Genomic DNA, 140218 nt, shown 5'->3' with positions numbered 1-140218 from the left:
TGTAGTTCTCTTCCCAGAAAAAAAAATTAGAAAAAATTCACAGACCTGGTGTGGAAGATCTAAAACACACATGGTTGATGCAAACACAGAAAAGCACAGAACTGAACGGATCTGTCCTGTGGATCATCCTGTGTCATCGATCTAACTTTAGGAGTCTGTTATGGACTAATAACAGGATTAGATCAGAGCATTTCTAGTCTCAACCACTTTCTTTCCAGGAGTTCCCCAAGCTGACTTTTTTGTTCATAGAAGAAATTTTTAATCTCTCAGTTTCCATAAAGGTTGAAGTTATTCTTTAAAAAATCTAAACTTCATTGCATGCAGCTGTATTATTCAATCAAAATGTTCTCTTGAGACAGTATATACCGGTAATTGACCACCAAAACTCTTCTTATGTTTCTGTAATTGTAAATCTACCAGGATATACAAGCTCTTTAATCAAAATTACATATTTAATGCTAAAAAGTTATTATTTTGTTTATGAATTTTCAAATGTAGTTTTACAGCAAAGTATTCAAAGAAAGTAAGGTACATTATTTTGTTTTGATGAAATTACAGCCACTTTCTTATTTTTCTAAACAGAAAAATGTGTTTTAATGGTTGCAAGTCATTCTTCTAAAAATTTACAGCTCAAGTTTGTGTATCAAAACATATCATTAGTTTGAAGCTCCTCACTTTTGTTCAAAATAGTGAAATGAAGGAAAATCTCTGAAAAAAAACTTGAACTGAGTTAAAGCACTTTATGATGCTGGGCAGTTTCTCATTTTGATGACGGGTGTTGAAATAAATTTGTTAAGCACTGTACAATCATCTAAGTGCTGGAGGTTAGAAAACAGAGACACCTTCAACTATTCAGGAGACTAAAGCATAGACTGAAAAAAAACCATTTTTTCTGTAAAAACAGAGAACAAAGTTTGTTGAAAACTAAAAGACATTTTGTGTTGCTTAGTCAGTTTTGAGTTACTTCAGCTGTGACATAACAACATAAATCTTTAAAGCAGACAGGTGATAAACTAATTTGAAGATCTTAACCAGTGGGAATACACACTTCTTTAACAATCCAGATATTTTCAGCTTAACATGCCTGCACTTCCTGAATAAAACTGCAGCTGTAAGGAGGTAAAATGTAATTAACCCATCCAACCTCCAGCAGTAAGTCTCCAGGGAGAGACTCCCACCTGTCCTGATGAATCAAATGTTCACCTTTTACAATGTAGCTCTGTCAGCCCAACAACGAGGGTGACTGGAGGCGCAGAGGGGCTGACAAAACAACATACACACACACTCTGAGTTACTGCCCTGCCCTCTATTAGGCAGCACAATGCCTGTGTAAGGGGATTCTAATGAAGGAGTCTCCTGAGGCAAAGCTGGACGCCTCTGCTGAGGATGTGTACTGTTAGAGCTCATTAAACGAACATGAGTACTACCAGAGACATGGTGAGAGAGCGTGTGTGTGCGGCGTTCAGTTACAATACCAGGTTTAGTCGTTTATCTCATGCTGCACACATGCCTCTGTACACTGTTCGCTCAGCGTGCACGCCCGTGTTGTTCCATTTGATCGTGCTGAAAGAAGTCATGACACTTACATGGACTGAGTGAGAGCTTCATGTGTGCGCTGTGGGATTCTGTTACTGGAAAATACTTACAGGGAGCTATTGATATCACTGAAAGTAGTCATATCACAGTTACAGGAATTATCATATTTAGAGCACAAGAGCGCCTGTGGTAAAATAGATCATTCTGTCAAGATGATGAGAGACGAATGTGAGACAAGAGGAAGCAGAATTAAATAGAGGATAAGAAAAAATCAAAAAGGAAAAATAGAGACTTGGAAACTGATCTTACAGTGCCCTCTTGTGGATGAAAACTGAGGAATTTTAAATGAACGCCTACATGGTAAAATATTTGATGGCCAGTAAAAAAGATTAAAATCTTGTTATCAATAAAAAAAGACAACTCATCAATGTTGAAACTGAAAATGTTACAATTTCATGATCTGCTCCTTTTTTAGTTTGATTTTTGTAAGACATTTTAGAGAAGCTGGAGGAGTATGTTCAAGTTTTACATCGCTAATCTTTTAACAACACCTGACATTCATTTGGAGCTCAGTGTTGTCAGTTCCTTGGGTTTTGAAAGTGGAATGTTGGCCCACTCACGTCTAATACAAGATTTCAGCAGCTTACTAGTTCTAGTCACTTTTGTCAAACTTGTGTGTCGTGATGCATCAAATGATTTCAATAAGGGACGAGTGAAGACTGTAGGTAGGCCTGCTTAACTAGGATTTTACTGCAACAACAGTGTGGTCATATGTTTTAATACAGTATGGTTCTTCTTGGGATGGTACATTTGACAGTGACAAACTTTTCTAGCAGACAGTGATTTGTGAATATGACTTTTGAGCTCAGGCGGTCACTTCCACTGCAGAGTCATGTCTGTTTTTAATGCAAATTTGAATCACTCACCAAAACTTTGAACCAAATTTAATGAAATCTGCAAATTATTCTTTCTAATTTCACACAGAGGAGCATTATTTTGAAATTGTTGAACTATTATAGCTCACCCAATCTCTTAGTTATTGGTGAATCTCTTGTGATCTTTTCTCTCTGGAGAGGCTTTTTATATACCTAGTTATGTTACTGCTCAGTTTAACATGAACTACATCGAAACGTGTTATTTATTTTTTGCTTATATGAATGTGTATTCATCAAATTTAAAATGAGCATTTATGAAAAATAAAACCCTAACATTTTCCAGTTTCAACCTTTTTTTTTTTTCTTTTAAATCAACTTTTACACAATGTCCCAACTCTTATAGGCTTGGGGTTATAACTAAGTACTTAGATGTCTCTTCTTTTTCTTTGATAAGTCTTCTTTTTTATTTATCTACTTTAGCATTTACTCTATTTTCGCTCCAGTGTTGAAGTGTTAAATATAAGAAATGTGAGAAAAAAAGTTCAGGCAGGTAGAAGTGCGCAGAAGTGCGGAAAGAAGGGAGCTTAAGTATTAGTGATATCTTTCTGTGTTTTGCAGCTGTTATTATACATCCAGTAAATTATGGTTTTATTACAGAGCCCCCTTTTAACCATTATGAGTCATCTTTTGCTTTAATTCAATCTGTACAGGGCGTCAGAGGGCGTCCTTTCTGCTTTCAGTTAGTTTGTGTGGCTCACCTCTCTTCCCTTGTGTGTGACCAGAGCGGCGAGCGGCTTGGCGTAGAAGCGGCTGTAGCTGAATCCAAGGCAGCCGTACATGCTGTTAGCGGTTAGCTTCAGAGCCTTCTGACGGATGTCGTACTGAAAGAGAGACACATTCAAATAACTTAAAACAGAAATTAATTTTGTATTCTCGTTAAAAATCACTGTTTATTGATGTGTTACTGGGTTGAATGGTCATTCATGGCTGAGTTAAGTTTCTTTATCTTTTTGGAACTAAGATCAAACATGGTTCAGAATCTTGGGAAAATACTTAATTTGGGTCATGATTACATAATCAGTAACTTTTTCAATCACTGATGATGTATCTGCAGATTTTTTTCCCCAGATTTTACAGTTAAGTTACAAATCTTCAGAAGGCATCCGTAAAACCTCTTGTAGAGGAGAATTAAAAACTATGAACCCAAAAACTGTCAACTGACCACATCAGGAAGAAAAAGACACCACAGGGATCGTGTGTGTGTGTGTACCTGCAGGTAGAGGTCTGGGTTGATGTCTTGCTGTTTCATCAGCTGTTTGACCTGTCGACGCCTCTCCACCAGCTTTCTGATTTCTTTGGGCAGGATTCCCATCTCCAGGTCTGGATCAGGAATTTCAGGAACCTCTTCTGACTCATCGTCCTAGAAACAAGAAATAGGGTGAGACTGAACTGAAGACAAAAAGCTGCCCTGGGAAGCAGGCGAAAAATGATCCTTATACCTCAGACAACATGTCAGGTCTTCATGGACAGTTTTGTTTCTGTCAATGTGTGATTTTTAAACAAATACACACACCTCATTTTTCTTCTTTGAATTGTACGCCTCCCTCTGTACGGTGGTGAAGCAGATGTTGAACTCCTGGATGATGGAGGGATACAGACTGTTGAAGTCCAGCAGCAGAACAAACTTGTCGTAGAAACCTGCACAGAGAGGGAGGGGTGAAGGTTTTTATGCAGAACACAGAATAATATAGATTGTAAAAGAAGCAGAAAACCTCAAAGTTTAAACTAAGACTCACCAACTTTTGGGTCCAGCACCAGACCTCCTGCATACGCTGCCTTCTTCCTCCGCTTCCCTTTCCCCACATCCACGTCTTCATCTCCGTCAGCCTGGGATTCAGGAAACATTAAGAAAAAAAATTGAATGTATCTGTCAAATGGACGCACTTTAAAAATAAAACAAAGAACAACTTGGTTGTATGTGTAGCTTTACCATTTCCTGCTGGGCCTTCTTAAAAGACGGTTTGTCAGGGACGATGTAGTTTTTGTCATAGAAGGCGTGAAGCAGCAGGAACTCGTTCCTCTCAGAGCGACCACCCATCAGAGTGCGAGACTGTGAGGAGAACAAGAAGGAGTCAGGTGATGGATATGGAAAAAAGACAAAAGGTGAAGTCACCTGAGGCATGTCCAACTCTATCTGAAGTCATCTTCACTCACAGCCTCAGCACCGACTGATTGAAATACACCATCTCCGAGCCTTGATGATTTCTTTTAAGATTTACAGCGTCAAGCATTTTCCTTTTCTCATAAAAGAACAAAACATGCTTTTGTCTGCAAACTGTTTTTTTCTGGGTTCAATTTTCTGTACAATAAACGAGAAAAGCTTCTGTCAGGAATTTAAAATCCTCAACGATCGGCTATCCTGGCGTCTTTTGTCATGTGTGTTTAAAATTCCTCCTCCAAAAAAAAGCAGGTAGAAGAGAAATTACAGAGCCACAGTGTTTTAACTGCAAACTGCGTTTCTTTTTGTGTTTTATGAACCACATATGAACGCTGTGGAGTTTGAGTTTTACCATGATGTTGCCGGCGATGTTGGTGATCTGCAGAGCCAGCGGCAGCACGTTGAGCTCACACATGATCTGAAGGATCAGCTTAGCATCCATCCATGTCAGCTCCAGCAGGTAGAGCAGGTGAGGAGAGTCACTGAAGCACAAAAACGCAGTCTGACTTCATGATCATGAGACTTTACTGTGAAGTTATCTACTCATCTGGGTTTCTCTTGTTTGAGCAAAATGTCCCTTTAAGGGCGAACAAACCTGTAGAGGTTCTTGATGTTTTCCTGAGGGACTGTCGCCCTCTCCATCTTCAGCACCTGAGCAGTCAGCTCAGTCAGGTGGTAACTTTTACAGCGAATCAGCTCCTTGGCTGAGATCTCCACGTCGCAGACCAGACGGCCGCAGGTTGCACTTTTCTCTGCGAAGGAGCCACGACCCTGAATGAGACGACGATAAAAAGGTGATGTTTCATATGGTACAAAGTCAAAATAAGCCTTATTTGCTAAAGAACACTGTCATCCTACCCCCAGTTTTGGCATGTTGGCTCTTCTAAGCCGGCCAATCTTAGACCAGTGGGGGACTTTGCAGAAACTGATCCTCTGAAGAATCACTTCCAGGTCAAAGCCAAAGATGTCGTGGCCCTATGAGGAATAACGTAGACACAGGATCCTTACTTTAAACCTGATGAACACTTGTGAAACAAGTGATAAGATGTTGCTTCAGGAGTTTCTACTCACCACAAGCACATCAGGGTCGATTTTGTGCATCTTGGCCAAGAAGAAGCCGAGCAGAGTTCGCTCTGTGGCGGCTATTTCCACCTTTCCATTCTGAAAAAAAGGAAAACAGTCTCATCAATTACTTTATATTGAGGACAAGTGCTTTACTAAAACATGTTTTCAGTACTAGTAAGGGAAAAAAAAAATTATTCGTGTGCAATGGAACATTTTTTTCCAGCAACTTTTCCTTTCATTTGAGCAAATATACCTTGTGCTAATTTGAAGCTATTTTTCTGTAAAGCAGCAATTCCCAAAGTGGGGGTTCAGACCTGTTCTTAAACACCAAAAGGGGTCACAAAATGTCTTTTAAAGACAAAAACTACCCAAGGCCCTGTTGACACGTCAATGTTGCAACAAAGTGAAAAAAATATGCTTTTACACAGAAACGCTGACAGATTGAAAACGCTGTAGTAAGCATGCCAGGCCTGTAGGTGGTGCTATAACTGTCTTTCCCAGAAGCCGCTTTTGGGAGATCTCCACCGAAGTAGATTTGAGCCGGTCATCTGGTGCATTGGGGAATACAAAGTTCAAGAGTGGAGCAACAGATGCACGTTTTGTATGAAGACAGTCAGCAGATTCAGCAGATTGAGCAGCACAAGCACAACACGGTGGTTCGCGACAATTGTAACGACTGTTGTCGTGTTGTATGCGCTCGCACGAAGCAAACGGCCCCTAAATTTACATATTTAGGGTCCTCGGCCTACGGAAGAGGGCACTTTCTAGCAAGCTAGAAAGTGCCCTCGGCCGAAGGCCGAGGGCACTATTGTTCCTGCTGCGTTTCTTTTTAGGGTCCTCGGCCTGAGCCAGGGCACCTTCTAGCAGGAGCTAGAAGGTGCCCTCGGCCGAAGGCCGAGGGCACTATTGTATTCCGTCCGTTTCTTTTTAGGGTCCTCGGCCTGAGCCAGGGCACCTTCTAGCAAGAGCTAGAAGGTGCCCTCGGCCGAAGGCCGAGGGCACTATTGTATTTCGTCCGTTTCTTTTTTCTTATTATTATTCCGCACCGTCTTTGATCGCAAATTAGAACCCCTAAACATGCTCAAAAACTCACCAAAATTGGCACGCACCCCAGGATCGCGAAAAATTGCGATTTGATACCAAACATGACCCCAAGACATCCCATAATAAGCTCAATAGCGCCACCTAGGCACACGCTAAGGGCCCTAGCTCGGGCTAGGAATGTCGTAGAGAGATGAAACCAACACCAAAACGCTCCTGTCATTGAGACGCAAAAATCATACGCTGCTACCCTGGACCTATCTCCAACAGGAAGCCGGCTAAATCCCTCACAAAATTAAAAAAAATTTTTTTTAACCCTTTCTGCAAAAATTTTCTCCTCTGAAACCAAAAATGGTACAGGTTTGAGACTACCATCACATGACAGACTAGACCCTGCTCTACAAAAGTTGTGAAGGAAGTTGTTGTTTCTGGCCCGGTTTTCGAATGGCGAGCCCTCAAAGTCGCCCACCGCTTTTGGCCAGTTCAGGATTTCTCCATGTTAGCAGATGAGGAGAACAGATTTCAGGTCAAAACACTCACTACTAGTACTTCTACTAGTGCCGCATTTGGGCCTCTAGACAAAAAACTAAAAGTCATACAGCTTCAAAAATGACATGATTGGATTCCTGACAAAATTCCCTACAACCATATGATATTTTTACACACATTAAGCCAACATTGTGGCCTACAGGACAAGTAGTTCGGCCATTTCTCTAAAGTAAAAAATCCATTTCTAGCACTTTTCCAGCGCTTTTCCAGCGTTTTTGTGACGCATTTGGGCTTCTAGACAAAAAAGTATAACTCGTACAGCTTTCAAAATGCCAAAAATGGATTCCTGACAAGATCTTCTATCAGACATGATATTTTTGACCCAGATTGGGGTAAAATTGTGGACTCTGTGAGGACTTCTTTACATTACATGCCTGATAAACTCTCAGTCTCCACTCTGTTTGGGGTTCTGTCACGCTAATTAGAATTCCAAGCATGCAACAGGTGATGTCATTCAGCACAGCAGAGGATACGTTGCCATGGTATCAACTGACTCCCAGACATCCCATAATATTCTCTCAGAGCCATTAGGCTCACTTTCACCCTATGCACAGCAAAATAGCCCTAACTGGGGCTAGGAATGTCGTAGAGAGATGAAACCAACGCCGAAATGTTCGTCTCATTTTGTTGGACACATTGGAGGGAAAACCAGCAGGAGCCCGAGGACCCGTCTAACGCTGCTTGCAGCTTTAATTATTATTATTATTATTATTATTCCGCACTCCAGTAAATCGCTTATTAGGTCCACTAAACAAATTCAAAAACTCACCAAAATTGGCACACACATTATGGGCGCCCAAAATTTACGTTTGATACCAAACATGACTCCCGCCATCCCATAATAATCTCTACAGAGCCAAAAAACCTCTAAAAAACAGACAAAAACACACAAAAATGCCTCTTATTTGGGCCAGGAATGTCGCAGAGAGATGAAACCAAAACCAAAACGTTCAGCTCATCGAGACGCACAAAAAATATAGGAGGTATTTTCGCGTAGCTCCAACAGGAAGCTGGCAATTTGCCCGCCAAAATAAGAGATTTTGGCATTTTTAGCCTTTCTGCAAAAATTAAACCCACTGAAACCAAAAATGGTACATGCTTGAAAATACCATCACATGACAGATTAGACCCTGCTCTCCAAAAGTTGTTCAGGAAGTTGTTGTTTCGGGCCCGGTTTTCGAATGGCGAGCCCTCAAAGCCGCCGACCGCTTTTGGCCGATTCAGGATTTCTCCATGTTAGCAGATGAGGAGAACCGATTTCAGGTCAAAACACACATTCTACTAGTGTCGCATTTGGGCCTCTAGACAAAAAACTAAAAGTCATAGAGCTTTAAAAATGACATGGTTGGATTCCTGACAAAATTCCCTACAACCATATGATATTTTTACACAGATTAAGCCAACATTGTGGCCTACAGGACAAGTAGTAAGGACATTGCTCTAAAATAAAAAATCCATTTCTAGCACTTTTCCACCGCTTTTCCACCGGTTTGTGACGCATTTTGGCTTCTAGACAAAAAAGTATAACTCGTACAGCTTTAAAAATGCCAAAAATGGATTCCTCACAAGCCCTTCTATCAAATATGATATTTTTGACACAGATTGGGGTAAAATTGTGGACTCTGTGAGGATTTCTTTACATTAGATGGCTGATAAACTCTCCCTCTACAGTCTAATCACACTAGTGTCACGCTAATTAGAATTCCAAGCATTCAGCTGGTGATGTCACTCAGCATAGCAGAGGATACGTTGCCATGGTATCAACTGACTCCCTGACATCCCATAATATTCTCTCAGAGCCGTTAGGCTCACTTCCACCCTATGCACAGCAAAATAGCCCTAACTGGGGCTAGGAATGTCGTAGAGAGATGAAACAAACACCGAAATGTTCCTCTCATTTTGTCGGACACATTAGAGGGAAAACCGGCAGGAGCCCAAGGACCCGTCTAACGCTGCTTGCAGCTTTAATTTCTTATTATTCCACCCGCCCCGAGAACGCAAATTAGACCCCCTGAACATGCTCGAAAACTCACCAAAATTGGCACGCACATCAGGATCGTGTGAAATTGCGATTTGATACCAAACATGACCACCGACATCTCATAATAAGCTCAATAGCGCCACCTAGGCACACGCTAAGGGCCCTAGCTCGGGCTAGGAATGTCGTAGAGAGATGAAACCAACACCAAAACGCTCGTGTCATCGAGACGCAAAAATCATACGCTGCTACCCTGGACCTATCTCCAACAGGAAGCCGGCTATTTGCCTCACAAAATTAAAAAAAAATTTTTTTAACCCTTTCTGCAAAAATTAAACCCACTGAAACCAAAAATGGTACATGCTTGAAAATACCATCACATGACAGATTAGACCCTGCTCTACAAAAGTTGTTCAGGAAGTTGTTGTTTCGGGCCCGGTTTTCGAATGGCGAGCCCTCAAAGTCGCCGACCCCTTTCGGACGAATTTCGCCATTCTCCATGTTAGCAGATGAGGAGAACCGATTTCAGCTCAAAACACTCACTACTAGTACTTCTACTAGTGCAGCATTTGGGCCTCTAGACAAAAAACTAGAAGTCATAGAGCTTTAAAAATTACATGGTTGGATTCCTGACAAAATTCCCTACAACCATATGATATTTTTACACAGATTAAGCCAACATTGTGGTCTACAGGACAAGTAGTTCGGCCATTTCTCTAAAGTAAAAAATCCATTTCTAGCACTTTTCCACCGCTTTTCCAGCGTTTTTGTGACGCATTTGGGCTTCTAGACAAAAAAGTATAACTCGTACAGCTTTAAAAATGCCAAAAATGGATTCCTCACAAGCTCTACTATCAAATATGATATTTTTGACACAGATTGGGCTAAAATTGTGGACTCTGTGAGGACTTCTTTACATTACATGCCTGATCAACTCTCAGTCTCCACTCTGTTTGGGGTTCTGTCACGCTAATTAGAGTTCCAAGCATGCAGCAGGTGATGTCATTCAGCACAGCAGAGGATACGTTGCCATGGTATCAACTGACCCCCAGACATCCCATAATATTCTCTCAGAGCCATTAGGCTCACTTTCACCCTATGCACACCAAAACAGCCCTAACTGGGGCTAGGAATGTCGTAGAGAGATGAAACCAACGCCGAAATGTTCGTCTTATTTTGATGGACACATTGGAGGGAAAACCGGCAGGAGCCCGAGGACCCGTCTAATGCTGCTTGCAGCTTTAATTTCTTATTATTCCACCCGCCCCGAGAACGCAAATTAGACCCCCTGAACATGCTCTAAAACTCACCAAAATTGGCACACACATCAGGATCGCGTGAAATTGCGATTTGATACCAAACATGACCCCTGACATCCCATAATAAGCTCTATAGCGCCACCTAGGCACACGCTAAGAGCCCTAGCTCAGGCTAGGAATGTCGTAGAGAGATGAAACCAACACCAAAACGCTCGTGTCATCCAGACGCAAAAATCATACGCTGCTACCCTGGACCTATCTCCAACAGGAAGCCGGCTATTTGCCTCACAAAATTAAAAAAAATTTTTTTTAACCCTTTCTGCAAAAATTTTACCATCTGAAACCAAAAATGGTACATGCTTGAAAATACCATCACATGACAGATTAGACCCTGCTCTCCAAAAGTTGTTCAGGAAGTTGTTGTTTCGGGCCCGGTTGTCGAATGGCGAGCCCTCAAAGTCGCCGACCGCTTTTGGACGTTTTTGGATTTCTCCATGTTAGCAGATGAGGAGAGCGGATTTCAGCTCAAAGCACGCACCTCCCTAGTGTCGCATTTGGGCCTCTAGACAAAAAACTACAAGTCATAGAGCTTTAAAAATTACATGGTTGGATTCCTGACAAAATTCCCTACAACCATATGATATTTTTACACAGATTAAGCCAACATTGTGACCTACAGGACAAGTAGTTTGGACGTTTCTCATAAATAAAAAATCCATTTCCAGCACTCTTCCATCTGTCTTGTGACGCATTTGTGCTTCTAGAGAAAAAAGTAAAACTCGTACAGCTTTAAAAATGCCAAAAATGGATTCCTGACAAAAATTCCTATCAACATGATATTTTTGACACAGATTGGGGTAAAATTGTGGACTCTGTGAGGATTTCTTTACATTAGATGGCTGATAAACTCTCCCTCTTCACTCTGATCACACTAGTGTCACGCTAATTAGAATTCCAAGCATGCTGCTGGTGATGTCATTCAGCACAGCAGAGGATACGTTGCCATGGTATCAACTGACTCCCAGACATCCCATAATATTCTCTCAGAGCCATTAGGCTCACTTTCACCCTATGCACACCAAAACAGCCCTAACTGGGGCTAGGAATGTCGTAGAGAGATGAAACCAACGCCGAAATGTTCGTATTATTTTGATGGACACATTGGAGGGAAAACTGGCAGGAGCCCGAGGACCCGTCTAACGCTGCTTGCAGCTTTAATTTCTTTTTCTTATTATTCCACACGCTCCGAGAACGCAAATTAGACCCGCTAAACATACTCGAAAACTCACCAAAATTGGCACGCACCTCACAATTGCGAAAAATCGCGATATGATACCAAACATGCCCCCCGACATCCCATAATAATCTCTCTAGAGCCAAAAAACCTCTCAAAAACACACTTAAACGGCCCTAGCTCAGGCTAGGAATGTCGTAGAGAGATGAAACCAACACCAAAACGTTCCTCTCATTGAGGTGCACAAAAAAGGTAGGGGTCACTTTGGCTCTATCTCCAACAGGAAACCGGCAATTGCCCCGCCAAAATAAGAGATTTTAGAATTTTTAGCCTTTCTACAAACATTAACTTGTCAATAACCAAAAATGGTACTGGCATGAAAATTGGTTCACATGACAGACCAGACCCTCTTCTACAAAAGTTGTAGGGGAAGTTGTTGTTTCGGGCCCGGTTTTCGAATGGCGAGCCCTCAAAGTCGCCGACCACGCAATGTTAACAGATGGGAGAGCAGCCCTCGCTGAGCAGTTGGGCCTCTGGACAAAAAAGGAAAAGTCGCACAGCTTTAAAAATGACATGGTTGGATTCCTCGCGGAATTTCATACAAAAAATCCATATTTTAACACAGATTAGGTCAAAATTCTGGCCTACAGGATGAGATGTTTGTTCCTTTTTTTGGGGGGATTTGATCCTCCCCTTGGGCTGCTGCATTCCTGTGATGATGTCACACACTGATTAGGTATTCCATGCAGCAGCTGGTGATGTCACTCAGCTTAGCAGAGGATACGTTGCCATGGTATCAACTGACTCCCCGACATCCCATAATATTCTCTCAGAGCCATTAGGCTCACTTCCACCCCACACACACCAAAACCGCCCTAACTGGGGCTAGGAATGTGGTAGAGAGATGAAAAAAACGCCAAAATGTTCGTCTCATTTTGTTGGACACATCGGAGGGAAAACCGGCAGGAGCCCGAGGACCCGTCTAACGCTGCTTGCAGCTTTAATTCATCTATTGTTGAAAAAAGTGTTAAAACTACAGGTTAACTTCTGGTCAAAGCACAGTAATGTGAGCAGATAGGTAGTCTAACTTAAAAACTTTTTTTGTTCCTTTTTTTCTGTTTCTGGATTTGCCTATTGCATTTCCACTGATGGGGGTGCTGACTCAAAAGTATTGTTGCATTTTGGCCGCTCATTTACACAAAAAGTGTCTTTCAACCGACCTAAAATTGAAACTTTTGAAAATTGCCTCTCCAGTTGAATTTTTCCTGGAACACTGCAGCCACCGTTGCTGTGCAAACAGCAACCTAAAGTTTTTTGGTGGAAACACTGATGTCACAATCTGCTTTCAGCATGGGCCACAGTACAAAAGTACAGTTATCACAACTGTCGCAGACTACTGTGTTGTGCTTGCGCTGCTCAATCTGCTGACTGTCTTTCAACAAAATGTGCATATGTTGCTCCACTTCTGCACTTAGCATTTTCCAATAAACCAGATGATCAGCCCTTCTCTACTTCAGTGGAAATCTACCAAAAGCCACTTCTGGAAAAGATAGTTGTAGTGGCCTTAGGAGCTAAAAAGTTAGGGAAACCCTGCTATCAAGTAATTCAACTTGGTTTAACATGAATATAGTGAAATGTTATTTTATTCAATCCTTTCAGGCCATTTCAAAATCCAGCCCCATGTGGGTTATCATGGGTGGATAAAAGGACAACAGACTCACCTTCTTCTTCACGACATCTTTGAAATCATACGGGAAGATGCAGTCGGCTGGTTTACTCACAACTGCAGAGAAAACAGTATGTCAGAAACTGAGCTTTAGTATTATGTTCAACCTTTTGTTTGAGTCTTTTGGTAAACATGATCTCTGATTAAGGGCTAAAAATTTGCAACATGGTTGCCTTAGGAATGGGTTTTGAATTATGAGCGTTTGTAACTTGCCACAGAAATGAGTCTGATATGGAGGCTGAGGTGGAGCTTTGTCCATATGGAAGTTATGATGGACCAATGCAGCCAGAGACACAATCTGTGGGGAAAAAAAATCAGAACCCAAGTTCTCCTGAAAGCAACACAGCAAAACACAAGAAATGTGTTTTAAAACTTAAAAAGAAATCGTCCTGACCTCATTGTGGTGTGTCTTGGGGTTCTGGATGGTCTTGAGACTGATGGACATGATGGTGATGGGTGGAGGCGACAGGTCTTTGACCACAGTAACGAGATCACTCCTCAGAGCCAGAGCCTCCACTTTACACCAGCTGACCGGCTGGCTCATCAGCTCTGACACAGATACAGATAGAGAGGACATGTGAGTCTATTAGAACAGAGTTCAATGTCTCTAAAATACAAAAAAAAATGTATAACTAGTGATTTGTTGTATCAGTCTTACGTGGTGTCTTAATGTCGAGCCAGCAGGGTCCTTTTATCTTCCTGCTCAGGAGGAAGTGCTCCAGACTCGAAGTGTTGGTCCCAAAAATGTGGGAGAATGTCGCCCCCTTGAGGTCTGAAGGCAGCGCAGGGAACTCGGCCTGCAAAACCACATGAATGAGACAAAATTAAACAACCTGTTATCTACATAAACAAAATAAGGCAGACTGCATTGTTTGGGTGCATATGTGCACATCCACTCACAGAATATCTGACTTCCAGGTACTCGCTCTGAGTGGGCACATCCGGGATCTCAAAGGCATAGTTCCTCTCCACTTTCTACAGAGAGAAACAAGATTGGGTTACACGCATTCATCTTCCTAGAGCCACACTGTACAGCCTGAAAAACACTTATCAGACAAACCTTTGACTTAAACTTCATGATCTTGAACTTCTCAGACAGCTCATTAAATTCTTGGTAGACATCCATCATTCCTACGGGAGTCTCTGAAACCTGTCCGCTCTTTGGATCCACTTTCTGGTTTCGTGAAGAAAGAGAAACTATTAAAAAAATCCTTTCAATCAACAAAAAGTTAGAGCTTTTGAAAAAGGGTGGACATACTATAGAAAGAGGAATTTTCACAAGCAAAGTTTGACGAGATGTGAGAAAATTGTGGTCACTCTAAAACCGTGTTTCCACATTTCAACAGCAAAGACCTCCCTTCCATTATTAAATTACAGCTAGTAAAGTGTCTTACATATTCACGAGGAAGGATGTACATGGTCCGCTCAATGTTCTTCACACTGACACAGCAGCTGACGTGAGACTTTGCAGACTCAATCCACACTTTTCCAAACAAGTACACCACACCTGAAGCAGAGTTAACACATCAGGAAGAGCTCCACTGATCTAAACTAGATCTTTAATGAGTTAAATGACTTATTATCAGCTTGAGATGTGATAGTGAGTTACCTGGTTGGCTGTAGGGTTCTTCAAAAGCATCCAACCAGTAGAAACGGAAAACCTGCTCCCCATCAGGCCCCTCCACAAGCGGAAGCCGACTGGAGTCCACCTGAACCTCTGCTGGAGCCTCGGTGGCTCCACTCTCCTCCTGACCCCAGGATGAGACTCTGCTGGATCTGGAAAAGGATGGAGAAAGGCAAGATGATGTTAAAACTAAAGCTGCATCCATGAGTTTGCAATTAGCTGTCGTTAGTTCGTGTGCAATCTTAAAAAATCTTTATCTCCTAAAAGCAGGCAACCGAGTGCAATACTTACAGAAGAACAGGGTCCTCAGGCTCCTTTTTAGTTTCCACCTTTACTGCAACAGCTGCTACTTTAGGTTCAGGTTCATCTTTGATCACAGGTTTCTCCTCCAGAGCCTCCACCTCCATCGGCTCGTCAAAGTCCACCCCATCAAATGCCATCGAGTCACTCACTGAAAAATATGGTTTAAAAAAATGTGAGGTGCAAGAAAAAGGAGCAAAACGTAAACAGGGTCGTTCTGCATCTTACCTTCTTCCTCCTGCTCCTCCACCTTTATGCTCTGCTTCTCCACAGGAAGAGCTGGCGGGGATGATGGGGGGCGAATTGACAGTGGGGTTGGGTTGGAAGGAGGTGACCTGATAACTTTCCCCTTGGGTGATTCCTGGTTTTACAGATGTAAAGTACAATACTTCATTAACAAGCCAATTAAGTGATATTATGATATTCTATTTGAGGTTGTAAAGGACAGAATAAAGTGAAACCTTTGGTGTCTGAGCTTTGACAGAAAAGGGGTTCATTGGTGTTCCAAGAGATTTCTTCTTCTTCTTCAGAGTCACAACCGGTGGAGGCGTCAGAAGAGCTGGTTTCTGAAGACAACAGAGGAAATTAATATCCTAAAAGGCAACTATCTCATAACACAAAGTTTGTCACTGATAGTTCTCATCTGTTGAACTTCTACACAGTGCACATACAACTGTACCAACCTCAGAGTGCAAGTCCTGCAAAATGTCTCCTAACAGGTCGTCTTTGGACAAGTCAACGTCTTTCTGCAGGAGACAAAATTTAGATTTTTCAGAATCCAAGCATAAAACAGAATAGCTATCTTTTCAAAGAGTTAAGATCTGCTGTGGCAAATAAAGAGAGCAGCAAAAGCTTTTCGTGGAGATGTCTGTTAAAACAAACCTCAGCAGGCCTCTTGACATTGCTGTTCATGAAGAGGCTCTTAATCGTGTTGGGTTTAGCAACGACAGATTTCTTCACGTTTTTCTTTGAGTCCGCTCCTTTAGCACCTGTTTTTCCTACACATTGACATTGACGTGCAGAATGTTTCACCAAGATCATTGTTCCACACTTCACATCTAGTTTTAGATTCGTGTAATATTTTATGGATGCCTACCTTTATTTTCCACAACATCATCCTCTAAATCGTCGTCAAAGATTTCTCTTCCATCCTCCACATATCCGATTCCATCTGAAAGAAGATGAGAGTTGCATTTGTATCAGACTCTCACTAAAAACATATTCAGCCGATATAAAGATCCCACAGAAAACAACTCACCATCATCAATAATCCAGTCATCCTCTTGTCTTTCTCGCACCATCTTTGAGTACTGCTGCTCATCCACCTCCTCGTACACGCTTGTGAACTCCTCCACCTGGAGAACATTGGAGGCAGCCTTTAGTGTGGTGCGACTCCTGAGTTTTATTTTTATGCTATCAGGATGAATTGTCTCTACTTGTATTTTGTATCTGTTTTTATTGCTATGAACTCTGCACTGACCTGCCAGGGACTCAAAACTGTGGCATATTTACATGAATGCTGTGCAGAAATTAGGGATGGATACCTTTCATGTATGAAACAAAATGGTACCCATTTTCAGTATGTGGTAATATTGATTAATTGTTAAACATTAAAATTTCAAAGTGTTTCACTTTGACATATTTTCTTCCGAACATATAAACTTGCAATGGTGTGTTCTCGTCCAGCATAGAAAACCCCTACTCTGTCACTAAGACAGTCACAGTCATATGAATGCGTTAAGGTATCTTAACATCGGTACTCAATACTGCTGACAGTATTGGAAGAGTATCAGTTGGTACCTAATTCAGTACCCATCCCAATAAATGACATTATTGTAACTCATTATGTTTTATTTTTAGCTATCAGGATGTACTGTTTCCATCTGTGATTTATTTCTGTTTTTATTGTTACAAACTTTGCGCTGACCTGCCAGGGGCTACAGATGAAAATTTGCCTTTTGGCCAACTCTGGCATAGTCATATGGATGCTGTTAATAAATACATAAATAATCAAACAAAAATGAAGATGAGATTAGCATATGCAAAAAACCTTTGCATTTCTGTTTTAATTCCTAACGTTGCTTTTTTAGGGGTACAGAATTACTCAACAGAAAATGAACTCAAGAGAAGAATAACTGGTAGAAATACCTAGGTTAAGAAAGAACTTTTGCCAATAGCTCTTAAAGAGTGAGAGCTGTGCTATCAACTGAGTTGTCAAACATGTAGTTACACAGCTAAAGAGTTCACCTCATATTTGATCTTCTCTCCCATCTTTGCTTTCTTGAGTTGCTCCAGTGCAGACTTCCTCCCCACCTTCTCCCTTTTCTCTCGTCTTGAGCGAGATTTCGCCAGACCACAAGCATCACCTCCATCATCTGAGGAGAACACATTATCATATGGATGTGAGAAGCAGTTCAGGTACAACACTGGGTGTTGATCCCAGCTTATGTCATACTGTAGGGATTAGTTTGAAGAGTATCATTTTATGTTAGTCCTACACTTTGAACACGAGATATTTCTTTCTTGAGTGGATGGATTATGGATATTGGAAAACAACCTTCAAACAGACTAGGAGGAAACCATGTTAAATCGGAAAACAACAGACACCAGTAGCATAGCAGCTAGCCACTATTAGCGTTTACGTGGGTGTTAGCCATACTTAATGCTTTCAACATGTATACTTAAATAAGACATTGGTAGCCTAACTTTTCAAGTAAAAACAATGTTGGCTAAACATGGCCTGACTTGTCCTATCGTGGTGTGAGCTAGCTGCTCTGTTAGCTAACTTCGTCGCCTTTCCTGGTGTAGTTGGCAAGCCAGCGACAACAAACACAAACTCACCGCCGTCCGGACCGTCCATGTCTTTATCTGGGTTTGATACCGGGGCCATTCCCTTAGATTTTGCGTTTAAAATATCCCAAATGACAGGTCCTTGCTTTCATGCGGCGACGGCAGATCAATACAACAACAGGTCTGTCAGCCCGCGCCAAATAATCTTCCCGGGGAAAGTCATATGCAGGAAGTGACATCACAGTATGTCCGGCCAGTTAAAATGTTTGAGAGTTCTACTTTTGTCCACACTGTGGCAGTATTGTTTAATAAATCTTTGGGCTTTGGTGTTCTCAGAGGGCTTGATGGTTTCCATGTACTGCCAAAGGCATAAGGAAACAGATACTACCATCCAGCTCTGATATGGGCCCTCAGACTACACAACACAGGACACATAGGCCTGATTTATAGGAGGGATTACACCAGCTTCAAACTTCAGTATCAGGAGATGCTTTTGCTTTAAATCAATCAACTTCGGAGAAAATAACTTTGCTTGGCTGCATCATTTTGCAGATGCAAGCGAGCAGGGATAAGGTGTTGTTACTTACTTGTTGCTGCATAATGACCATTCTCAGACATGCTGTGCATTCATAATGGGAAAATTCTGGGGGATGCACCTTTAAAGCCCAATAAAATCCTATGTATGGAATTGACAGCGGCCACTGTGGCACCTCACATGGATTAAGTGTGGAGAAAGAGCTGGGATTTAAGTATCCAGACTGTGTTTTGGACTGATAGCACATCTGTTCAAAAATACATCAAGAATTAGTCTACAATGTTTAATGTCTTTGTGGCTAGTGAGTCACAGAGATACTAAAGAGAGGATAAACACAACACATCCACTGATAGAAAGAATGCATGACCAATCACAAAAAGAAAAACAACAAGAAAAGCTTGACCAAATAATCTGCACAGCTACCGCCTCCTAGAGAGGAATAACTCTGAAACTGTAACTGAGCAGCGTCTCTTTACAAACTGTCACTGAGCACCTTCTCTCAAACAAAGAGAAAAGAGTAGCTTTAACCCAAAACTAAAGGTAAGAAAATAAATCACAGTAACTTCAGCAAAGCAAGACTTTACCAAACAATAACGAAAGTAAAGCTCAACTAAGGCAATTTTAACTGGATGTGTCGGTGCAGACGCATAGCACTTTGAAGGACCATAATTCCTTAATGGCGTGCACATATTTCCAAACTTTATTTAAATAGCCACATCAGAAACAAAGTCAGAACAAAATCAGCCAACAACAGCCAAACAGCAAAAACAAACACATGGTGAAGAAGCTGCTGTTTGATACCAAGTACCACGTATAATTTGTGGTGTAATGTAAACATCATGACTACATTTTAATATCTTAATCTCATATGTTGTAATTATGGGAAAAACTGTATTATTCTATAACACATAATTAACCTCCATCTTTAACCCTTAAAGTCATAAAACTATTATACACTAAACATTGTGCTATTTCCAAGTCCAATTAGCAACAAAAAACTTGTAAGCTTAACATGTAAAAAACTAAGCTTGATAAGTCGAAAGTAAAACACCTTTAAATGTAATTATTTACACAGTTTTTGCTGCCATCTGCTGGTCAGTTTTTTGCATCTTCATATCAAGCATGCACAGTCTGAAGTGCTGAGAAAGAGAACAGGAACCACTTTCACTTTCATCACTTTTTTACTTCCTTTTATTGTGGTATTCAACTGTTTTTCACGTAATTTAGTGCAGTGCCTGATTTAGCCAAAGACAATAATTACGTAACATGAGTTGTTTTTTTCTTGTCATTCAAGAGGATTGTCTGTTTGAAAGAAATCAAACATTGAAGATTTTATTTGTGTTGACTTGTTTTTATCATCACTTACTGGCGGTTGACTCTCTCTGAGTCTTTGAAGTCTGTATGTGAAATAGATTGAATTTATCCAGCACCATTTAAGTATAGCAGATCATGAGAGCTTGGATTAAAGTCACTAGTTGTGACATTACTCAACTAGCCCAGTAATCCATGAGAAATGCATTCATTATATTATGGTGTTCAATTTTGGGCTTTGCCTCTCCCTTTCCTTGGGTTTCCTGTTTGTTAAACCTCCCCAGTGTGTCATGTTCATCTCAGTCTGTCTCTGTGTTGCAAGGTATGGACTCTGGATTCTCTTCTGCTCATTTGATCTGCTGCAACTGCTGATTCTCCTCACCTGCATCTGACCTCCTCACCAAGCCCTGCAGTATATAACCCTGGCTAGGACATCCAGACTGCCGGATCATTCAGTCTCCTTTGGGGTACAGACAGCTTGGCCTTTTTTTCCGACAAGGCTTTTGCTTTTTTTTCCCTGGACATCAGTTGTTTTTTTGTTTGTTAGTTAGTTTGTTTGTTTGTTTGTTTTAAATCTCTGTGCCTCAGATCCTCCCCACCTGCTCAACCACAATTCAAGCTAAGCTTTGTGCCATATTCGAGTGTCAATTGAATTTGGGACCGCGGACTTGTCTTCTTGGCCTTGAGGACAATTTGCCTGCACGGGTCTGTGAGAAAGATCTTCTGCACATCTTATTACACTGCGCCCGAAAATGTATAATGGCATAGTGGATTTCCGTTGAAGCACCCTCTTCACATCAGTGGCTGCAAACTGTCATTGCTGTTATACCAATGGAAGCTTTTTCCACTTTGTTGAAGGATAAGCCTTATAAATTTTATAAGACCTGGGACCCATTTTTGGACTATTTGGACTACTCCTCAGCACAAAGGTTGCGATCTGGCTTGCTGTTATTAGCTTGGCCAAAAGACCCTTAATATTAATAATAGTACACACACACACACACACACACACACACACACACACACACACATATATATATATATATATATATATATATATATATATATATATATATATATATATATATATATATATATATATATATATATATATATATATATATATATTAAATTATGTAATTGTCTTATTCATACATTTTTGATGCTCTGCTTTGTACAAAATGTTCAATAAAAACAATTATAAAAAAAAAAAACCCACACAATTCAAGCTTCAACCTGCCTGGCTTCAGTCTTCAGCAGCGTGTTTGGCTCATCCATCTTCAACTCATCTCCTGTCCACCGCAGCCAGACCATTCTAGCCAAGGCTCCAGCCTGCTTTCATCCACCAAAATAAATTGTCAAAACCATACAGTCTTCAGGTTGTCTGTCCGGATATTGAACTGTTATAACAGTTTCTCTTTCCTTTGACAGCTTTAAAAAAAAAAAAAAAAAAAAAAGCTAAGACACTTTTTAAAATAATAATAAAAACCTAATCTGTGGTTTGCAACTGATTCACACATATATTTGATTTAAAACATTGCAAGTCCAACATGTAAAATAAATTAACAATTTAGTCCATGTAGTTTTTATAACTTCAAAGAATATGGTTTCATTGTCACACTACGACCTCTTGGGTTTCACCATTTTTATCTTTTTTTATGTCTATGTCTAATATTTCATTTTTAGATGTCTACTAGACTGTCCCTTTAAAACACAATGGGTTCCTGTACCAGATTGGGGCCAAGAGCACACAAACAGTGCTTCAAACAATGGGAAAACAATGCGTGTGTTGTCTTCATGCACACTACATTTGTGTACAGTGTGGCCAGTTTATGGGCTAGATATTTGTTGTTATCATTCCCATTTTTGTAGTGACAGTGTATTGTGATTTGTTGTGTAAAAGGAGACATATTACTTTCTTATTGCATTCACAGTTTACAGTTCACATTACAATAGAGCCCTTGAAAGTATGGTCCGTGTTCCTCTGCTACAGCAGGGTCTGCTAGATGGACCGTTGCCCTCAGCTGTCTGAGCTCATCATCAGTGAGCAGCTGATCGGTCCTCTGCACAGACGGACTGTCTGCGCTCCGCTGCTCTTCGCGTAGTGTGCTGGAGCTTAAAAAATCCGCTGTCTCAGACTAAACAGAAAATCAGAGAGAAAAAAAGGAGTATCAAAAACAAAAAAAAACTTTGATACAGCGAGTTTTTTTTTGACACCATGGTGAAACAGCGACGTCTCGGAGCGCACTCGTGTTGCCCAGCTGTTGCGTCTTTTTGTAGCAGAGGAGGAACACTGCAGGTAAGATAGCTTCAAAGTTAGAGAACTGTTGTTATTAAGGTCTTTGAATGAGTAAGACATCTTTTATACCATTAGGCTATTTGGTGTAAGATACTGTTATTTTGTATTTTGTATGAAAGAATCGTTGACGCAAATTGGTTTACACGCTTTTAATTACTTCTGTATGGGGTAGATTTGTCGAGTAGTCTGACATACGCGGGAGGCTGTGAGTCTTCTGTCAAACAAAGGGCGTAACATATGGGCTACCAGTATGTTACACAACAAGTAAGTGTGGTGTCACGGGAATTTTACGTTAAGTATAATATGACGTTTAAAAACAGTCAGATATCTGTGAGTATTTTTTCTCAGAGGCCTGTTTATAGACAATAAGTAGTGTAAGGGAAGTTTTATTACTACCAGTGCTTTAATTAACACCTTGTACACCCCTTATGTTCAAAACAATGCTGTTATTCTCGACAACATCTCACTGATGGTGTTTTTATCCTCTCTACCAATCCCTGCTGTCTGAGCTGCTGTAGCTCGTTTCTGATTGGCCCTTTCCTGTAGCGCTCTCCTCTTCTCCGTCGCCATGGCGAGGGCTTATAAGATCGTCTAATGTGACGACGTCTCACTCGCTTCTGGGAGTAAAAACCCTTTTCATTTTTCGACGAATGACCAATTACATTTTAATACAAGATTCCTGAATCCAACTTATTGCTTTTGTCACGACAAAAACAATTACAATATACAAAGTACATTAACATCAAACCACTTTACCTCCATTTTTCTTTCTTTCTTCTTCTTCTTCTTCTCCTTCTTTTTTGGCTTGACAGCAATTACAAAGTACTTGTTACCAAAGCTTCTGCCTCAAACTTTGCGGAAAAATTTAGATTTTCTTCCATGTTCATTGTGTTTCTCTTGGAACAGTCAAATCATAGCCTAAAACAACATTAACAGACTGTTTTTACAGGGTGCTGGTGAATGTCACTTATCCTACTGCAAATAATAGTTAACAGTTAAAAATAAGAATATATATATTCCGTTGCTTCTTTGATAGCCTAGTTGTATTTTCTCTGTCAAATGGGAGCATCAATAGGCTATTAAATTCAGTTTGTTTCATGTCCAGCTAAAGATGTTGGATGTTTCCATCATTAGTTTTGACACTTGTCCTGTGTGCTGACACAGACAAGATACTTACAATTAATTAGTTATTTATTCAAAAATGTAATTTATAAAAGAAGTGCTTTCTCAACAGATTTATGGCTGTATTCCCCCCTTTTGTACTTAAAAGAAGCTACAGAGTGACACCTCTTCCCTGCCCCATCCTCTCTGCATCAGGGATCAGAGAGGATGAGGAGGAGAGAAGAGGCAGGCAGACAGTATGAGCAGAGAGTGGGCGGGGAATCAGAGGAAGGAGACAGAGACAGAGCAGTGAGGAGAGGAGAGAGGCATCGTCTCACTGATGCTGAGTCACAGAACAGAGGGACAACAGACGCATCCCATGAGTCTTTGGGAATCATGGAGGAGCTTGAACACACCTGCCCCCATCCTCGGACGGTAGGGCAATCAAGTGTAATGTTTTTTGGTTGTGTGTGTGTGTGTGTGTGTGGTAGAGAGTATGTGAGACAGGGAGATGAAGACAAAGGGTCCTGCTTCCTCCCCTATTACGAAACAGATCCCCTATAGCATGTGTCTGCTCAGAATGCTGAGTGGACATGTTTGGATGAAGGAGTGGATCCCACTGTGGAGAATGTAGCATGAATGTCCTGCTGAGGGGATACTGCGGCAGTTAGGACAGATCTCCTTGGTTAGGATACTGACTCCTTTGTTTTTGGTGTAGCCCTCATCCTGGCATCCATGCCTGGCTCCTCCACTAGCTCCATCTTTTTCTTTTCATCTTGTCTCTTCATCTGAGGGTTTCACTGCTGATGTTTTCTCGTGCCCGCCGTCCCTGTTGGCCTTTAATCCTGCTTATGCCAGATGTTCTTTACTTGTGCCAAAGAGGGCTTTGCTGACCGCTCGTCCTGATAGGCCCGTGTGCTCCACTGGTCAGTCTCTTTAAGCTTTGCCATCTGCTCTGTGCTAACTGTTTGGAAGCCACTCTGCTGTTCTCACCATGCCCAGGGAATCATGGGAGTTGAGGCTGTAGCTCTAAAGCCTTAAAAGAGTCTGTGATTGAATAATGCTCCATCTTGGGTGAAAATCTATTGACCCGGCAAAATGTGAGAGCAAATTTTTTTTTAAATGGGAAGGAAAGGCAGCTAAACAGGTCATAGAAACAGACCTTAAAAAATTAATGCCTTCTTGGTTTTCCTCCTCTCTGCTGCTCTCCTGCTTCCTTTAACGCCTGCATTCATATAAAGCATCTTAATATGTCATTAAATTCCCTCATCCAAACTAAAATGCTCATTCCCAGACCTCTCAACTGCTGCCTTGATTTCTGACTTTTTACTGATTTGTAGCCTATAATAAACTGAGAGTCCGATGGTAATTCGTCAACTAAAGGCATTATGCAGCATAAGCATCTTTATACTCCCTGTGTTTTTAGAACAAATGCAACCTCACAGCTACACTAAGGGCTTCATTTTGAAACTAAGCTCCTTCAGAATGAGCTTAGTGTTGGAGAAGCTTTGTTTCTTGAAACTGTGACACGTTCTGGCTAAATGTTCAAGAGTGAAAAACACTGGCAAGTCTTGTTTTATGTTTGCATGTAATTCCTCCTTTATTGCATGTTTAAAAATAGTTGTTGATACAAATTAAACGGCAGGAGCCAAAAGGAGACCTGCATTAATACATGCGTAGGCTCACTCCAGGTACTCCAGATTCTTCCCACAGTCCAAAAACAGGCCCATTGAGTTGAATAGTCGCACTAAACTGCCCGTAGGTGTAACTGTGTGCGTGGTGGAATCTCTGTAATAGACTGGTAACTTTTAAAGGGTGTACTCTGCTTTGTGTCCAAGGACAGCTGGGATTGGAGGGTAGAACCTATGACCCTAAAAAGAAAGAACAGTAGAGTAAATGGAACTGACAGGTGATCATGAATTATATCCCAGGGTTGCACGCACAGAAATAAGCTTTGCTTCTTATTAGTTTGAAGGGAGCTTGGTATGTTGTGGTCCGTCTGCACTTCTTTTTATTCTGGATCACCAGAACACAGATTGTCACAGGTTTCCAAGCGGCCTTGACATGGAGAGACATGGTCTCTTCAGTCACAGAACAAAGGTTACAACCATAACCTCTGTACAATCATTACCTCTATTACCTCAAGAGAATAGGATAAATTAACTTGTAGTAACAGAAATACCAGCTATGTTATATGGGAAAAAAGTTAGAATCTAAAAACAATCCAAAACTAAAATACTCTTTTATTTGAGGAAAGAGTAGCTAGATAATAAAAATGTATGGGTGCATGTCTGCTTATGGCATCTTTAAGAAGCTAATATCTGGCCTTTAAAGGAGTCATGGTTTCGAAACAAAATCTAGAAGTGTGCTGGTCATTTTCTTTCCCTTTTTCTTGATACTAGCTTTTAGTAAAAGAACAAAACACACAACTGAGCTCACATAATACACATAAATGCATATGTGTTTTTTTGTAGGAAGTTTTCATCTGATAATTTAAAAACATAATGTATAATGTCATCTTCAGGGTCCAAAAAGAGCTGGCATGAGCCATGAACATACTGCTGTGAGGACAGCAGCATGTTCACAGCTCATGTTTTTGCCTCTCAGGCACAGAGGACAACACAATGTCAACAGGATTATTTATTTCTTTGAGTAATGTCTCGCTAGAATAACCTTCAGTAGGAGAAATTGTCTTTTTGAAAACTCAATTAACAGGGTGTGCTCTACTCTAAAAAGTAATGCTGTTAAATTTTAGAGTGGGGTATTAATCCTTAGCATCAGAAATAAAATTTTATTTGTTCCCACTGCTGGACTTTTTCAAATATCTCTGTATCCATCCAAAGGAGACTAATGTTTTCAGTCTGTCCCTACCTGTGTCCGTGGAGTGTGTCGTCAGGTCAGCCCCTGTTTTTGTTGCCGCTCTTGGAAGACATATTGACGTCAGTTTCCAGTCTTGTCCCCAGAGACTGATTCTATTTCCATTTTATCATCCTCCTCTCACACTCCCACTCTTTACCTCCCTGTGCACACTCTGTTTCTCTGATATTAGTGTGAATGAGATTCAGTGGATATTCCCTGCAGTCAACAGATGGCAGACAAAGACAAATTTAAGGCAGACTCAGTGCAACGCTTTCACCTTAATGTGCCTTCAACACTGTTTCTACTCTCCCTCTGTCTTTGTTTCTATGTGTCTCCATGTGTTTGCCTCTTTCTACATCTGCCTCATTTACATGTACTCTTTCCTTCTCTGGAGCTTTTGGGGCTCATTCCTGAGAGGTTTTCTACAACAGATCAATCACTCTGTTCCTGTTTTCTGCCACATGTTAGTACACAGACAGGCTACTCACAAACCTACACGCACACACACACAGTGATCAATAAAACTGAGTGCAGCTCTTTCTCTCTCAGTCCATCGGCCCAATATGGAGCAGGCGTCAGCCCTGGTGGTCAATATCTTAATGGAGGTTACTAAAACAGGACTGAATGTGGACAGAGAGGACTGGGGACAGTGTCTGAGCTGAAGATGTATTTCTCATGAATGTGTTTAAAATCATTTAAATACCTATAATTAGACGCTTACCCTCTCCACTCAATGAGAAGCAGTTGTACTATTTTTTATTCATCACTCCGTCTGGTTTTTCTCCTCTCAGACTCTGACAGAACCTGCCATCTTTGCCAGAGAGACCAGTTGTGAATGTCGCGCCCCTCATGAGAAACTCACCATTGCTCAGGCTCGCAGAGGCACCCCAGGTACAGCAGACCTTTGCTTGCTTGTTTTTCTTCTCAGGCTCCTTTTTCTTTTCATACCTGCATCACATGCTTTGATATTTTCTTTCCCTGTGCCTGCTTTCAGACTTTTCTATTTTTATACCTCCCTACTGCTGTTTGTTACTGATGCCTTACTGCTTTTCAATTACCCATTAAGCTCCCTCATACCAGAAAAGGATTAATACTCAGCATTCAGTGTAACTAGCACCACGACCAATCATACTAGTTTTGCTAGCCTGCTAGCATGGCTTGCTACTGACGCTAATGCTACAGCAGCTGCTGTTTTCCCCACTATTATACCTATGTTGTCTTCTTATTCACCCTTTAAGCTCCTACTGACACAGTATTACCACTTAAGTAGCATTAATAGTATTACACTAAGGCCTACACTATGCTTTGTGTCTGATGCTTGAGTTAATGCTGTGGCAGCTGCTTCCTTTGTTGTCATATGGTACAACAAACCTTTGTTAGTTAGCTAGTTTTTGTGCTACTTGCTTTTCCTCCAAACTCTGAAGCTTGCTACTTCTTCAGTTTCATTTCAGTTTTAATTTTAACTTCCAAATGTAACAACTTGCTCTCATACTTCCGATGCTAGTGCTTCTGCTACTTTAGCTACCTTCACTGCTAGTCCTTCTCCTGTTACACTACTACTATTGCTACCTGAGCCTTTGCTTCTGCTCTCACTGTATCATTACTACTACGGCTAGCTTTCTGCAGGGCAACAGATACAACAGTGCCCTTTAAAAATGTCATTGCCACCACTGCTATTGTTAGAAGGCCCATTATTCAGAAACCAGGAGGCCCATCAGTCAGAGGGCCTGTTATTCAGAGACTAGAAAACCCATAAGTGTTAGGGTGTGATCACACTGGTCATTCCTACCATGCCCATCATCACAATCATGAACTCATCATAAACATCATCATAAACTCTAGCTAGTGCTACTACAGTGACTTCCACTGCTGCTGTTAGCCTCCTTTGTCATTTTTTTTTTTACCAGGACTAGATATAATATCGTGACTAGCCAGCACTACAACTGCTAGTGCTCGTCTTCAATTTATCAAAATGTATGTTGAGTTAATATTGGCGCTCAACTATTAGCAGTATTTTGGTATTTGTTGCTGAATAGAGAAGGTAAACATTCTGCCAGCCTGGATTTTCAGAGGATCTCATTCCACCAAAGTTTCTTTTAAATGTGATGGTTTACTATTTTGGTTTGAAAAGCTGATCTCTTACACATAAAATATGGTGAAATTGTTAGCTTGTACTACTACAGCAACAGGGCTATCTAGCAGTTTACCAAAGCATTTTCTTTAATATTAATAATAAAACAGGCCTTTAAAGTGAGTTTTATGGGTCTGAGGAAAAACAAGATATCAAATAAGTTGCATGGAGCCATTTTAAGACCAGAAAAAGAGCTTGGTTTCAATTGATGACACAGAGAGAGTTTGAAAATGAAAACAAATCTGGTGGCTTTGGGGTCTGGTAAAAGGAGGTTGCAAGAAGTTTTAGCACTAAGTTTGAAAAGGAAGAAAGCTGTATAAGCAAAAAATGAGGTTATGAGCCTATGATAAAGACTCATAAAGGCAATGCCTTTAATCACCATGAGTTAAAGAGATGTCATCTTAAGTATGAATCTATCACTCTCTGTCCTAATTGGATAACTCTGTGTCATTTAGAAATGATGTATGAGTCGTTTGTCTGTGTGTTTACAGTGGACCGACCTGTCAGAGTCTATGCAGATGGCATCTTTGACCTGTTTCACTCCGGCCATGCCCGTGCTCTTATGCAGGCCAAGAACCTCTTCCCCAACACCTACCTCATAGTAGGAGGTATGACAGACTTCATGACAGAGCTACGAGATAACACGCAACATACAACCCTTTTTCTCTGTCTTTCTCTAACGTGACCCTCTGTTGTCGTTTTCACTTTTGGCAGTGTGCAGTGATGAGCTGACCCATAAATACAAAGGTTTCACAGTCATGACGGAGACTGAACGTTATGAAGCACTAAGACACTGTCGCTATGTCGATGAGATTTTGAGAGACGCACCATGGACTCTCACGCCGGAGTTCCTGGAGAAACACAAGGTGTGTGTGATTGTTATCTGTGTCTGTGTATTAAACTGTGCATGAAGGATCCATCATCAGAAAAGACCTGCAGACCTAAAGGCATAATCTTTTTCTCAGGTGCAAAAGTTAGCAGCAGTCATTATATCAGTATTTAATTAAGTTTATTGAGAAGAATCCAAGTCCACCTTTAAACCTGTTTGTACATCCCATTTTCCTCATGTTTGTGTGCCAGTGTTTCCAACCATACAGTGCGTGACCTTTGATTGTTTCTCAGATCGATTTTGTGGCTCATGATGATATCCCATACTCCTCAGCAGGAAGTGAGGACGTTTATAAACACATCAAGGAGGCAGGTCAGTATTTGAAACCTAACAGGAAGTTAAAAAAACCCCACTGTGGATTCAGTCTAAAAGTACTGTTTTCTAATTGTGTGTTTTCATGTGTATACCAGGGATGTTTGTGCCCACACAGCGGACAGAAGGGATCTCAACATCTGACTTAATTACAAGAATTGTCAGAGACTATGATGTCTATGCCAGACGCAACCTTCAACGTGGCTACACAGCAAAGGAGCTAAACGTCAGCTATATCAACGTAAGAGCGGGATCAGTACTTTACAGTTTGGGTACTGTTTCCAAAAACTATGAGTCAGACAAATGTACAAGCTACATTTTATAAAAGAAATCTTATAACATCATGCAAACAACATCTTCTTCATAATTTATGCAACCACAGGTCAGAAAACATATATGACATGCAACTTCTCAATGCCTTAGCTCATACAAGATTACTTTTTCAGAGCAGGATATTTTGTATTTCTCCACAGTGCCAGCATATGGAAGTCGTTTTTGCCTTTATTCAAATGGCAGCAATGTTTAGTGGGTACAAACCTTCACTTTAAGGCTAAACCGGCACTCTGCTTAACTAGCTTTGTTTCACTGATTCAGTGTATAGATAATTTCATAAATTGTCATCAAATCCAATCCCTTTAAGGAGAAGAAGTACCGTCTGCAAAACCAGGTGGACCGAATGAAAGAGAAGGTTCGCACGGTGGAGGAGAAGAGTAAACATTTCGTTTATCGTGTGGAGGAAAAGAGCGCTGACCTCATTCAGAAATGGGAAGAGAAATCTAGAGAGTTTATCGGCAACTTTCTAGAGCTGTTCGGACCTGATGGAACCTGGGTAAGAATCTTGTTTATAAAGAAAACAGTGGCTCCAATCCTCAAAGGATGAAGTGTCTTCTTTTATTTCATCTCTTTGTAAAGTGGACAAAAGCTTTTTTACTTAAATACCACCCAGATATTGATACATTCTCATTATCTTTGGGTTGTCCTCTAGAATCTAAACATTGTAATCCTACATTTAAATGTCTTATTTAGAGTTGGTGTATGTTCTTTATGTGTCTAAAGTTGTGTCTTTTTCACACATGCTCCCTTGTGATGTTTCTTTTCCTCTTGTTACAGAAACAGGTGTTTCAGGAGCGCAGTGGGCGGATGCTCTCCTACGCTCTCTCTCCCCGGGAGTCGCCCTGCAACAGTCCCCCAAGGGAACTCTCCCCCCTGCGCTCCCCGTCACCCCCGTCTCCCCCCGCCCGCTGGCACAATGCACGGCCCTCACCCCCTACCTCCCCTAAAGGAGCCTCTGCCTCTATGAGCAGCATGAGTGAAGGTGATGAAGATGAGAAGTAGATGAACTCCTGGACTCGCATATCTACACACACACACACACACACACACACACACACACACACACACTTCACTCACTGCCTGGGAACTGCTCACACACAAACACAAATTCTTCAAAAAAATACATATTACACTGAAACACTTCTCTTTAGAGTCTCAGAGACGACTCAAGACTTGATTGCTGAATGCAATCTGATATGAAGAGGATCATGGGAAATGAAGTTCTCTGCTGCAGAGCTCAGAAGCCATCACTGTCTCTGTATTTTGGACAACTAAGTGGGTAGAAGTAGGAAAAAGAAAGATTTGGATGCAAAGTGTCACATATCATTAGACTTCCCAGAATGCTTTGCAGCATTTTTCAGGAGGATTTTCACTGGATTGTCCAGCACTGACAGAGACTGTCCTGCGGCCTGCTCATGACATCCTTTTATTTTTTTGTGTCCTCTTTTTTTAATTTTATCAGCCAAGTAGTTTTTACTCCTGTGAACACTCGGTGTAAAAAGACAGAAAAAGAGTGCAACAGTCATTTAACAGGTTGTATCTAGCAGAAACTGCACTCAGTTATCTTGTTCCAGTTAAACAGAGCATGTTATGAAAGAAAAGACACTGCACACACTAGTTTCACTGAGATTAAATGTTGGGCAACGTCTTGGCACTTGAACACATAACTTTCATGCTGGTTTGCACTGTTTCAGCCAAAATGATTTTCAAGAAATATAAAAACCAGTGAACCACAATCTCTAATCCACTGGTTCCCATGCTACAGTTCTGACCATGTAACCACTAAACGGATTAAAAATAATCCCCAAGAAAGTTTTGTCAAATTAAAAGATGTCTGTGGAGATAGCAGGAGGAGTAAGGGGTTAGGTTTTTGGATTTTGGTTTCATTTAATCTGCAAAATGTGTTAGATAGGTCCAGAAACTTGATTGTGATTATTAGCTTCTTGAATGTAATCTGAATCCTTAAAGACTGCTCTAATGTCACTCAAGAACACAAATCCTTCATTCTTCATCGTTTGGCTGCACAAATATCACATCTCACTGTAGAAACATGGGTTTCTATCACAAAAAGCCATCTTTGACACTTTTCCATGTTTTATCGATCTGTGAGTCAAATCTCTCACTCTTTGGATTATGATGTCAGCTGTTTGACAGACCCGACAAACGTGGATATTGAGCCTTCCTCTAGGACTCTCATGATACTTGAAATATTTAATAACAGCTAATGCCCTTCAGATGTACTGTCAGGTTCTCATAAGCTGGAACTTCTTTCATGTTTTATTTGCTGTTATTGAAAATGTATGTAATAATAACATCCGTTCTCAGGCTGCAGCGGGCCTCTTTTCCTCCAAACAATAAGATAAAACCCCGATGCAATGTAGAGACCTTAACCTCCTGTTTATCTGCACTATATGTAAAATAAGAAAACTTTGGGAATGTGTGTTCTTTTTTTCATTTTTTAAGTTTTAACCTTCAAAATGGCTTCAAATGTAAAATAAAAAATCTGAAACTGAAAACAGACAGATTTCACACAACAGCTGTTTCTTTAATGTCAGGGTTTGACAATGTAAGTTGATCTCATGCTGACACAGTAGACTCTTCTATCTCTTTTTGGTTGAATGCATGTCTTCACTCACTCCTTCAGTCATACGCACAGATACATTTGAGCTGTAGGTACAGTAGAATGAGACACAGAGTTTACACTGCACACTGGCTGCATATACAGCAAATACATTATTATTAATAGTTATGTACACAATGTGTCCTAAAATACCACACAGTCCATACGGAAACAGTCTTTATCAGCAAAGACCAAACCAGCTCCTTGGGCCTCTAAGTCACACAGCTGGAACTGAAACAGGAGAAGGACAGATCACACATGTTGGACTGAGGCGTCTCAATGAGGCGGTCTGTTGTGTTTAGCGAACAACACAGCACTTCCTTTACAGCAGCTTTGTCGCTGAGTAACACTCAGGGAGACTGGCAGTTTATGAAGGCATCGGCAGTGATGAAATCTTACAGCGAGGCTGAAAAGATGAGGAAGCTTGTCTTTCTGATTTCTTCAGTTCTACTCCTTTCTTTACCTTTCACATCAGACTTGAGCTGAAGGGGATAAGAAAAGGAAGTCACTTCAGGAAACAAAACTTTCCATCTGGTCTTAACGATGAGCCATGTTTGGTCCTTTGTTTCACCTAACTATAACTTAACAAAATGTTTTTAAAAAGAACTAGAGTGAATGTAGGGATATTGTTTGAAGGAATAATGCATATGAAGGGTAAGTAAAGTGCACTAAGAAAGTTCCTGAATGTTGTTTAATAAACTATTTCAGTACCTGAATCCTTCACCGCTTTCTACCCTGTTTTTCAAAACTTGCTTTAGTTCTTTTTGATTAAATAAACAAACCCAAAGTGGACTATCCACAGCATGGGATTAGGGACACATCAAAGAAAAAGGCAGAGAGGAGTTTTAAAAACTTCAGGAATATGAAAATAAATTTCTGAAAATAAAGTCGTAGTTACAACAAATCTGTATTTTTACTCAGTGGTTAGCTGCCTGCACCAAAGGAATATAAACCCTGTAAAGAATAACTCCACATGATACTCCATATTCCTCCAGTTTTGCCTTTCAATATCATAGATTAAAATTAAGATTTTGTTCTTATCATTTTGAAACTTAATTTTTCTTCTTTTAGAACTTTGTTTCCCAAGTTCTAGACTTAATTTTTGAAAATTAGTGTTAGTTTTCTTACTCTCTTCAGTTTTGTAGAATTACATCTTTATTTTTGAAATGTCAATTTTTCTACCTTCATGTGTCCCTATCCTCTGCTGTGGTCCATTTTTTTCCCAAAAAGAATACAATCAGATAATAAAACCATGAAAAGATCATAAAAATTGCTCTCCATCTCATGTCAAAGATAAGTGAGAGATAACAGTGCAAAAGCCTGAAAACAAGTTCTGAAACTGTTTTGTTCGCAGATTAAATAAATTTAAAAAATCTATTTTCTATCAAGTATTTCTTTCTTTTTAAGTACATTTATCTTTTTTTTCTTATGGTTACAAAAACAAAAGCACATTTTAAAAGCACACAAGCTTTGATCAGTCACCCAGAGGACTGCACAGGTTAGTAAAACACAATTTGACACAAGGCTGACTGTAAGAAGCATTTCTAGCACTGATAGTCCAAGCTGTTAGCATGTTGAGTATCCAGCACAGTAGGAGTGTGATGATGTGATCCAACCTCAATAGTCCATTTTTGATTCAACAAGTCCATTCCTTTTGCGAGGGGTTTTTACAATGCATCATGCTGGTGTGGTTGAAGCTACTTGTCTGGCATGGTATTTTCTGAGCATCCTAAAGACGCTCCTTTGGTCCTTAAGCAGATATGAAATCAGGAGAACGGAGGAAAAGAAGAAATGTTTGATTAGGATGAGTGCTGCTGATCAACTCTGGTTTAGGGCTTCAAGTTAACCTCATGTCTGAAGTACTAAAATAGAGACACCATACTCTTAATTTATGCAACAAGAAATGCAGTTTAGTTCCAGTAGAGCCTTCAAGGCAGTTTTTAAACTATCATGTAAGTTCTGAGAAGTAAGGTTTTCTCTCTTGACTGAGGTAAAATAAAAACCCTGGCTTCTAAATCTTTAAAAATAAGGTGTACTCTTGATGTATTGCTTCCTTTTATTATTCCAAAAGAGCTATCATTTTCTGTCACCCTCTCTAACAATTTCTCAGGCTTAAATAGGGTGTTGCCAAAACAAGTCTTTACTATGCCGATGGCACACTGGCCTACTTGTGCGTTTAGTCAAAAGTGTCTCCCAAAGGGGGAAAATGAAACCTCCTCTTCTGCCAGTTTGCACTGAAACTCACTCTCCTGACTCAGTTCGTGTTTGAAAGAGAAAAGAAACAGAATACGAGCCCCTGGTGATGGTGAAAAGACTCTCAATCGGCACAGTGCAGCTTATTCAGCCACAGGGAGCAGCAGCCTAGTCAGCAAAGACGAGCCTGACCAGAGACAGAGAGAGGGACAATGGTGATGAAGGGACTTGGCCAGGGAGAGGAGAACATGGCATCAGCTTTAGTGAGACTCAGGGGTCATCTGATTAAATTACAGAGAGAATATATCATTTCAAGGGGGTTCACTCTAGACTCTGTCCTGAGAGAGCCAGTGTTAATGCCACAACTAAAAGCTATGCTGATGAATGCTGTTGCCATCGGGTACAGGTATAAGCCCAGGTCATGCATCTTTTCCAAACCTTCGGCAAATGGAATGTAAAAAGACAGTCAGACTGGAAACCAAGCATTTACCCAAGGGCAACATTTCATCAAATATGCTCTTGGCAAAGGAGCAAGCTTCCTAGGCCCCCAGCTAAGCGCCAGACTAGCAGGTCAGGCAGAGTTATCTGTTGGCTTTGTATTTGGACTTGCTGGCATCGCGCGGCTCTTTGCTGGGGTTGCTCCAGTCGTCCGCCTCAGGGCTGGTCTTGTAATGCCGCCATGCTGACTTGTTGAAGACAGGAAGGCGCTCGAAGGACTCACTGGACAGGGCCTTGAAGCAGAGGAAAAACCATATATGCTAAATATAATGCACAGTAACCTTAGATGTAGTTTAACACAAAGTTATCTTATCATAGCGACTAGCTCAAACGTCAACAGCTAACAGGAACAATGCTATACTTGTTGGTGCAGATTATACAAGAGCACTACATTTAAGAGTCTTGCAATGCTAAGCTAAGCTAAGCTAAGTTAATAAAGCATATCTTGTTCTTCTAAAGGAAGCTATTCAAAGCTAAACTAAAATGAACTAAGCAAAGATAAATTAAGTTAAGCTAAACTAAGTTGAATAACCTAGGGTTTCTCTGATGCAAAAAAACCCCAAAACACATAAAACACTAGGTTCAGAAATGATTAGCAAAAACGTAGCATAAACCCTCGAAGGCAAAGGGAAAAGATGAACAGATACAATCTCTTTATCCTTGTTAAGATATAACAACAGTGGCCAAACATATTAAGTCATGAGTTTAAGAGTTAGTGGCAGGTAGATTTTTAGTCATAGCTGTATAGCTAGCTGTTTTGCTTTGCTTTAAGCCATTGTGCAAGGCTATGCTAAAATTGTCTTGCTGTAGCATTATGCTCTGTGGGCTAGTTTTGAATTTCAGTAAATTTACTCCTTCATATTTTTCTTCAAGGGTTAGCTAGTGTTTTTACATCTACATGTTCAAATCCTAGAGAAGGTAAGCAGGTTAGCATAGCTTCCATAATAAAACGTTTGAAACAGCTAGATTAGCTTGTTTCAAAGCAGATTAAAACCAAACTGTTCTCTGAGTAAAATCAAAAAACTAAGAGTAAGACTGTTCACATATTTTTGTTTGCTAATACTCAGTGTTTTTCTGAGTATGAAGATCACTACAAGCTAACTAAGCTGCTACTAGCATGTTAACTCTTGCCCGTGCTCTGTGTAAAAACTGTGGAAGAGACATCACTCAAAGTTTTATAAAAGTAATGCATAGTTCAACATTTAGAAATATACAGTTGGCTGTAAAAAAGCAGCGCATTGTTAAGAAGATATTTTTTCATACTTTTTTGTAAATATATCTTTTTATTACATTAGCACTGAGTAGTGAACCTGTCATTATTGAATTTGTCTACAGGTTATTAGACAAAGCCAAAGTCTTTGGCCAAAAAAACAAAAAATAAATTTAGTTACAGTAATCTTTTAGTAACACTGTACTTCTTTTCACTTTTTAAATCTGTAAGATATCATTTTTACACTCTTTAAAGAGGGTTTGCTTGCTACAAGTCTCAGTTTAGTTGTTTTTTTCTTTCAATCAAGTAGTAAGTATGTCAAAAGAGGTGAAAGTATAAAAAGAAATGTGGAACAGTAATGAATTGCTTTATCAGAATTTTGTTGGACAAGCCGTGGCAAGCCGCTTCAGCCTTAATGCTTACCTATACAAAGACTGTCTTCCTGTCTTATGGCACTCTTATCTCACTACTCAGATAAATTAGTATGATATCAAATCTTCCATCACACTCTTGGCAAAAACACTGACTAGTCGTCTTTTCCCAAATGTCAGGCTGTTCTTTCAAACTCTGACCCCCTGAGTACCACGTCCCTGAAAGCGTAGAAACCCATTAAAGCTTGTTCCCGATTTGACCATCTCATTTTACCTTCAGATAGATGACAGCATCCGTGCCAACACCCTCCATGGAGTAAAGTTTCAGATCCCCCTGAAAGTATCGGGCATAGAGCCTGGAAATGGGCAAACCATAGCCAAAGCCTGCCTGTGAGAGAGAAGTAGAGTGTCAGAGTGTAACTTCCCAGATGTCACGCGACACATAAATAACATTACTGCTGTGTTTGAAATTTTCATGGAGGTAAATACTGTGTGTGTGTGTTTGTGTACCAATGGGACAGCCCCTGGCTCCAGACTTGGTGTTGGGGCAGTGGAGTACATGTAGTTAAACAGACGGTCGATTTTCCTCAGAGGAACACCTCCTCCTCTGTCACTGATCTGACGAAAAAACAGACAAACAAAAGTATGACAAAAAACATTGTCCTCTTTTTGTGAAGATATTTTTGTTTGTTTTATATTTGTGTTTCATTCACCTTTATTGAGAGGTCTTCTTTACCCAGAGTGACTTTGGCCTTCACTGGTGGTAATCCCTCATTGCTGTTTTCATGTAGCTCCACTGTGGCTCTCATTGAATTCTACAAACACATGTAATAAATGCAGCTCAGCACACGTCCTTACAGATTTGCTCCTACATTATGGATTAATTACAATCAGAGAGTGAGGCAGCAGATAGAATTACATGCTCACATTCTGCGTGTTGCATACCTTAAAGAGCTCAAACAGCATGTGGAACAGATGAGAGGGCACGTACACCACCTGGATGGGCTTTTTAGGGGACTTCACTGGAAAATTGAACAGTGGTTAGAGAGGAAAGACAAAAAGCTGGCTCCTTTGGGGTTAATGAGATGGTGAACATTGTAATCAGAGGTCTAAATTTGGACTCTAATTGCACCCACAAGCTCTAAAGATTTGGATTACAGGGCAAAAGGGTCAAAAGCATGGATGGAGAATAAGCAAAAGAAAATCTCTTACTGTTAAACTCTTCAATCTTCAGCTTTGGAGCTGCCAAATAGTACTTCTCACACAACATCTTGGCTGTGTCATAGGCATCTGTGGAAGAGAAACAACGTGAATCAGGGCAGATGGAGCAGAATATGGTGGTTGTTTGTGCTTGGATTCCTGTTTCAGATCAGTAATGTTGGTTACTGGGTCACTGAGAGTGCAGCTGTGGATCCACACAGGAGCTGGATTGGGAAAACATCACTACTTGATTGCTTTGTTGAGCATGAATAAAAACTGATTTGTTTGATTTTTGCTCCCATTGAGACCTACTGCCTTTTTATTTACAATATCTTACAAATAAAAAAGTAAAATAACATTCAAAAAACCTCAGGATTTCATGGACAACCTGCTTTAACTTACCACTGACAACTTCTGACACATTGCAAGTTGGATCAATACCGCCTATATGTTTCGGGAGAGCAGGGTTGGTGTCGTTACCGAACAGTAGAGCTGCACAGACAAACGGAAACAAAGCATTTGTGGCAGCAACAGGATAGATAGTATGTTAGACACAGGACTGGGCCTTTGAAACTCACTGTGCTGGTTGATGAGCATGCGGAAAGAGATGCGATTGGTGTAGAAGCGGTCAAGGAAATACTGGACGTTGCTGCTGATGAAGGGGTCGAAGCCAAACTTCTCCTTGTATTCAATGACTCCCTGAGCCATGGTGGGAACCACGTCATTGTGACGGTTACGGATCTCAATTAAAAGCTCCAGGAAACTACAAGAATAATGTGCAAAGGGGGAAATTGAAACCACAACACATTTTCATCTCTAGATCCACTCAATAATCACCCGAGAAGTCAGAATTATATTTTCTTGGCTTTTCTTGTCTTGTCCTACTTTTTATGCTTTGTCTTTTTGGATTCCAAATTACTAATGAAAACTCACTAACACAGCTTCACAGTTTCATTTTCAGTGAACTGAACTATTCTTAGAACCGCGCTCTGTAAACACTCTGCCTTTTCCAGACTCCTGTCTGTGTTTATACTTCATGTCTGTATGGCACACAGGCATTGTTGTAGTATAAATACACAGGGTTACTTGCACAGTCATCATAGATCTGTGCGTGCTAAGGGGATTAGCTGCAGAGGAAGAGGGAATGTAAAGACACTGCGTGCCTATACTAACAGTACATTTATTGTGCTGCATTTATAAATCATTAATCAAGACAACATCCACTCACTCATTCAGAACTTCAGGGTCCTCTGGCTTCCTGTTCTCATAATCGAGCAGCTCCACAAAGCTCTGCATGTACCTAATAATAGAAACAAAGGTCAAAAGGCAACTTTTACACTTGCTTATCACTCTGGCCGTCATGTAGAGGGGATTTCTCGAGAGGCTGTCTCACCATTTCTGCACCAGTCTGACAGAGGGCTGGCTGAGCAGCTTGTCAGGCAGGAGGTTGACCTCCCTCATGGTGTTGGCCAGTCGCACCGGCAGCTCCTTACGCAGGAACATGTATGAGGTTTTCTCACAAGCATTTTCTCTACCTGGAGGAAAAAAAAGTGGTGGTTGTTAAAGCTGAAACACTGAAAGCTTCCATCTGGAGGTGCCAATAAATATTTCTTGAGAGAGAGGGAGCTTTTTCTTGTAAACAGTTAATGCCCAATAAAACTGGATTTAAAGAGTGAGGGGTTATTCCATTTGTGTTGGTGCCCCTCAAGACAACTGATGATCTTGTCCTGTGCATGTGTTAAGTTAATTTTTTTCCACACAAAATGTCACTGCACCTACTTCCAACTATCAAATATAAAACTCAGTGCAAATCTTTGACTGGGAAAGTGATAAAGTGTGCTTAAGCGATTAGTCTGGCACCTACCTCTAGCAGAAGGCTCAAGAATGAATGAAAACCATACAGAAATAATCTGTTTAGTTGCTAATGGTCTGGTTGCTTTTGTGTTAATCTGTGTTAATCTGTTTTATATCCAATTTAAAACTCATAGGATCTTAAACTTTAATTAAATTAATTTAATGTTGATAAGACTGGCAAAGAAAGTAAACACACACGCTGCTGCTATTTTTGAGCCTCTAGATGGTGGCTGCCATCGTTTTCAACCTTTAATATGATACCATAAACTGGCTCGGGCTTTATCTACTGCTGGCTAAAATTAGCTCATAAAAGGAAATCATAAATCTAATTAACCAGTGGAGAAGAGGAGTCAGAGAAAGGCTATGGTGAACCATGTTTCCAAACAGGAAAAACTGAATCACTTTGGTGTGATGGCGTCTTTCTCATGAGTTTGGGGATGACTTTGCACTTCTACCCCTATTGCTCAAGCTGAACACAGCAGCCTAATTTATGTGCATGCATATAGGAGGCATGTGGAACATATGGAACCTGTTAAACCTATAGCAGTGAAAACCACTGAACACATTAGGAAAAAAAAACTTTTAAGTTCACCCAGCCACTAAAAAGAGACAAAGGTAAAGTCTTATCAGTGCAAAGTAACAACCCAAGGAGACAATGTCTGATCACCTCTTCACTTAAGAAAGCCTCCCCATGACTCAGCAAATTAGAAAGAGGCTGCATCACTTTTAAAACAGGGTAATAAAAGAGAAGCAAGTACTGAGTCAGCCCTGGAAGGCCACACGTACTCCACTGCAGTCTCTCCATGTCTCATTTGTTCCAGTCTGAATATGGCCTGTCCTACTGCTCCAATGACACAGGCAAAACAGCCGCCAAGACGCTCCCTGTGGTTCCTCATCGTGCATGCAAACCAACAATTGATGCGCGTTTCCTACGCCACACGTTCAATCAACAGCTGTGAGAAGAAATTACGTAACGAAGATGACTGGTGTTTTAATCAGACGCGGATTACAGTTCGCACACTTCAGTTTGTCATCCTGTAGTCTAGATTTTGAAATGCCTGCGTTATGTGATCCAGTGTGGGAAAAGCACGACTAGCTCACTTGTCCCATAGTGACCCACATGCTCCAGAATCTTAATGATAACAACCTGAAAATATGCTTTAAACTTGTTGAACATGTAAAAACTTGTCCACTGAAACCGGAGGTGTTTATCCCTCACTGCACGAGCATCTCTGTGAATTCCAGCTGAGATCAAAATACCTGCATGTCTGCTCAAGGTAAACAAACTGGGTTTCAGGTGCCATCATCCTGAATGGCACGGTTAGTGTAAGCTATGGCTGGGTTATTAAAATAAACACCACACTCTAATACCACACCTGATCATAACAAGGTGTTATATTACATAGCTGCTTGATATGACTTTCAGTATCACAAACAACTAAGGAATTAAGTGTGAGACATAAATTATTGATTAAAATGTACAATATTCAAGTGATTAAAAGGCCCTTCCTTTAACAGCAATAAGTCACCCTTCGTAAATGACACCCCAACATGGCATAGCTACTTACCAAAATCCAGAAACTGCTTGATGGAAAGCGGGGATGGTGAAAACCGGGAGTAATACTCGATTTTAGGGTTCGCATTTTTCAGCAGAGACGCAAAGATCCTCATCTTGAAAGTTTAATAGCGATGCCAGGACATGAACGTGAGAATGAGACTCAATGAAAACACGAGCATTTCTTCCCCCGGTTATGATGACAACCACTCGGACAGTCCTCCTTTACTGACGGCGGACACATCTGCCCAGACCCACTGCTTTCCAGAAGACAAGAGGCGAAGAGATGAATTAATGTCCGCAAGTTTACATGATAGGATACAATTAATATATGCCCAGAAAGGCTTCCTGTACCTACAGTGATGGTGTTTCAGAGAGGCTAAACAAACTCAAGCTAAACCCAAAAAAATGCATCATTTCCGTTTTGGAGTTTCAAAATAAAACAGTGAGCCATTGCACAGTTCAGAAGTGATACGATTATATTGAGGTATTAAAAAGAAAAAAGATAAATAGTGAATTAACGCTCGTTGAATGAAAATGCACAGGTCTTCGAAAGTGATATTTGCTAAAATAATTATTGTCTCGTCCACTTTCCAACCTATTCTGATGTACTGCTACGTCACATAGTCTTTACTCTATCATTTAAACAGAATGTAAACACTCTTTAACCGTCAAAAATGAAATGAAATAACAAAAGTAAAATGAAATACCAAAAAAAAAAAAAAAAAAAAAAAAAAAAAAGAATTAAAAAAAGAAGCAGAAGAAGAACAAGAGAAAGACGGGAAACAGTCTATAGGTGTATTCATATGGATATATGATTCCTGTGAAATGAAAGTGGCCACACAGACCTCAATGAGTTTCCCACATTCACTGATAGTAACTTTTCGAATTAGCTACAAAAGTCATATTCCTTATAAGTAAAGCACTAGTTCACCTACTAATAGGAGAGTGGGTTAATGGAAAGATGGTTGATAGAATATAAGTAATCTTATAATCATGAATAAAGTAATTTAGTTTAAGTGTCGTCAGAGTCCTCATTAACCCAGAACCCTTTAACTTGAAGTTGTCATCTCCACACCTCCGGCCTGTGTAAACTGCACCTTGACGCCCTTGGAGAGCACGTACATTCGAAAGTCTCGACAACCGCACTTGGCACGGGCTTGTTGATGCTCTGAGGTGATTGGCTCAAAACCAGGAAGTGGCAAACAGCGACTACCCGATTGGACGGAGGTGTGTCAGTCATCATTGTCGGTTAGCTTGTAAATCTCCAGTATCAATGGCTCCTATATAAATTCATACACAGTCAGTGTGTAAATGTGCCACAAAATGTAGCATTTTTAATGTAAATTACTTTTCTGAACATATTTTTAACTATAACGTGAAAATGTACAAACTGTAGGTCGGCTGGAGTTGTATTGTACTCAACAGACCGACTGGTGTCGACAAAAAGCCGGACGTGGTTTGAGTTTGAGGCAGATAGAAGTCTATCAGGTAAGTAACTCTACTGACACCTGGTGGCAGATCAATTCAGAAAAATGTGATACGGTATCTAAACGAAAAGAAAAAAAAAAAAGAAAACGTTTTTTTTTCTTTTGTCTTTTTAAGGCAAAAAAAAAGAAAAAAAATTCTGTTGAATAGAAAAAGACAAAACTCCACTTGACATAAGTGAAATTTTGTTTTTCAAATTACAACTGTTCTTAAGAGAAGAAAGGTCTGTAACATTATCATAAAATATTTTTCACTTAAATTCATATGTCTGAAGTAAATGCAACTTCAGACTCATATGAAAGTGATCAAGGCCTTAATTATGGATCAAATTCACTGAGTCATTAATAAAAATAATGTTTATTTGGGTATTTTTTAGAAATAATGAACATGGCAGCAAACCCAAGTATTGTAAAATAGTTTGTTTCAACCTATATATATATATATTCTTTTTTTTTTCAGCTAACCCATATGGTGTTGATTGGAAATCGTATGCAAGTTATTGATCTTCATCATAAAACATTTCAAGACAAGCTTATTACGTATGAATCTGAAACCTTGATAAACAAATAATACATGCACAAATAGTTTGCATTTATGTTTATTCATTTATATATATAATCTCATAATCAAATACATGCAAGAAATAAAAATGCCATACTCTCATACACACACACACACACACACACTCATACAAGCATACATTCATCATACAGAGCTCTCAAGCAGCCTCATGGCACTGGAGCCATCTTGGTGTTTTCATTGTCGTCTTGCTCCTCTTCAGGCAAAGGATCATACTGTCGACGATAAAGGAGCCGTGTTGCCAATGTGATGATGAACATCTCCAGGATCAAAAGCTGCTGACTCATCACTGAGGAGACAAGTGGAAACACATCAGTTGGACAAGAGACTGTGTTCTGATAAATTAGCCTATTGTTCATTGCGTTTCACGGATGAACACATTGGCTGTAATCAAGGTCATTGACTCACTGTATCCTCTGGCTGTAGCGGAGAAGGGTGGAGCACAGGCTATGGTTCCATTCAGGGCCAAGATGTTGATGATTGCTGTTTGTAGCTGGCTCAGGATTAGCACAAGCTACAAAATACACAAGTACACAGAGATACACTGAATAATCTGACAAAAAGTAATGCTGGAAAATCGTATAAATAAAGCATGACAGCCCAATTACTTCACTCGGGTATAAGAAATCAATATTTACTGGCAGCTAGCTAAACAGATTTGAGTCTCTCGTTGCTGTCCATGTGTGCTAACAGCTATTTATGACCACAGAAGTTTGTTTTCAGTAACTCTTGTCTTTTTACCTGGTACATGGCGTACTTTGGGATGATCTTGAGTGTGCGCAGGGCAGTTCTCAGGTGCATGAACATGATTGCAACAGGCCACAAGGCTATGATCGTCAAGATACCCACAAAGGGGTTGATCCATATCGCAGATCCAGTAATGGTCAGCTGAAACACAAACACACATTGTTTAAGTGAGAGAGTTGATAAATGCAACAAAAACAAGTTATTTAGTGCATTCACTGTTTTTAATTCTTTTAAGTGACAGCACAGTCTGTCCTATTTTTGAAGTTTCTTCTTAGCATTGTTTCACTTAAAGTTTGTAACATTTATACCTTTGTTTTACTTTTTTCATTTGTCCACTTATCATTAATGACCATAATTCTATCTCTAAAATTCATTTTATGTTCAAAGCATGTTAAAAAAAAAGCACACGCTGTTATACTCCTCTAATGAGTCATAGATATTTCATGCATCACAGGTTGTAATCAAGTTCACTACACGGGAATTATAGCTATGAAATAATCACACATATTTGAGTATCTTTTGCAAGTTAACTCTTAATGGATATAGAGACAAAATACAGGAATTTGGAGGGCTTTTTTGCCACCTTTTGTTAACTGGAGAGTGAGGAGGCCTTGGTAAGTCACTAAATAATAAACGGATTTTATTGTCATAGGCCACCCAAAAAAACCTTAATGAGCCCAAAATTTCAATGAAGATTCTGTAAAATGTCAATAAAAGTTAAAACTTACTGACAACCCCCATTGACGATTTCCCAATTAACTTAACACTTCCCAAAGTATCAGAAACATCTAACTCATTTTTTTTAAATCAAAACATGTTGACCCCTCAAAATCTCAGCGTCTGGTCTTCAGATTGAAAAAATCCCAATTTTTAAACACAGAATTACATTTTTTAAATATTTCATTAAAAAAGCTTTCCAGTGGCAATCCCCCCCCAAGTTCCTAAGAATCTTCCCATTGTTTCAATGGAAAAAAAATAAATTAATCAAAAGTCTAAACAATATATGCTTAAAGTTTGGAGAACTTTGAAAGATACTTGTATTGCAAAATCCAGAGAAGGAATTTCTGAAAGTTTCCCAAAATACACACATAACTTTTCCTTTGAAAACCTCAGCTAGCTTATTGCATATAAATAACTACAATCTTTAAAAATTAAAGATTTAAAATGTGGAGAATAAAAAAATCCAAAGTTCAAACTGAGAGTGAGTAATGGTGTAGCTAGGAAATTGTTCCCACCCTCGATTATTTGCATAATACAATAGCTATAAAGTGAGATTTATTGAACAGAACTACAGACAATATAAGTTTTAATAAAACAAAGTTACAAATCAAAAAACAGACAATGAAACCATTCAAAAGCGAGAAGCTGGAAAATCACTGGAACAAGAATAGAAAATAACCAAGACTGCAACACAGGTAGATGAACTCACATCGGCCAGGTCAAAGGTCCCATTGGTCCAGAGCACAATAGAGAGGATGGTGAAGACTGGTTTCAGGAGAGCAAACTGGAAGGAGCCAAGTTTGAGCAGGAATAGAGAGCGCCTGGAGTTGAAAGAGAGGAAAGTGATTTACTGTAAGACACAATGACAGAAAATGATTCAGGTTTTATCTAAAATACAATTAAAGTCCTGTGTTTCTCAACTTCCCTGAATTACCATGCCTCAATTATTTCCGCAGGATGTTTTGAACAATACAAGCAAGACCACATCTGAATGCTCCTGTATGTACAACAACAACCTTGATCGTTCCCATGAGATGCATTCTGATTTCTAATAAACTAAAAAGTTTCCAAAGGAAAGCACTGAAAGTTGTTGACGGGAAACTGGAAACTACTTCGGAGAACAAAAGGCTGAGTCCTTCTTATCTTGGCTATCACCTTCACCTAATCATTACTGTGTCCAGCTGTAGGGCTCTACATGAAAGGATTTTCTGTGTGTTTGCTCTGAGTGGAAGCATTTTCAGCAGAGCATAGCATAAGATGTACGCACATCTGTTTGCCGTTGACTGATGCCAGTATGTGGATCATTGTGTTGAGACTTGATTACAGGTCAAGCAGAGAGTACCTGCTGCTACACAACAGCGTTAACGAAGTAATGTGACTGTCGACTTGATTTCTACGGGATGGATTGATCCAAAAGCTTTGATTTGTGATGAGAATACAGCCTGAAGATGGACAGTCAAGGGCTGGTACAGTAGTCTGTAGCATGACATAATACACGTATCCTATCTCCTGGGAGGGGTGAATGACCAGCAGTGTGTTTGAACCACATTCAGAAAAAATGGCAGTCTTTATCTTGTGTTGTATGTACAGACCATCTGTGAGGTTACTCAGGTCAAAGACCTCCTCTCACCAAGCTGGGCCCTCAACAGGAATGTCATTATAACCTCATTAGAAGCTTTGAGGATCCCCGCTTCCAATGCAACACTAGATATCTCAGAAACATCTCTGCTCACTATGCACAACTATTGAGTCCAAGCTGTAGAGAGTTTCAATATGTTAAAAAAAACTATGCTAACACAGAGTCTGGCTTCTCATATGGGAGAGGTTCTGGCTTCCATCTGATGTAAGTTAGTGGTATGAGTAGTATTGACCAATCCTTCCATATGGGGAGCAAAAACAGGTGGAATACATTCTGCTGTAAAAACATCCCTGCTCCCATCAGCAGGAATTTGACAGTTTATTTATCTCTAAAAACAAATATCTGCAAACAACAGCTTACATTCTGACCTGGAACAAACATTTCAACATGAGTGAAAAATCTGTGACTCCGTGTCCAGCGTTGAGATTTCTGAATTGTACCCCAAAACCATCAGTGACGAGAAATGATTTTATTTGGCAAACTTGCAGGTGAAAAAAAAAACACAGAATACTATTTTCTTTTCATTGAAGTAAGCTAGAGTGACACCTATATACTGTGAAACTGAGACTTATTGGGAATAGATGAATAGGCACACTTCCAGGGGAACATAACAACCAAGAAATGTTAGCATATATTTGACTGGCATATTTAGATTAGTGCTTTTAAGACACATATTTTATCACATACACACTTTTCTTTTGAGTTGCTAACTGATACAAAGCATAATAATAGTGCTTGAAAAAAGAACTCCCTGCTGGCAGTAGCTACATGCCATCTAGGCTAAGGTTGCTTAGCGCCGCCCTGTCGGCTATGGCTGCCTTTTGCAACAGCTCCCTCTTCTTTGTCTGTTTCCTGTAATTTTTTCATCTGTTTTTCGTAATCTTTGTATTTGGAGTGGGTCATTACTTTGTATGGCTCATATGTTGGTCATGTGCACCAAAACTTTTTGTGGCTTCAGCAATATTTTTACTACTTTTTTTCCTGTTTGTCTGGAGATCCTGCATTTAACCATGGCTGCATTGTTTACATGTGAACTCAGCTGTTAGCAGCCTGTAGCATGTCAATGCTAACTGGTGTAAGGCCTGATGTCTTCCCACAAGGTGAGGAGAAGGAGGTGAGGACGAAGTGCTGGTTCTCAGGTGTGAGCTAAGACGTGACAACATGGACCTGTCTTTCCATCCATCGTTATTGGGAACGTAAGATCTATCTCCAATAAGATGGACAAGCTAGCTGTACTAACACAGCAACAGAGGGAATACCAGAAGGCAGAGTAGCATCATGCTATTCCCAGACATGGCTAACAGTGCTAACATCAGACACCAATGCCACATTGGAAGAGCTTCACCTGCTGTGAACAGACAGGATCTAGGAGACAGAGATGGAGCATGACTGAAGAAGCTCAGTCCTGGACCCTGTTGAGATGAAGGCTGGCTGAACTGGAGAATGATGGACAAGCTGTCATCATATATTTTCTCATGGACCTTTTTGCACTTTGTATACACTTTCTTACTTTTATTTTCTTGATTGCTGCTGTGACTTCAATTTTGTTGTACTTGTTACAATGACATTAAAGTTCTATTCTATTCTATTCTATTCTATTCTAACTATCTAAAAAATTAAGCCTCACTCTAAAAGGCTACAGCAGGGTCAGACTTTAGCTAAAAGGTTTGGAAATTTAGTTAATGGGGATAAACATGATACAGAATTTCACATGAATGTAAAAATATGAGGTGAGAATCTTCATTAAGACATTTAAAGGAACAAGCTAGAGAGAGCTAACTGGATATTTGTATCAACAGAGGTAAAAGTAACTTCTGAAATAGCTGAGGACATTTTTAGATCAGTCAGGGACCTTATGTAGCAAACTTTCAGTGTCATATCAAGTGCAGCTTTCATCACAACTTGTAAATTTGTGCAAAAGTTAATGAATTTCCATAGGATTGTGAGAAAAAGTGTTTTTTTTCATGTTGGAGTTTCTATGACTGATTACAAAGCAAGACATGTTTATTTTGAGGCTCAGCCAAAGAGCGGTGATCCCTGTTTCAAGGTTTTGTGCAAAGTAAATGTGTGGCTGCTTGTAGTCTGGACAGATATGAAAGAGGCGTTTTTCCTCTCATAACTCTCAGTTGGAAAGTTGATTAGCACAAATAATGAGGTGATTAGCTTTGCCTCAGTGAAGGATAACTCTTACATTTGTTAAAAACAGTTGTGGTAAGAGAATTATTAAAGTCTCATGTAGCTTAAAGTAGCAAAACAAAATCCAGCTAATGTTACTGGATCAACACTCTGTACCACTGATACAACATTTCCCTATAATTAAGTAAAAATGCTCTCTCCCAAAGATAATAGGATCCAGTTTCTAAATCCACATGAAAACAGTTGCTGCTATTATCAAACTACATATGTTTCCCTGTAGCGCTCCCCAGAAGCCACTAACTCCCAGGGTATTGTTAGAGGTCTGGAGTTTTGATTACATAAGCAGATGAAAAACAAGAACGTTTTCACAAGATAGTGCTTACTTTGTGATGGCAACATAAGGAAGGCATGGGCAGCAGCAGCAGCAAGGCCCTGTGCTGATCCTGAGCTTATGTTTCCCTCCTCGCTTGAGGAAGGCCTCATCACCACCAACCTCCTCCACCATCAAGATCAGGAACTTGAACACCACAATGGAAAAGTAACTGCAAAGAGATAAAAGGAGAAAAAGAAAAATGGAGGTAGAAAAACAAAGAGCAGTGCAACCATCTGTTCCCCACACGCCACATAACAGCATCACTAATCTCTTCAAAACCCGTGGTAGGGTGTGAAGTTCAAGCTTCCCATCTGATATTTTACTGCAGGGCTCTGGGCTTAATAAAACACACAGCACAGCAAGAAATGAGTAAAAGAGAAGCAGACAGAGAGGACCCACCAGGCAGAGAACATGTCAGTAAACATGGTGGCTCTGGGAATCCACATCCCCAGACATGACATGGTGCCAATCACCTGAAACCAAAAGTAAAACAGCATGTCACCACCATGAAGATCATAGAACCATCATGCTACCAGTTACACAACTTTTTTCATTCTACCCTCAGCTTCTCATCGTGTTTCTTACCGGCGCTGCCCCATTCACCCAGATGATCACAGTCTTCTTATTGTTTGGTACTTTTTTGTAGATGTAGATGCACTCCTCCATGTAAACCAGCATGGACATCGCTGCCATGAAGGTGAGCACGGAGTACAGGATGATGCCGAAGATGTCCAACTCTGGAGGGAGAGAAGGGAGTTAGTTTCTCAGCTGCAACGTTGTTTGACTGATAAGTTACAAAGTGATGTGAAAAAGCGTATTAGCCTTAAAATGGCCATTTAGGATAAAATAACTGCATCCAAAAAAAAAAAGCTAAGAAGCAAAGCTCAAACATGTCCTTACTAAAGCTACAGTCTATGCAGTCGTGTTAGCAGCTCTGCTCGCACTGGAGTGCCTTTACACATGCATTAGCATTCTAACACACTCACCATGCCAGTGCTAATATGCTAACTGTTGGCAGTGTTTGTTGTTTACAATACAGAACTTTTAATTTTAGCATGATCATTTGATATTTAAGTTAAGCATGTAAGTATGCTAACAAACAATTTTCTGCTAGAAAATATCACGTCACTTTGTGGGGATATATTAGAGGCCCTGACAAAAACAGAAGTCTACTGTCATGTTAGCATCTCTATGAGAAATTGCTAACAAGGATGTGCACTCCAAGCACGCTCCAGATTTATAAGGCCAGCATGTTAATGGTTAGCTAAGTTTGATATTTACCATATCTAACATGTATTTCAGTATGCTACCATGCAGTAAATGAATAAATGGATCCATGACACAAAATTTGCAAAGTGTCTTGACAGGAAAAAGTAGCAGCCAAAGTGTCTATCTGAGGCTAGCTCTACCAGCTCAAGAGAAGCATTACAATCTGTATGTTACAATATGATATTTTTTTAATAACAGAATACTGAAATGTGTTGGTCTCCTGATTCAAAAACTGTACAGACCTTTTTTCCTTGCTTACAACTAGAAAATGTGGGACCTTTTTTTTTTTTTTTTTTTTACAAGTCATCCATTTTTATCATAAAAGGGCTCTGATTTGTTTTCCAAATGTAGCATGAATCCAGGCACAGGTACATTGGAGCTACAGGTATTTGTCAGCCAGGAGGCTAGAGTCTAATGTGAGTTATAGAGTAATAGAGTCTCTAAATGTGTCAGAAGTCAGTTACAGCAAGCATTTCTAATATGGCTACTGCTGTTTTGGGGTCCATAACTACTCTTAAGAAACCTAAGGATATTATTGCTCAGACCAAGTCCATGACATCCTCCTGTACCAATCCATGATTCATTTTTTCATTGCGTACTGTCATTTATTTCTTCAGTTAAATGATCACCCTAATGTTTCACAACAGTTCTTCAGTTCTGATATGATTCATAGAACACGTGAAAATCAATCATTCTATTTTAATGAAAACAATACTTGCTTCATCAAAAGTGAGACCCATCATCTTCTGGAGATATCTGTTTGTACTTAAACATTTCGAAGACTTGAAAGAAGTTTTATGGGTAAAACATGTCTACATTGAAAACAGCACAGACTATTGAACATATTATAAAAGGAAAACTGAACGTCATACAGAGTGTCTTTGAATTTATCTGTAGATCAAAGAAGATTCTGGGACAAAAATAAATGTCAAAGGCATCACTGGAAATCAAATGCAGACAGTAATCCCACACGTTGACGAGTATGAGAATGTAAAGATATTTAAGGTTATTCTCAGAGATTGAGACAGGAAAATAGTACCAGACATAAAACAACATGGGTTGTTTTACATACTATTCTAAAAGCAAACATACAATTCCAAAGCATGTTGTCAGGTTTACACACAGTCAATGAAAGTAGCTGTTAGCAGGGCATTTCCAGTAATAAAGTTTAGGACACATGGTCACAATTGAATCACCCAAACAGATGTTTCAGACAGACAAAGAACAGAAACAAAAAGCAAGAGGCTAGGTTCGCTAAATGTTTCAGTATGATGTCTGTAATCTGATTCATTTACTTCCTGGCATTCAGGGTCATTAGCGGTAATCGTCAGTACTCAATAAAGACACGTAACTGCACAAACAAACTTGGCTATTTTAAGGGTTTTATGGGAAAGTGTGGTTACTACGTCCTCTCTTTATGTCTGTTCAGTCATTTTTTTCTGTTTTAAATATTAAACAATGAGATCATTCAATGTTTATTTTATCTGCTGAAATGACACCAGACTTTCTTTGTTCTAACAGTAGTACTTTTCAGCTCATTATTTCTTAAAATATTCATTAACACATGTGCAGAACAGCTTTTTGTAATAAAGTAGAGATTTGAAGGAAGTTTTTTGAACGGATCCAGATGGTACTTTTTTAATTTTAGAGCATTTACTGTCACAGATAGAGAATATTTCTTTTGGGATGTATAATTCATCCCCCCAAAACAGACTAATTTACTTTCTTTCCTTTTTAAAGTACCACTTAAAGAACCTGCTTTTTTTTCTTTTTTTTTTAAACCACATTATGTAATGATTAGGAATTATAAGACTCAAAAGACACATGGGATTACATGTAAACTATGGTGCTATATTTTTTTTAATGCATGAACAGACATTGAAGAGCTATTACTCTATATTGTAAAAGGTCTGCTATAGAAAATACCACAGGGAAAACTTGTTAAAAAATATCTGGGGTGAAATCATAACAAAATAAGTAAAATTCAGATATTGCCCCCATATTGGGGAATGTGAAAAATAAGCGTTGGTATAAAAAATATGTTTTTGGGGTTTTTTTAATACGTAGTTTGCCTTTCTCTGTCATTGTATGATATACGCCACTTCAACCATTTTTAACCAATTAAAGAGTTCGTATCATTAAATTGTCAAAAGGTGTAACCACAAAAAATGAGGAGCATCAAATAATTCAGCTTTCTAGAAGTTACGCAAGTGTACTGATAAAATGACATCTATAATGAAATTTTTATTTCAAAATGTATTTAAAGTATTTAATTTCTAAACTTGATAATATGGGTTGTATTGTATCAATCAAGTCAATATGCAGAAGATATCAATGTTTTATCTTTATTTTGGGGTCAGTTGATTTAAAATCATTCTAATTTTGCATCATTATTTTTTATTATTATTATTTTTACAGTGTAGTAGACTGCTAAAATCATTATCATATTAACTTTTTTTGCTCAGTATAAGATTTTGGTTACAACAACTGTCCATCTTTAAGCCATTAAAACCCTACTGGCATCAAAAATATCTCAATTTACAGAAAAGTGTAAGGAATGTCTGCTGTGGTTTAATGTCTATTGCAAATATATTAGGTCTACAACTGTACTACTCTGTTGACAAACTGATCAAACTGTTACACCAGCACATTCTGTAAAATGTCAGAAATTTTTGATGTAGGAAAAGTTAGATCACACAAAACAGACCCCTGAAATTTTCTTTAGTCCAACCTGAAAATAAATTTATTATTTAATAAACACATAAGTGACTACAAAAAAATCTGATAAATTATCTTGTATTCGAAATAATACTTCCTTGCGGATTTTCCTTGAATGTTACTTAAAGACAAGTCAGGGAGCAGAACCTCCGAGGAGCGTTGAAAGAGGTGAAAAGGATAATCCAACATTTACAGTAACACTAGCAGCCAAGTGAAGTGGATTAATGGATTAGCGTGATAATTCTCAAATCAGCCACTGAACATTGAGCCCTGGCTGAATAAATGAAATTAAATCGGAGTGTTATAGGGGTGCTTATCTTACCTACTGTTTATTCTTATTGATTTGTCCCTTACTAAACAGACGAGGCTGTATCAAGAAAAACAAGAGTGAGATCTGGTGAAGTTTGAGCTCATAAAGCAAAGAGAGCTCCACGAGGTGACCAACAACCTACAGCCTCACAGAGGATCCCAGATCACAGCCGAGGGATTTGGGGAATCACCCACAGACCACCAGGACCTCTCTTATCTAAGGGATAAAACTTCAAATAATGGTTCAACTCACTGAGGATGATGTCGATGGCGAGAGGAGGTTTCTGCATGCACTCCGGGTCCATGGTTGGGATGGATCCATTATCCATTCTGGCTGTTTGCTATCGGTGGATTTCTCGAGTCAAATCAAACTTTCTGTTATGTCTCCTGCTGTGAGTTACATTCACTGACGCTGGGTGGTGAAAGTCGGTAGCCGCGCTGGCTCTCCTGTCCAAAGATCCAAAGGGCGTCCCGAAAGTTTCCACAGAGGGATATCTGCCTGTAGGGCACCCCAAACACTTGTTGCATTACGAGGGCCCGCCTCCCCCCGCGGTCGGAGGACGGTGACTGCCCGCTGGCTCACGACACGACAGGCTGGGTAATTGACGTAAAAAACGTGCTGTGTGGGATGTCGTGTGGTTTGTTTTTTTTACTCAAAGGAGAAATGAAAGAGCGTGGCTTGTGCTTCTCTTCCTTGACTTTGACCACTGTCTTCTCTAACAAAGTTCAAATACTGCTTTATAAAGAAGATGGATGCAGCGTGGAAGGAGAATTAAACTTCTTTTAGCCCAGCTGTCTTAAAAAAAAAAAAAAAAAAAAAAAAAAAAGAAACAACAAAAACGACAAAAACTGTGATCCCAACAAAAAATGTAGGATTTGTTGTTGTTGTTGTTGCTACAATAAATCTCATACTCTTTTTTTTTTCTTTGTTATATCTGAACTATCTGCAGCCCAAATTGTGGTTTCCTGCATTGTGGTAGCCTTTTGGTAGTTCACCAACATTTCAGAAGAGGACAGTGCTCAGACATGTCCTTACAGGGCTGGCATCAAGTGTGTGGGTACACACACAGTTAAATAACATTTATCTAACCCTCCTATTCCCATTTGTTTACCATATGTATGCATGTTACACTGCTGTCTATGAGGTTCATCTAATTTTGGGGGAGTTTAAGACCCCCAAAACAGGAACAGGAAGTAATGTTTAAGCAGATTTTTCGAAGCAATTGCATAGTGAAATGAGTGCGTCAAGTTCAAGGGAAGATGAGTTTAGAACAGGGTGGATGAAGCAGTTACAAGTGGTTTCCCAATAGTTAGTTTTTAAGCTCTTAAGTGTATAAAAAATGACACATTTCTCTAGAGATGAGTTTGCCTGCAGTACAGTAACACTTGAAAAACCAAACACACTCCTGAACATTGGTTATGGAGCAATATTACTTATACTGCAGGGACTTGATGGGTAGATGCATGTCAGCTGTGCAGGTTGACTGAGCATGAATGAGCACCATGCCTTTGACAGAAACCCAGAAACACCAACAGAGCATGGAAAATAAAAACACACGAGGGAGTAGAAAAAACTGAACTGGAATAAAGGAGGAACAAAGCCAATGGAAAGACAAGATCTTTCTATAAACTTCTCAAAATGTAGCACAACAGAGCGCTAACATTTGAATTGTATTGCTTTTTTCTTAAAGAGCTAAGAAAATGTTCTTCCAAAGTAAAAGTTTAAAGGACAAACAGAAAAATGTGCAAATGCACCATTGACAGCTTGTTGCAACACAACCTAAATAGTAAACATGGCAAAAACAGTGACGTAATTTGTGTTTGGCAGAGTAGTAGTATATCTTGTACTAATTCAAAAAGCCTGTCAATCTCCCTTTTAAATGGTGCTACAGTTGTAAGGAAGGTGCATCTGTGAGAAGGACAGCAGAGCTAAGTATGTGGGTTGTACCAATGGAAAATTTGTCAAATCTTCTCTGCCAATGCCAAACATCTTCACAACAAAAAAATAATCCACCAAACATAAATTGCCTTATTCTTTGTGCTAAGTTTAGATCTTCTTATAAGTCTCACCTTCATCATCGTCACTGTCAGTGCAACCCCTTGTCACAGACCATCTTCATCACTGAGGCAAAGTTTTTCAAAGTCTTCCAGCCTTTCTAAAGGCTCATAAACAGGGCAGTCTGATTTCTTCTGGATACTTTAAAAACTTGGCTGATGCTGGGGTTCATTCACAGTAGTTAGTCATGCACTTATAGGATTTATTAGGTTCAATAATGACAAAAAAAAATTGGGAAAGGATTCCCGCTCCAGATTTTATGTGTTACTGGAATTCCTCCTGTTACATTAATAATGGGGATCCTGACTGGAGGAGGGGAACATTTACAGCCTGTGTGTGGAGGGAGAGGAGGCATTTTCTAAGACCAGAGTTTGTGAACAACACGCATGCATATCACATGCCCCCTGTTCCCATAGCAACATGTGCAGGAGGGTTTGTCATGTGAGGTGTTTGCTGAGAATCTCTTTGCGCCCCTTTGGGTGCATTTGAATAATTTCCCACAACACCCAGAGGCTCAGTGTGCAGATCCTAACCATCTTTTTTTTTTTTTTTTTACATCATGCATCCCCTTCTGTCTTTTGTTTTTATTATTCAACATCATCCTTCACCATCCAGTCTTCTTTTTCACCATGGGCCTTGGTGCTCAGGCAAACCTTGGCCTCAGGAGGTTAAAACAACGAGCTGGCACTTTTATTTATTTGCTCTCACTTCCCTCAATCTTCATGTGCTGACACATTCAAAGGAGTGCTTAGGGTAACTGATTTCAAGGCACAGACACAAGGACTCACGTCATCAGCCAAGTATTGCACATAAGAAAGATAATATTGAACACGTCTCTGCACTGATGTGTTCATCTCGATTGCAAAGTCTGATGCACTTCTGTCTCACCTTGCTTTAGTGTTGAATCAGATGAATCAAGTCTGAGCAGCTGTCTTTCGTGCTGTATTACGGCACACCTTGGCTTACGTCTGTGATCCACACTCATCCCAATGGATTTGTCCAGACTGGCCTGAGGTAATGAAATTTAAACAGAACTTAATCATCTAGAATCGTACAGCTGTAGGCGGACAAAGCTCATCATTGAAGTGAATCAGTAATTTGTCCCTGTTAAAGACGGACAGTAATGATGCCATTTTTGGAAACACCCTAACAAAGTGAATATTTTTTCCACCTCTGGGTGTAAAACACACCCTCTATTTAAAGTTAAATTAAACCTCAAAGTTAACAAATGATATCCAAAAAATGCCACCTAGCTTGCATCACTGAAAGACCCTGAGTTTGCAGATGTCTCTTTAATGGTTAAACCATCCAGAGGTTTTTAGTGAAACCTGCCAAGGTCAGAGCGGCTGTTTACTCTACGCAACAATCTGACACAGAGAACATTAACCCTGAAGCTTTTATCTCAAATGTACATGGACCAACAGATTTGAGTTTATTTTGGACTGTTTCTTAGACTTTAAAGCAACTGTGAGGGGGATTTTTTTCTGGCTGTGAAACAGACCACACAGGGGCGCTAGAAGCATTGCAAACTGAAAGTTCATCCCAGTAGCTTTAACCTTGTTTCACACATTTTTTCCTTTACACTGAGATGTTATTTATTAAAACCACCAAAACCACAACAAGTATTTACATTCACATTTTAGCATGTAGAAAATGCTGAGTCATGGTATTCTCACCTTGGCCGGTGTGTTTTACAAATCTGCACAACAGATTTGATTCAGACAGGAAATGTTCCATTTCCTCAGAGCTTAAGTTTGATTTATCTATTAAGGGGATTTGAGCAGCAGAGGAAAGGGTCAACACTCCCTCCAGCAGAAGTCAAGAGCCCGACTGTTAGATAGATAACAAAGGTCAAATTCAAAAGGTTACCGAAAAGTTTGTTGACTCCCCTCAAAAAGGGAGCGTGTGAGGCAATGTTCCTGTTGAAGTCGCAGGTCTGAGGTTATCGAGTAGCTGTTTGTATTTACAAATTACTTTTTCCTTGACAGCACAGCTGTGCACAACTTCCTGTTCTGCCAGCATACTGTGTTTGCATTGTTACATAACCTACATCAAATTAAATTTCAGCCCAGGAATAGCTCTAACTAATGCACAGACGTAAGGCAAAGCTTGAAACACTGAGCAAAATGGACATTTTCTAAATCTCTTTCAAAAAAGTGCCGCTTATGATCGAAACCCACCATGCGGATGAATAAACAAATGAAGTCTTCTCCTTTGCAAATTTATCTAACCTGAATTAGCACCTGAGGATGACAATAACCGAAGATGGTAGAGGTCAGCCGTAGTGAACCTTTTTAGTGAAAACAAATGAGCTGCATTGGTTTAACCTTTCAGCTTCTTGACAGTTTCATTGGAACATGAATGACTGTCATAGGACTGTATGAAACAATGGATGTGAATGTGAATCTCAGTGGTGATGAGTACCATACTGAAAATGCTGAATCAACTTCACTCAATCTCAGAACATACAGGGGTGGAGGCAACTTTATATAAAAGCTTATATTACCTTTAGAAAAGACACTTCTAACACAGAATTTATATATTTATGTACATAAACGATTTTTTTCTGAAAACTTTGGCCAAAGTGAATATTTTGGAAAACTCTGGTATCATGTTTTCATGTATAGGCTTGGAAAAAGACATTTTGGTTATCAAATGTCACAGCTAAAAGAGGGGAGTTCATTCTGATTGGATTGCATGGGTTTTACATCTGAAAAACACTGCCAAATATCAGTTTGGCATGCCTCTAGCCGCACTTCTACACTTCTACAGTTCTATGGTTTCATTTAGCAGATGCTTTTGTCCAAAGCGATGTACAACACAAGCAAGAATTTCGACAGACGGAAACCTAGTTAGTGCGACTTTGGTGCTACAAGTTATTCGACTGCAGTTTGTTTGTTTGTTTGTTTGTTTTTTGAGGGGGGGGGGTACAATAATCAAGAAGTCAACAAACCACGATAAATTGCTGCAAAAGTATACTTCAAACTTCAACAACATTCAGTATTAGTGCTTAAAAAATCATAGGAGCTGAGTCTTAGACCTACTGACTCATTCTACCCCTGAGGGCAAAGAGGAGAAGGGTCATATTAAGTGCGCAAGTGTTCCCTGAACAAACTAGTTTTCAGACATCTCTTAAAAGTAGAAAGAGACTCTGCGGATCGTACAGAGTTAGGTAATTCATTCCACCATTTGGGCACAACAGAGGAGAAGAGTCCGGCTAGAGATTTGGAGCCACACTGGGCTGGGAGGACCAGGCGTCTTTCACAAGCAGAGCATAGTGGGTAAGAAGGAGTGTAGACCTGGATGAGGGGTAGGCAGGAGCCATTCTTGTCAATGTTTTGAAAGCCAGAAGAGCTTTGAATTTGATTCGAGCTGCTACTCGAAGCCAGTGAAGAGAGAATTTTTTTTAAAGGAATGAGTGGGGGATATTAGTTTTTTAAATTTCTTGGTTACATGTGTCCAAAGCCTATGTCTATATACTTTATAGTCTTTGCCTGGAACCCTGTTGTCTCCTTGGCTTTCAAAGCCAGCCCCAAGTGGACACTGCTGGAACTGCATTTTTTCCCCTTTGCAATGGCTTAATTTTTTATAAGTTACTTTTTGGGCTTTTCATGCCTTTAATAAGGTAAGAGAAGATGGTGAATAGAGTAGGAAAGAGGACAAGAGTGGGGAAGGACACGTGGGAAACAGGTCACAGGCTGGATTTGAACCTCAGGCCACCCACTCGAGGGCAAACCTCATTGGGTGCAACCAAGACTGGTTAGGCCATCAATGCCTCTACAGCGACTCTATTTATTAAGTTGCCTCTTATAGCTTCCATGAAAAACTTTTTGTCTTCATCAGGACAAATTGACACCTGCAGTCATTTTGCTGTTTTTTGTCCTTTGAACATATGTTAGCATAAAAGAATCCTTTAAGGAAATCATCAATCTTGTAGTTAGAGTCTTCTTCCTTTGGTGAAAAGAGATATCAGCATAAGTATCAGTTTGTTTCTAAACACCCAAAACAGCTCATAGGACGTTTAAATGAGTCCAGAAAAACACTTAACTGGAGTTTAAAAAAACATTTATTGTTATTTTCACGTTAATTGTGTGGAGGCATGTACTTCATTCACAAAATAGGAACAGTAAAATTAATCAGACAAGAAAAATATATGTAGTCTTTTTCTTACATTATCAATATATATACACACACATTGTAAAATTGGACATTGTAACAAAAAGGAACCAAAAGATAACAATAAGCAAGTTGTGATAGGCTACATCTGCAGCGTGAGTACAGACGTAAGATGTTTGTCAGTCCAAAGAAAAAAGGCAGAAATTAGGCTGAAACTCCTTCCTCTGTTTTCTCAGGAGTTTTTATGGCTTTATTTAGAAAGTTGAGACAGACCAGAGTAAAGCTGATTTAAAACATGATGCACCTGGCAATCGTTGAAAAAACCCGGAGTCTGTTTCAACACCGTACTCCCAATTCTCATGGTAAAACATGTTTTTTGTACAGAAGTTAGGCGCCATGCTTTTGAGCATTAGTCAGACGTTATATATGTACACGGATATGTAAAAATCTCATGGCTGCACAGAAGCATTTCTGCCAAGACGACGATATTACAAAAGAACACTCGATTAAGCGTTACAAAAACACACACGCGCACTTTAGTCTCCAGGCGAAACAGCCAGGAGAGAAGATAGGCAATTTGTAAAAGAAGACGACAGGTCCAATGTTTCAGAATCAGTGGCTGTAAGTGATGAGCTCCTCACAGATGACACAGTCATTATTTTCTCTTAAAATAAATGTTCAAGTGTGAGGTTGGAAACAGATTGAATGAGATCAGAAAAAAACCTTGGCTTGGGTCATGATCGAATTGAACTGCTAAAGTTGAGATCAAACCACAGTTTGATTCTGACACCATTAGCATTATCTACACAGCAACAAACATCCTCCAATCACTGCTTGGTAGAGAGTAATTATAAATACACTTGGGCTCAAAAAGGTCAAACATGATTGGGAGGATGAAACGTAAACATAAAAAGCCAGCTGTTTTAAAACCTTCAGTCAAAACCAAAGACCCTGCCTGCTTCATCTGTGGTACATTCAGCACAACAGTGACAATTAATACCAATAAATACACCCGACAACACCACAAATCCACTCTACATGAGAGAAACAACTGTAAACTGGCACTTCACCACAGTCTGCTGGATTTGAGTCAGTAGGAGGCTCAAGTCAAGGATGCGATCAGATACAGAACTCAGGAATTTGCTGCCTCTTGTGGTCTGGAAAGTTGCATAAAAATAACAAAATTCCTTGGAAAGCATTTAACTCATTCCTGAATACTTGTTATTTGGTTATACTGACAAAAAAAGTTTATTCACATACCGTGATATGAACGATGAAGACAACCTAATGTTTTAAGATGCTTCTGTTACAGAGTTTAAAAGACCTCCTGCATCACAGCCCAGATGATGAACACTGATAATCTAACGGTTCACTTGACCACAAACTTTTTAGCACAGTAAAAATCATAAAACTGAGTGAGATCCTTGGTGCATTAACAGAAAACAGTCTACACCTCTAAATTTCATCAAGACTGGGTGGGTTCAATTCACTTCTATGTTTAATTCAGTATGAGCAATTAAAAGCAAATCATAATAAAAGATTGTAGATTGAATGAATATCAAAAAAAGGTGTTTAGTTTTAAAGACAGCTGAAGAGTCAAATTGAAAGTGAATTGAACCCTGAGCCAGAAAGTTAGAGATAATGGCAGATTATATGTCGCCACCTGCTGGCCAACAGCTATAATGCAAAGACATCATGGCCCACAAGACAGGAGGGACAGATTTAACGTGTAGAAAATATTGTGCCACAAAGACGAGTAGAATTTGGTTATGATGACATTGGCCAGTGAAGGTAAAGCTACGATGTTGTAAACACTTCGTATTCAGAGGTCAGAGCCCTTATTTGGCAATGAGTGTTGTTGTCTACGTAAAGGTTGAAGCGCTGAGCTGTACAAAACACAGGATGCTGACATTGTGGGCTTTGAAAACAACAGAACTGACACAAAAACAAACAGGTAGTGATAGATGCTGCACATCGCACAGTTTGAGATCATTTAAAAGCAGCATGTTTGAACACAAGGTGGCCACAGAGTCACATAAAGCTGATTCTTTTAGTTTCTGTTACACTTCAAAGAAAGAAAAAACAGGACAGCCACTTAAAGTTAACACATTCACACACATTAAAACAGCAAATTGCATGCTCATCCATCCTACAACCATTATACCTGGGATGATTTCCGGACCAGAAGGAGAGAGAGAGAGAGGGGAAAAAAAAGCAGCACGTTGTTTGATGGACATGATAATAGACAAAGTGCAAATGTGCCATCTTGTGCTCTGATATCCAAAAACGCCATCCAAAACCCAGCAACAGTCTTCATTATAAGATAGTCCAGGTTCTGGCGGGAAACATCCATCTCAGCAAAAGTGCAGACCACAGATATGCTCCGACGTTATGAGTTAAAAATAAAAGGAAAATAAAGGTCACACAGGTAGACTGTCCACTTCACATGATGTACTGCCTTTCTTTTAAAAATAACACAAAAGAAAGAAATGTTCAAAACAAACTGCTCCAGCCTCTCCTCTGCTCCTTACTGCAGCTCTGTGCCCACAAAAATCAGACTTTTGGCACAATTAACACAAAAAGTAGCTCAGATATTTCCAGGATTTTGCAATCATCATAAATGCTCCAGCTATGAGAAAAACTTAACACAAGAAAATATGTTTTTCATTGAATGTTAGCGTGTGTGTGTAGGTGTGTGAGGGGGAACCAGCTTGTCTCACATGTCCTGTGGGGGGAGGTGTGAGGTTTGCCAGTGACACTGCATGCGAAAAATGCCAACAGCATGGATGTAAAAATGCATTTCCATAGTTACTCTGAATGGGTCTGACTGTTGCCATGGTGGCACACCACACTGTTGCGTTTCTTAAGGCATTGTATTACATGACAGAGTTTCTCCTGTGGCAGAGAAGAAGTGAAAAAAGTGTCAATACACACGTTCATATTGTTCAAACTGATAGATTAACTTGAAATGAAACACTTTAATATGAAAAACCACAGACTGACTGTACATGAAGATGGATGTCAAGTCCTCCCTTCCTCTTCAAAAAGGATACCCAGCAAACACCAAAGTGGTCTGCCGCAGACCAGATGGTAGTGATGGTCTGAAGCAGTCTTTTACAAGAACAAGTCCAGTGACTCTTCTGCTCTACACAATGCTGCAGAAGTCACATTTGACAGATGTCGATCGGCTAAATGTTGTGCATAATTCCCAGGAAAGAGTTTCTAACCTTCAAGCTCGGAAAATGAAGCCAGTACAGAAGTATTAAAACTTGCAATTTTTTGACTGTTAGTTTGAGGCTGCAGGTACAACGGTAACCACATTCACAGCCTTTTGTTTGGGTTTGGGTTTGGTTTAATAGCTAATTACTCTGTTGAATTGTTTTATATATCCTTATTTCTTAAGATATTTAACCTGCACGTTTTACAAACTGGCTGACTGGACCGACAGATGGGCAGACTGTAGCCATAAGCAAGAAGACTAAAGCCCCGCTTCCACCAAACAGTCCAGTTTAGACACTGATCTACAGTTGGTAGGGGTTGGATCGGTAAAGCCTGATCCTGTTTGCGCTTCCACCAACTGAGCCCTCTCTTGGTAAGTGGTGTGAAAGCCGGATGCCGATAGCCGCTTCAGTTATGCAATAGTGTGATGCTATAGCAGCGCAAGACTGTATACTACTGATAAAACCAACGAAGAATAAAAACGTGACACAGTTAAAAACAAAAAAAGAAATTATCTTCCTTGTGATGGGCATGTGGCTCTTTGTTATTAAGTGCAATCAAGCTTTGTTTCAGAGAAGGCTGTGTGCCAGGCGGAGAAATACAGCATCTGCTGCCGTCAATGGACTGCAGGGTTGCAGCTCTACCTTCTGGGGTCAGATTGGCACCCCAAAAGGAGGGTCCCAAAAAGTGGGACGGCTCATTTTGGTTATTTGGGGATCTGTCCCGGGATAAGTCAGTGGAAATGCCACAAAATGTGTGCCGAACTTAGATGAACCGAACCGCTTTGTGAAAATGGGGCTTTAAGGCTCAGTTTAGCTCCACCTCTCTGCCTCATGCTAGAGTGGCTAAGAAGTTAAGTTGAATCAGCATTTTTAATACAGCAACCACCAAGAATAGGCTTCAGGACTAAGCCTTAAACACAATGGGTAACCTCATGGGGGATATGTCCATGTATTACACAGTCTATGATCTGGACATAAATTAGCATGACGATAAAGATAAAGGCCATGTTGGATTTTTTTTTTACACAACCTAGCTTAAAAACTGTTACATGTGTTTAAACAAAGGAGGGAGGCTTTTCCTGCAGCCAGTCAGTAGAGGGAGCTTCAGATGTTTTGGCTTCACTTTTACAGAGCTATTATATTGTCCACCTTTTAAACTCAGTTTATCTCTGTCATAAGATATGTCTCTTTCTTGTCAATGAATGGGACATGGTTTGAACTTCAAAACCAAAATATACTTCAAATCACTATATGTTTTATATCAAACCAATCATCTATTGTTATGCAGATTTGAATTAGAGGCAATTTATGTATATTTTAGTTATTTATTGGCATTAAAGAGGAGGTGATCTCATATTTGACAGCTCCTATGGTGCTTTCCTGTTGATGTGTGAACTGAAAGAGCCCAATAGAGGAGCAATGGTTTGTTGACACATATTGAACCCTGACACAATAAGAGTGAGTAATATGAGAAGAGGTGAAGAAGGACACACCATTTTGATGTACAGTTAGTGGGGATCAAATCTGACATGAAAATAAAGAAACACTAGAGAGAAAATACTCTGGACTTAAATTCACCTGGTTAGGACTCGCTCTCCATGGAGATTGTGATGGTTTCACTTTCAGCTGTAGACACAAAATAGAATCAGGTGACCAATAGAAACATAAAAAGATGTATCTTTTTCTGCCTGTGGACTATCCCTGCTAGAGCTCACCTGATTTGAGAGTGTTGTTAGCCAGATGGTCTCCAACATTGTTGGCATGCTGGTCGTTGCTCAGGAGGCGGTTCTGTGAATCGCTGAGAGGGCTCGCGGGGACTTCAGCAGCACTGAAAAACCCAATTAGAGAGCTCGATGGGATGTGTACCAACAGTCCTTTCCAAAACATAAATCCTTTTCAGAGCCTCGAGTCAAATCATGTTTTACTGCAGATTTATCACCTTTTATCGGGCTCAGGGTGCAGGGTGACTGTGGCCTGCTCTACATCAGCGTTGACAAGCCGTGTGGGGAACGTCAGCCCGTCTCCCTGACTGCAGAGAACAGTGAAGAGAGACAGAGACAGTGTTAGTTGGAGTCCGCCTGCAGGATAACACAGAGGAACTACAATAACATTAATTTGATATTTCAAAAAAGGGGAGGAAGTTTCTCTTTATGGTATTGAGTTTAACTTAACCAGACTGGTCTTCCACCTGAAGAGTGAATTAATATGAAGCATATTTGGTTGCCTCCACAGAAATCAACCTTTTTGTTGCTTTAAGTTTTTCACTGACCAGGTTTCTCCTAAAACTAAGTTCAGAATTTCTGATGTCCGTTATTTATCTGTAGAAGTGACAGCTGATGCTTCCCCTCTCAAGACCCTGTCCTTGTGAGTAACATGTGACCAGTCTGGTTTGTTATGGGAAGTGAATCTCCTGTCTGTGTAATTGAAAGGAAAGTCACATCCATGGTCAGCAGAACATGTCCAGATAAGCTCAGGTTAAAGACTTTGTATACGTGACCTGAACATCACAATCAGCTGTTTTATGCAACCTTAGGAAAACATTCTGAGAGAAAAAGCTGAAGCTTGAAGCAGAGCTGCAGCAAATCAATCATCCTGGAGAAAGGAGCAGTCTGCATAGTTTGGTTTGGTGTGGTTGTATGCATGTAGGTGGGGAATGTTATTCTTTTGATGTCAAGAGGCACTTTATCGTAAACGTAATCATTTTTGCTTTAACTGTTTGTTTTGTCAACTGCAGACGTCTAAGTCTTTGACAGTGCTTTTAAAACCTCCATTTAGAAAGTTCAGCATTAACAGTTTTTAATCTAACTCGAAACATCACACAGTGTTAATGTTACTGGCTGCTTTTCAGCCTTGGGGCTCACAAGGACTGTTTGAAGCATGTTACTGTGAACTACCTTGTGACTTTGTTTAAAAAAGAGCTTTGTAATAAAGTTGCTTGTATCATTAGTTATTATCTGCACTTTGTCCTGGGGAGCTAATCTGTGCCTACTCTCGCCAATGCTCGTGCTTCACTATGAATAGTTTTGACATCTTAGACTCAATGAGGAAACACAGGGTTGTGGACAGTTGCAATATACAATGAACAGGAGCACCGTCGATGCATCAGATCTATTTTCGAAGGAGGCATGAAATCAAAAGGAGGAAATTGGTATGAACAGGAAGTCTGACATGGGCACAGCTTAGGGTGTTGGGTCAACTTAAAAAAAAAAAACATAAAATAACATGTGCAGACTATCAATGGTATAAATAAAGAGAAAAACCAACTATAACTAAAAGAAACAAAACTTTGATCTTTGTCATTAAAAATGGAGTTTACACATTTAACTTAATCCACACAACAATGGAGGACATAACCATTACCAACAAACACATTTAACCTTAAAAACAGAAATTATCCTTCAATTATATGGCATACCTGGGCTTTTGTTCACCAATGCTGATTCAGTCTGATACTGGTGTTAATTTAAAGCGGACATATCATGCTTGTTTCTCCTTTTCACTATGCCTGACTAGGATGCCTGTAAAGCATTTCTGCCCTGAGTACAAGTCATTTAGTTCCTTCATTGCCCCACAATAGCGTTCTCAATATCCTCATTTTAGGCCATTCTGAAGATCTCGTTAAAACGCTCTGTTTCGAGAATGACCTCCAGTAACCTCGCAACGTCACAGCCCTTTGTGCTCTGATTGGTCAGTTCTATCAGAGGGGTGGAGGGAGTAGAGCCAGGGGGCGGTTTTTGCAGCATGGCAGTATTTACAAAATCACCACACTGAATGGAGCAGACCGAGCGAGTTTGCTGTTTGCCAAAACTTCCCTGTAAGGCATTGATAGCACTAATAAAATGGCAGAGTGTAGGATACGTCCTTTTTTATTGGACCCCGAGTCAGACCCGGACGGTTCTGCAGCTCAGGAGGAAGAAAATCCACCTCGACACAGATCGTCTCAGGACGCTTCAGAGTGGTGAGTCAAACCGGTACTGTAACATGTATAGTTTATACGTTTATACTCGGCTCTTGGTGGGTATATCCCTCGGTGGTGGTTGTGTGACTAACTGACTTCACAGAGGAGGAGCTGCTTTATCAGATTACTCCAATAAAAAGAGAGGATCCTCGTGTCAACACGAAGGTCGAAATCTCATGGCCATCTAGCAATGACTTATTTTCAGAGGCATCAAATCTCGTTCTAGGATATCAGAAAAAATACAATATCTCATTTTTTGAAATTTCAGGGGGTGTAAGGTCTTGCTTTCAAATTTATTATTTTATATGTAAGTATTAAATCAGGGATCAGCATGATATGTCCCCTTGAACACTCTCTACTCCTCAATATGTGGATGAGACTGAGAATTATTTTTTTAAACTGTCTGAAACATATATTTAAACTGACCGTATAATTACTTTGTAAAATTATAAATTTGTAAATTTCTGGCGAGGGAATTTCTGAAGCTAACAGGGATTACAATTTAACTGTAAACCTCAGCAAAACACGCATGAAATATCTTTAAACTGCTAATATGCTGTGCATATCTGTCTTCATGCTACACCAGCTCCGCATTGGATCATCTCTTTGTCAATGATATCAGATCCAACTTTTAAACCTGAAACAATACCAGGATCAGTGCATCCCTATGATTCATGATTTTGAAAATCTAAGGAGGCCCTGAAGTTTTCTTGTGATCTGCAAAACAGCACTTTAGACAGTCTTCCATTGTTTTGTGCTGTCAGATACCCCAGCTCACATGTGTGCACATGTTTGGGCAGCTCAACTCTCTATTTCTTCTTTTCTCCACATACCTGGTGAAAACTGGAAGCAGCCAATACTTCTTCTGGTCTCCAAACACCTGAGCGATGTTCTTCCGGAAACCCAGAGAGAAGCCATTTTTATCAGAGCCTGACCTGAAGACTGGTGCTCTGAACGCCTCTGCAGGGAGAGACAGACGAGAATGAACACAGACGACAAATACAAACGTGATTAAACAAATAAAGCTACATCCAGAAGATGCCGAAAAAGTCTTAAATTAAGTTTTAACAAATTCAGAAATGGCCCTGCATGAATACCTACAGATGTGTTTTTGGGCTGGTTATATGATTTCTGAATGTGTGTGTGTTTGTTACCTATAGTGGACCTGTTCTTTCCTACAAGCCACAGGTGGTAGCTGAAGAGGGACAAAATACTGATGCAGAACATGGCCGCCACAAAAAAAAGAAACAAGACATGGAATTTGGCGTGAGTGTCTGGCAGCTCATTCTGGGGACGAGACAGAAGAAGAGGAGAGCAAGAGAGGAATCAATAACAAATTGACATGAAGGTTATTCATGGAAAGGAGAACTCTGAGAGAAAGTCAAAAAGAGAGGGGAAGAGACAGAGTGATAGAGGAATGAGAAGACATGTGAGCCACGTCACTGCACGCACATCACAACAAAACCATGGCAACGATAGTGAGGCACGGCAACACTAAAGGCTTTGGAGGACAGCTGGTTACCTTTGGGCAGTTCTCTGCCGATTTCCTCCGGCAAAGCTTTAGTACAAACAGAAACGAGACTGGTTAGCAACACCAGGAGAGAAAAAGGTGGGAGGGGGAGGAGGCACTTGGAAAAGAGCAGGCAATTACAAGTCAAGGCCAAGGCTGGTGAAAGGGGAGGAAAAGAAGAAAGTGGGTGACTGTACAAAGTGAGCCCAGAATGGAGGGAACAAAGGGATGAAAGAGGAAAGAGATGAGGGGAAATCAAAGGAAGAAGGAGAGGAGGTGTTTGCGACCACATGAGTGAATGGTGTGACTGATTGTTTGGATAGTGGAGAGGGGAGACAGAAAAAGAGAGAGATCCCAGAACAATGAGCCAGTGTGAGAGAACTGGGGACAACAGAGGGGGAATCAGAGAGAGAAAAAGAGAAAGGGGTTGAAGGGCAGAAGGTCAGAGAGGACAGAGGAAAAAAAATAACAGAGGAGCAGTCAGCACCATGCACAACGCACTCACAGGATGCTCCACATGCAACCAGATCTGCATCACACATCCACATCTTTACTCACTGTCCAGAACTTTATGAAATACTGCAGCACGGTGGCTGCAATGAACAAACAGTACACCAGCGAGTAGGCCAGGAAGAGGATGAAGAACTTGTAGTTGGAGAATCCAACACAGTTGTTGACCCTGGAGACACAAAGAAAAACAGAAAGGTCAGGACTGACATCACTTCCTCTGAGCATGAACTTTTCAGCCTGAACTTTTAAAAGGAAGAAGGAGGCTTTGTGTTACTCTGGTGGGTTCATCAGATCATCAGTAAAACACACAGTGGGGAGATTTTAAGCTTGTTGGGTAACAGGCTTGACTTAACATTTAGAGTGATGACAACCTGTACCTGGTTGTGCAGGTGGTAGTCTCACACCCTGACATTTGTTATGTGGAAAGAAAAGGAAGGAAAAATGATACGACTCTGTAAAAGTGGAGCAACAATAGATGGAATATGTCTTTAGGGTACTGTATGTAACTGTTGCTGTCACACATTAACAATGCCCACTACATAACTGTAACGAATCAAGTTTCCTGACTGTCTTGTTGCTTGTTTTCTCAAGTAACACATTTTTTTTGTTGTAGGATATGAATTTTACTTTAAAAAAAATCATGTGCTTATTATTGCTTTTACCACCCTGGAAACATATCATTTAGCTCAATTTGACCAAGTTGCTCCATCATCAGAGTCGTAAGTGAGGGTAACAGAGGTGATGGGAGCACTCTAAAAAGGGTGTGTGTGTGTGTGTGTGACACATCCTGCACTGTGTTTCGGAAATGCTGTGGTCTGGCAGCAAAACACCAACATTGTGCCATCCAGGATGTAGCTTTTAAGAAAAAAAGCTTTAATGATGATTAAATTTAGTGACTTTTTTGGAAACTTTTAAAATCTAAAAATGTATAATTTTGGTGTAGCTTTTAAGCTGCTGTGAGAAACTTTCTGTTACTGTTGATTCACAAAGTGGTACCTCTCATTTTTCTGCCAATATTTTTTGTGGACATGTGAACTCTTATCCTGCATTCTCAAACTGATACAATGTAATGTTCAACTTCTACAATGTAAAATCCCACACAGGAGCCACTCCACGAATGTGGGATTAGCCAAAGTTTATTCAGACAGAGATGACTCTTGTAACAGGTGTAAACTCTCTCAAACTGATCACATGCACCAAACTTAATGAGTTTTGGCGCACCATCTTTGATTCGCTAAGGAAAATGCTTTGCTGTACTGTGAACCCTGACCCTCGTATTGCTCTTTTTGGATTGCTTCTGGCAGCCTGCTGGTCAAAATTCTCATATCATATTATTGCCTTTACAACCTTGCTAGTGCAGAGGCTCATTCTTCTTAAATGGACCCATTCATCCCCACCCACACATAACAGATGGATTAAAGAAATTTTACAAAGCATGAGACTTGAGAAAATCAGATTCTCCTTGAAAGGTCCCCTTCAGACCTTCGATAAAATCTGGCAACCAATGAACTACTGAGCTGCTGGTTTTGTTATTTTATTTTTATCATTATTTGAATATAATCAGATATATATGTGTTTTTCTGTTTTCTTTTCTTCTGTTCCTTTTTCCTCATATTTTACTTTTCTCTTCCATTTCTATACGTTTTAATACCCTTTGACAATTGAGTGTATTGTCCTACCCTTTTTGTTCTTGTGTTATAAATAAGTGTGAATCAATGAGTTGTTTTAGTTGGGAAGTTGTTCACTTTTGTGTATCTAAAATGTCTTTTCTTTTCTGTATCCACCTCATAAACAGACAATCCAATAAAAATATTTGACCAAAAATGTTACGCTCATGAAAAATCTTTGTTGTATAAAAAACATTGCAGTAAATCACTTCAGGTGACACCGACAGTATTCATGGCATGAGGTGCTGACTGGACTCAAAGTGAAACAAAGTAGCAAAGTATATTTCAAGTAGATCAAGCAGGCCTTACGTACCAGGGACAATGGTGGTCCATCTTCAAGACACACCTGTATAAAACACATAACAAGGGGATAAATAAAGTGTTGGAGACATAAAAGACAGCAAAAGAAAGTGTGATCTTGTTTTCTGTTACTCTAAAAGTAAGGATTCAAGATATACATGATTGTCTTACATGTCGCATGCAGAGCAGTGATGACACCGGTCGGGCTTGATGACTTGACAGCGGTCACAGTAACGGATTGCTGCATCACATCAACACAACAGTATTTTGTTAATGCGGAAATACGGAGATAGAAACAGACAGGCAAATTTACACAAACACACCCCCGGCTCCTGTGCGAGTGTACAGAGGGAGACTGGTGGCAGCTCTCCACAGGATCTCCTGCTGGGACTCTGGCCTCTCCTCCTTCTCATAACGCTCCTTCTCAGCCTTTGGCAGGCAGAACTGGAGGGAAGGAAACAGGAGGAAGATCATTTTTACATATGTATTTGACTTTATTACAGAGATGCAGACACAGTGAGCTTATTTAGTGGAACCAGGTTGTTTCACCTCTTTGGAGGGGTTGGCAGGTTTGGTGAAGATGGTCTTCCAGTAAGACCATACAAACATGATGAAGGAGAGGTGGAAGAAGATCAGGTAGACAACTGTAAGGACACCAGAGAGCAAGGACCATGAGGATACAATATGATCGGTATGTGATACACTGCATAAACATGTGGAATCACTGAACTTCAATGTAATTTAATCACTGAGAGAAGAAAGCCAATGCTGAATGAAGAGCAGCTCTGCTTTGAGCAGACTGACCACAGCACTTTGAGAGATCACGTTTTCTGTCTGTGCCAGCCTTTTTTTTGCTAAGTGTACAGAGCATATTTCACCAGACCTCACAGAGATTATCCCAATAAGTAGCAAACTGGCTCAGCCAGTGAATTCCAATCAGGATGCATTAAATAAACATTTCCTAAAAACACTTACTCTGCTCTCCTATACTGGTGATGGTGACTGGAAGAGAAAAAACAGAAAAAAAACAGAATGTTAAGATAAGACGGGGTCCAGGGAAACATTTACAGAACATTCTGATCAAAAGTAACAAGTCTGGCAGCCCAAGGTATGCTTGCTTGATTAAAAAATAATAATAATAATTTTGTATTTCTTATATTTCTTGGTTCATTCAATTGCACCTCTACATGTTTTTAGTCTTGTCACGTATCCTTATATGGCATAGGGATAAAAAAAAAACCAACTGTTTTTCTTGGCATTTTAAGGACTTGTTGTTCATCTAGTAAGGAGATTTCTGAGTTCTGCGCCAGGAATGAACTTTCCGTCTCCCTTTTTTGCCAATGCGAGAGAAATCCAATCCCCTCTGATCCTAATTGGTCCAGAAAACAAGAATTTGAAGTCCACTTTGGAGTATTAACCACCATTATCAAGTTTTTTTAAAATCAATTGGAGCTATGCTTTATTTTCTTTAGGGACTGCAGATGAAATGATGAAAGATGACAAAGGTTCCTTTGTGCATAGCATACTCTTTGAAAGACTGATGTGACTTCAGTATTTTGTAATTAAAAAAAACAAAACAAAAAAAAAACAAGACACTCTTAAATTTGTTGGAAATCTTGGTTGGTGCTCTCTGTTTGTGGATAAGCAAGACTAATGTTTTCACATCTCGTTTATATTAGGGCAAAACTACATTAAACTACTCTTAAACACAAACATCTTGGTCGGTATTAAGTTCAGGAATTTCTGAGTGTTGAATGCATTTGTTATTTGGAGGTGAAACGCGACAATTTATGTTCCTAGACTTTGATATATTTTAACATTTTCCTGTTCGGAAAAAAATCCCCCTCTGCTAAATCTAGTTGTTACCTAAGTTGATACCTAAATTAGTACTAATAAAAAAGCTATGTGGGGGGTAAGTGTTTCTGCGGACATCCAGCCAAAAACCGTTTACTTGGCTGTTAAATTCTCCATCCTGACTCCATTCATTTCGACTGACCAACAACAGAAAGAATTCAGCTACAACATTAACAGCTCTGTTAAAGTTTTTCTTTGTCGAAAACAAATTTTCCATAAAAAACAGGTAACCTAAATCGATGGCATCGGGCAGATAATTAGCACTATCTGGATTTAGACAGGCTTGCCAACACCATTGTTGAGCTGCAGTCCATTTACTTCCTGCTGGCCAGCAGCAGCTGTATGTTTGTGTGGACAGCGGCACAATGAAAACATCTGCGGGTTAAAGGACCCAACGAGGCAACAGACTGCGGCAGGACGTGTACTTACATATACAAAGCTCCACCACGTAAGCATAATACGACCAGCAGACGACCAGGGCGATAAAAATCACAGGTATCCATGCTAAACCCCGTTGACAGCATCTCAGTACGTGTGTGGGCGCCATCTTTCTCCCTCTACTGGGGAAAGGGAGTGCCAATGTGTGACGTCACGAGAGCAAAATGACACGGGAGGAGGTCTGAAAAGTACAAGTGAGTTTTGTAATTGAGTATCAGTGAAAGGGTTTCATTAAAATAATGCGTAGTCATTGCCACATGTACTTTGTACTTGAAATATGACTATCAACTGTACGACCCACGGAACATGGCCACTGGTGCCAAAAATGAGACTGCTTTCTTCTTATAGATCAATCTATCACTCTATATGGAAAAGTACTTGATAATATGCAGTTGCCTCAAGTAGTTCACAAAGAAAAGATAAAATCTTTTATGACCGTGTCACCAAAAAAAACCGATATGCATACAAAAAGGGTTACTGTGGAGAGTGTTTACACAATGTAGTTTCTAAAGTAAAGTGGAATTTATACATGTCTATTTTCCCTTGTCTTTTTGTTTTGTTTATTTGTTTGTTTGAGTTCTTTTGTGGTGTCTTTCAGTTTTTTTCATTCACAAACCCAGTGTCAGTATACTGAACTTTTTTTTCCTCTGCCCTTTTTGTGGATTCAAACAAACAAACAAAACAAACACCTAAGGAATACTATGATTAGGCTATCAAAATATTGTTTTCAAATTTTCAAGTTTGTTTTCAAAATGTCATATGACAATATTTTTAATAAATTGTAGCCGTTATTTTTGACGCCATCATTGTCTTTAACTTGATTTTACCTAAATAAGTTGAGCCTTTATAATTTAAGAATGAGAAAGGTGGCCTACGATAAGGCGTATTTGTTTATAAATAAGCAAGGCATGCGATTTTAAAGTCAGTAAACCAGGCACTTTCTTCTAAACTTCTAGATTTATCATGGAGCAGGGTGTGACTACGTGTCTGATCCTCCCCCCATCACGACGTCACTGTAATCAGCACAAGGAAGAAAACGATCAATTGTTGACTGAAGTTTCGTACTAAGTGAGATATGTAACAGAGTTCAAAAGCCACAGGGCGTGCTGTACCGGGAAGTTACTGTCGTGCTGTCCTGTTTTGAAAGCGTAACAGACAACCACCTTAATGGATTTGGCGACCTATCTGACGCGTATTGGGTTTTCAGGCCCCTCGGAGCCCACCCTGGACGTGCTGCGGTCTGTCCACCTGTGTCACCTGCTAACTGTGCCGTTTGAGAACCTCACGGCGCACAGCGGCGGGCGAGTTCAACTGGAAATCCCTCTTTTGTACGGCAAGATCGTGAACCAACACAGAGGGGGCTTCTGCTGTGAGAATAACGGGCTGTTCTCCTGGCTTTTGGGCAAACTGGGCTTCCAGGTGACGATCCTCTCAGGCCAGGTAAAGAGCCGAATCACAGGTTGCTACGGGCCACCTTTTGACCATTTGATCCTCCTTGTGAGCTTGGATGGGACACGTTGGCTGTGTGACGTTGGGTTTGGCGTCACAGGCTTCAGTACCCCCCTTTCACTAGAGACCAGCGGCCCCCAGGAGCTGGGACACAGGGTGTACCGGATCAGAAAGAACGAGGGACTACACTTCTTGGAGTGGCAGCAGGAGGAGAACAAAGGGCCGGATGGAGAGTGGACAGAGATCTACAAGTTCACGCTTGAACCTCGGTGTCTGGAGGACTTTGCAGAGATGTGCGAGTACCACCAAAGCTCCCCTTACTCCGTCTTCTTCTGCAAGTCCCTCTGCATGGTGTTTAAGCCAGAAGGAGGGCTTACTTACATTGGCCACAGATTGATTAGCACTACTTTTCCCACTCAGACAAAAGAGTTTGAAAGAACAACAAGGGAACTTAGAGATGAGGAGATTCCAGAAATTCTTGCAGAGAAGTTTGGAATTGTGCTAAAATCTCCTCTAATTCCTAAGGATGAAGATCTCATACCACCACCTGTTATGTACTAAAAAGTAGTGGGACAAGATATTGATTTCACAGTGTCATTCTGATACAAAAAAAACATTAACTGGACAAAATATATACTTTGATTACAAAACAAAGAGATTTCCAATGTAAATTGACTCACAGGGCCACCTATAAATGATCCCAGAGTTGAATCCTCTTAGGAGGCATTGTGTATTTCCAGATATGTTTCATTTTTTTGTGTTTGTATTTATGCTTAAGTTTTGTGTTTTTGTCAAAGTTCCACCCCTGGACTGATCGTGCCATCATATGAGATCCCTCTGCACCTCCATGGTCACATATGTGAAAACCTGCTCATTAAGATGACTAGAAACACTAAATGCAGTAAAATTAATTTAAAATCCATTAAATCTAAACAACTTTTGTTAAACAAACAACACAGTAGCTAAATTGTCAGTTTGATTTAATAAATTATACATACACTTTTAAGATGTACAATGGTCATTGCATTAATCCACAACTGTCTCTTGTTTTTTAAGACAAAGTCTGCGTTCAAAGTATTTACACATGTACAATTATCAGGCAGCACTTTACAAAGCAAGGCATGAACGACAATACACATGTTGAGCTTCAAATTGAACCCTTCAACCCCTCACCCTCCCACTGTGTCTGTCTTTGGGATTGGGTTGGTGATTCAGCTGTCCAATGATTATAATACAGTTTCCCCAGCCCACCAAAGATGGGGAGGGGAGATTTAAAAGGATTTGGGTTCCACGGGCTGAGCTGAAAATCAAATAGTGTGACAGGGAAAAGTGAGGGTGTGGGCAGGGTAACAGGTGAAAATAAATTGTGGCAATATATGACACAAAAATTTACTCTGCCACAGGGTTGGGAGGTGGGGGGACTGAGCTGGCTCTTCCTGCTTTGCGCTCATAGTTGACGAGTCTCTGTCCAACCAAGTATCTGTAAAGAGAGGAATCCCATTATTGTAAAAGCTCTGTTTGTGAAACAAAAACTGAATACAAAAGGCGTCTCGGGTCCTTACTTGTCATTCTTGATGTGTTCATACAGGCGTTTAAACTGTCGGATCTGGAAGGACAGGATGCCGATGAGTGAGACCACCATCAAGAGGAAAGGGTAGATTCTTCTCTGCATCAGAATCTCCATCTCTGGGGTGACTCCTGTGAAAGAAATGCATTTAGTTACAAGTTGTGGCAATGAAAACCTCTTTTACAAACAGCAGCAGCTGCTACATCAATCATCTGAGATAAGAAAGCACACAATATCTGAGGGACATCTTGTAATTTGGCAATACTTTGTTACACAGTGAAAGAAATAATCTGATGGTTGCTTTGAGAGAGTTCAGAGAGTGAGGCCAGTGCTTGTGTTAAGGATTACTCAGCAAAGAAAATGATAAAAATAAATAAAGACCTGCGTGAAAATATCAGAGAAAGGAATAAAATGTTGATTAATGAGCCTTAAGGCTCTTTTTTACTCCCTTTACATACAAAAATGTATACATCCTTTTCAAACGATGTTACAGTCACTGCGCACATACTTTCAGGCGTCCTTTACATTGGCATTGCTGTTAACCTTTACGTCCACCAGGGGAGGCAGCCCAGAGTCAAAAGTTTATGACAACAACAAACTCAAAACAAACATGGCAACTGTGGAGGAGGCATTGCTAATGTACCTCTTACATAAAAGAAAAAAACAGAGGCAGTGTTGTTGGAGGTAGTGGTCAGTAAGGCTGTTAAATACATTTAAAAGTTCCACCAGTGATATTTCTTCTTCGTGTCTCACGTATTCGGTTGTAACAGCAACACTGCCCCTATGGTTTCCCGTTACTGCTCCATTTCACGCGTATCGGTAAGGTTTATGGAAACGTGAAGAAATATGGACAAAATGAACACAGAACATAGAAAACTCTAACTTTCCACTTCAGGTCTACAACTCAGTCCATAAGGACTTGGGTTTGCTACCAGAGGTTGGTTGGTTCAAGTCCCAGCATGGACCAAGATTGAAAATTGAGCTGATAGCTGAAGAGGTGTTAGCATAGCCCCCCCCCCCCAACTGCTCAATGTTGTAAGTCGCTTTGGACAAGAGCATGTGCTAAGTGAATTGCAAATTGTAAATTGTATAGAAAGCTCAGTCTGAATCCGGATCCGTACATAACGTTGAGCTTAATTGGGCCTTTATGAGGGTTTGATTTCAAACTACAGTCCTTCGACCCATGTCATTCCCATTTTCTCCACTAGTTACCAGCTGTATCTGGTTTATCATTGTCTCTGAAAAAAATAAATAATTAAAACAAATGAATAAATAAACCTCAGAACTGGTGTGCACATGTACCCAGACACTCACCCACAGCAGGGACAACTCCTGCAGCGATCACATATGGCACACACAGGGACAACAGCAGAACTGAGATGACTGGAGCTGCCAGTTTACGGATGATGAACTGGAGGTCGATGTTGCGAATTCCATTTGCATAGACCTGAAGTGGAAAGTTACAATTATCATACAGCATTTACATTTAAACTTGGTAATAGGAGTTTTAACGGATTCTGTTTGTGTATTTGAGTCCTATCCAGCCACATTACGGAATACTTCATCAAAAGATCATCCAAAGACTGTTCATCAGATCACCGACCTGTTCAATCACAGTCTTCAGCCACCACTGAGGGCCCATCAGAGTGATGGCAGCAATGATTTTGGCGTGAAGCACTCCCAAAGCCCAGTCCTGTAGATAAATCAAGAGCACAATGTACTGACGTGGATATCAGGGGCAAGAATCTTGAGACAACGTTTAAACCACTGGGAACAAACCATGAACACACTAAAGGAGGTCTCTGAAACAAGGATGACTTGCTTTTATATACACTCCAGGAACTTTCCTCAATTCTTTTCATTTGCATCAGAGATTATCCAAAGGTGTTTGTTCACACATGTTTCTCATAGCATGAGATTCTCAAGGTGGACAGGGGGAATGATGAGTCTCAGACGGTGGGGAAGGGAATATAAGAGTATGCTGTAGAGGCATCAGTGTAATGTCATTGATGGTGGATAAAACTACATGCTAACAGATGTGCTCACATCTTTAGTGTCATCATGTTAATTTACTATTCTGCTTGTGATAATTTTATACTTCTGTTATATGTTGTTCTTTCTGGTTTGCACATGTAACATCACTTTGTAACTTTTCTTAGAGGTCTGGAAGGGAAAAGTCTGGGTGCAAATTTTGGCTGTTAGCGTTCACATAAGAAGCTAGACTCAAAGAGTTTTTAGGAGTGCAGTGTGGAAAAATACAGCCAGGGAGGGAGAAAGACACCAACACAACACAGATCTTGAATCTTGAATCATACCTGCCAAGGGTAGAAGAGGGGTGTTTGGTCTAGGGGAACCCTGAGTGGAGCCACAATGACCAGCTCAAACAGCAAACCCAGTAATAGAGGGATTACTCCAGCAACCAGCAGAGCTACAACAAGAGTTTTCAGAATCTAAAAGAACACAAAAAATCATTAAACCAACGGCTGCAAAAGCTCTCCGATGTCCAGCCAGAGTCTGCTCATATATGCCCACCATTAGAGTCCACTCCTGGACTTTGTGGAGGATGACGGTGCGCCCCTGTGGCATCCAGGCCAGCAGCACAGTGACCCCACGAATGGACAACCAGCAGACGTAGAGTCCACAGGCTGCTGTGTACAGCTCATGGATTTTAGAGCTTCCTGTCCAGAAGGACATGAGCCAGCGCCCGGTGAAAACTGAAACACATGAAAAGAAAAATGACTATTCTGTAACTATTTCTAGTGATCTTCAGCTCTGGTTGGAAAGGAATAGAATTACTGTTAAATCTAGAACAGCAGAGGGAAGCTTGTATCTTTAGAGTCACCCTTCAATTATGGTTTGGGTGTGGAAGTACAAAAAGGAAGATGAATTGCTGGTTGTGCAATTTGCTGCTAAAACTCACCTGGTAGAGTCAGACACACCAGACTGGCCACAAGCAAAGTGATGCACATAAAAGCTATGAGCAGCACAATCTGTGGAAAGAAAACAACAACATGAGTTTAGTGTAAAAGGGAATATAGAAAAATGTTACATACGGGTTACTTGGGTTTCAAATTCACTTTTTTGCTCCGGTAGAATTTATAACTCTATTAATCTACAACTAAAGTGTGTAAGGAGAATACAGCTCTGCATGCAAGGATCAAAGTCTCTAACATTAAAGGGGAAGAGGAGGGTTATTACAGGGAGCTGTAGAGCTTCAGATTTCACTAAGTGGTACCTATGGTGTTTCTACATTTTCTAAACCTCAAATAACAGGCAACTCAGTTGCACTCACTCGAAATGGGAAGCGGAGGGGTCTGTGGTAAGGTTGGAACCCCACTGGTCCGCCCTGCTGCAGAATAGCCTGGTGGGCTGCATGCAGCCCCTCACCGACAGCTGGGGCAGGGTTGTTGTTGTTGTTGTGGTGACCGGGAGGAGGATTGTTATTGTTGTTGTTGTTAACAGGCTGATTGGCATCATTGTCCTCCTGCTCACCGAGGAGGTAGGAGTGGAGGTCTCTGTGGGGGTAGAAGTGGGCTCTATTAGAGACAGTTATTCTGAGAAAGGTCAAGGGCTTTATAAGGAAATGACTCTGATGACATTAGAAGAAATAAACATGTACAAGGAAAATTCCGGCTGCTTGGTTCTTTGGGAACACAATTTTGGATCATGATAAAGAATTAATAATCCTACACAATGTTATTTTTATGGTAGGCCAGGCCATTAAGCACTTAAAAATCTTATTCCTGACATGTTTATCCATAGAACAATAGTTTCCCCAAGTGATTAAAAAAAATGATCAGAATACCTGCTGATTTAAAGATGCTGTTGGGAGGATCTGTTTTAAGTGGACTATGACGCCACCTTATGACCCCGAGTCTCACACAGTGTTGTGAAGAAGTGACTTTTAACAGCACGTGTGTTTGTTTGGAATTCAATGGAGACTGGATTGAAACAAATTTTCTTTGTTCAAGGCAACTTTTAACCGGATACAACACACTGACGTAAGGGGTTTATCAGTACAGTTACGTAGTGTTCTGGTTTGAAACATGACAACAAGCAAACGTAAATTTGTGCCGTGGTTTAGTAGCTGCTAACCCTGCTGGCCTGATCCTCCAAGACATGTCTGTAATGTGTAAGCTTAGTGAATCCTGGTTATGTTCTGTTAGCAAGCAGAGCTGACGTAACCTCACTCTTCATTTTATTGATAGACTCTCAGTATGAACAGACCACTGCAGAATAACTGCTGCATGTGGGTTGGAATGAACATTATCACAAACAACTTAGCTCTATTAGCCTTTAACCCGTGTTCTATCACTCTCCTCTTAAGCTTTCCTTTGCCCTTCTGTCCTTTTTCTGTCTAACAGTTAGGCTCCAGTGTCCAGCATTACCACAAAATTAATCACAGAAATCATTTTCAGCAGAGAAAAACACAGATCTCTCATCTCACTACTAAACTCCGTCAGTTGGCGTGGTGTTGTCATAGAGATTTGGACGTGCCGTAAATCAATCTGGTCCTGCTTGATCTGTTAAGGAAGCTATGAAGGAGCATTCTGAAATAACCTATATTGGTGCTGATAATCTCATTTTAAAGAGAGGATTATGATCAGGCATATATCTAGAAGGGAGACTTTTTCAAGATCACTTAGAAACTCCTCACAGGCCTTTAAAGATGACCCATTGTTCCTGGGAGTGGATACAGTATCACATGGCTGAAAATAATGACCCTCTTAAATCCCTTACATGTTTGTAAAAGTGAGTTCATACATGTTGACTTACAGTAAATATCCAGCACTGACAGTCCAGGCCCTGACCAGGCCTTTGAGCCACTGGCGGGTGTGTCCCTGCTCCAACAGCGCCGGCAGCACAACCTGAAGTAATAACAGCTCCAGGGACAGCTCGCTGACCGGTGCATCACTACACAAAGAGAGGAGGACACTCTAAAAAGGCAGTTTGGGACAGAACAAGACCTGTGGAAGTTCACCATAGAGGACAGTCAGTCACATAGCAGCTTTTACAGTTACCTGTAGAGCATGACGTTGTATGGGAGGAAGGTGGGCAGCAGCAGTTTGATGAGCCTAATGGGAAGCCACAGCATGAGCAACACGATGGAGCCGAACACCACCACTGACAAGATGAAACGCCGCAGGTGTCTGTAGATGGGAAGGTGAATCATCTCCTGCACTGGGTTAAAATCTGGGTCATTGAGGTTTCTCAGAAACCACAGCACACCCGGTCTCAGCACCTGAAGGACAAAAAAAAAAAGATATTTTCAAATCCTTACTTTTCCATCACATGTGAAAACATTCTTACAGCAGACTAGCTGTGCAGCATTTACAATATTATGCATTTATTTTCTTTACCTCTCTCAGCAGCAGGATGAAAGAAGCAAAGTAGAAGACATAGACCATTCCCACCAGCCAGTGAAGGAACATGGTGGTACCTGGGGCAGATTTAAAACTCAACTCTCGGTCCTTCAGGGAGGCATCAAACATCTCCTGCAGGGTGGAGAAAGGGAAATACCACAGATCATTAATCTGACTCAGATTCGTTGATTGTGAAAGCTAACCTCATGCATTAACCCTTTCTTATAATTCACATACTGATAACAGATTGCAAAACTGCACATCAAAAACAAACAAAAACCCACTTAAAAAAAAACATGTTAAAAGCTAAATTAAACGTGGAAAAACTTGATTCTAACAGCTAACTCTTCCATTTTCAGATATACAACATTTTTTCCTCAGTTTTTGCAGCTTTGGGCCAGGATGAACATTATTCCCATGGCTTTGTTAGCAGCTCCACCTGTTCTGAGTTAATCTGTGATGTTCAAATCATAATCAGGAGCTTAGAAAAGAGCAGCAGAGGAGGAGAAGTGACGGTAGCCTGTGGAGGCGGGAGAGGGGGGGCTTTGTTGCTGTGCCAGGTAGCATCAAAGAGAAAACTTGCTCACACACACTCATACACACACTCTTGCTGAAAAGAAGGCATATGCAACTCTCTGCTCGTCTGAGCCAGTTTGTTTTCTGTTTTTCTGTGTTCATAAATGCACAAGGTGTGTAATCCACAGCATCTGTTTCTGTATTTATGTTGGACAACCCCGTTAAGAGGCTCTCATGCGGACGCCTCCACAGGGCAAAAAAAATGACATCCACTTCATTTTTATAGTAAAAATAGTGAATTTGTGAACTCGAGTTTACTGGCAGTTACAAAAATATGTATATATCTATAGCTAGGTCAGAAAAACGGTAAAACTTAATGATGATTCTTTTATCACTGGGTCAGTTTAAGTGTGGATTGTAATCTCTAAAGCCTATACTATTGAATCAAGATTAGTACAAAAAACAAGGCTAAAGTTGTTCAAAAAGGAACAAGAAAGTCTTACTAAGGAGCAGATGTCGAGCCACCATCCACAGATGAGTGGAAAAACACCGATCTCCACAACAACCAGCAAAGAAACCTGCAAAGGAAGAAGATTTCAGCATCATTTAACACAAATTTAATATCAAGGAGAATCTAGAACAACCCCTCCTCAAATCTAAGTGTGATTTAAGAAACCCTCTCCTCCAGCTTCAGTGTACAGATTCAAAGGAACATTCAGGTCATAAATCACAGCGAGCAAATGTGGCTGCCCTTATTTCCACAACTTAGAGGAGGCGTTACCTTGACAACAATGTAGCAGACTCCCAGGAGACGTCTGGAGCGCTGGAACCTGACCAGAGCAGCGAGTCCCTGAGACAGCCATTAAGGAACAACACAGCTTCCACAAACACACATATAACAGAATTCATTTCACATGCACCGTATGTCTTTGTTTCACCAAGAGAGTGATGGTATTATAAAAAGGATACGTGACAGAGGATGAGCGTCATGGCCAGGAGTATGTAGCCCACTATAGTTGTGATTAAGCCCTCAAAGTGGGAGGCTTGGACCTGAAGAACAGGACAAAGAACTGTCAAATAACTGGCTATTGCTAAAAACAACATAAAAGTAAAGAGAGCGGTATCTTACATATTCCTCAAAGCCGAGACCAACGACAGAGAAGTGCCCAATGTGATAGGGGCAAAATGCTGCATGAGAAAAGAGGAGTCAAATAAAGTAAAAAGTCCATATTCAATATTATGACACATCCCTGAATGAGTCCACTCACCAAAGACCAGGATGAAGAGTGTGTTCAGGGACACCACCCAAAAGACGTGCTCCTGTAAACAAAGACACACAAGTCACCACCAGTCCAACTGTAAAGCTCCTGTGAAGAAAAATCAGTTTATCTATGTATGTTTAATTGAATAGTGGGGACAGTGGGGTTTAAAATAAGCTTTTTCTTCATCCTACTCCTTTTCTTATATTTTAAGGTGCATACTGTTATTGTTGTTTTGATTATTCTCACTGGTTTGTCTATTACCGTTTTGTTTTTCTCCACTTTACTGCACTACTTGCACACGTTTGACATAAAGCATTAATTCAGTCATTCATTCAGTGCCCTCTGTGACCAAAATTTTAACACTTAGATTTATGACTAAGTGGCATGTTATGGACAATACACAATAAAGCTGATTCAGCGGTGTGTGTAGTAAATCCCTGTGTACGACCCCTCCCTCCTTTACAGCACTTATAGACATTAAAACAAGTCTGATCTTCATTCTGATGTTTGCTTTTGACAGATGTAAAGAGGAATCAGTATTAATTTCACAAACATTTAAAAACTCCTAACAGGAGCTTTAACTACTTATTTGTCATGTCTACTATATTAAGTTTATGGAACACAGCGCGACAGTTGTGGCGAGCTATTTGAATATTTTAAAGTCAAGACTATAAAAATAGTTTACATGTCTGTAATGCCAAATGTGGATAGTTATAATGACATTTTAAACTATAACTTTAGTTTTTATAATTTGACAAAAAAAAAATCTTTTTAGAACATAAGCTAGTATCATAAAGGCAGAAAAACAAAGTAAAACATAAAATATGCACGGAAAGACACAAGGACACAGTGTCCTAGGTTTGATCTAAGTTAAAGGGTACTAATTTAAGGTGGATACACTGAAAAAAGGAAATCTAAGAAATTCTTTAAGCCTTATTTTTTAAGTTAAAAAATCGTATTTGAATAAATATGAGAAAAAAAAGTTAAAAAATAAAAACTCCTTATTCAAGATATCAAAGGACTTTTAAAGTGATTCTAGTATAACTTGAAAAATCTGCAAATTGCACCAAAAAAGTGTTTTTGTTTAGTCTGTATTGAGACATTTTTCTCATTTAAAAAAAATGTCACTTTCACTGTTTTCTGACCCCATTGGTGGCTGTTTTTATTTTAAAGAAATTCAGGTATACCTTTTTTGTCTTAAAACTTTTCGGGGGGGGGAATGTGGCTCCAAGTAAGTCTAATAAAGGGTGAAACACTTGGTAGTCCAAAAATAAGACATAAACATTTGCTTAGATTGCTTTAGTTTTTGCGGTGTAATGCACAATATGTGAACGCTATCATCCATAATCAAGGCAAATCTTTTCCCCTGGCAAAATAAATACACATCATTTTCCTCTAGTTTTCTTTGCAGCCGTTTGCAAAAGGTCACCGGCTCTTAGAGATTACGTTGTTTAACAATATTAAAACAGATGCCCGCAGGAGGTCTTGTATTCTCAAGCCAATATGTTGTAAAGGCCTTTAATCTTGATGCAAACCCTCAGAAGGTAGGCATGATATTTTCTGAGCCCATCAGGGATATTTCTGAGGTACAGTGAGCTGAATGTTGTACAAGAGTTTTTGAGCTAATTGGTGCTATTTCCTTCCAGACTTAATGAGGAGAGAAGAGCAGGAAATATGAGCACGATCAGCCATCACCTCTCATCCACATTCCCTCCGGCAACTGAGTTGAGTGCCACTTAATTCTGATTTGTGTTTGGGGTATTTTTCCAGCGAAAGTCACTTCAGGTAACATTTTGGATACATAAAAGTCTTTTTTTCACTTTGAAGATGTGAAAATAGGAGGGACAAAGTTTAGGATACTTTATATGTATTTTTTCTAAATGAGAGAGTGTTAAGTTGTACGTCGTATGTAGAGTTTTGGCTCTGAGAATGTGACAGTGGATATCTGAAATACAGTTCCTGGTAGGAGTGTGTATGGGTTGAATGTTAAAACAGTTTGCCATATAACTTAAATTAGTGCAGAACTTACCAAAAATACCAGTGAACCATCCAGGCCAAGCATCTAAACAGAACAGATTTGAATGAATTATAAGCAAAGGTTTGTGACATTAACAGAAACAGTTTTAATAAGTGTCTCCTGTTGAATTGAGCACAATTTAACAAAATAATATTGTGTAATGTTACCCTTTCCCAGGTGAGCTCCTCTGCTGCTCTGTCCCACTCCAAAGCATTCCAGTTCATGTCATCTAAAAAGAGGAAGAACTTCAGATGCATTGATATTTTAAACATTCAACAGCCGTTTGAAAAGTATCTTAATGTACAGCATTATGGCGATACCACCTGTTTCAAGGAAACAGCATGACAGATGCTGCACTGATGCTGTGTTTGTCTGCTAAATGTTTTTGCGTTGGCTTTTAGCTCCAGAATAAAAAAAAAACACACACTTTAAGAGGCTGTTGTTGTTACATTATTTATTCTGTTGTGGTACAATCTATCAGCCCCGAAGTGCAGAGCAACCTATTGTGAGTTTTTCTGCTGCAGCCATTTAGCTGTCATGACGCCCCGCAGTGAGAATAATGGATAATACAATCGCAATTCATTATCAGCCCTTTTTCAGAGTCGGCTGCTAAAATCAGTCCATTAAGCAGGCTCCAACAAAACAAATGAGTGTGATATGAGTGCTGTGGGTAACATTTGGACACAAGGTTGGATTATTCTCAGATTAATTGTGTTGATTTTACAATCTGACAAATGGGACTATTGTGAGTGTTAGGATCCTGTTATGCTGCTGCTGTTGTTTGTTCTGGTGTTTGTGAGGGCTCAGTGTTGTTTGTTGGCTCCACTGGAGGAGAAGTACTTTAAGAAAACTTGATTCATGACATTCTGCTCCATTTCTTTGAGCATGATGTGCACCTCTTTCTTAGTGTTATGTGATCATAGGCGACATATGTTGCAAAGAAAGACTTATCTCCATGTAAAGCTCACTATAAAAGGCAATAAATATTAACAAAATAATTCCAACCTTGTGCTCCATTGTTGGGGTCTGCATCTTCTGCTGCTGCTCCCTCCTCTTCTTCCAGCTCAGGGTCATCACCCTGGTCTGGGGGGACATCAGGGGGCTCGGGTTCTGCTTCGTTCTGTGCTGGTGGATCAGCAGGAGGTGGCTGAGCTGCAGGTGGTTCATCTGCTGCTCCTTGACCTGCAGCTTGAGCCTGAGAGTGAGGAGAGATGATGTTTGAAATCTTCTGACTTTCAACAAGGTACCTTCAATATCTGACTTATTCTCAGAAACTAGTGTCACTGAACAAATTAATTGACAAATTACCTCATTGGCTTGTCCGGCTGCATTTGGCGGTGGCGGCTGATGCTGCTCTAACCACTGTGGGGCTCCACCATGGACGATCTGTTCTCTGAGCCACACCAGGCTAATAAACGCACATAGTGTGCAGGTGACCACAAAGCAGCCCTGTAGACAATCTGCAAGCAGGTTCTCTCTGCAAGAAGACAACACATCAACACATGAACACTAGACCGACCCTTAACAGCAAACAAGACAATAATGAAGCACCCAGCCTTCAATGATGCAGAACAATTTTAATATGTTCACTCACGTTGAGAGCATGTCCAATGGCAGTGTCAAAAGCGAGCTCACAGAGCCAGTAAACAGACACTTGTATATGCGACCTAAAAAGAGAACAAGAGATATGGAATAATTAGAATTGTCTATTTTTACCATTACTATAAGATGAATTTAGAATTATTTCTTACACATATATGTTTAAGTCTCAAACACACCTAGCTTACGCTGCTGAAAAGGGGATTAACATATCCTGGAGGTCTCATATAATCGCCTGTTATGTAGCTGTACTAAAGCTCTGATTTGCTCGATGGTTTTAAAACGTGAGTATGAACTAATGACTGACACTTATGTCACAGTTACTCCATACACAACTGTATTATGTCAAACAAATGAGCAGGGGATAAAAAGTTACACAGTCAGGAAAAGAGTGGCGTACTGAGTAGACCATCACAGCAGACTTACATGCCGTGAGAGGAACCACCCCCAGCCATGCGAAGGCCACCAGAGTATAATGGAACCAGTAGCGGATGGCTGTGCCCACACTGGTCAGCAAGCCGGCACAGATGTCCTGGATGGGCAGACGGGAAGGCATGTCCGGAGAGTAAACTGGGAGAGAAATTTTAAAAAGTTTACTGATATTCTCATGATCTATAACTTTCTAGAAATCACATAGAATGAAACAAGTTTCTTAAAGTGAGTTCATGTTCATGCATGCAAAAAGATGGTTATAAAAGGGGCCCATATGGCTCCACTGAAAGGATCCTTTAGGACGCCTGAGGCGGTTTAATATGTTCAAGTGGATTATCCATCAATGTCACAAGTACTTACTGGGTGTGAAAGCAAATCTGTGCTTGCATAATTCACAATACTCCTTCCTGCTGTGCTTCAGCCACTGGACCAAACTGTAATGCAAACATCAGACAGGATTAGCCATTCAAGAAATTATCATTCTTATTGCCCCAACATTTTGCGAGGAAATGTAGGAATACTTGATAAGTATTAGCAAAAAGCGTGAATACTCCAAACTCTAAACCTACGACCTGTTCTCACGATCCTGTACCTGCCAGCATCCTGCAGATCATCTCACCCATAATAAAACCTGCAGTTACACACATTGTCAGTTCCTTCTTCCAAATCTCTCAACCCAGCCCAGGGCAGGTCAGTCTCACTTCTGCCTTTCATCTCAAAAACACTCAAGCTCATAGTCTATAATCAAGTCCTGAACATCTGCAGAAAAACAACCTGGCTGCTATCAATCTGGCTTCAGGTGTGACCACTCCATTGAGACTGCACTCCTGTCAGTCACAAAAACACAGCAACTGCTTGTCAGTCATCTGTCCTACTGTCGCTAGACCTGTCAAATGCCTTTGACACAGTAAAATATTAAATCCTCCTCTCCACACTCTCTGAACTTGGCATCTCAGGATCTGCGCTGTTGTGGTTTAAGTCCTACCCCACAGGTTGATTCTTCAGATTGTCATGGCGAGTAGAAGTGTCTAAATCACACAGCTTATCAACAGGGGTACCCCAGGGATCGGTACTTGGTTCCCTACTCTTCTCCTTACAGACCACCTCACTTGGTGCAGTGATCCGCTCTCATGGCTTCTCTTACCACTGTTATGCTGACGACACTCAGTTTTTCCTGTCTTTTCCACCTTATGGCACAACTGTCTCAGCTCAGATACCAGCGTGTCCGGCTAAAATCTTAACAAGGATAAAGGAACGCCACCTTCAGCTAAATCTATTTAGAACGGAGCTCATTGTCCTTCCAGCTTGTCCCTTGGTTCAACCGCAGATCAGCCGCCAAATACCTGCCGCCAAATAACTTGTAGCTTTGTTGGCTGTTTGGACATAGAGAAATTTGGTTGTATTAACAAACTGTTCAAACATCCTCTGTTGCAAAATTGTACCAATTTGGAATGTAAACTCAACAAATCAAAATATTAAGACTGACCAAGGCCCAATTCACTTGTCTTAACTCTGGATACCAGAGGTAAAACAACAAGAAGTACCAAGTGAGGAAGAGAGAGGTTGGACTGTGAACCAACCTCACATGTAGTTATCATGTTTAAGTCATGGTATGAAACACTTTTGTTGTTAATGGCAAACTAACAGGCAAACCTGTTAATTCTGACTTTCTTTGTGCTTTCCTGTTGTAATAATACCATCCCAGCTCTTTGTGACATCAACTAGCCTCTAGGATTAACCGCAGGGTTATGTAAGGGGAGCATAACACCAGCTGAATCCAACACATATGTTAGCATCAAGGCTCTACGTCATGAGAGCAGCAGAGAACAGAGCTGTGCTTAGGTTTCAGGTTCAGCTTACATCACCAGCCCAGGTTCCTACTCTGCCTGACTGATGAAAAATTCAAAAGGTTTAATGCATCATAACTCAGCGAGACATTCATGCCCCCTCCATGACAGAACACATTTTACATCTTGTTCAATTCACTGAAGTTCTGCTGAGACTGTGAAATGACCTGAAATTCCCTGTTGCATAAAAAGAAATATTGATCTCTCGTGCAAAGCTTAACAATGAAATACTTATGAACCTATAATCTTCAAATCTATTCAGAGTGAGTCTGCTGGGGGTTAGTTTGTGATTCAACTTCTGATTAAGAAAGAACAACAATAAAACAACAACAATAAACTCAGTAAAGGTATGCTGCTAAAACTCACAACAACCACACTATCTGTACACAAAAGACTGCCATTCTAAACTTTGTTTGGGTGAGTGAACTATTATGAATACAGAATGAGGTACAACAATCGCCACAGAACAATCCAGGCCCCCTGCCGGGGGATTTTCATGCACCTGACGCTCTTGTTGCCTGTGATGCTAGAACACATAGCAGATGAGAACGCAGCACAATCCTAAAACAAACTGCAGGGCTCCGTATTATTTTATTGGACTAATATCAACACACCTCAGATCGGAGACTACAGCCTGGATTGGACAGAAGGCACACCTGTTTTGTATCCTCTGATAATTCTTCTTCTAATTGATATACCAAACCTTCAGGAATGGCCACAGGCTCACGCACCATGTCATTCAATTACATTACAATACACCAAATCACTTGACTGCACCAATCCTATTATACTGTACCCATGTAAACAGAGATCCTGGCTTCTTTATTTAGACTGCTGGATTAAAAATAACCTTGGTATGGCTGACTTCTTAAAGGGAGTGTTTTCACTGGCTGAGAAATTCTCAAATACAGGATGATGACAGGGGGATAACAATTGTGTAGTGAGAAATTTGTGAAAACACATTTACATGCAGAAAAATTGATACGTAAATATGTCAGCTTATTCTGGGTTTGACAGGACCTTCATAATAAGATATATACATTAATGTAGCCATTCATTTGATCATTACAGTAAGTAACACTTTGAGGAGGTTGGTGGATGAGGGTGCCTCTGAAATGACAGCTCAAGAACCAAAACACACTTACCATTCTTGGTGGATAAACTTAATACTGCCAGTGCAAACACAGGGATGGTATAGGGGTTTATCTGGGGTCCCTTCCGAGCGGCACACACGACAAATATCCGCTAAACACAGAGGAAAAAAAGAACACATACAACACATGTAAGTAATATGACGGTCCAAGATGTGCTCATAGATAGCGGTGAAAAATATTTGACAGCTGCCTATTCGAATGGAAGACTGTCATGTAGATGAATAACACCAGCTGTGTAACATAACAGGATAAGCGACAGAAACTAAGTTCAGGAGACGTTTTCTTATCTAAATGACAACATATCAGGAGACTGGTGACATCACCAAAAAACTTCTAGCCCCTTCTACGCTCTTTACTTCACAACGATATCTCATGCTTAGCTTTGCCACTAAAACAATGTTGGACAGTCATCACACATCAACCTGAGTTATCTTCACAACGCATTAAGCAGCTATTTTGCTATGCTATAAAGCTTAAGTAAGCACTAGTAGGCCAGCTCAGCAGCAAACCTGACTGTGGGGGATGCACAGAAGCTAATGCTAATTAAGTAACTCCTGTCAGAGAGCAACAAGCGACACCTCCGATTATTTACCTTCTTCGGCTGTATCCATGTTGCTGGCTAAGCACCGGTCACCGATTCTTCTAGAAACACCCTGTACAGCGGACCCATCCACGACACAGACGATATATCTAGCTGCGTTAAGCTAGCGAGACGAGTGTATCCTTATGTGTCGGATGCATTGAAAATCATAAAATGGTTTCCCCACAGATTGAACACCAGCGCCTGCTTTTACTTGTATCCTCCCGAATCCAGGGAATATTCGCCACGAAACACTAGGCCTGATTTTGATAGTGTTTGTCAAATGGAAAAGTATAAACTTGAAAAACGTTACATCCCCCGTGTTGCTGAAATGACAGTTTAACCTGGAGACAAATGGCTAACTGAGCTAACGCATGCGCCAACGTCACTGCTAGCGCCTGTCACAACAATTTTACTGTACCGCAGCGGTTTCAACTTTACGGCAGGGAAACTTCCATAACAACTGTCATGTGATTCGTGAGGGGAAGGGGAAAATTCTCAATTTATTTTTTTAAAATGACACATAAGGTATGATAAAATCGTACTCGTGTATACATTGCACCATGAGGTGTAATTCTTGTTTAATATTTACATTAAAGCGACAAACACATTTAGAATTTAATCTGCAACTTTAAAGTAGTCATAGAATTTTAGTTGTAAGTTTCTCTAAGATGTGAGAAATTTTTCCTTTGCAAAAATAAAAATGAAACAGATTTAAAAAACAATTTGATGTCTGTCATGGTTTGTCTTGTTATTGATACTGTTCATTAATTTGTGTCTGATTGTTGTAACTCATTCCGTTTACGTTGACAGTTATAGTTCCTTTTTACAAACTCCTTCTCTATTTCTGTTAAAATAATACATTTTTCTTTGCACTGTAGGTGACCAAGAACGGTTCAAATAGTACTTTTCCGTCTTTGTTTTTAAATATGTTTAAAACAATGTCAAAAAACATCTAACAATGCAAATGTTTTTCCAATATAAATTCCATTATAATCACAAGTTATAAATTAGTATATTTGTTTAGGTTATGTTATGTATGTGTGTGTTATGCAAAAAAAACGTAAACGGGGCTTCTTCAGAAAATCTATGGATAAAAATATCTTGTCATATCCATTTAATAAGAACTAATTAGCTCTGATTTGAGAATTGTAATAATTATGAAATTACCTCTACATATCGGCGCCGTGGCTTAGTTGGTTAAAGCGCCTGTCTAGTAAACAGGAGATCCTGGGTTCGAATCCCAGCGGTGCCTTTTCAGTGATGCACTTGTCCATTACACCGATATGGCTCGATTCCCTTCATACCATGGTTCTAAAGTCACGGTTCCATGTCGGGACTGGGGATGGTGTGCTCGGCTTGAGGGTTGACATTGAACACAGCACAATCATCATTGGTTGAAACGCAATCCTTCTGCCCAACTGATAAAACTGATGGTCCTTGCGGCGATAGAACGGTGGGTGGCAAAACCAGACTGCTTCAGGAGAAGTGGGAAAAGATGGTTTCTGTCGTGTATAGGGGGAATTATACTTTTCCAGTGGCGTAAACATCAACAGGTGTGGCTGCACCGGGTCCCATACGCCGTAAAGGGCCCACGAAGGAAGAAAAAGTCGCACGTGTCCCGCATAAAAATAGAAAGTTAACGTTCTCAAGGAGTATAACCTCAATTAAGCATATGAAGCAGTAAGCAAAGATGCTGAATTATTTAGTATTGCATGCATCTTAATTTTTATTGAAAGTTGAAAAATGCATTGTATACAAATTAGAAAGTTGCCTTACATTTTCAATGGCCTTCAAGGTGAGTTCACATGTAAATCAGATTAAAAAGTATGTGCGAGAGAGAGAGTAAAATGTCAGTTTGTGTCTGATTGACCCGTACAAGGACGAGATTGCTTTTAGTTTTAACAGTTTTTTTTCAAAATACATTAGTGTCTCTGGCCATCTAAAGCGCTGTACTCCAAGGCTTATTTATCACTTCATTTGAACGAGAGGTTAAACTTTTATTTTGAAGGTATAAACAGGAATGAAAACGCCCAATGTAAGGAAACACACTAGCTTTAATTTAGTAAGCGTCAAGAAACGTTTGTAAACTCCTGCAAAATACTTCTAGCTGCAAAACAGAGCTACACTGCACGGTAAGTTGGACTTTTCACGTTTAATTAGTCTGTCTTTGAATGAAATGCTGGAGAGGACCTCGTGTCATTGCTTTGGTTATATAACCAGGTCAAAGTTACTTCTCGAAAATTTTGACACCATGAGTTATTTTAACAGCCACTTAGACAGCTGACTTTCCCTCTGCTGCCTTGAATTTGTCTGCAGATGGCAAATGAGGCCAACCCGTGCCCATGTGATATTGGGGATCGAATGGAGTATGGGGGGCTCGGGGAGGAGGTCCAGATAGAGCACCTCAAGGCCTATGTAGTGAAACCATCCACACCATCTGACAAGGCAATCATCGTCATACAAGACATTTATGGCTGGGAGCTTTCCAATACAAGATACATTGCTGAGAAGCTTGCTGCTAATGGATACATGTGAGTAAAAAAAAAAAAAAAAAACACTTACAAAAACGTATTTTAGGGGGGGGGGCTGCAACGTCTTCTCCAGACCAACCAAATTTGTAAACATGTTATGATCTTAAAAAGGATTTTGATGACTAATTTGATCTCAGAATTAAAAATACTCAAATAACATTAGTTCTGCTAGGGTTACTGGAGTTCATATGTGTTATATCCAAAAAGCAAGAGCTTCCAACAAGTCACTCTTAGAAAAAGTGTTTGACTGTAAAGATGTGTTTATTCGAGAAATGTCTTTTTGGCATGTTTACAGTTAAAGAAATAAAGGTGGTTGCAGCTGTACACAGTCTTATCTTTATGCAACATTAAAAAAATTTACAGTGGCTGTATTGGTGATAGTAACTGTGATCCTTCACAGTGATTCATGTTGCTACTTTATTCCCTCAAAACAGTGCCGTTTGTCCAGACTTCTTTGTTGGAAAGGAGCCTTGGACCCCATCACATGACTGGTCCATATTTACAGAGTGGCTCAAAGAAAGAAGCCCAACAGACACACAGAAGTAACTATGAACCACTTTAATGGTTGTTTCTCTCATTTCCATTCCTGTTTGTATTTACTTAAAGACAAAACTGATGATTCTTGTATCCTCCTCCAGAGAGGTGGATGCAGTGCTGAGGTTCCTGAAGCAGCAGTGTGGGGCAAAGAATATTGGAGCTGTGGGCTTCTGTTGGGGAGGGATTGTTACGCATTACCTTGCCCTCAATTATCCCGAGATCAAAGCAGGAGTGTCCATGTATGGTCTGTGTTTCATTGCTATGGTTAACTTTGCACACTGAAGTTGATTATTTGCATGTAGAAATGTGAGTTTAAAGAGCAATTCTTTATTCTTCATGGTGAATACTTGTGTGACACTGCAGGAATTATCCGTGACAGAGAGGACAGGTATGGCCTGAAGTTCCCTGTGCTATTCATCTTTGGTGATAACGATTCTTACATTCCTCTGGACCAGGTAACTCTTAAAAGAAGCTCTCAAAAATGTGTCATTTGTGCATGCGTATTAAACCTTGAAACCTCTTTGACATCTCTTTTCAGGTTCATGTTCTCGAAGCAAAGCTGAAGGAAAATTGCACAATGGATCACCAGGTTAAGATCTTTCCTGGCCAGACACACGGTTTTGTCCACAGAAAGAACGAGGACATGAACCCTGAAGACAAACCCAGCATCTTGGAGGCCAGGGCAGACTTACTCAACTGGCTCAAGAAATATATGTGAAGAAGTTCCAGAGAGAAACAATCCTTTATAAATGATAGAGGGAAAAGATGTATTCTTTGTTGCTTTCATACTCAAATGATCATCAAATGATTAAACTCAAGATGCCATGACTTTTTATTTTGTAACCATCAGAAGTTATCTTTGTAATCTTTAAGGCCTGCATGCCTTAGAGAACCATTTTTTGGTATTGTAATTAAAATGTGATCTTACCTGTTGAGCCAAAACTGTTACTTTTTGTTAGCTCACTGTGAACACAGTTTGTTGATGAGATGCACAGATCAAACTCTTGATGCAGTATCTTTCTCTTTTTCCATAAGTATGACACTTTACTCAGAACTGTAATGTCAACCTGATTGTACAAATAAAGATCAAAGTTTAGAAATCACAAACAACACTGTGAATTTCTACAGACCAACACTTTAATGGTGACTGACAGGTCAACAGCTTGAATCTCTGTATCAAATGATAAATAGCAGTATGCAGTGCGGGTTGTACGTGGTGCTTCAGGAAGTGCCTACAACCTCTCGATCAGCTCAGAAACGCTAACATGTTCCAGAGGGGCTTCAGTCCTCGCTCTCTCCCGGGCTTCGGATGTCGTCGATCTTGAGGATCATTTTGACTACTTGAGTGGCGAGCAGGATCTGCTGCTTCTTTCCGATCAAGGTCTCGACAACATGTTGCTGCTTCATGTCTGTGGAGGATAAAAACTAATGTTAATAAAAGCTCTTTGGTGTTAGGGTGCTGTGTTATTGTTAGACAGATGTTTCCTTACCATTAGTATTGTTGTGCAGGCAGTCGATGCCCAGGAAGGGGTTGTTTTCTCTGACCTGTCTGGCTCTGACCTCGGTCATTGTCTGGATTGGGTTCCACCCGCTGTTTTCGGCCAAGGCCATTGGGATTACCTCCAGAGCATCAGCAAATGACCTCATGGCATATTGCTCTAATGACGGACACTGGTGAAGAGAAGAGAGCTCTCAGTGAAAGCAAACACACAAAGTGGTAGATGGTAGAAAGGGGCATGCCAAATAAAAGCATCATAAGGTTTTGCTGCTTCTTACCTTATCTGCAGCCTGATTGACAGCCAGAGCACATGCAATCTCTGAAGCTCCTCCTCCATACACCACACGGTTGTCTTTGACCAGGTTGCGGATGACGCACAGCGCATCATGGAGAGCACGCTTGGCTTCCTCAATGATCTACAGGGGATCATAAAATAAAAGTTAAACAGTAAGCTTTGGATTGATTAGCAACTTCTTGGCAAAAAGGACCAAAAAGTCACAGTTTGAGTTACCATTTTGTTTCCTCCCCTGATGAAGATGGTCACAGCTCTGGTGTTTTTGCACTCCTGGATAACAAGCATGTGATCCTTTGTAGTGCCAAATGAGATCTCCTTCACCACACCAGCTGTACCAAGCTTCTCTGGAGTCAACTCACAGAACCTGGGGACGATGCGCCCTCCTGTGGCAATGGCAATCAACTGCGAGAACAAAGTAATCCATTTATAAAATAAAAAAAAATAATAGAAAGTCATATTAAAATGTGAGAATTAAATTCTCTGCATTAAAAGACGTATCTTTTAGTTAAGGTTTAACTTTTAAGCCAGGAGTGATCAAATAACAAAGCTCTCTCACCTCAATCTCAGGTCCTCCAACCCAGCGCACAGCCGGCAGCTCGTTCTGCAGCAGGAGGTGGTTTGCTTCATCATCAAAGCCCCACTGGCAAATTGCCAAATTGGCACCATTGCTTTTGACCTGAAACAGAAAGAAAAGTGCACATTCAAATTAACCACAGCTACCCAGTATGATTCATACTGCTTCCTAGTATTCAATGCTAAGTTCTTACCTGTTGGATCATCTCTTCAAACTTCTCCTTCTCATACTTCTGAAGGGCTTTGTAGTCCTCCACAGACGTCACGTCCAACTTATGCTTGGTCTTAGGCTTTGGAGGCTCAAATGGGCAGGTGAGGATGGCGATTTTAACATCTTTAAGGACCTGAGAGGAAACAATACAACAGTGTGTTAAAATAAGTCTTTTAAAAAAGTAATACACTACATCCCATAAGTTTCTGAGTCAAGCATTACTATGCTTCCCAGTCTCAAATTAAGTGACTTTATACCAATTTAATTATTTGCCATTACCATCAAATAGATCAGTGGGAAAAACAAAAAGAATCTCAAATCATCTCCATTAAAAGTTTAGACAGGAGTTGGATGTCTCATCACAACTTGCTATACATTTTATTGCCCATTGTATGCTAAGCGTTTGATTTCCAGTTAAAATCAATATGGATTTTAGGGTAAAAAACAGGAATTATTTGTACCTTGGGCATCTGAGGGTGGCTGAACTCCTTGTCAACGATGACTCCCTTAATGAGCTGTGTGTCCTCCAGCTTGCCTCCAACTTTGCCCTCCATCTTGATGAGCTCAAAGTCGACATCCCTCCTCTCCATGTCTGCCACAGTGAGGATGGCGTTCACTGCGATCTCTGCCATCTGCCTGTGGCACCGGTTGATGCTGAAAGACAACCAATAATCATTTGCATTTTTATGTCACCAGATCAGAACAATAAGGCCTTTATAAATAAAGGTTAAATTTATCATATAAATAGTCTATCTAACAAACACCAAAAACTGAAGCTCTCATACTAAAACTAATTTATAGCATTACTTTCACAAAAGGTGCAACTTTTTAACTAGAAGTACAATTTATTCAAGCAAAAGCAAATAGTCAGTTAGTCCATGATACCTAAGCACCTTGATAGAACCACTTACATTTTAGATCCCAGTGTCGTCATGGCAGTCTCAATGAGCGGCTCTGTGTTGTTGGGATCGCAGGGCATGGTTTCTGCAATTTTGTCCAGCTGTTCGATGGCTATGCGTGCGGCCTGGTCATAACCATCAGAGATCCTGATGGGGTGGATCCCACGGTCCAACAGCTGCTCAGCCTGCTCAAGCAGAGCCCCAGCAAGCACTGAGGGGAGGAAAATGAAATAAGTCAATGATCGGGACAGAAGTGTAAGTATGTTTGAAATGCAACAGCTTGATGTCACAAAATGTTATGCTGAAGTCGATTGTGTTTTTTTTAAAGGTAGGACTTTGACATCAGTCTGGCAGTGTTATGATTGCAGGACACAAAATTGTTTTTTTTTTGTCTTTACAGTAGTTATTAATCTCAGTACTATTACATATGTCCACATTAAATTTGTCCAAAAGTATAACATTAGTATAAATATTTTCTTGTTCTGGTAGGTGCAAAATTTTGGTGCTGAGAAATTTCCATCAAAAAAGTGATGTCTGAATCCTCTCCACAGTTGTAAAAGCTTTAAGAGATATCCATAAAGGTTTGCATATTTTTTGACAGCATACAGCTTAAACTCTGTATTGTGGTTATCAAAACCCCAGAAAAGATTTACATTTAGTCTAACAGCCTACAGAGATCCAACCACACCTCTTTACTTCTCTTACCAACAACTCCAGTGGTTCCATCACCAATCTCATCATCCTGCGACTTAGACAGCTCCACCATTAGCTTTGCAATCTGGTGATCAACATCCATCATGCTGAGAATGGTGGCGCCGTCGTTGGTGACAGTCACCTCTCCATCCCTGTCAACCATCATCTTATCAAGGCCTGGATGCAACAACAGAGGGAGGTTAAAGGAAAATAAATACCATTTAGTTGTAAGATTAAATTTACATAAATAAATGAAACCTTTCAGTGTTTATCAAATGAAAATTGTTCATTTATACCAACCGTTAGGTCCCAAAGATGTTTTCAGCGTAGACGCAACAGCTTTGGCTGCCATAATATGGGACTGCAACACAAACATTTATACATTAGCTCCTCTTATGCTCCATTGCTCCACGTGTTATTTTATGTGACGAATTTATATAATAAAATGTGCCAGAAAAACTTCCTTCGATCAAAAGATGTGTTTCCAAAACGACAATATGAGGAACAGCCGTGTGTAGCAACACCCACCGGCTAAACGCCTTGCAGAAAGCACATGGGCCGCTAGATTAGCATGACTCGCTAATCCATGAGCTACCAGTTTCTTATTACATTGCTTTAACTGCTCAGCTTGACAGTTAGATATCTGCTTAACACCAAGGACGTGTAAATAACACAAAGGCTGTCATATACAGATATCAAACAGCATGCAACTGTCAAAAAATGGGTGACTTGTTAAACAACGTGCCACAGTTGTGCTCCGCTAGCTAGCCCATTGTACCTTCAGTGCGTCAATGCCCGATAGCCGTGTCTTCTTGTCCTGGTCTTTAATGATGATAAAGGGTCTTCCATACTCATCGAAAGCGAGTGTCCCCAAGGAGGACATGTTGACAGAGCAATCAAGACACTTCAAAGTGTTCAAAAGATGAAATCAGGAGATTTTAAGGTGACAGTTTGGAGTGTGGCTTTACTGCAAGCCGCACGGGTCTGCCGGCGACTTCTGGAAGGCTCCACGGGCGGGGAGGGCGGAACCAAGTGGCCATTAGGGTTTTTCATTTCTCAACAAAAACGCCTTTTTAACACAGAATAAAAAAGACAAGACATCAAACTTTGATAAGAAATATTGCGAGTATATACCACACTTTATAAACAATACTTAAACACCAGGACTCATAAAATGTACATTTTTCAGATGTGGTTTCTCCCGATCACGTTCAATCACTGAGGTGCTCTCGCGAGAATCACAGTGACGACAGAATCAATGGGACGAGCGGAATGTGTGCTTAACACAGCTGTTTTGAAGGTAAAAATGTTATCCAACTCTCGAAAACTGAATTTAATCTGCTTTTAAAAGTTTTAAGTTTCAGTTAGCAGTTTAAAAATGTGTAACTGAATGTCACCAGACAGCGCCGAGAGGGCTGTATGCAATCTACCGTTATATCTTCCTTAAGTTAGAAAGATTAACCTGAGTTTATGGAATGATCAAATACGATCCTTGAAATACTGAGTTAAATACAAAATGATTGCATGCTGAAACCCACGTGCGCTTTGGGCACTCCCGGTAAACGTCAAATGCTGACGCGACATCCGGGCACCTAATGCTAGTGATCGGGCATGTTTCTTTCCACAACACAGCTCGGGCTGTCCTGTGTCAGTTTTCACGTTACCTGTCTAGATATGCAGTATGTAGGTAAGACGAAACCGATAAGAAGCTATTCAATGCGAATGAATCCAAATTTATTGACATTGTTTGTTATTGACCTCCACAGCATGCCCTGTGAGGTGAAGCCCAGGTTCGTGGTTCTGTACGGATCTCAGAAGGGACAAGCTCAGTCCTTGGCAGAAGGAATAGCTGAGGAGGCACAGGAGCACGGACTGGTTGCTGAGCTCAGCTGCTTGAATCAAAATGAAAAGGTATCTACTACTGAATATTCTAACTATTTTTATTGAAAAAGGAACATATGTACAGCCCTCTCCCATATAGGTCTCCACGTTGACACTCACAACAGTACCTTAATTTATCTACCTTTTTGAAAACAAATGTTTATAATTTGCTTTGACGGATTAAAGAGAAGAAGAAGAGAATAACATTAAGCAAGAAAAGATAATCAGCCGTGGCATTAGTGGAATATTATAATGACATAAAGAAAAGTATTAAGGAGGACAAAAAATAAAAAGAAAAGGTGAGGGTTTTGGCAGGAGAGAAAGAGGGAGAGGACGACATCACTTAAAGAAAATGACAGAAAAGAGAAAATAAAAGGGTTGAAAGGATTTGGAACAAATAGATCAAAGAAATAAAACCAGATTTATTAATAATTTCAAGTGTAAATACATGAAAATAGAATAAAAAAAATACAACAATTAAATTCAAATTAATTACATTAAAATCAATTCTTAAACACACAGGGAGCCCAAGGACAGGAGTGATTTGATGTTGTCTGTTAAAACCAGTAAGAGGCCTGTATGCAGGCACATCTGTGTAGGATGTGTAGGATTTAGTAAAATGTGCCATTCAATGTTTCAAATGCCCATCATTGATAAAAACACATCTTTTGTTACAGTACAATTTGGAAAAGGAGACTGCCCCAGTTGTGTTCATTGTGTCTACAACTGGAGATGGAGAACCTCCGGACAATGCCCTCAAGTTTGTAAAAAACATCAAGAAGAAGACTCTCCCTACTGATCACTATACACACCTGTGTTATGCACTTTTAGGTGAATTATCAGTTGTGCTTTGTGCTTTGTATAGGGGAACTTGTTATGCATATAGGTGTAAATGATTTTTATCACTGATCAGTGTTCACTTTTTGGAGGGTTGGTTATTCAATGCATCTTTAATGTTGTTTTTCCTCTGCCTGCTCCAGCTTTAGGAGACACAAATTATGCAAATTTCTGTAACTGTGGGAAGACAATTGAGCGTCGTCTACAGGAACTTGGTGGCAAACAATTTTACGCAACAGGATACGCAGATGATGGTACAGGGTAAGTTCTAGGAATATACTTTCAGAATCCTCCACTCACACCTCTGTTGCTTTTTCTTGTTACACTCCTGTTTGAAATCTCATGGACTTTGTTCTTTCAAGGCTGGAGGTGGTAGTGGATCCTTGGCTTGAAGGTCTGTGGAAAGCAATCAAAGCTGCCTTATCAGAAATGGCTTCTGATAGAACTGGTTACTTGACAGGAGAAGCCGGGAATTCACCAAAGGATGCTCCTGATTCATCCATTCCAGATGTCCAACTAAGCCTTTTAAGCATCACTGACCAGCAGAACTGTATATCAGCCAAGTCATCTGTGGAGACTGTCTCTGAATTAGCATCTGCTGCCTCATCCTCAGTTTCAGCTTCTACTACACAGACTGCTGTTACTGATCTGGGGCCAGCCTCTCCTTTGGGAAATGACAGGTTGGCTTCCCAGCTTCATGATGCTGCCAGTGTTTCTAGTTCAAAACCAGGGACTCAAACCACAGAAGCTGGAGTTCCCCCTGTTGCACTGGCAGCCTCACTGACGTGCTCCCTGCCACCACTGTCTGAGTCTTCTCTTAATGTTCCTGCACTGCCTCCTCCCTACCTGGATGTCTCTCTTCAAGAAGTGAACTTTGTGGAACAGGTAGGGAATGGAAATCCTTATGAAGACAGTTCATAGATATAATCTCTGAATGCCATATTCGTCCCTTCATCTTACAAATATCTTCCTTTAGATTGATGGCCCGTTGAACAAAGAGACTCTTTCTGAGGTTCCTGTATCCAAGGCAGTTCAGCTGACCAGAGGTGACTCAGTCAAAACAGCCCTTCTCTTAGAGCTGGATATATCTGTAAGCATCACAGACTAATAATTCTTCTAAAACTGGAGCATAAAATTGTCCTTGTAGTTGAGCTCAAAATACACATTTCATCCTTAGGCGTATTCGATGATGACCTATCAGCCAGGGGATTCGTTTGATGTGTTCTGCCCAAACAATGCCACTGAGGTGGAAGACATGCTCCACAGATTGGCCCTACATGACAATAGGAATCATCAAGTACACATATCTCTGTGTACAGACACCAAGAAGAAAGGTTAACACACTACTCTTCTCTCTGAAAATTGAACAAACGCTCAAGAAAATGACTTTTGTCTACTTAGTTGTGACAGTGTTTTTTTTAAGGTTGGAAAATGTGCTTTTCTCCTTTGCTACAGGTGCTCAAGTGCCTCCCTACATCCCCCAGAACATTTCTCTGCTTTATCTGTTCACATGGTGTCTTGAGATCAGAAGTATTCCGAAAAAGGTACCGTGTCCTTTTCTACTTTGAGGCTACTATATGTGTAATCTGTCTTTTGAAACCTGTTTTTTTGTTATTAGCCACCCTTTTTTCTATACAGTGAGATTAGAAAAAACAATTTAAAGGTCACTTCCCAGTAATTTGATGTTTCCCAAATGCCTATTAACCTCCCCCCAATTGAAAATGTCCATGTAGACAACCCCACATATGTAACTTAATTAATATAAACAAATTGCATACATACTAGCAAATGGCAGAAAAGTGGGGGCAAAGTTGTGTGTAGTTGGGTAAAGAGAGATGTTTTAAAGCAGTAAGATGAGAGGTTGGAGTGTACTGGGCAGAGTGTTCCAGTCTGATGGTGCGTTAGGTTGAAAGACTCATCACCCGGTTTCTTTAAAAAATTCAAGGAAAAAAGACAGGAAAGGGTGTAGAAGTGTGATCTATGTGATCACACACAGATATGTCAAAGGATGTATCGCAGCTTACAGTTTTACACCCTTTAGAGTGATTTAAAGCGCCTAATAGAAAGTGACATAAAAAGAAATATGATAAAAAGCAAACTAAAGTATTACGATTTGCAACATTTTGAAACATGAGATGAGAGAAAAAAAAGTTATTAAGCAAAATGAATCAACAAAATAATCGAACAATTTGGGTCATTACCATAAATTATTAACTAAGCACATCTACCCATCTGGCTGTGCTTTCCATTCCAATGTTCACAGATTCACCTGCTGGTATTTCTTTAATCAAAATGAATTGTGTGTAGCCGTCCCTTGTAGTAACCTTGAAATAAGCCTCACAGTCTCAATCGTGTTTGCAGAACTGATATTTTTTCACTACTCGAGTGGCATCAAAAAATCTGATTTGCGATTGCAAGTTTGGGATTCATCTGGATGCATCCAAATAGAATTAAAACATGGCTGCTCCATCCAACAGGTGCAGCGCACACATGCTGAGTGAGAAAGCATTGATTATAGCAACTTAGTGTGCAGCTTGTTTGCCTCAGTTTGTTTTCAGGCTTGTGACTGAACCTATATGTCACAGTGTTTATCTACACATTTGGAGTATGGAAAGATATATATATATATATATATATATATATATATATATATATATATATATATATATATATATATATATATATATATATATATATATATATATATATATATATATGTGTGTATATATATATGTATATATATATAAAGTGGGAATAATGCTTACTCATGTTTAAAATATTGATGTAAAGTAACAATTAGGGATGGGCCTTAGAAGCAAAAGAGCTAGTCAATATTCGCTTGTTACTAGTCCAAAATTACTAGAAGACCCCCCTCCAAGCTGCTGCCTCTGCCGCTGCCCACCCACATACACGTACCTCCCAACATTACACATTACACTGACTCAGAGGGAGTTGGCTGTTATGCACTGGGCGTTGATCATTTAAATTATTTCTTAGGTGATGAAGCCCACCATTGACTGTCGATCTGCAGGCTGTGCCACACTTTCTGCTGCATGCCTCGCTGTCACATGGCTGTGCATAGTTGTTGACGACTTGTGACATACTAGCTTAACCTTGCAGAGTTAGCAGTGCACCTCATTTTAGTTTTGTTTTTCGAAGGAGTTCCCACACTTCCAAGTCTATTTTCCAGTCTCTTCGTTCTAAAAAACTGTGACCTGCTGCAGACAGGACAAAGCCATCATCACATGAACTATTTGATTTTTTTGATGTTAAGCAGTATATGAATATTCAAAAATCATTGCCCATCCCTAGTAACAATGCAGGATGCCCATACTAAACAGTGTTGGGGTAGTTACTCAAAAAAAGTAATGAGTTACAAGTTAGTAACTTCTGTTAATTGTAATGAGATTACTTTAGTAGATGATGCATTTGAAAAGTAACTTCACTACTAATTACTCTACTTTCTAATTTTTTATGACATAATTTACCACGTAGACACAAGGACAAACATTATGACCCTTTCTTCACTTTATTCTCGATTTTCAATAAAGGATGTCTCTTAAGCCTTAAGTTTATTATTTTTCTCTATTCTTGGAAATGGTCTTTTGAATATTTGATTTGACAGCTCGTTCCTCTTTAGGGTCAGAACAATGCTGCCCAGGCTAAAAATGCTTTCAACTGGTGCCCTTTGTGGTGAGCAGGATGTTTAACCACACGTTTTCTAGAGTGGTGCTGGGCGGTCTAATGCTTCAACAGGCTGCTCATTGAGTTAGCAGCAGTTGAAAGACACCTTTCTCCTGGGCATAAAGTGCATTTCACACCAACATTTTTGTCCTTTTGAGCTATGAATTGAAAGTAATGTCAATATTGCCACTGGCTGAACCCCGTGTCCCTGACTGTCCATTTCCATTTTCATTTTACCTCTTTACTACATTTACTTCGCATGTGCACACCAGCAGCTACATCACAACTCGGTCTCTGTGGCAACGCCCCCCCTCCTTTAAGTCGTGAGCTTTGTCAGGCCTTCTCTTTTAGCTGGCTCTTTGGCGTGTGTGAGTGCAGCCTTATTTCTGGACATACTCATTATTCTTCAAATTCCTAAAGATAAAACAACTGTGGCTAATCAACTTCCGAACTCTTGTGTGACCTGTTTCTAATTTTCCTTTTTTTTCCCCTGTACAAATTAAAAACTTAATGAAGATATTTGTTTTGCAAATTAAATTCCTCATTTAACAAAAACATTTCAGTCCGACCGAAATGAAAATCATTCATTTGCCTCCGGCACAAGCTTCATCATTAGTTCAGTGCTCTGTGTAAACAGCACACTAAATGGTGAGAGGAAGATGAAATGTAAAATGTTTAATGTGGAAACAATCCATTATCTTTTTCTAGTAGACACAATATTTAAAGTGGAGCTGCACAGAATGTTGAATTGCTTTTGTTTTAGGATAGATATGATAAAAGTAGCTAAAGAAACAGACATTTCGAAAACACAACTCCTCATTTCAGCATTGATTTGTCCATATTGAACAGGAAATATGTCTGGAAACTTTGTTACATCATAATCATAGCAGCAAGTGGAGTCACTCTCCAGCTGTTTCCAGTACTTGTCTCTTTTTTACCTCTGTTATTAAATCCCATCGTGAAAAAAAGATGATTTCATGTGAAAAAGTTGCCTTGAGACTTACAAGGCAGTAAGAGTTTTATTTTACAACACCTGTCTGTGTAATACAAGCAGTTAATCTGTTCTACTAAAGCATTTACAGCCTCCATAATCTTTATACTCCATGATTTTTAGTATAGTGAAAGAAAATCACCTCGGCCTCTTAGGAAGAACAATTCCCAACAATTTATACAACAGCATTAAATTCAGAATGATAACCTGACATGGCTCACCTTTTCTGCAGAGACTGATGTGAGCAGTTTTACTGAGGCTAACCAGAGACTCAGCCTAATACTGACACTATTTTTGACACTAGTGCTGAAGGGTTGTCTGAGCTGAATGAATAGGGGGCTGTGATAATAACTCTTCCAGTGAAAGCTACAAGTACATGCCAGTAATCTCTCCTTATGTGCTCTCATAAACTATAATGAATCACTGAAATTATACCAAACTCTTAGGCATGACAAATATTCAGAGGTTGTGATTATTATATCAGAGAGATGAATGGTTGTGGACTGACATTAAATTAATCCAAAAGTTGTTCAGGAGTTTCATTTCAATATTCTCTCCTGATGCTTTTAATCCTGTTAATTTACAACGAAGCCAACTAAGAGATTAACAATAATTGATGCAATGCCAGTTCAACATCAGCAGAAGCTTCTGCATATTTATCACAGTAACTGATTGCATTAATTGATTTAGATGGCTTTTCTAAAGGATTACAAGAATGCCTGTTTGCTGTGCTTAAGTTGCATTATATTAAAAGCCTCTAAAACATAACAGTGAGAATATGGGGGCAGAAAAATCACCAAGATAGAATGTATCTGATATCATAACTGGGCTTGTCAAATCTGAAAGTCCATTTCTCCTTATGGAAGAGGAAACATTGAAGCATTGAAGATTTTCCAGAAAATGTCTGAAATGTCTCTTTTCTTTACAAAAGTTTAACTTTAAGGAACAAAAACTGTGCAAAATATTCCAGTTCTCTCTTTCTGAGTATATAAAAATACCCATAAGTCACTCTGTATCTGATTTTTCCCTCCCATCAGGCATTCCTTCGAGCGCTGGTGGAGCATACAGGGGACAACGTGCAGAGGAGGAGACTGCAGGAGCTCTGCAGTAAACAAGGCGCCGCAGACTACAACCTGTACATAAGGGACCAGAGCCTCAGCGTTTTGGAGCTTCTCTCTGCTTTCCCATCATGCTCTCCTCCTCTCAGCCTCCTTATAGGTCAGTCATTTACTCACTCGCTAAGTGATACAGCCAAAACTCAGTTAAAAGCTTCTGATGTTGTAAGAATTACATGAAGGGCAGCTTGAAGACCGCTGTCTTAACTTCACATCACAACTACTTTTGGATTTCACGTCACATCAATGTCACAAAGCTAATAGATACATCTAGTCTTTGCGCTCATCTACTCACAAATGGAGTTAACCATTGTTCCTGCACAACTCAGAAATGTTTCCCTTTTTGGTTTTTGCAATTTACTTTTTTTTAATTAATGCACATTTAATTAAATAAGCAAATTCTAAACCATAGTGATTGACATGAAATTGAGATTCAGTCTGCACCTGTTCAATTACCAGTGGAATGAATAATTTCTGATCTATTTATTTTGCTTTTTAAAAGACCTCAGGTAATAACAAGTTTGTCCCCTGTGCTTGTGATGGAGAGAAGTGTTTGTCGAGGTTATTTTTGTCCAGTAGGGGTCACTAAAGCCCCAGCAAAGGAAGCAAAGTGAGGCCTTTCTTCAGGCTGGTGTAGTCAGTGTTTAATTCCACTGACTGGTCAGACAGTGACATCAGAGGGCTCCCCAAAGGATCAACTCTCATTTCCTTGTCTCAGATTTAATGACATGTAGCTCCATTGTTTTCCTTCTCAGTGTAAGTGAATAAAAACCAATACTGTAGCTGCGAGTCAGGAAAAGTTTCTCTGTTAATTTATTATCCCTCCCCCTGCTAATAATATTGATCCCTTTTTGCTGCTGTTGGCCATCTCTGCCATCCCTCCCTTGACCCCTTGAGCCAACTGTCTGCAGAAAACTAACATTTTCTTTTCGCTCATTAAGATAGTTGGCCGGCCAGTCAGTATGGATCTAATAAGCTCTGACTGAAACTTAACAGACAGTGAAATTAGTTGGCCACAGCTTAACATGCAAGTTGAGTCGTCCTCTAAAACAGCTGCGTCACAGCTCTCGGCCTGCCCCACTGTCGGTTATTTTTGGTCGACTTGCCAACCGCAGCACCTTTTTTTTTTTCGGTGAACTGATGCAGAAATTGGGAATTGCGGAGAGAGCGCGTGCCCTCGTGAATAATGTGACGCTGGAGGCCCTGCGGGGCAACAGCTGTTATTTCAGGGACAGGGGGAGGTGTTTAGTGGTGGGCCACCAAGCTCTGCAAGGACACAGGCTCCCAGGGTCAGTATGGAGCGTAGGTTAATGGTCAACTCTGACTCAGAGTGTAAAAGTATGCTTCTGCGCTTTTGCACCTTTCCTGGTTCATTAACCCAACCGGAGGGACGGGGAGGTGTTTGCTGATCAGAGTTTATGCTCACTAAATATAAATAATGAGGGGAGTTGTGTGTAAGCGTCTTTGGACAAGTGCATGCTGGGTACAAAAGTTAATGCCGGGCATAAATTGTGAAAGATACCTTCCTCCTGGAGTCAGCTCTCTTGTTGTTATACGGCCTATTGTTTCAGATAAAAACTTTGGGGTCACAGCCCGCGGGAGCTGAATCCTGTCCATGAGCATCTTTTTCAATTTACCTTACTGCAGGGCTTGAATGAAACTGTACCAGGCTGCAGTTTTAGGTCTTTTTTTTCCTCTAAAGCACAAATGCAACATGTCAAAGAAAGTAAAGCAAACTAAAGCAAAGTAAAGTAGATGTGTCCCTTTGCTTTCTCTCCTGGATGGTTTGAAATTAGAAAAGAGAGTCCTGGTCACAGATTATGCACTGCGTATCACATATAGTCTTGAAGATGTAATAAACTGCGACTGAGAGCTTCTTAAATGGTTGCAGAGGGCTGTGAGCTTTGAAAATTTGAAACAAGCTATTTGTAGGTTTAGAAAACGCAGGAAAAATCTTCCCTGGAGGAGCTCATCTTTAATGCTTTAACGCTAACAACCTTTGTAATTCTCTCTTTGTGCCATCTGCACCACAAAAACTACTCATATATCTTTAAAAGTAAAACTTTTATTTTCATCCACATTGCTATCTCATTTTGTTGCACTAAAACGGTACCTATGCATATAAATTGCAGCACAGAGAGTCTCCTCTGATGGAATGGATGATATTGTTGTGCAGTATGATCGATGATACCCCTGAAAATGCTCATTTTCTGAAAAACATATCGGGACCCTGAGACTGTATTTTTTGGAACAGAGACCTTCTTTTTGCAATACATATTTTACGATGCGTCCTCAAGCCACTCACTGCAACAATAAAAAACAAAGCTTTGCACTCAGAGGTTTTAAAAGTGATATATCCTTTTGTATCCAGCGGCAGTATCATCATGGCGCAGTGATGCGAGATGATGGATTGATCGTCCTCTGTTTCGGACATGTGCTGTCACTCTGAGACAGAAAAGCAGCAGCTCGAGCACAGTGCTGCAGCAGAGGATTGTGTTAACGTACATGATACACCCTCTGATGGAGAGGTGTGTGTTTCCCCCTGATGGAAAGCAATCGTGGATCTGTTGTGTGTGAACATTTGTTCAGACAGACACTGCTTCTATTCAGCTACTTACCCCTCTGTTATTAGAAACATTCATTATTTTCATCCTCTCCAGCCTGTTTCTAATTATTTCTGAAAATGTATTTAAGAAATGAGCTACTCTAAGTTACATCTACAGCACAGGAACATTGATTTTATCAAAGCCAGAGTGATGTGTAATCTTGGCTCTCCTTGTAAATTTGTCTGCCCTCTGGTCATTAATACATTTTTGGCATCCATGCTTAAAGATGTGGATTTCTTTCTAACAGTAAAAGTTCTCTAAAATTTAGCTCCTATTTCCTTCAAACATTAAATTTTAAACATCTTCCTCCCAACATTAGATATAATTAAGCTGACTTTTTCACTTTGTGGGTTGTTGTATTTGGGTTAAATGTTTAAACTCTCAAATATGATGAATTGTTTCTGTTTACTCTTAGATGATGTGTGGTTGGTTAGCAACAAGAAGATAACACCTGTCGTGTTATGCAAAACTATTATTAGCATTTTTTGATTATTTCTTAACAGATTCAGACAAAGTAACAAAAAACAACAACAAATTATTAAATAAAATATATGCCACCCCCATCAAACATATAACAAGGTTCACTTTAATACTGTTTTTAATTGCATGCAGAAGCAAAACATAAGTAAAAAATGTGGGATTCTGTTTTCCTCTATCAGGCGTTTTGAAGTAACCTCAAATGTTTGTGTGTGCACCAAGCACCATAAACAAACTTATTTTCCAGATCACTGAGGACGCACTTTGAGAAACCTCCTCTTCTTCTCTCAGACTGACTTACAACCTAATTTCAAGATGATATGGTAAAACAGAAAGTCTCACAGGAGTGCTTAAAGATTTTACATCTTCGAAAGATCAGAAACTTATTTATTTTTTTGATTTCTATCTTAAATATGAGCTGTTTTTTTCTTGGTGAGTTCACATACCCTTGCTGAACAGTTTTTTTTTTCTTTTTGGATGTTAACTCCTTTATCTTTCCTTAATGATGTCAGAAGTATGGATGAATCTTAAGAGCAGTTGTTTTTTTCCTTCTTCTTTCAAACTGTCTTTCAAACTCACTTTAATGTGTTTAATGCATCACCACTATAAAAAAAAAAAGCCCAAACATCCCAGCTCAAAAAGATGAAACGAGTGTCAAAGTGCCGAGCTGTCTTGCTAACACCCTGAGCTGTTTAGATGTCAGAGGAATCCAGAAAAAGAAGAGACAGCAGATTTAGTCCAGCTGTTGGTCTGCCTGTGCAATTTAGCAGAAAAATGTGTTATTGTGAAGCCTCAGCTGGTGCATATGGTGCAGCTTTACTTTTCCAGGTCCATCCATCACTGAGAAAGAAATAAAATGTAAGAAAGAACATCACATAACTCCCAATCATTTTTTTTAAGCCCAATATTTGATGGTGGTCTGAGCGTAGCAGATTGCAAATGTTGTGACGGGGTGAAAAGTTATCTCTAACTCTAATAAGTTTCCTGATTTCTCTGACACATCCTTACTGAAGTAATTCACGCCACATATTACCCAAAAGAGGGCACCTTCATGCCTGGCATTGAAATAAGCTCTGCATAAGCAATCTGTTTCCTACTGGCTCCACATCTGGACACTTGGGATTCCATAACCCTGAGTTAGTAATTTCATAAATATAGAAGTATGTCCTAGAAACAAGACTGGTACCTGTGTGGGGGTGGCTGTGGAAAGATTGGTGGGTGGGACGTCTCGATGGACTTGGATGACTTTCACTTATTTAGCCTCCTCTCTGTCATGGGTGTCTGTGTAACATAATCTAAGCATTTCAGCTGAGTGATTGACAGTTGTGCTTGCTTTTCAGAGCATTTGCCGAAACTGCAGCCCAGGCCTTATTCAGCAGCAAGGTAAGGTGACAGAAAATAAGAACTGCATGAAACTTTGAAAGGATTTGCTCTTATAGCATATACATTGATAAGAACAAGTACACTGCAACACATCAAGTCAGAACTTACTGTTTTAATGCATCATAAATATGAAAATGCATCTGAATAAATTAGAATGTGGTGGAAAAGTTAATTGATTTCAGTAGCTCAGCTTAAATAAGTGAAACTCGAATGGTGATTCCATAGTCAGAGAAACACATTTTGAGCATTTGCTTCTTATAGTTGTGATGATTATGGCTTACAGGTAATGAAAACCCATGATTCACTTCTTAAAATAATAGAATATTACATTAGACCATATATTCATAGTTCAGAAATGTCCCATTTCTATGCACTCAATACTGGGCTTTGGTTCCTTTTGCATGAATTTCTGTATCCGTGCTGTGTGGCATGGAGGTGATCAGCCTGTGGCACTGCTGAGGTGTTATGAAATCTCAGGTTGCTTGATAGCAGCCTTAAGCTTGTCTGGGTGACAGGGTCTGGTGTGCCATTGTCCTCTTGAAATTGCCTCAAATTTTCTGTACTGGGTTTAGGTCTAGCAAGTTTGCTGGCCTGTCAGGAACAGTAATATCATAGTCATTTAACCAGCTTTTGGTCATTTTGGCAGTGTGGGTAGGTTCCAAGTCCTACTTGGAAAATGAAACCAGCATCTCTGTAAAGCTTGTGAGCAGAAGAAAGAATAAAGTGCTCTAAAATTCCCTGTTAAGCAGATAGTTTAGATGCAATACCTCCTTTAAGGAAAATGAACCAAAAACAGAACTGACTTGCTGCTCTGGCAGCTAATTTTGGTTATTACACACAATTAAGTCCTTCTTTATTTCTTGTAAAATCTTTAAAGAAGATGTAATATCTTGACCTGTCAGGTGAATCAGGCTCATTAAAAGTAATTAGATTTTAAACTTAGCAGTGAAGGGATGGTGGTCCTATTTCCTGAGCATTATGAACATGTCCTTGCTTTAGGATAGGCACACATTATAATTTTTTATAAATTATAGTCAAGCATCCTTGGCAGGTTGTTGTCCAATAAACAGATCACTCTTTTAGTAATTCTAAAAACTTGGAAGATATGATGAAGTCAGACTCTGCTGTCTGTCTTTTTGTGTACTGATGATTATTTATGATGCTCTGAGTTAGTAATTGATACATCTCATTTACTTGGAAACAAAGCTCTTTTATCATTTTCTCATCTGCAACAAAAATATGACTTCTGTAATTCCATGAGTAATGGAATGAGTTAGTATGATTTATATGTCTTCTCCCCCAACTTGAGCCAATTCATTGTAGGTTGTTTCTGGAATCCAAAGATCATCTCCAACAAAGAAAAATCTGAATCTGGACTCTGTGAAAAATTAAAACAAGAGAGACTTCATGAATTTTCATCTTGTTAAGTCAAAGACCTTTAAAGATGCTACAGAATGTTATCACACTCAAAAAATAATGATTTAATTTTGATTTTTATGTTGGCAGTGAATGTGAATAAATATAAAAACAAGACTTATCAATTGCAAATGTAGTTGCTTGAATCCTCCGACCTCATTTATTAATATTTTATACACTAGAGTTCATCCTAATGAATGAATCAATCAAGACTTCCACATTGTTTTTTCTTTTTGGCTCCTTCAAGGCAAGACAGTCAAGCTCACATAATAATATTCTTATTTTCTCACTACTGGCTGCAAGGGAATACATTGCTTTCCACTGGAGATGTGCTATTTTGCCCACTTCTTCACAGTGCTGGGTTGAGCTCTCAAATTATGTCACATTTGACAGGGTTTATTATAACATCAAAGCGAGCCTCCATGAATAATATAAAGGGTGGCATATGAGTTTTGAGTTTTTGGAGACTCTAGAAACTATTTTAGAAAAAGGAATGAATCAGCTGAGTATAGGTGTATGTATATCCCTTTATCAAAGCCTTGATGTTTCTGTTCATGTATGCTTTTGTTTTGGTGTGAATTAAAAGATGTTGTGAAGCCTCCTGAATGCAGAAAAAAAAACTTGTGAAAACAACAGAAAGTAAATTTTATGTGGTGTTTAGCCAGGTGAGCTTATTTTAAATAGGCTCAAGTGTTCTATCTTTTTCCCCACTTAGTCTGCCATTGATTTGCTCTTCCTGTTAAGCTAGTGCCCATTAGGTTTGCTTTAAAGCTCATGTGGAACAGCAACATCTAAGGCAATGTCAAAACTTCTCCTCTCTTCTCATTAGTCGCTCACTTAGCTGTGTGTATGTGTGTAGGTGTATGTGTTTGTGTGTACTAAGAGATAAGGAGTGGACAGCAGAGACGGTGGCTGTAGTTTATCAGATGGTGCAGAGACATTAGAGGCCTGCATTATTGATGCTGTGGTCAATAGAGGTCTCTGGTGGCCCACAGGAACTGGAGAGTGAAGGATGAGGGAGCGTGAGAGTTCCTCGGCCAACAGAGGAGACCAGAATATAGAGGAGGGAGAGGGAGTTTTATTGAAGCAAGACGAACAGGAAGCTATTTTATTCTCACCGCTAGCAGTATTTTTTAGTCCAGAATGAGGCAGAAGTCATGTGTGGATCATTAAGCACAGCACACTTAACGTTATGAATGAGTGTGCTGGGATGTCAGTCATAAAGGTTCGGTGTTATGAGCGACTGCATGATACATCCCACCAACCTCATAATTCTAAGACCTATTCGATTAATGCCCCAAAATATGGGCTGTCAAGCTAACAGAAAATTAAAGCAGTTGGCTTAAATCAGTGGAAAGCTTGTTCCAAATGCCTATTTTAAAGTGGTGGCTGAACAGTTAAATTAACAAGCTTAAAGCTATGAATGAACAATTGTGGTAACTTGAAAGAGCAATAGCAGTCAAAAGACTTAGTTTAAATTCATGGATGAACAGTTGAATTGGTTTGCATCAAGCCATGACTAAGTCTTCGAGGCCAAGCTTAGCATAACTTTAAGCTCCAACTACAGTAATACTTAGAAAATGACATGATTAGCATAAAATAACATGTTAGCAACTGGAATTGTTAGCCTTATTTGAATACATGTTTTGAGAAGCTAGCATCAACATATGTACAAAATAGGTATTCATGGAGAAACTAAAACAGTGTAAAGTAATAGCTGAGGGGGTTAAAGTAGTTAGCTTAGATGAATAGATCAACTGTTAAGTTGATCTATTCTATTCTGTGTTAGGATTTAGTGTTCAACCAACAGGTCGATCCCTAAGCTTAAAGTTATCATTTTACTGATAACTTAAGTTTAGATAAATTATAAAAGAAGTTGGCTTAATTTATAAAAGAATAGTTATTAATAGATAAGTTACGTTTTTTTAAAGGTAAAAAGTAATGGGAAACTATCTAATATAGCTATATTCAGTTTTTGAAGTTAGCTTTATTTAATCGATAAATTACCAAGATTTTTAGCAAAACAAAGCGAAAATGTAGTTTAAAACAGTAGCTGGAGGTAACAGCTTAAATATTTGGCATAAGGTAATAAAAACATGGTTGAAACATTTACTTAAAAGAACTGGAAAAGAGATAAGATGGCTGAGAGATAATAAGGTTATCTTAAAGGGAGACCCTCAACCCCTCTGTAGTGGTGAGATAATATGAAATGTAAACTTAACTGTACAAAATAATGATAACTGTGTGATATTATATTGACATCACGTTAACTTTTCATGTGCTCAGTAGTAATTATGCCATCCAGTTTAAAATCCATCCAGACACATATTTGAAAAATGACTGGTGTTGATGAAGTAGTTCAATAGCTGCCTTGGCACGCCTGCTGGGCCAAGTAAGACAGGAAATCATTGGAAAACACCATTATAGATCATAATTAAGCACATTTCAGTGCCATATCCAAATTTGAGGGTGGTTGTAACAAATACTGATGGTTTCTTATCACTCTCTGTTGGAAAAAGATTTCATTTTTGTAACAGTAGATTGAGTGGATCACTTGAAAAAGTTTTGTTTATTCTTTGAATGTTCAGTCCAATTTAATGTTGGTTCCAGACTGTACTCTTCTGTTTTCTCTTTGCTTCTCTCTGTATGTCACTCTGTTTTTCACAACATCTCCCTGCTTGTCTCTTTTTGTGTTTCTTACACTCTGTCTCTCACGTTGTCGTTTTCCTCTGTCCTTACCCACCTCCATCTCAAACTCTCTGTGGTACCATTTCTACAGCTCCTGCCTCAGACACCCAGGAAAGCTGCATTTTGTCTTCAACGTCGTAGAGTTCCCAGCATGCTCTTTGCGACCTGCGGGAAGGCAGGGCTTGTGTACTGGTTGGCTGTTTGACCTCATCAGTCCTGTCCTGGATTTCTGTGGGAAAGATGAATCCTCCAGCAGCCTGGCCCTGCCAAAGGTAATGAGTACAGTGGAAAATGGCGAGTTGAATGTAGGTTGTGCAAATTTGTGATCACTTGGCCTTCACAGATACATTTCTTTACTGGTGCTCATATTTTCTAGTAGTTGTATTCAGGTGCTGTTAAAGTTGTAACCTCCTCCCACACATAGAGAGAGAAAAATACAGACACACATCCTGACTGGATTAAAATCCTGCGAAGCATTACTTTACCATACGTTCTTAGTCTTAGTTTTGTATTTTGAAAAATACCAAGAGAGCTCGACGGGCTGTTCTCTTTCAAATACTTCCGTCCAAGATGTTCTGTATTCAGAGGGAAGGTTGAGAGGTGGAGCAGAATACAGGAGGATTTTCAGTGTTTCTTCAATCTGCAGAACAGAAGGTATATTGCAGCCAATGCATTTCAGCCACATCTTTTATATTCCTATGGAAATGATTTTAATGCATTATAGACCAAAAAGAACAAGCCTTAGGCCAGTTGTGTGTGATTAATGAAGGAATTCATTTAAGTCAGAGCAAGTAAATACTCTCTCTCAAAGACTTTATGGATTCCAGCTGGAGCTCATGAGTTTTCCTATTAGTATGTCTTAAGAATATTAAGTAGATCAATTAATAGATTGGTAAGCCCACAGCGGCTTCTCAGCATTGTTGTAATTACTCTCATTATTTAAAATTCTCACTAATGGCCTTTGACCTCAGATCCATGTGAAGTTGAGACCGAACTGCTCCTTTCGGCCACCGTCTGACCCGTCGGTGCCCTTCATAATGGTTGGACCCGGCACAGGGGTCGCACCCTTCATTGGCTTCCTCCAGCAAAGGTATGAAAAAATTAAATATACACTTCAACATCATATTGCACCAGGACAAGTAAAATTTTATCAGCCGACACATGCTGCCAGTAACAGTTGCCATCTTTCTGATTGTTGCAGTGCAGCAGTCGGCAATAAATGACTTCTCCCCAATACTTTTTTTTTCTGTTAAGTCTAATTTGCAAGTTATGAAGCAGCCATGTTTGGATCAAAAGCAAATTAGATTTGCCTTCCTGGATTCCCAGTTTACTTTGGAGACAGAATGTCTATGAATGTGGTGTTAGTAGAATAATGAAAGAGAAAAATGGTAGAGATTTGGGATAGACTGATTATTGGCCAGGCGGATTATTTGGGCCGATATTTGGCATTGTGAGGCATATCGGCATTGGCCTTTTTTTAAATCTGACGGCCGATAAGGTACAAATTTAAAACTGCGTTGTTGCGGCTCTAATGCAGCCGCTCCGCTGTCTGCAGTCACTACTCAGTCCCCAGCACTGTCCCAACCAAAGTACCATCTGTTGATTTCAAGCAGAGCCATGGCTTGGGAAACAGCCATCAGCAGTGCAGTTATTACAGTTATTGCGGTTACACTGAAATTTTGGAAAACTTTATTTGCTGTCGAAAACTTTAGCTATTTATTTTTTGAAGTTTGCATTTAACTTCATAAAACATGTTGCTAGGCCTGGGAGCTGTTTATTAAACTCATGCTTAAAGGTATTTGAATGAAGTTTGGTGTTGGAGTTTGTATTGTTCAAAATTTTGACACCAATATTTGCACTTAGACTGCAGGTTAATATGGCCTTCAAATATTGGTCATCGGCCTCCTTGACTACAAATAATCAGTATCGGCCTGGAAAAATCCGTATTGGTCTATCTCTAGTAGAGATTAGATGTGGGAAATTTTTTTCTAACTCTTGGGTTTAGAAGATATTGGGTTGTCTGATTGTCCAATTAGAGACACAGCTCAGCTCATGTAGCTGATGGGCGCCTTGTAGCTGTTAGAAAGAAAGCTCAAACTCTGCGTCATATCTGTCCACCGATAGGGTTCATTTCACTGTTTCAGGAACACATGGGTGATGAGACTATTTACATATTTTGTACAGTCTCTGGTGGAGATAGACATCCAGCAACAAGTTGAGGGTCAGTTTTAAGCTCTAACCACACACTTAAATCTTTTGTTCCTGCTGCTTTAAGACTGTATAACAGCTCAGTCTGAACATGTGCACTTTTTTATTTTTTATTTATTTACATTTATATCGTTAGTAACTTTTTTAACCTGTTTTTGAATGTGTATTTGTGTTTATGTACAGCTGCTGGACAACTGAATTTCTCCAACGGGGGATCAATAAAGTATCTATCTATCTATTTTTAAGGACTATGGCCTCTGCATATAGGTCACCAGTGCGCCTTGTAATGTTACACATGTGATGTGATATGCTGCTTGAACAGCTCAGGTCAATATCTCTGTCAAGCATCAGAGCCGTGGGACTTGTAATTCTGTTTGGCACACTGCGACAAGGGCTACTTCAGCCAAAATCTGCATCCAGTAATGAATATTCAAAATGTTCAAGTGATGTTAAGTGCACATCATCCAAGCCTATTTTTAAGTAATCTGCAGAGACAATCAAATGAGACCCCGCTCGAAGGCCATAAAAGTCACCGTCATGTTCCTATCACGAGTCAAGACAAATCTAGCTGTGAAGGCCGTGATCACGTCAGGGATTATTTCAGATGCCTCACTCGTCTGAAGAGGAATAAATCAAGCCTTCTCCTAAGCACAAGTTTATGACTCTTCTAGTAATGAAGAGCCAGGAGTCAAAGCGGCACATGGAGCGTTATTGATTTGGAAGTAAAAAAAAGTCCAGCGGTCCGCAGCGACGTTGTTGGAGTGAATCATTGCTTGTTAATTGCCAGCAAGGTGGTGTGTGGATATTGACCGTTGGCTGAGTACGCTGTACTTCTCCCGCGGCTTGTTAAACCGTTGCTGTCGATCTAAATGTTTGAGGAGCGCTATCATTTGGTAGAAACGTGACACTTTGCCTAATGTGCTGATCCTGATTTGACGGCTAAATGGAGATTGCAAGAAGATGATCTGTCAGAAAGATTTTGCATGATTGGAGTAGCTGCCCCGTCCATGCTGAGGCCTGTGTGTTGAAGCAGCTCTACTGCCCTCCATGACTTGTTAGAAAGCAGGGTGAGCCTTTTTAGTCAGACTGACATCTATAACTCTGGGGTGGCTTTTTATAAATGAGGTTGTGCCCCAGTCAGGTCCAATTGTCTCTAAATCCCCAAGACGTGAGCTCCGTTGTGGCGGTTGGCATTGGTGGGTGATAGCTCTGAGAGGTGACACGGCACCAGCTGGAGTAATGGCAGCAGTGGATCGTCTGTAGCAGATTCAGAGGAAAGATGAGCGGCCATGTGAGGTGAGGAGGTGTTTGCGCCTTTGGGATCCAGGAGCACTTGAGATAGCACACATTTTTAGACTGACCTGGTTCTACCTCTCGCAGACAGACACCTCTTCTTCTAATGATCAAGGTGGAGCCAGAGGGAGTGTACTCTGGTGGAGGACTGTGATATGAAGCTATCAGTCATACTTTGATCCTCACAGTGCTGTCCAAACTTTGCCCTCTTTAATATTAGACATCAAGATACACATTTGAATGTGTCATTAATGGTGTGCACTTGCAGATGGTTTGACAGGGAAGCAAAAACACCAACACCTCGATTGATTTTCTTGGGAGCTTTGGTACAACTAAAACCTTCAAGGCTCTTCGGTTTTTGATTTCCTTTTCTTAAATTTCATATGTATTTTTTCTTTTTAAGAGGCTTTTGTTAACAGACTTATCAGCTCTGTTGTCTCTCTGTCCCTCCTCCTTCTGCCTCCCTCATCCTCTCCCCCGCCAGCTGCGTATTGTGCTGGAGGATTGTACAAACCTGTCATGGAGCGCTGCATTATACAGAATCCAACTTGAGATTCTAAACAAAGCCTCGGCGGCTGACGCTGCACTCTGATAGAAGATAACAATCACCAGTTTGTCAACGGGACACCGTATCTGCCTCCAGGCCTAAGAAGGGTCGTGTTAGCAACAAAACAACACCAGGGACGCTTCGATTTGCCTACCTCTCCCACCCTCACCCTCCACCCCTGCTGTTAATCGATGGCTGTTTTCAAAAGTACTTTGTATGAGTTTGTAGCACGGGTAACAAGTGGAAGAAGAGTCTTTAAAGGTCAGAGGCTCACTTGGCGGTACCAGGAGATTTTAATAAGCCCCCCTGGTACTGTGGTATTGATTGCTGTGCTTTTGAGTGGAAGGATTTCATAGATAATGTGATTTTCAGTGCGTTTCTATTTTGCCAAGAGCAGTAACAGTTAAACAAATATTGTATTTTTACTGAATGGGTAGCCTGAAATAATCTCTTTAGAGCTCTAACAAGCTTTTCCTTCTGGAAAAAGAAGCAGCTCTCTCAGTTTTACACTTTGGTTTAAAGTCGTGCTTGGCACATTTAGGACGACAACTTTTATTAAAGTTTATGGCAACAGATATTGAGCTCTCATTATCAGGCTAACCACACAGCTGATTACAATTAGGCTTCAGCGTCTTGCTTCTCAGCACCTTCCTGTATTCAGAAAACATTCATAATTCAGCTCGTTGTTTATATATGGGTGTAATTTTGCAGTGTAATTTCACTGATTAAGCCTCAAGCTGTTGTTGGATTTAAGCTTCTTTTTGTCTTGTTGTTTTTTCATGCCCAAAAAGCTGCTCTGTACCTCTTGCACGGAGCTGCAGAGAAAACAGATGATAGATATGAGATAATTGGGATGTTTACCAAGTCTTTCACCCCAGCCTTCCTCACAGTTTCCCCCTCCTGCTGATCATCTGAATGGCGCTGAAAGGCAACCGCTTCTGATTCCGACCCCAAATGGAGTGCTCTGTAGATGCTGCCTCCCCCCCTGGGATTGTATCGCAGGCTGTTATAGTGTGGGCATGTGATGTGATGTGATTTGTATTCAGAGAAAGGCGCCGGTGTGGTCTGCTTAGAATGGAATCCAGGTTTTTCATATTGGTATTGATCCCTTTAGGGCAGGCAGCGAGAGGAGAGAGACGAGTCCACTAAAATGAGTTTACTCCAGGCTGTTTGCAGATCAGAAGAATCTGGTCCAGGATGCTAATGGACGGGATCTGAGCGTTTGGATCCAGTCAGCCAGACAGCTCTGTTACCAAGACCCAGACAGAGAGGCACAGTTCAAACAAACTTCTTCTGCAAAGTATTTTCATTAACCGGTTAACTTTTCTTTTAATTAATCAGGGAGATGCTTTGTTCATGGTATTCAGACTTTACATTGATTTAGTTTTCTCACCAAGACTAATCAGTGCAGAGCTGCAAGTTTGTAACTTGTAAATAAAGTTCACATTCAAGCCTTAGTCCAGAGAACATCAGATCTTTCCACCCTTCCACTCCTTGTACTTTAATCATGCTGTTAGAAAAACAACCTGCTTACGTATAGCTCGATGACCTCAAATGGGTGAGAAACTCTATTCTTTGTTCTTACGTGAACTTCTTCATTTTTACTTTGGTTCCTTTAAGAGAGGTTGAGGACTACATGGAAAAGCTAGTGTTTTTCTGGGATACTCTGTTTCGCATGAGCTCTTGTATCCACAGTTGTGAGGATGTGACTCTTGACAAGGTGTGTTTGTTTTGAAGCAAATTAATGGCAGATCTTCCTTTTTACACCACTTTTCTTTGTCAAAGACAACTTTTTATCAATTACAATGCATCTAGGTTATGTATCTATTAATAGTTACATAGTGCTACTGTTTGATATGCGACAACAAGCAAACTTTGTTAACTCGGTTTGTTGAGTCGTTTATATTTACGTAGTAGTAAATCCTTTTTACGCAATTGGTGGTGCTCTAAGACGTGTCTGTAGCGTGTAACATTAGTGAATCCCAGCTATGTCTTACCAGTGCTCATCTACCAACTACAGCCATTTCCAAACATAGCTTCACTCTTCATTTTATTGATAGACTCTCAAGTTTGAATACACCGCTGCAAAATAACTGCTGCATGTGGGTTGGAATCAACAGTATCATTTGTTTTAGCCTTTAGCTTGTGCTAAAGTGGCATGCTCTGCCACTCTCCTGTTTAGCTTTCTTCTGCTCTTTTGTCCTTTTTCTGTCTGACAGGTAGGCTCTTGTATCTACCATCACTACAAAATTAATCACAGAAATTGTTTTCAGCTGAGAAAAACAGATCTCTCTTCTCACTGCCAACTTTACCAGTCAGCATGGTGTTATCATTGGGACTTTGACATGCTGTAAATCAATATGGTCATGTCTGACTCAATTGGGAAGCCAAGAAATAACATTTTTTAAATAAAAACTACTGTGGTGATGATTATCTAATCTTAAGTTGCGGATTATGATCAGATGTATATCTAAAAGTGAGACTTTTGTAAGATCACTTGGAAAGTCTTCACAGTCTCTTTAAGTTTCTCAAAAAGAGTAGTTACTTTAAAATCACATTGAATGATTACATTTTACAAGTTTATTCAGTATTTAACTGATTCACCAACAGCTTGTCCAGCAATATAAAATAAAATTTATCATTTTTTCTCACTTTAAAGTACAAGTTTTTTATTTGCTTGAAAACCCCATGTACCAGACAATAGTTGGCTGTCAACACTACTTTAAATGTGACCTGATGCATGAGATAAACATCACACTGTTTTAACACAGCTGCTATTATCACCACCACTTAAAGTTGAAATGATTTCTTAGCTAGCATCAGCTTGGTGCTGCTCTCACCAACTCAGCTGCCAGTGCCTGGATTGCAGGACAGTATCTTGCTCCGTGATTCTCCATAAGAGATAGTCGAGGCACAGTAGCTCTGCAGGCTATTCTCACATTTGTGCCTAGCCTGTGTCATCATTTCTTCTCTCAACATGAGCCTTGGACAGAAACAAATGTTTTTGCTTCAGTATCAACAGGCAGGGGTGAAATGTGGCTCTTTTCAGCAGAGTAAGTTAATGTGACGTGTGATCAGGTCGTCCCTGGTGTTTTTTTGCTGTCCAGAATTAATCACCATTGTTTTGTGGGTTTGATCAGTCAGAATCAGGCACTCATCACCATCAGGTTATGAAAAATGGTAATGACTCATCTTGGGCCAGGTGTGTGAACTAATTTCGCAGGCAATGAAATGCTTTCTGGGAATTTTTTTATTGTCCTCTGTTCCACTCACTGGGGATCTCTATGAGCTTATTTGGTTTTTTTTTTTCTGTGTTCCTAATTTTGCCGGTAAATAGCTCTAATGAGTCACTCCATGGCTTCCCGGTTTGAAAGGAAACATGATGTGGAAGCATGTGGCTACCTCCTAGCCATTACCTGTGAAACTGGAATATAACTTAATGTTATATACTGTTTGTTGCTGTGCATGGCAGCTCCTGACTCACTTGAGGTTATTGTGGACTAAACAAGGACTAAACTAAAGATGACTCTGATGTTTGAAGGTGATCATTGACGAGGTACTTTCAACATATTTAAAAGCTCCTTCAGGGAGTTTGGCCTTAGTGCTCTACTGAACAACTTAGAAGATCCTTTGTTCCAGCAGAAGGCAGATGACCCTTGATTGTAAATAACGTTGTTTATTTATATGGGTGACAAATGAGTTTTCCCACAGGGGATTAATAAAGTCCCCTAATATTATCCAATCTAATCTAATAAGAAACACTAATCCAGCTCTCATCTTGCACAAACATTATTGTTTCCTGTGTATATGAGTCCTCAGTGGTATGCATTCGGCCTTCACACAGCAAAAACTGAAATCTAAGCAAGTGTTTTGTCTTATTTTCAGTAGAAATTCTCTTATTAGACTTACAAGCTGCATGTACCTGACAAGTGCTGAGAAATGTTTTATTTCAAGATATTAAATAAAAATAACGTCTGGTTTGCTTTAAAATAAATCTGCTGATGGGGTTAGAAAAATAAGCCTGTCAAGTTTCTTGAAATGAGAAAAACTAAACAGGAATATTTTTCTTTCACTTCTTGCAGATCTTTTATTATTTACAAGTGTACCTGGTATTTTCTGATCTTTTTTGTCAGTTTTGTCTTTTGTTGTCTTGTAATAAGATGTTTTTGTGGACGTTTTAGACGAGTTATTATTATTACTTAGCGTTATAAGTAGGGATGCGCCAAATTCAACTTTTCTGGCCCAATACCAATACTGATACCTGGGTTTTGGGTATTGATAATACCGATACTGATGCTGATACCGATACCAGTTGTAAAATAACAATCTGCATGCCCTACTCTGGGATAAGACTGGTAATGCTTTGAGTAAAAGACAAAAAAATGAGTACATATAGAATTAGCAGCAGCTTGGTTAAAATAATGCTTCAGTGACTATTCAATGTAAAATTTTATACCCTGTTGACTAAATCATAGTTCATCCTTAGGGGCCGTTTACACAACAACGGTCTTAGGGTGAAACGCAAAAGTTTTGTTGCGTTTCAACCTCGCGTTTACACGGAAACGGCGTTTCAGCCGACCTAAAACGCAAACTTTTGATAAACGGCCTCCAGCGTGGGATTTTTCTGAAATGCTCCTGACATCGTTGCAGTATAAACAGTAAGCCGGCATTTTCAGTGGAAACGCTGATGTCACACTCCGCCTGGCGCGCGCGCATACAACAGGACAACAGTCCCGTTGTTACGATCGTCGCGAACTACCATGTTGTGCTTGTGCTGCTCAATCTGCTGTATCCGCTGACTGTCTTCATACAAAATGTGCTGTTGCTCAACTTTTTAACTTAGTATTCCACAATACACCAGATGATTGGCTCAACTCTACATCGGTGGAGATCTCCCAAAAGTGGCTTCTGGACAAGACAGTCATAGCACCACCTGCAGGCCTGGCATGCTTACTACAGCGATTTCAGTCCCTGAGCGTTTCCGTGTAAATGCAGATTTTTTTCACTGCGTTTTCACAGCATTTTAGTGTTTTCAGATGAAACGTTGTCGTTTTAACGGGGCCTTAGTGTCAAACTCGGACTGATCCTTTCCCACTGATACCCGATCCAGCTTTGAGGGGCTGGATTGGGCTAATACCTGATACCAGGATTGGGTATCGGTGCATCCCTCGTAATAAGATGATTTTACTAAAAAAACAGGCCAAACACTTGCTTAGATCTTTGTTGTTTCAGTGCAAGCTGAAGGTAATGTCAGTGGGCCCACCTGTTGTTTCCTCACTGATGCTATATCTCCCAGGTGCTGCTCCCTGACTAACTTGCTTTCTGTGCGCTGACATGTCCCTACATCAGTGCTTTAATGACAATTCATTTATAACATGCACCAGCATAATATCCCGACCCTGTGGCTCCTCACACCTGTTTGAAGTATCTTAGTCACTTTCGGTACCCCTCATTTAATCAACCATTAGCCTAGCTGGGCTCACCCCCAAGTCTGACAGCAAGTATTCTGCCATGCCAATGTAGAGAGTGATTTTGACATCACAAAGAAAAACATGTTCAGATACGCAGCATTGTTAAAATGATAATTAATTTCCTGTAGCTGGAACAGAACTATTTATCTATGTATCATTTCAGCGCCAGAGTAGCATAGTTCCAAGTTGGCTGCCATTTAAACTTTGTGACAGCTTGAAAACACAAAGCAGGATTGAGTGTTTGTGAAAATCAAATATTTGGGTTCAGGGCACAGAGCACCTTATCCCGCGTGTGCAGCAGCACAACATAAAGGGCCAATGCATCTCTGTGGCATTCCTCAGCTCCTCGTCGTGGTTGGTCACTTCAACGGCCCTGTCCTATTTTTTCTCCCCCCCCCTCCCTCCAGACGGGGGCAACAGATAACACGGGTCTCTTTAGAGAGTCAACTGACTGATGGCATCATGAAAGGTTGGAGGTCAACTGTTGTTATCAGGGAGAGAGCTGTCACCCTTGCAGCAGGTGTGCAGCACAGATACTGGCACCCTCAGAGCTGCTTTGTGCGCGGTGTGTTGCCATCGCCTGCAAAGGATTCTGGGAGCTTTGCCAAACTTCTGAGCCACAAGAGGAATCACTTTTGCAGGAGCATTTTTTTCTTGCACAGTAGGACACACAAACATGACAGTTCTGACAGCACGCACACACAAAGCACAAGCTGCGGTTTCATTTTCAGTAACAGTTTATAGTGATGGCCTCTATCCTTCTGTTTGGGTGAAATTTAATAATACATATAATGTCCTCGCCGCAGCACACACAGTCGTTTCTGTGCATTAGGCAATTGTGGCACTCAGTGTCCTGTCATTGCAGACAGTGCTTAATGGTGTCACTACTCTTCTTTAACCTTTGCTGCGAGGAAGGACTTGCTCTCCTCCATCTGGCCTGGTCGTCTGCGAGTATTGATTGACCGCTAACATCCGTTGTTTGACTTTCAGAGAAAAGGAGAAGCAGGAGAAGCCTGAGGCCACATTTGGCGAGACCTGGCTGTTCTTTGGCTGCCGTCACAGAAACAGAGACTTCCTGTTCAGGTGAGATGCCTTCCTCTGTCAGTACATAGATTATTCAAAGAGCCTTTGCATGTATTATATTCACATATTCCTTACATACTTTTCTCTCTAAGCCTTCTGTGGGTTAGACAAACTCCATACTAGCATCCCTCTTCACCTTCCTGCTGCACATTTCATTAACTGAAATTTGTGACCTGCATAATGAGCATCTTGCTGTCTATACATATGACGTTGGTGTTCTTTACTCGGCTCAATACATGAACATCATGTTCACCAATAAGCAGTCTCCTCAAGGGCATGTGTAAGATCTATGGGAGGAAAAATGTGGTACTCCAAGGCTGCAAGAGAATCTCCTTTCAATGAAAAAGGTGCATTTCATTGTTACTCAAGGCAAGAATTTAATTATGGTTTGGTCCTTCATTAATTTGAAATCAGGTTTTAAAAGATATATTCATCTTTATTTTACTCAAAAAAATAATTGCTTGTAGTGATATATCCTGTACTTATGAAAGGGATAATATATAATGAGCAAGAGTTTAGATTAAAAATCGGGACAGGGTTAGCTTGACTCTTCTGTTTGCATCAAGTTATAACCCTGCTACTGACTTAAGGCACTGATAGACTGAAACACAATATTGATTTAAAAAAAGATTGATCTCAGAGTCTGTAATGCTTTCATGATGTGGGTGAGTTGATAATAAAGGAAACATGTTATGTTGAGGGAACTAATTATTGGGCACAACTTTTATCTGCTGGTCAGAAATAGAAGTCAGTTGAAAAACTTTGAGATTCAATTGTTAAACAAATTGATGTTTATTACCACATTCACAAAAGTACCTTAAATTGGTGCTGTTGAGTATTGATACAGATTGCCAGGTACTGAGCATTGGTACCATTTCGTTTCATGTGTGAAAGGTACCCATCCCTACTCCAAACAGATGCTTCTATGTGGCTGAGTACGTAAAAGAAATCTGCTGTTTGCCTTATAACCCTTCAAGTCGATACTTTCAGTTTGAGTTGTGTTTACAACTTGTTTCCTCAGTCAGTGCAGCTGTTAAGTTTTTGAAGGCTAATCCTAAATATATCTGATAAGGGATTAATTTAATCCGCCACGGAGCAAGGATTTTAAATCGACAGGCAGACTCACTACCAGATGCAGATTTGATAAAAAGCAACTGAACCACAACTCTATTGTTTATTACCTTTGGGGGCATTACATCATTTTTTATTTTGTGGCGGATTTTGAGGGTTTAGTGCTTCTCACACAAGGTTTTCCATCCGTTTTAAAAAGTGTCAGAAGTCTGTATTTAAATTGTGAAATCACAGTAATCCAGCCTATTTTAACGAGTGCTTGGATTGACCTAATGTTATGTTAAAACGCTGTAGATTGACTTCCACCTGCAGGTAGATCATGGCTCTGATCCCTCTGCCAGGCATTACCCTCCTAATACATGCTAATTGATCGGCTCCTGCCACTATCAGCACACGTGCTGGTGCCGGTGCACTGATCGAGTTCTGCTGCAGGATTAAGTGCTGTGTGAATGGATTAGCATCCTTAAACACACACCAGCACATCACAGAGGATGCTGTTTGTTCCCCTTTGTTTCCTCTATCCCTTGGTTAAATACTGACTCCCGGGCAGGTAGTGGGCTGTGTTTGTTCGCAGTGTGGGCATCTCTGATGAACACCCCCGCAGTGTTGACCAAAGTGATTAGTCTGTGTTTTTATGAGCCACCCATGAAGAGTTGTACTCAATTTAAATAGGTTAGCAGAATGAGAGCAACATACCTGCAGCTGAATTGGCTGCCTGCGTACATCTCTGCTGGGTTTCTATCAAAGTAAATGCAGTTTGATGTTTGGCATTGACTTTCGAATGTTGAAACTTGGTTCACTTAGTTTGTAGAACTTCAGATTTAGTGGTTATAAAAAGGGAGGAGGAAATTTAAATGTGTCAGTTTAACAAAAGTAGCGTTGGTTGACATCTTTATTTTAAGTGTCCTATAATACTAAGGTGAAGGAGTAAGCCCCGAAAATAGGATCAATTACCACAAGAGCACTCTGTGCCAGAAGTAGAGAAAACTTTATAACACAACATGTCACAATCTTTCCCTTTCACTATACTTTTTATTCCCCCTTTTGTATTATTTCAAAGCAAGGGTGTTAAATTGTTCTTTTTCAAGGTAATTTGTTGCCACGATCTGTAGAGGGCACACATTCATAAAAATAACTGACACAACTGACACTAACTTACCCTAACCTACCCTACCCTACCCTAACCCCTAACCCCTAACCCTAACGCTAACCCCTAAGCCCTAACCCTAACCCTAATCCTAACCCTTACCCTAACCCCTAACCCTAACCCTAACCCTAACCCTAACCCTAACCCCTAACCCTAACCCCTAACCCTAACCCCTAACCCTAACCCTAACCCTAACCCTAACCCTATCTACAGAGTAAATTTCTGCCCACACCTCCCTCATGACTCCATATATAGGCCAAAACATCTGATCAAAATCTTAAGACCAGTTGAAAAATTACACAAATTTACATTTTGCACTGTTGGATCTTGAGAAAGTTCTAAGTAGAGTTTCAAAATGCAAAAAGAAGAAACGGGAGGGAGACAATTAAATGGTTGAATAAGCAGTTTATTGAAAACAACAATTAAACTGAAAAGGACTCTTCATCAGCTGATCAAAAGTTTAAGAACATAGCTCAGAAAAGCCCCCCCCCCCCCCCCCCCCCCATGCCAAATGTTCTCTTTGTGATTTATATCAGGGGAGCACACAGGATGGTCCCAAAGAGTGAGGTTATTCCTCTACAAGAAGTCCTTTGTCAGGCAGGCATTGTGAACTGCAGCGTTGTCCCATTGAAAACCCGGTTATTACCACACAGACCAGGGCCCTCAGTCATGAAGGAGACCCCCTGCAACATCTCCACATTAGCCAGCCGCTACTGCACAACCTGAAGATTTTTGGGGGTTCAAGTCATGTGACTGTGTTGATCACGCTAGAATATTTCAGGACTTCTTCTGAGATCAAGCCCCGGTGGACTTTGAGGCACACTTCAGATCATTTTCTGGTTAGAAGATTCAACAACGCCCAAGCTTCATCGTCCTCACAGATGGCATGACATTTCCTCCCAGGAATTCCTGATACTTGTTTACTTGATACTTGATCCATCTTGCTTTGAACATACTGCTGGTTTCCAGTAATAGAAGATGTAAAATAGCCTCAGAGCATCACAGAGCCACCGCCATGCTTCACCGTAGATAGGTTGTTCTTATAACACTGTTTCATTCTTCTGTTGTTGTAGCATAATTAAAATGTTAATACACCGGCACAAAAAAGGGGTTTCAATAACAGTTCTGGTCCCATTAAATTATTTTTACTCACTGTATTCGAGGTCCCTTTAGAAATATAAATATTTGTTGTTTACAGTCATATCCTAAGAGTTATGCATAGTTTTGTATAACCAGGGATGAGGCTGGTTATGGCTGACATAGTTGCTTTCCAGAGAGTTAAGAGCTTTCCTCAGCTCTACCTCATTGCCTGTTTCTTGCCTGACTGAATACTGGGTTGTGTAGGCCCAGAGCCCACCTGATGAGTGTTACCACTGAGACTGTGTTTATGTTTTGAAACAGTCAGTGTCTGGCTTTGGTCTAGTTTGATTTGAAATATCCTAATTCTGTCTTTAACCGTCCAATTTATCACTCACTGGCAATGTTTGCCCTGAGAAATGTGAAACACATTTCCATCTCACATCCATCCCACAGTAGCAGACATAAAAAAATGACTGAAATAATCAATCTTTATGCTGATGGCCTTGTTTGCTTTTGTAGCCCATAAAGCAGCATCAATAATAATTTTAGCACATTTCATTACAAGCCACAAGCAGAATAAAGTGCTTTTTCTTCAAGTTAAGGTTCAAGCTGTCTTACAAATCACAGATTGTTCATATACTCTTCATAGTTGTGTAAGTACAGGTTTTCCTTGACATATCAACCTCCCTAGTGGGAAAAAGATTTTTTGGAGTATTTGTTGAAAGTAATTGTGTTTGATTTGCTTTGAACACAGTTTGCAGTGTGTTCAATTCCACTAAATCCATTAACTTTTTCAATACATGATGGATGTAAGGTGCTTTTGTGGATGATTATTGTTGTAATCACTTAAAAATTCTGGTTAGATGTAACCGTTTTTCTGACTGAGTTTTGAATCCCCCCTCTTGGCAAAAACCAAACAAAGCGTACAATGTAACTCAATCATCCAAAGAATTCCACGTCCCCTCTGAGAGGTTGGTGCCAATCTTCCTGTTTGCCACATCTAATCTGTCCTCCCCTCTCCACCCTCTTATACTTATTCTCTCCCCCTCTTTTGACTTTTCCTTTTCACGGATAGTGATTTCATGCAGGAGGGGAAACAAAACTGAAGGCCTGCTGGGATCACGTTAGGGTCCGGGATATCGCCGCAGGCTGTTATTTGTATAAACACACGGAGGAGTCTGGCAGGTTTGAGCTCGACTGTTTTCTAAGAAGTCAGCTGTCTTTTGTCATCCGCCAGTTCCAGCTCACGCAGTTATCAATCTCTGATGATTCATATTCAGACGACACACAAACAGGACTCCTCAATCCTTCTTCTTGTTTTTCATGCTGTTTCACTCTTGTTCAAACCGACTTTTTAATCACACATCTTGGTTATGAAGATGTTTCATTTTAATAACTCCAGTCAAAGTTTAGAGTGCGAGTAAAAACAGGAAAGAAGCAATCGTGGATCATTCATATTAAACCAAGGCACCAGAATTCACCTCTACTTTTCGTATTCTCACAGCAGTGTCTGTTTGTTATTGGAAAATGCCTTATTTTAGTCTAGGGGCTGCTAGAAAAACACAGACCCCCGAGGCGAAGACCTTCACCTATGATCTCGGCACTGCAGCTTGTTATGTGTGCATCTGCAATCATGTCTGCCCGTGTGTTTCTTCTCATTTCGACTGCTTAGCTCTAAACAAGATGCTCTGAGCTTCGGTAAACTCTCACTCTCTCTCCACCTTCCTCTTCCCTTTCCTTCTGATAGCACCCCAGGCCCTGTAAAAACACACGCAGAGGCAGAAGAAGGAGTATTAGTTGGCAAGCTGACCACATAGAGCGAGCAAGGTTACACCAAAAACTGCAATGCTGGGAGGGCTGTGTAAAGGTGCTCCAGCAGTGGCTCAACCTTGCTTATGAAACCCATATCTTTGCACTTGTCTTGTTAAAAAGGAGATTGGTTGTTTACCTGTCAGTTTTATGTTTTATTAAACTGGACAGTTGTTTCTTCTTGGAAAATAAATTCGAAGGGAGTTCACATGTCTTGTTAGGCAGTTGAAGTTTTGTTAAATCTTGAAAGAGTTTGATTTTGAAAGGGTAAATAGAAAGATTGTTGAATACTAGGAGCTAAAAGTTTGGGAGTTTTTGCATTTATTTCTAAGTTGGGATTTAAAAAAAACACAGGAAAATGTTATCCCACAAGGTTAGAAAACTTTTTTTTATACATCACGGACAACCTGCCCAGGATTACAGTAATAACCTTGGAGGAAATTGGGTTTTGTAATTACCTAAAATGTTTGGATGTGTCACTGCAATCCTGCACAGAGAGGAGCTGGAGGGATTTGTGTCCGGCGGTATCCTGAACCACCTCAAGGTGTGTTTCTCCAGAGACAACCAGGAGGAGGAGGGACGACCCAAATATGTCCAGGACAACCTGCTAATTAACAGGAAGCATGTCATTGACGTCCTGCTCCAACAGAACGGTTACCTCTTTGTCTGCGGGTGAGTCTGACACTGATAATGATAAAATGTATTCATCTGTGTTCACCTGGCATGGAGGTGTCAGGATGTGGCACTCCTGTGTGAAGAGACAGCAGAGCTTCTCTCTTTGTGTCGCAGCTCTTTCCAGCTCTGTGGGTTTATTTGCATGTCTGGTCTATTTTTAAATGTGTCTCTGATGTCTGAAATAAACCTGTAGATCTGTACTGATGCTTTTGTTTGTCGATGGTTGACAGTAACTGAAAATATAACAATGTTTTCTATGTGTTTCTATGACACATTTTTCAAAATGATATTGTTGCTGTGAAACATGTAAAAATGCCATTGACTGCATAGAATGATGGACGACACAACTTCATCCCCAAAAGTAAAGCCAAAAATTCTTCAACATCCCCTATTAACTGGCATGTTACAAAGCCTTCTCACTCCCTGTTAACAGATGAGTGAAGTTTTTTTGATGCTATAAAAAGAGTGCGATGCCACATTTGGCAGCCATACTGATATACAGCTTACGCAGAACTTGGTGCTCCAGATTAAAGTGAAAGTGAAAATAAACATAGTGACTCATGTGACTGTTCATAACTGAGCATCAGCTTTAAAACAACACAGAAATCTGGTAAACTGTAGCTGTCCTGAGGGGTCGTTTATGAAGAAACTGGTGTCCTATAGTGTGTCCCAAATCGCATACTTCCATACTCAAATACTCAAAATTTTGAGTATACTGCGTCAAAATGAAAAACAGTGTGCATAGTATGCAAAAAATGAGTATGCAAAAGTACCCGGATGATGTACTCAAATCGGCCTGGATTTTGAGTATGCAGCTGTGGACACTCAACGCACTCATTTCCTCCTGTGGCAGCAATGGCGGAAGAGAGCTGTGGCCGTTCGCCCAGCACGGTAAAAATACAAATAAACAATACATACCGGGACATCTTCAGCCAGTAGGAGGAGGAGGAGATGTTGTTGGCGCTGATTACAGCAAAGCACGATTGAAATTAATTGTAATTACAATAAAGATGGTAAGATTTTGATATTTTGATCGTGTTATTAGCTGTGTTTAATATACTGCTCAAAAGGCTTGGAAAATTTGTGGGCAAATAGTGACGGTATTTGGCAGAAATGCGCTGGAAGCCGGTCACAAAACCTAAGCTCATTGGCTGCCAATGATGTCCATAAACGTCAATTATGTTTCTTATTAGGGCAGGTTAATCTTAAAAAAAAAGGAATAACTGCAAATCTTAAGGTCAAAAAGCAAGGGAAATATACACACAAATCCAAGCACACAGTTTAAAATCCATGTGTACAAATTTGCAATCTGGAATGGACCTTATCTTTTGGTTTTCATACCCATGTGCTTGACCTTCACACCCTTTTCCTGGGATTCAAACTTACATTTCTGTTATTTATGGGCACAAATTCTAAATCTGCCGCCATTGGTTATTAATCTGTGTGCATGGTTTATAAACTGTGCAAAATGTTAGAAAAGCTAGCTGTCTTTAGCCCTTTCTGATGTTCCTGTGATGGACCAAGTTCAACTGGACTCAACCTGTAAAACGTGATCTCTGTTTTATAAGATCACAATACTGCCAAAGTGCACCATGTTGAGAGATGCCATCTCTGCTTGTTTACACTCAGGCAGTGGAACATTATAGCATCATGGCAAAGCCTGTAATAGAAAAACAATGATAATTTCTTTGACTGGTTAGTAATCTCGGTGCAGATTAGAGATGGTAATGAGCAAGCTGATACAAGCTGATACAAGCTGATCCTTACTGTGCAGACCTCAGCTCCAAAAAACATAACCTGTCCAAACCTGTCCTGGCTTGTCGTTCAGCTTCACTTTTGTGCGGTTGTAGGCAGTTGCATCTTTATGTGCAGTCAGTGGACCACTTATGTATTCTGTCTCTTTGACAAATCCCTTTAAAGACAGCTCAGCTAGTTATTTCACAACCCTGTAAAAATAGGTGAAGACACTATGTGCCATGAAAAATAATCCTCATTTCATTTTATATTACTCAGACTGTGAGAATAAACAAACACCTAGTCATTTTGCAGGGAGGAATTTTTGCCAACAAGAGGAAAGACAGACAAAAAATAACTTGCTATGCTGCTAAACAACACGTTGCCTATAGACATGCTGCCTTTGAGATGCTGCAGTGGACACTGGAATGGTGTCAGAGACATGACGAAGCTGTGAAGCAATTCAGTGCCAAGTGCTGCTGCCAACCTCACCTGTCGGCTGAAGACAAATTCTGCTTCCAGCAAGGCAGATAATTCATAAAAAATTCACAAAAGTTGCCATAGTGCCTTGCTTTACACCAAGTAACTTGAAAATCCTGTCTCTAACCCTCTCTGCTCCTGCTGACTTCACACTGATGTAACACCTTGTACAGTTTGAGGCATTTATTGAGTAAACATAACATCTCTTCCCCTTTTTTCCATATCACAACAGAGTGTGTTGTCAGATTAAATGCAGCAGGGCAAATAAAACAAACCAAGGCATATCGCAGATCAACATTCCTCGAGCTTTCTATCATTCTTTCTATCAAGAAGTGTCGTCTCTCATCACTGCCAGACCGCTCAGTTCACCTTTTGAGTAAATGATCTTTGAAACATCAGAGCTGGCTGAATCCCTCAGAGTCAAAAACTTCACTTTAAGTCCACAGGATGATGAATCTCTCACAATATGCTGCCACAGCAAGATAGAGATTTCAGCAATTTCCTTTCAGGGTGCACTGCTGGACTGGCAGCACTTGCTGCTTCCACAGAAAAATGGGCTTGACTCTGTGCTTTGTAATGTGATTTTTCTAATACTCTTTCCTTCTCCCAGAGATGCTAAGAACATGGCGAAGGACGTAAACGACACCCTGATGGAGATGATCAAGACAGAGCTCCAGGTTGATCAACTGGATGCCATGAAGACACTGGCGGGGCTGAGAGAGGAGAAACGCTATTTGCAGGATATCTGGGGCTGACAGCGGATGACAAGATAAGGGAGTTCTGCAACATCCACTCTGCTCTTTTACACCTTTAAAAAAAAAATCAGCCGTCTCAGCTGTAACCTCCAGAACCGTAAAATTGCGGATGCTGAAGCCTAGACTTAGTTTACACCAGCCTTTGCCTCAAAGATGGAATGTAGCTTGCTGACCCGGGGATATCAGTCCACTACATCATCTCAGGCTTTGCTGTTTGAACAGAAATGACCTTGGTCAGGGCAGTGGTGCTGGAGATTGGTCCCTCAGTGTGAAAATGCTTTTAGCGTCGACAAGCCTCTTTTCCTGCCTTCGTCCTGTCTGGGGAAAAGGCATTTACTTCCGTCGACTGTGATGGAGTGACTTTGATGAGGCTGAGAGCGGGATGTAGCTGCAACCTAAATGGAAACAACAGAGCAATTTTAAACAACATACAAAGAGTAAATTGTTTATCGTCATTCAGGAGAAATAAAATGTTTTTAAAGTTATACAGTAAGTTTTTGGAAATGCAACTGACAGCACCACAGTTAGCCTCGAAAGCCAGAGGTCATGTTCTTAAACTTTTAAGTAATTTACTATTTTGAAGTATATCTACTTCTGAAAAAGAGTATTAAGCTATATTCTCAGGATGAAATGGTACCTCGCCAGACACATACAAAAACATTTCAAGCAAGTGAGTTGAAAAAGGAGCTGCAACACTCTTTGATAACAGCAGAGGGCACTGTCTGCCTTTGATTCTTCTTGTTCAGCGTCATCACGAGTGATGTCTGAGGCTTTGTTCACAAGTAGCCAGGTATTTTTAAAAATTAATTCTTAAAATACTTTCGTCCACACGCACAATGTAAGTCTGCCAATAAGTGCGACGTGAAACCTGTGTCATCCAATCAAAATGAACTCCTGTCGTTCAGCTATGACGTTTAAGAACCCGGTGTAAACACTAAACCATGAAACCAAAGTTTTCCAATATCTTCACTTTGGCTGGAGTTTTCAGAAAGCATCGTTTTTAACAACGTAAAACCTTGGTTTCATGTGGATCAGAGGCCTAAACGTATGAAAACATTTGTAATTTCCCAGATACTCAACTACGTGTGGACAAGTCCTACGCTCTAAATGGATGCATACAAACATGAAGTCAACAGGTAAAGATTTTGCACCTGAGGATGCAACACCAATGTGTCATCTGCATAAAAAATATCTGGTAATCTCAAAAGTATACTTGTCAACAATTTTAGTATTTTTAATCCATGTTTAACCCCAAGATTACTATCTGTTGATAAACTTGTTTTCCCCCACCCCCACTACCCTTTACATGTTACAAAAAGAAAGAGAACGAACTACAACACTACTAGTGCTAATGCTACATTCAGAGGTGCTTGTACATCTACCTTTTTGTCTTGCTATTTTCATTTGCTCCTCTGATTAATTTAACAATCTAGCAGAGGAACTATCCTTGTCTTTCAAAATAAAAGCATGTTTGCAGTCAAAACAACAACAAAACAACCTGGAAGTGAAAGCTAAAAGTAATAATAGTTAAACCGTCAATGGTTTCTGAATGCTCATAAACTCAGCAGAGAGAATCCTGTGGTATTGCAAGTTGAGACCAGTGTTACATTCTTACATCAAAACCATTGAGATAATTATTATCTATAAGTCTTATCACATGCTTAATGAAGATGGTTTTAATTAGTGCTTACAAATAAATACACTCCTGTGAATCAAGTTTTCTTGAAAATAAAGATATTTTTCAGTGGTTTATTATTCTGTTCTAAATTTTCCAGAACTGTTAATCCCAATGATAATCCACAATTCTAAATATATCAAACTCACTTTGTTCGTGCCTGCCTGCCCCAGCTGACTGCCAATTTTGGCGAGAGTGAACTCCAACATTTCTAAGTCCTGCAAACCCAACGAAAATCTCCCAAACTGTGGAGAAATCAAACACAACTGTGCCTTGTGTGATCAGGAATTAAAAGACATTGCAGAGTAAACTTTTGTTGTCTGCTGCTTTTCTTTGATTGTGCACACAGGTGTGTTTGGAGATGACCTTACAACACGTGTATTTGAAGTGTGACTGTGAACAAGTGGTCCGTGCTCAAGAAGCATTGGCAATAATTTGGGAGCTAATGAGCTGTGATTGATTGGAAGTGATTGTTTTATTTAAATTCAGAGATAATTTAATTGTTGAAGGTGACTTTAGTCAGAAGATGAAGGCGTACTCGGCTAATTGAAGGCTTTTTACGAAGGGCTTCTTAGCGCTGAGCCCCAGAGAGAGAGGCTTCTCAGAATTAAATCTTCTAACAGCAGTGTCTTTATTTATAGTCTTGTAGCAAAGGGAGTGAAAAACATGTTTACAATCTCAGCCGCCTGCGCCGTAGATGACACCCCATTCACTACAATTCTGAGTGGAGTAAACAAAACATGCACTGTCGCAGAAAACAATCCCTGATGGTGAATAATTGGTTTAATACATTGTGGCCGACGGTGGAGCTGTCCTTGTGTTTGTCCAGGCGGAGCTGGGTGCACCTCATCGTCCTCATCTCTCAGTGTCCTGCTGCTTCACCCAAGTCACAGGAGTAGAGGACAGAATCAAAATAATGATGCTGTGTGTGCCTAACAGCGCCACCAATCTCGTCTCATGCACACTCGTGATGATGCATAGCCTCCATTTAAACCAATTTGTTGTTGGACGAATGACAGCAACTTGTATGTGTGCTGCAACAAACGGGAAAGTTTCATCAAAGTGGCTGATCATTAAAAGTGAATAATTTAAGAACCAGGAAGTCCACTTGAAGCAGTGCTGCCCTTATTTACCCATCCCATTAAAATACCCTCATCTCGATTTAAAAAATGACCCCCGCCGTAAGACAGAGAGTCTGCCGGCTGCTCGTGTCACCTCGTCCAGCTCCCTCCTAGGACTGATGAAGTTTTAAATTATGTCTTCATAATTAAAAAGGTTCACAGTGGCGGTTTTTGTCCCGCAGCGTGAGCAAAAGACGGTGCTGTGGAGACGGTCAGGAATAAATCAGAGCGCTGGAGGTCAGAGCGACCGCAGCATAGTAGCACCTCTATGATAGATACCCCCTTGTTAAGACGAGCTTAAATGGAGCAGAAAGATGTGTGCTGAAGATAATGACTGTTATTATGGAAGTGTTGAGAGAGCCAAGTGGGGAGATGCACTTGATGTCAATGAGCTGAGAGATTTCAGAAAGACCTGCTTAACACGCGGCTTCCTGCTGCAGAAAGTACAAAGAGTGATGATGGGGGAGAGTAGGTGGAACCGCCCACACCCTCCCTCTCTTTGCTCTGCAAAGAACTGTGCTTTAATTAGGCCAATGACAATATGTCCAATTCATTTAGCTCAGGTCTGAGTTTCAGGAGTAAACAGAAAGTTAAGTTTTTCCCCTTCAGACAAAACTTTAGGAGATTCCTGCAGCTCTGTAGAAGCTCATTTTATCTTGAACAAAAAAACAAGGTTTGCATTATGTTTGCACTTTCCATGAAGTATACAGCTAGTTCAGTGATTTTTTTCTCTGACAGTTACCAAGTTTCAAGCTTCAATCCAGCTAATTCTGTCGTTCTCCAGCTGCTTAAGTAAACACTGAATACAGAAAATTGGGCCATGTTACTAATCAAAATACCATGTTTGGTTAGCCACCAGTCACAAAAAAATCTAGTTTAAGTATTTGATCCCTTAACAGATAATTTAAATAATCCTAAATGTTACAGGATTAGTGTAATGCTTTGAATTTCTAGCTTAGCTGTTTCTGAGGAGCATGCCTATGATTGTTTGTCCAACTCTAGGAAATGAAAACTCAGCTCAGCATCTGTAAGCTTTGCTTCAGCCGTAACCCTTTTCAACAAGCCTTTTATTTTATTCATGTAATGGTTGTGATTGTGCCGATTTCTGCTTATTACTATAAAGTGCTTCCATTAATCTTGTTGGAGGATAGGGCCTAAATTAAAGCTAAATGAACCAAAGCAACATTTTCTTTGAATAAGAACAAATAAACAATGTGTTTAATTGTGTCTGGAGTTTTTGTTTTTTTTTAACCAAAAATGTAAAAAATGATTAATACCGTGTGTGCCTTCAAAAGACCAATGCAAAACATGCAGAACAGATAATTTTACAACAGATTTTCAAGAATCAAAATGAATGTTCCAGTTTAGTTTATACTGTAATGATGTTTATTTTTTCTGTCTCATATTTCAGGGTTGAGATACATAACATGCATATCTTTATACAGTCATGTATTTTAAGTTCCACTGAAATAATTCAGGCTGTTTTTCTTTGACTGGTCCAGTATATTATATGACTGTCTATGACTGTATATAATCAGTTTTCTAAAATTATAACAATAAAGACCAATTACCCTTTAGAAATAACATGATCTAATGCTGGAAAAACGACTGATGAACGACTAAATTTGCTTGTGAATTCCTTCTCAGAGCCTGGGTCTGTGGCACATATAGGGAAGAGAAACTGAAATTTAAGTATCAACCACCCACCCACCTCCCTTGTTGCCTTTTCTTCTGACAGTGAAACATAACCTGTGTGCATGAGTCTCAGCAACAAGTTGATGTTAAAATAGTGGCGCCCCAGTGCCCACTCAGCTAACTTGACGCAGAAATGAGCGGTAGTATAGAAAACTGGTAAGGTTTTCTGTTTTTTTTTTTTTTTTTTTTTTTTTTTTTTTTTTTTTGGGGGGGGGGGGGGGGGGGGGTGCTCATGTCCCCTTGCAGTTGTCCACATTGCCAATAGCAAAAACTGTCCCTGATCATTGGTATGACCCTGTTTTTTTGCTGCTTTTAGCTAGAAGTTTTTTCCCATTGTTCCACTAAAAGCACATTAATTACAGTTATAGAAGCAGCTAGCACTAGCATTGAACACTTACAAGCTAGTTTTACTTTTACACAAGGAGTAGCTAAATGTTAATGTTAGAAATGGATTTTCTAGCAAGTAAAACTTTAGTCAAGGGGTTGCTTAGTATTCATATATAGTAGTAATATTACTATATTACTAATATTATTATATTATATAGTATAATATAATATATATTTTTAAAAATCATTGTCATTTCTAATGTAACTAATAGTTTGGGTCATAAACTCTGTTTTCATTGCCTGGATTGTACGGCTGGGTCTTGGTTCGCTTTTCTTTGGATCCAGTATCTCCTGAGGCTGCTCTCACACTAACTATTATTTTCAAACTCTTAAGACCAGCCTGAGATGAAAACTATCATTTTTGTCCAAGTGTTTTTCAGAATGCCATCAGAAGCAAGCATTTTTACCATAGTGTCAAGAGGCAGAGGTGCTTGACCTGTTTTTACAGATTGATTTCCGTGTGACCGGGTAGTCCTGGCATCTGTTGTGCTATTGAAAGGGAAACTCCTGTTGTTATGGAGTCTTGACCAATCAAAATCAAGTATCAAATACATCCAGGGAATAGCATTAGTGAATACTGTTCCTGTTTTTCACTTAGATGCAGTATACATCCATAGTTTGTCTTTGAATGGTTTTTATCAGTCAAATAAAAAAGGATGTAATAACTGCAGGCAGGTGTAGAACATTTATACAGCCTAAACCTAGAAAACACCTGTACTGTTTTAGATAAGCAATGCAGCATCAGGTCGCTCAGCATTTTACTTTGTGTAGAAATGAAGTTTGTTATTCAGTTCAGAAGCTGTGCTGCT

At 40.0% G+C, this 140218-nt stretch overlaps 10 protein-coding genes and 1 non-coding gene across 14 annotated transcripts in view; 5 read left to right on the top strand and 6 right to left on the bottom strand.

The window, feature by feature from the left end:
• The window catches only part of pola1 (polymerase (DNA directed), alpha 1), a 79783-nt gene extending 61371 nt beyond the window's left edge, over positions 1-18412 (bottom strand). The window contains exons 1-26 of the mRNA XM_074693680.1: positions 18247-18412; positions 17653-17780; positions 16664-16760; positions 16502-16576; positions 16288-16403; positions 16089-16151; positions 15867-15971; positions 15634-15766; positions 15397-15556; positions 15091-15257; positions 14876-14988; positions 14542-14655; positions 14382-14456; positions 14140-14278; positions 13876-14030; positions 13695-13779; positions 13477-13538; positions 5701-5790; positions 5488-5604; positions 5225-5400; positions 4982-5111; positions 4402-4521; positions 4208-4298; positions 3985-4109; positions 3682-3831; positions 3170-3292 (exon numbers count right to left, since the gene is read on the bottom strand). Of these exons, the coding sequence (XP_074549781.1) occupies positions 3170-3292; positions 3682-3831; positions 3985-4109; positions 4208-4298; positions 4402-4521; positions 4982-5111; positions 5225-5400; positions 5488-5604; positions 5701-5790; positions 13477-13538; positions 13695-13779; positions 13876-14030; positions 14140-14278; positions 14382-14456; positions 14542-14655; positions 14876-14988; positions 15091-15257; positions 15397-15556; positions 15634-15766; positions 15867-15971; positions 16089-16151; positions 16288-16403; positions 16502-16576; positions 16664-16760; positions 17653-17780; positions 18247-18295 (2958 nt within the window). The 5' untranslated portion in view covers positions 18296-18412. The remainder of the gene's footprint in view (positions 1-3169; positions 3293-3681; positions 3832-3984; positions 4110-4207; positions 4299-4401; positions 4522-4981; positions 5112-5224; positions 5401-5487; positions 5605-5700; positions 5791-13476; positions 13539-13694; positions 13780-13875; positions 14031-14139; positions 14279-14381; positions 14457-14541; positions 14656-14875; positions 14989-15090; positions 15258-15396; positions 15557-15633; positions 15767-15866; positions 15972-16088; positions 16152-16287; positions 16404-16501; positions 16577-16663; positions 16761-17652; positions 17781-18246) is intronic.
• Positions 18413-22105: 3693 nt separating this feature from the next.
• On the top strand, positions 22106-32499 carry pcyt1ba (phosphate cytidylyltransferase 1B, choline a). 2 transcript variants are annotated; one of them, XM_074693057.1, is made up of 8 exons: positions 22106-22340; positions 27092-27191; positions 28923-29039; positions 29146-29297; positions 29554-29632; positions 29731-29873; positions 30273-30461; positions 30743-32499. In XM_074693057.1, the coding sequence occupies exons 1-8, from the start codon at positions 22260-22262 to the stop codon at positions 30965-30967; spliced, it is 1086 nt and encodes a 361-aa protein (XP_074549158.1). In that variant the 5' UTR covers positions 22106-22259; the 3' UTR covers positions 30968-32499. The 2 variants fall into 2 exon arrangements, with proteins under 2 accessions (XP_074549158.1, XP_074549157.1); XM_074693056.1 differs by lacking the exon at positions 22106-22340 and adding an exon at positions 23518-23876.
• A 1069-nt stretch (positions 32500-33568) lies between these two features.
• On the bottom strand, positions 33569-41870 carry pdk3a (pyruvate dehydrogenase kinase, isozyme 3a). Its single transcript, XM_074693055.1, has 11 exons — positions 41480-41870; positions 39451-39592; positions 39286-39357; positions 38636-38820; positions 38460-38549; positions 38070-38147; positions 37803-37879; positions 37571-37672; positions 37368-37475; positions 37132-37245; positions 33569-35509 (listed from the first exon to the last, which is right to left on the bottom strand). The coding sequence occupies exons 1-11, from the start codon at positions 41580-41582 to the stop codon at positions 35360-35362; spliced, it is 1221 nt and encodes a 406-aa protein (XP_074549156.1). The 5' UTR covers positions 41583-41870; the 3' UTR covers positions 33569-35359.
• Positions 41871-43610: 1740 nt separating this feature from the next.
• On the bottom strand, positions 43611-54062 carry slc51a (solute carrier family 51 member A). The gene is made up of 8 exons (XM_074693687.1): positions 53698-54062; positions 49734-49885; positions 49548-49621; positions 49159-49317; positions 45710-45821; positions 44275-44421; positions 43942-44047; positions 43611-43822 (listed from the first exon to the last, which is right to left on the bottom strand). The coding sequence occupies exons 1-8, from the start codon at positions 53771-53773 to the stop codon at positions 43683-43685; spliced, it is 966 nt and encodes a 321-aa protein (XP_074549788.1). The 5' UTR covers positions 53774-54062; the 3' UTR covers positions 43611-43682.
• A 5499-nt stretch (positions 54063-59561) lies between these two features.
• Positions 59562-73219, bottom strand: zdhhc20b (zDHHC palmitoyltransferase 20b). Of its 2 annotated transcripts, XM_074692975.1 has the most exons (14): positions 73066-73214; positions 71758-71784; positions 71332-71426; positions 71106-71226; positions 70954-71023; positions 70796-70828; positions 68864-68984; positions 68318-68353; positions 67950-68082; positions 67629-67755; positions 64777-64866; positions 64553-64665; positions 64416-64463; positions 59562-62511 (listed from the first exon to the last, which is right to left on the bottom strand). In XM_074692975.1, exons 1-13 carry the CDS (start codon positions 73181-73183, stop codon positions 64420-64422), a joined length of 1128 nt encoding a protein of 375 aa, XP_074549076.1. In that variant the 5' UTR covers positions 73184-73214; the 3' UTR covers positions 59562-62511; positions 64416-64419. The 2 variants fall into 2 exon arrangements, with proteins under 2 accessions (XP_074549076.1, XP_074549075.1); XM_074692974.1 differs by lacking the exon at positions 68318-68353 and having other exon boundaries at positions 73066-73219.
• Positions 73220-74076: 857 nt separating this feature from the next.
• LOC141807188 (arylamine N-acetyltransferase, pineal gland isozyme NAT-10-like) lies at positions 74077-75414 on the top strand. Its single transcript, XM_074692976.1, has one exon. It carries the CDS (start codon positions 74242-74244, stop codon positions 75082-75084), a length of 843 nt encoding a protein of 280 aa, XP_074549077.1. The 5' UTR covers positions 74077-74241; the 3' UTR covers positions 75085-75414.
• Positions 75415-75486: 72 nt separating this feature from the next.
• On the bottom strand, positions 75487-91308 carry LOC141807186 (E3 ubiquitin-protein ligase MARCHF6-like). The gene is made up of 25 exons (XM_074692973.1): positions 90873-91308; positions 90272-90371; positions 87640-87713; positions 87274-87417; positions 86843-86915; positions 86557-86725; positions 86254-86443; positions 85416-85477; positions 85261-85293; positions 83238-83289; positions 83099-83157; positions 82939-83019; positions 82751-82819; positions 82473-82547; positions 81451-81585; positions 81112-81332; positions 80867-81004; positions 79383-79605; positions 79011-79080; positions 78623-78804; positions 78406-78540; positions 77694-77783; positions 77405-77537; positions 76086-76221; positions 75487-76003 (listed from the first exon to the last, which is right to left on the bottom strand). The coding sequence occupies exons 1-25, from the start codon at positions 90889-90891 to the stop codon at positions 75913-75915; spliced, it is 2754 nt and encodes a 917-aa protein (XP_074549074.1). The 5' UTR covers positions 90892-91308; the 3' UTR covers positions 75487-75912.
• Positions 91309-92041: 733 nt separating this feature from the next.
• trnat-agu (transfer RNA threonine (anticodon AGU)) lies at positions 92042-92115 on the top strand. The gene has a single exon. It is a non-coding gene; the product is annotated as a tRNA-Thr (tRNA).
• Positions 92116-92884: 769 nt separating this feature from the next.
• On the top strand, positions 92885-94718 carry cmbl (carboxymethylenebutenolidase homolog (Pseudomonas)). Its single transcript, XM_074693115.1, has 6 exons — positions 92885-92995; positions 93180-93394; positions 93829-93936; positions 94033-94175; positions 94295-94386; positions 94470-94718. Exons 2-6 carry the CDS (start codon positions 93180-93182, stop codon positions 94647-94649), a joined length of 738 nt encoding a protein of 245 aa, XP_074549216.1. The 5' UTR covers positions 92885-92995; the 3' UTR covers positions 94650-94718.
• Positions 94719-95050: 332 nt separating this feature from the next.
• cct5 (chaperonin containing TCP1, subunit 5 (epsilon)) lies at positions 95051-99133 on the bottom strand. Its single transcript, XM_074693114.1, has 11 exons — positions 98879-99133; positions 98401-98461; positions 98113-98277; positions 97420-97618; positions 96970-97162; positions 96492-96641; positions 96281-96400; positions 95941-96126; positions 95708-95845; positions 95422-95602; positions 95051-95340 (listed from the first exon to the last, which is right to left on the bottom strand). The coding sequence occupies exons 1-11, from the start codon at positions 98981-98983 to the stop codon at positions 95213-95215; spliced, it is 1626 nt and encodes a 541-aa protein (XP_074549215.1). The 5' UTR covers positions 98984-99133; the 3' UTR covers positions 95051-95212.
• Positions 99134-99183: 50 nt separating this feature from the next.
• mtrr (5-methyltetrahydrofolate-homocysteine methyltransferase reductase) lies at positions 99184-138463 on the top strand. Of its 2 annotated transcripts, none has more exons than XM_074693112.1 (15): positions 99184-99400; positions 99867-100011; positions 100659-100812; positions 100962-101079; positions 101181-101703; positions 101795-101908; positions 101996-102152; positions 102274-102362; positions 106531-106711; positions 111032-111074; positions 115270-115450; positions 116150-116268; positions 125688-125780; positions 131383-131559; positions 134387-138463. In XM_074693112.1, the coding sequence occupies exons 2-15, from the start codon at positions 99868-99870 to the stop codon at positions 134529-134531; spliced, it is 2238 nt and encodes a 745-aa protein (XP_074549213.1). In that variant the 5' UTR covers positions 99184-99400; position 99867; the 3' UTR covers positions 134532-138463. The 2 variants fall into 2 exon arrangements, with proteins under 2 accessions (XP_074549213.1, XP_074549212.1); XM_074693111.1 differs by lacking the exon at positions 99184-99400 and adding an exon at positions 99424-99787.
• The last annotated feature ends 1755 nt before the right edge of the window (positions 138464-140218 follow it).

This window comes from Halichoeres trimaculatus, unplaced genomic scaffold (assembly GCF_033239565.1).
Source record: "Halichoeres trimaculatus isolate MK-OKI-2021-1 unplaced genomic scaffold, fHalTri1.1 fHalTri1_scaffold_18, whole genome shotgun sequence".
In the NCBI taxonomy this organism is placed as follows: Eukaryota; Metazoa; Chordata; class Actinopteri; order Labriformes; family Labridae; genus Halichoeres; species Halichoeres trimaculatus.
This window is presented reverse-complemented; position numbering and strand designations above follow the sequence as displayed.

What these genes read in the sequence shown, in the direction of transcription:
- LOC141807188 (XM_074692976.1), top strand. Translation starts at nt 74,242, where the DNA reads ATGGATTTGGCGACCTATCTGACGCGTATTGGGTTTTCAGGCCCCTCG.
- cct5 (XM_074693114.1), bottom strand. Translation starts at nt 98,983, where the DNA reads ATGTCCTCCTTGGGGACACTCGCTTTCGATGAGTATGGAAGACCCTTT. An exon ending in TCAGGGGAGGAAACAAAATG is followed by an intron (nt 95,846 to 95,940) that starts GTAACTCAAACT and finishes GATCCCCTGTAG; the next exon opens with ATCATTGAGGAAGCCAAGCG. An exon ending in TCAATCAGGCTGCAGATAAG is followed by an intron (nt 95,603 to 95,707) that starts GTAAGAAGCAGC and finishes TCTCTTCACCAG; the next exon opens with TGTCCGTCATTAGAGCAATA.
- mtrr (XM_074693111.1), top strand. Translation starts at nt 99,696, where the DNA reads ATGCTAGTGATCGGGCATGTTTCTTTCCACAACACAGCTCGGGCTGTC. An exon ending in GCTTGAATCAAAATGAAAAG is followed by an intron (nt 100,012 to 100,658) that starts GTATCTACTACT and finishes CTTTTGTTACAG; the next exon opens with TACAATTTGGAAAAGGAGAC. An exon ending in TCTTAGAGCTGGATATATCT is followed by an intron (nt 101,909 to 101,995) that starts GTAAGCATCACA and finishes TTTCATCCTTAG; the next exon opens with GCGTATTCGATGATGACCTA.
- slc51a (XM_074693687.1), bottom strand. Translation starts at nt 53,773, where the DNA reads ATGGATAATGGATCCATCCCAACCATGGACCCGGAGTGCATGCAGAAA. An exon ending in ACTGACATGTTCTCTGCCTG is followed by an intron (nt 49,318 to 49,547) that starts GTGGGTCCTCTC and finishes ATCTCTTTGCAG; the next exon opens with TTACTTTTCCATTGTGGTGT. An exon ending in CGCTACAGCCAGAGGATACA is followed by an intron (nt 43,823 to 43,941) that starts GTGAGTCAATGA and finishes TTGTCTCCTCAG; the next exon opens with TGATGAGTCAGCAGCTTTTG.
- pdk3a (XM_074693055.1), bottom strand. Translation starts at nt 41,582, where the DNA reads ATGAGGATCTTTGCGTCTCTGCTGAAAAATGCGAACCCTAAAATCGAG. An exon ending in TGTGTCAGAAGTTGTCAGTG is followed by an intron (nt 38,148 to 38,459) that starts GTAAGTTAAAGC and finishes TCTCTTCCACAG; the next exon opens with ATGCCTATGACACAGCCAAG. An exon ending in GAAGATTGAAGAGTTTAACA is followed by an intron (nt 37,880 to 38,069) that starts GTAAGAGATTTT and finishes TCAATTTTCCAG; the next exon opens with TGAAGTCCCCTAAAAAGCCC.
- LOC141807186 (XM_074692973.1), bottom strand. An exon ending in CCATTGGACATGCTCTCAAC is followed by an intron (nt 86,726 to 86,842) that starts GTGAGTGAACAT and finishes GTCTTCTTGCAG; the next exon opens with AGAGAACCTGCTTGCAGATT. An exon ending in GTCTCGGCTTTGAGGAATAT is followed by an intron (nt 83,020 to 83,098) that starts GTAAGATACCGC and finishes CCTGTTCTTCAG; the next exon opens with GTCCAAGCCTCCCACTTTGA.
- cmbl (XM_074693115.1), top strand. Translation starts at nt 93,180, where the DNA reads ATGGCAAATGAGGCCAACCCGTGCCCATGTGATATTGGGGATCGAATG. An exon ending in AGCCCAACAGACACACAGAA is followed by an intron (nt 93,937 to 94,032) that starts GTAACTATGAAC and finishes ATCCTCCTCCAG; the next exon opens with AGAGGTGGATGCAGTGCTGA. An exon ending in AGCAGGAGTGTCCATGTATG is followed by an intron (nt 94,176 to 94,294) that starts GTCTGTGTTTCA and finishes GTGACACTGCAG; the next exon opens with GAATTATCCGTGACAGAGAG.
- zdhhc20b (XM_074692975.1), bottom strand. Translation starts at nt 73,183, where the DNA reads ATGGCGCCCACACACGTACTGAGATGCTGTCAACGGGGTTTAGCATGG. An exon ending in ATGGACCACCATTGTCCCTG is followed by an intron (nt 68,985 to 70,795) that starts GTACGTAAGGCC and finishes TTGTGTCTCCAG; the next exon opens with GGTCAACAACTGTGTTGGAT. An exon ending in AAAGAACAGGTCCACTATAG is followed by an intron (nt 67,756 to 67,949) that starts GTAACAAACACA and finishes CTCTCCCTGCAG; the next exon opens with AGGCGTTCAGAGCACCAGTC.
- pcyt1ba (XM_074693056.1), top strand. Translation starts at nt 23,670, where the DNA reads ATGAGGAGGAGAGAAGAGGCAGGCAGACAGTATGAGCAGAGAGTGGGC. An exon ending in AGTTCCTGGAGAAACACAAG is followed by an intron (nt 29,298 to 29,553) that starts GTGTGTGTGATT and finishes ATTGTTTCTCAG; the next exon opens with ATCGATTTTGTGGCTCATGA. An exon ending in TCGGACCTGATGGAACCTGG is followed by an intron (nt 30,462 to 30,742) that starts GTAAGAATCTTG and finishes CTCTTGTTACAG; the next exon opens with AAACAGGTGTTTCAGGAGCG.